The sequence below is a fragment of the Salvelinus alpinus genome, chromosome 24 (genome assembly GCF_045679555.1).
Source record: "Salvelinus alpinus chromosome 24, SLU_Salpinus.1, whole genome shotgun sequence".
Lineage (NCBI taxonomy): Eukaryota > Metazoa > Chordata > Actinopteri > Salmoniformes > Salmonidae > Salvelinus > Salvelinus alpinus.
The window spans coordinates 29467905-29608630 of NC_092109.1; the positions used below are offsets into that span (position 1 = coordinate 29467905).

At 45.1% G+C, this 140726-nt stretch overlaps 5 protein-coding genes and 1 pseudogene across 16 annotated transcripts; 4 read left to right on the forward strand and 2 right to left on the reverse strand.

Annotated features, from left to right (window-relative positions):
* The first annotated feature begins 1886 nt into the window (after positions 1-1886).
* LOC139551871 (probable GH family 25 lysozyme 3) lies at positions 1887-3245 on the forward strand. The gene is made up of 2 exons (XM_071363220.1): positions 1887-1912; positions 2846-3245. The coding sequence occupies exons 1-2, from the start codon at positions 1887-1889 to the stop codon at positions 3243-3245; spliced, it is 426 nt and encodes a 141-aa protein (XP_071219321.1).
* Positions 3246-8105: 4860 nt separating this feature from the next.
* On the forward strand, positions 8106-51158 carry LOC139552527 (signal-induced proliferation-associated protein 1-like). 9 transcript variants are annotated; one of them, XR_011670442.1, is made up of 17 exons: positions 8106-8418; positions 28889-30699; positions 30823-30947; positions 31131-31319; positions 32792-32966; positions 33684-33787; positions 35212-35369; positions 35702-36311; positions 36423-36697; positions 37563-37955; positions 39618-39744; positions 39852-39984; positions 41125-41223; positions 41458-41521; positions 44211-44289; positions 44456-44649; positions 48939-51158. XR_011670442.1 is itself a non-coding variant. In XM_071364339.1 (16 exons), exons 2-16 carry the CDS (start codon positions 29574-29576, stop codon positions 47501-47503), a joined length of 3801 nt encoding a protein of 1266 aa, XP_071220440.1. In that variant the 5' UTR covers positions 8107-8418; positions 28889-29573; the 3' UTR covers positions 47504-51158. The 9 variants fall into 9 exon arrangements, 6 of the variants coding, with proteins under 6 accessions (XP_071220440.1, XP_071220438.1, XP_071220444.1 ...); XR_011670443.1 differs by having other exon boundaries at positions 8107-8418; positions 44561-44649; XR_011670441.1 differs by lacking the exons at positions 44456-44649; positions 48939-51158 and adding exons at positions 47360-48252; positions 48366-48504 and having other exon boundaries at positions 8107-8418.
* Positions 51159-76090: 24932 nt separating this feature from the next.
* On the forward strand, positions 76091-99899 carry LOC139552529 (sodium/potassium/calcium exchanger 3-like). The gene is made up of 17 exons (XM_071364344.1): positions 76091-76619; positions 79669-79785; positions 89854-89930; positions 90178-90252; positions 90488-90572; positions 90902-91005; positions 91215-91289; positions 91475-91500; positions 91843-91896; positions 92003-92145; positions 92327-92493; positions 92603-92846; positions 93973-94139; positions 94276-94390; positions 94511-94623; positions 94705-94770; positions 96670-99899. The coding sequence occupies exons 1-17, from the start codon at positions 76511-76513 to the stop codon at positions 96778-96780; spliced, it is 1848 nt and encodes a 615-aa protein (XP_071220445.1). The 5' UTR covers positions 76091-76510; the 3' UTR covers positions 96781-99899.
* A 2855-nt stretch (positions 99900-102754) lies between these two features.
* Positions 102755-104202, forward strand: LOC139551872 (muscarinic acetylcholine receptor M3-like; annotated as a pseudogene).
* A 2526-nt stretch (positions 104203-106728) lies between these two features.
* Positions 106729-117752, reverse strand: LOC139552530 (zinc finger protein ubi-d4-like). Of its 3 annotated transcripts, none has more exons than XM_071364345.1 (12): positions 115123-117752; positions 113159-113319; positions 112376-112483; positions 112051-112232; positions 111843-111935; positions 111540-111624; positions 110852-110893; positions 109274-109411; positions 109071-109202; positions 108723-108835; positions 108519-108600; positions 106729-108092 (listed from the first exon to the last, which is right to left on the reverse strand). In XM_071364345.1, exons 1-12 carry the CDS (start codon positions 115152-115154, stop codon positions 108010-108012), a joined length of 1251 nt encoding a protein of 416 aa, XP_071220446.1. In that variant the 5' UTR covers positions 115155-117752; the 3' UTR covers positions 106729-108009. The 3 variants fall into 3 exon arrangements, with proteins under 3 accessions (XP_071220446.1, XP_071220448.1, XP_071220447.1); XM_071364347.1 differs by having other exon boundaries at positions 113159-113440; XM_071364346.1 differs by lacking the exon at positions 110852-110893.
* Positions 117753-117886: 134 nt separating this feature from the next.
* Positions 117887-137716, reverse strand: LOC139552531 (cdc42 effector protein 2-like). Of its 2 annotated transcripts, XM_071364349.1 has the most exons (3): positions 136237-137716; positions 135708-135877; positions 117887-124914 (listed from the first exon to the last, which is right to left on the reverse strand). In XM_071364349.1, the coding sequence occupies exon 3, from the start codon at positions 124579-124581 to the stop codon at positions 123820-123822; it is 762 nt and encodes a 253-aa protein (XP_071220450.1). In that variant the 5' UTR covers positions 124582-124914; positions 135708-135877; positions 136237-137716; the 3' UTR covers positions 117887-123819. The 2 variants fall into 2 exon arrangements, with proteins under 2 accessions (XP_071220450.1, XP_071220449.1); XM_071364348.1 differs by lacking the exons at positions 135708-135877; positions 136237-137716 and adding an exon at positions 130306-130779.
* Positions 137717-140726: the final 3010 nt, after the last annotated feature.

Below are 140726 nucleotides of genomic sequence, written 5' to 3' on the forward strand. Positions count from 1 at the left end.
GAAGAATCCTCAATGCCTGGCCCTAGAGCAGCCTATGGGCTATACAGAGGCACCGCCAACTTCGGCCTACACTGCCTTTGTTCAGCACACAGCCTGGGCAGGAGGAATTCGGAATGTGTAATCTTGTTGCTACGAGAAAGGATGTAGGAACGCCAGCGATTGGCCCGTGGCACTCGTGGGCCATGTGCAGTTCATGCTGTCTTATTTACATACAGCTGTACAGTTTGCTGAGGACATGAATACACAGCCCTCCAACAACAATAGAATCAACTCAAATGCAGCTACAGCACCATGACTCTCCAATTCCTTTTCAACCATTCAGTCAGATGAAATATGGTAAAGGCAGGGGGGTAATCTAAAGACAGAAATTGTGATACATTAGGAGGAGGTAGCAGTGATAACACAGATGTGTTCATAACCCCTCTTGTGGAATTTTTAATCTGAATTCCTTCAAAATAGAAACCCTTATTTTTAAAATATGTTTTTGTGTCAATTTATAAAAAATAAGGCAAGAGGTTGCAGTATCATGTCGTCCCCCACGAATGATGCAGCACCCCTTGGGCCAATTGAGATATTGCATATGACTAACACATTTCAGTTAATTACTACAGCTCCCGCCTAGGGCCAATCAGTGTCATTTTGTAAATGCCTGATCTCTATGGCAAGACGCATCATTCACTATCAAGTTACATCAAAATCATCCCAGTGCTGTCTGAGATATTGCGTATGACTAATGTACAAAGGAACGTACTGATGGACTGAGAAAAATGCACAGTCCCCTCCCCGATTTAATAGTGGGACAAATATAATGTAGGCTAGGTATAGGCCTATTCGACTTTTATGTCATTTTTGCAGGTTAGCATTTTTTTTCATGCATCTTGTTCTGGAGGCTGCTCTTCAGAGTGTTCTCTAGCTGGCACAGGCACAAAGTCAAACCTAACCTTAACCCTAACCACACTGCTAAACCTAATGCCTAACCTTACATTTTTCATTTTTTCATGAATTTTTACAATATAGCCAATTTTGACTTTGCAGCTGGCCCATCTAGCGGAAAAAGCTCAAATCTTTTTCATGTCCTAAAATCATATAGGCCTACACCTCACCTCAACCAACCATGTTCAACTTTCAGTTAGGCGGGCCTAGGCGGCGCTGTTGTATTTTTGGTAATTTATTAGGATCCCCATTAGCTGTTGCAAAAGCCGCTGCTACTCTTCCTGCCGCTACTACTCTTCCACACAGAACATGATAGACAAGAACAGCTCAAAGACAGAACTACATACATTTAAAAACTGCACACATAGCCTACATATCAATACATACACACAAAATATTTAGGTCAAATAGGGGAGAGGCATTGTGACGGGAGTTGTTTTTGTTCATCTGAAGTGCTGATTGGAATGATCGAAAATTACTCATTCGTTCGTTTAACCCATTCTAGCACACTTGAAATCGTTGTTTGTGAAGAGAAATGTAACCCCTCAAATTCATAGACATGGCTATGGAGGCAAGGATTGATCATGCACGCATTGTTTTTTAGTTATACAGTGTGTGTGTACAATTAGGCTACATTGTTTACACACATTGGAGTAAAACAAGCTTATATCATGGGATCTGATGGGGTATTGTCACGCCCTGACCTTAGAGATCCTTTGTATGTCTCTATTTGGTTTGGTCAGGGTGTGATTTAGAGTGTCTATGTGTAGTTGCCTGTCAGCACTCGTTTGTATAGCGTTTCGTTTTGTTATTTTGTTAGTTTGTTCAGTATTCATTCAGTTGATTAAAATAAGAATTCACGCATACCATGCTGCACCTTGGTCTCCTTCATATGACGAACTTGACAGAACCTCCCACCACAAAAGGACCAAGCAGCGTGGTAAGGGGGACTCATGAACTTCGGAGGAAATCCTGGATGGTAAAGGACCCTGGAGGCAGGATGGGGAATATCGTCATCCCAAGGAGGAGCTGGAGGCAGCAAAGGCGGAACGGCATCGTTACGAGGGAACGCGGCTAGCAAGGAAACCTGAGAGGCAGCCCCCAAATCTTTTTTTGGGGGGGGCACACGAGGAGATTGGCTGAGCCAAGGACAAGGCCTCCTGTATGTCTCTCCAGCCTGGTGAGTCCTGAGCTCCAACTCCTCGTGCTTACCGTGGCGAGCGTCGTACTGGTAAGGCACCGTGTTATGCGGTGGAGCGCACAGTGTCTCCAGTGCGCGTTCACAGCCCGGTGCGATACATCCCAGCTCCCCGCATCTGCCGGGCTAGGGTGAGCATACAGCCAGGACGGGTTGTGCCAGCCCTGCTCTCCAGACCTCCAGTGCGCCTCCTCGGCCCAGTATATCCTGCGCCGGCTCTGCGCACTGTGTCTCCGGTACGTCTGCACAGCCCAGTGCGTCCTGTGCCAGCGCCCCGCATTTGCAGGGTGAAGATAACCACCCAGCCAGGACGGGTTGTGCAGGCTCCAAGCTCGAGACCTCCAGTGCGCATCCACGGCCCAGTGTATCCGGTGCCTCTGCCAAGGACAATGCCTCCTGTATGTCTCTCCAGCCTGGTGAGTCCTGTGCCTGCGCCCAGAACTAAGCCTCCTGTATGTCTCCCCAGCCTGGTGAGCCCTGTGGCAGTTCCACGTACCAGACTGCCCATACGTCTCCTCACACCAGTGATGATCCATGGCACGAAGCCTCCAGTGATGATCCATGGCAAGAAGCCTCCAGTGATGATCCATGGCACGAAGCCTCCAGTGATGATCCATGGCATGAAGCCTCCAGTGATGATCCATGGCACGAAGCCTCCAGTGATGATCCATGGCAAGAAGCCTCCAGTGATGATCCATGGCACGAAGCCTCCAGTGATGATCCATGGCAAGAAGCCTCCAGTGATGATCCATGGCACGAAGCCTCCAGTGAGGAGTCAAGGCACGAAGCCTCCCACGACGGCCTACAGTCCGGAGCCTCCAGCGACGGCCTACAGTCCGGAGCCTCCAGCGACGTTCTCCAGTCCGGAGCCTCCAGCGACGGTCTCCAGTCCGGAGCCTCCAGCGACGGTCTCCAGTCTGGAGCCTCCAACGACAGTGCACAGTCCGGGGCCCACAACGAGGGTGCCCAGTCCGGGGCCCGCAACGAGGGTGCCCAGTCCGGGGCCCGCTACGAGGGTCCCCAGTCCGGGGTCGGCGACGAGGGTCCCCGCACCAGAGGTGCCACCAAAGTGAGTTCAGCCAGTGATGGAGCGGGGTCTGTGTCCCACACCTGAGCCGCCACCGCGGATAGATGCACACCCAGACCCTCCCCTATAGGTTCAGGTTTTGCGGCCGGAGTCCGCACCTTTGGGGGGGGGGGGGGAGGTACTGTCACGCCCTGACCTTAGAGATCCTTTTTATGTCCCTATTTGGTTTGGTCAGGGTGTGATTTGGGGTGGGTATTCTATGTTCGTTAGTTCTATTATTTGTATTTCTATGTTTTGGCCGGGTAGGGTTCTCAATCAGGGACAGCTATCTATCTTTATCTCTGATTGAGAACCATACTTAGGTAGCCCTTTTTCCCACCTGTCTTTGTGGGAGGTTAACTTTGTTTGTGGCACATAGCCCTTTAGCTTCACGGTTGTTTTGGATTGCTTATTGTTTTTGTCGGCGTCATATAAATAAAGGAATATACCACGCTGCACCTTGGTCTACTTCTGTTGACGGCCGTGACAGGTATGACAGTTGAACTAAGCTCATCAAGCATTTATAAGTTCTATTATTCTAGAATCAATGGCTATATATCAGAAGCCCTTTCCTGCAGTCAAATGACTAGTGGCCTCATCTGACATGGTACAGGTGTCCTCTTTTTGTTAGGCCCATAACCATGTGTGTGAGGTGTATACGTTTGTTTCAAAGTATATTTGTTTAAGACTACAAAGAAACACGGTTAGGGTTGTGGTTGAGGCTAGGGTTGAACCGGGATGTGGACATGAGGCTAGGGTTAGGGTTGAACTGGGATGTGGACATGAGGCTAGGGTTGAACTGGGATGTGGACATGAGGCTAGGGTTAGGGTTGAACCGGGATGTGGACATGAAGCTAGGGTTAGGGTTGAACTGGGATGTGGACATGAGGCTAGGGTTGAACTGGGATGTGGACATGAGGCTAGGGTTAGGGTTGAACTGGGATGTGGACATGAGGCTAGGGTTAGGGTTGAACCGGGATGTGGACATGAGGCTAGGGTTAGGGTTGAACCGGGATGTGGACATGAGGCTAGGGTTAGGGTTGAACCGGGATGTGGACATGAAGCTAGGGTTAGGGTTGTGGTTGAGGCTAGGGTTGAACCAGGATGTGGACATGAAGCTAGGGTTAGGGTTGAACCGGGATGTGGACATCAAGCTAGGGTTAGGGTTGTGGTTGAGGCTAGGGTTAGGGTTGAACCGGGATGTGGACAAGAAGCTAGGGTTAGGGTTGAACCGGGATGTGGACATGAGGCTAGGGTTAGGGTTGAACCGGGATGTGGACATGAAGCTAGGGTTAGGTTTGAACCGGGATGTGGACATGAGGCTAGGGTTAGGGTTGTGGTTGAGGCTAGGGTTGAACCGGGATGTGGACATGAGGCTAGGGTTAGGGTTGAACCGGGATGTGGACATGAAGCTAGGGTTAGGGTTGTGGTTGAGGCTAGGGTTGAACCAGGATGTGGACATGAAGCTAGGGTTAGGGTTGAACCGGGATGTGGACATGAAGCTAGGGTTAGGGTTGTGGTTGAGGCTAGGGTTAGGGTTGAACCGGGATGTGGACATGAGGCTAGGGTTGAACTGGGATGTGGACATGAGGCTAGGGTTAGGGTTGAACCGGGATGTGGACATGAAGCTAGGGTTAGGGTTGAACCGGGATGTGGACATGAAGCTAGGGTTAGGGTTGAACCGGGATGTGGACATGAAGCTAGGGTTAGGGTTGTGGTTGAGGCTAGAGTTAGGGTTGTGGTTGAGGGTTACGTTTGAACCGGGATGTGGACAAGAAGCTCGGGTTAGGGTTCAGGTTGTTGTTGAGGCTAGTGTTAATTAGGGTTGAACCAGGATGTGGACAAGGTGGAGTTGGCGTGGGTACATTAATCTAGGGTTAGGGTTATCATTTCTATAGCAGTTGTTACCGTTGTTACAATATTCTTATGTTATAAATAACAATTTAAACTTACAATACCATACCATTTCTTTAAGACAGCTGAAGCAAGCATACACATTTTCTTCAGGAAATGTACCTTTTCTAGTCGTGCACTCTTCTCCCACAAACCTTCAGTGACTCATCATAATACCAACTTAACCTCTGCATAAGAAATCTTATTTGTCCTTGACTAGAGAGTTAATGTACATGTTTAATCTTGATAAAAGAGCCCTGGTGTTGTTTCTTGAAACCACATTCTGTAGGCCTATGCATCTCTGGTCATGGTCTTAGCACTCTCAGAGTTTTATTTAGCAGCTGGTAAATATGATTTAGTAAGAAGTCATAGTGACCATCTATCTCCATACTCAAAATAAATAGCCTGATGTATTTATGTACTTGTTATTATGAGAAGGAAATTAACAATGTAAATTAAGGATCAGAGAAGGTGTAAGATGTAAGATATATCAAACACACCTTCTTTTCCCTTTTTGTCCCTTCTGAAAATAACTGGTGCAAAGTCTGGGCCCTGGTCACAATGGCACAAGGTTGTCGACACATCACTTTGCCAATAGATGTCGCTGTAGTACTGATTATTGCTGTGAGCTAGTACTGACAATTTAACGGTACACAGGATGTGCGAGATGACAAAGGATGTGGAAACCTTGTGTCACTGTCAACATGTATTCACATGAAATGGGTAACAACAACCATGGAATTTAGTTAATTTCCAGATCTCACTTTGTTTGGGCCTATAAGAGAATGTTTATTCAGGAACTTGATTTCTCTGTATAGGGTGGAATGTAATTATGTTAGGCCTATATCAATGCCAACACAACCACTCTACCTTTTCCTGTTAATAAAACACACTGGCCAGGCAGCTAGACTTGCTAAATATGGTAGATGCAGTAGGTTCTAGCATGATGGTCTTGGTTGGATAATGTAACAGCAGTAGAATTCCATTCAGTCATTGTTTTCTAATAGAGATATAAAGTGAATTAGTCAGCTTCTCGTTTCATTGAGCCACATTTCCTGATTTTCTAACAAAATAGGAAGGGGAAGTAGTGCCCAGAGTAAATGAGCTGTGGGTAGTCTTTGACAAAACTAACACCACTCAGGTAGCTTAGTGGTTAGAGCGTTTGACTAGTAACCAAAAGATTGCAAGATCGAATCCCTGAGCTGACAATGTAAAAATCTGTCATTCTGCCCCTTAACAAGGCAGTTAACCCACTGTTCCTAGTTTGCCATTGAAAATAAGAATTTGTTCTTAACTGACTTGCCTAGTTAAATAAAGGTATAAATAAAAAAGAATATTTATCTGATCCACAATCAATACTTACAAACTATTTTCTGTTTAAATGTTTGGACCCATATATGGTAACACTTATTTGAAAGATACATTTCATCTACATGATGTTAAATAAACAAGTTGTTGATGAAAAGTATATATTTTACTCATGGAGTTTGCATTGCCATGTGTGAATGGTATTTTGAACACATTTCAAATGCAATATAATAATAGTGAATGTACAATTTTTTTTACATCAGGTGTCATTCGATGATATACACCAATATCATTCTAGTGCCATCACTAAAATACTTGTCTTGTGTATGCTAAACTATGATTATTGTTCCTTTGTTGTAATCCGTTGAAGACTCACTACCCCCAACACCGTCCTCCTATCCCCACCCCACCCCCACACCCAGCTCTGTTGTGGGCTTGGCCAGAGCTGGTGACCTCCTAACAAGGCCACATGGTCAGGCGAGGGGGGGGATTTCATACAGTAATTAGGGGATGGAGTCGGGCCCCAGCTACAGTGCCACATAAGCTAAAGGGTTGTTTAAAGCTGGACTTTTAAGGCTATTAGTTAGTGAGGGTAAAGAAGCACCTAACTGAGTATAGAAACCATGTACTAATGCTTACAATATACACATATTTGTGACTATATTACGCACATATTGGATATGCCTGTAATGTTATGAGTCAAGCAGCATACATTACGTGTTGTTTTATGCCCTGTGTTTCCAACATGAGGATGCATTTGAGCGTGATGAGAGGAGGAGCATCTGGGATTAGGGGCCCAGTCTTGTATTCTAAAGTGAGGTACCCAGTACTGTAGGCTGTGATTTTCCTTACCCCATAGTGACAAAATCCATCTGAAAAAAGGGAGAAAAATGACCGTGCTGGCACAACACATCGAAGACAAATGGAAAGCACCCTAATCCTCAGTGGTAACACCTTCATTTGACACAGTAAAAGGCTCACAAAGCGCAGCATAATTCTCCCCTCTCATAAACATCTCCCGTGTTCAGTCTGTGACTGATGCCCGTGCTTTGGTAGGATAACATAATCAGAGCACACCATGGCTGGGCTTAGGAAGACAAGGTAATGTCTATGGAAACGCATGCAGGACAAGGTCAGGTGACAGAGCACCTGCTGGGAGGAAAGGCATGGGGAGGGGATAGGATGGGAGGGGGAGGTGAACAGTGATGGTAGTCCTCTTAATGGTCAGTCTAGTAAACAATGTACTGTTATTGTTGGGCAACCATTTCATTGTTTAGTGCGGACTCCATTCCTAAACACACTAGGTCTCCCCTAAACACACACAAACATAAACATGCAAACATATGCTCCTTAAGAATTTGTTCTTAACTGACTTGCCTAGTTAAATGAATGTTAAATTTAAAAAAATACAATTTGCCCCCCAACCCTTCCTCCACCCAAAACACACAAATTTGCTTAGAATAGCACATTGAGGCTGACAGACTAGATGCACTTAGTCATTGGTCGCTTAATCTAGTCGCCCTAATCATCCAACCATTAATCTAGAAAACAGATTAGACTCAGAGAGAGAGAAAGAGATAGAGAAGAGCACATCCTGCCTATTGCGGTCTATTGCTGCCTCAGCCTCTCTTTGACAGAGCGAAAGAGAGAGAGAGAGGGGGAGGAGAGAGATCGGTGATGTGGTGTGTGTGAGGGGAGGAGAAGGAGGGGGTTGGCTTTAGTGTGATTTGAATGGGCGTGAGAGAGAGCGTGAGGGACTGAGCAAATCAACCTGCCTCTTTTGACTGAACAACGGGATGGAAGAGCTGAGCTCCTAGCCACACTGATCAGAGAGGAGTTTTATTTTGGGAGAGGGGAAGAAGGGAGCAGACAAGGGGAACCGAAGAGGGAGAAGAAGGAGAAAAGGCATCAGAGTGGGGATAGATAGCAGAAAAATGCTGTCATGGGGAGAGGGGGGAGGGAGCCGACAGAAAGGAACAGAATGAGACCAGGCAGGGTGGAGCGGAGCTGAAATGTGGAGGTAAGTCCCGTCTTTCTCTACTCAGACCCTTTAGAATGCACACATTCCAAATTCCCTATGTCCTGTGGTCTGGTGATAATGAATGTGATTGGCTTGATCAGGACAACCTAGATGGCTCGATGTGAGCATACATATGCTCTTATTTCCAGTCGGTTCCACCAGAGATTCACAGCATTCTGCCGTACAAAAGTGAGAGAGCAGAGGATGTGTCAACACAATGAACAAACGTTTTGTCAGGGGTAGGAAAGGATGTCTAAGCAACATTCTGCTATCTTCACGCTCGTTCTCCCCCCTCTCTCGGGTGTTGTGGGCTCGTTTAAAAACGGTGTTCTGACATTGACATGAAGCCACTGCAGACATTGCTGTGTAGGGCGCTCTGGGCTGCAGGACCCAGAGATGTGGGCCAGGTGGAGGAAGGGAGGAAGGGAGCAGAGACAGAAAGAGCGCCAGAAACAGGGAAAATTAAAGAAAGGAAAGGAGCTATAGTGATACAGAAACAAAAAGACAAGATAAATAGGATTTAATTTTTTTATTTATTTATTTATTTACAAACAAAGGTCTGCAGCCCCTGCCTGTTTTGTGTGGGGGATATGGATGATGAAGAGGATTGAGAGGGTACTGCATGTAACGTGCACAGACAATGATAGAATGGAGAACCAGAGCTGGGATCAGGGTGTTGTTTTCAAGGTGGCAAAGAAAAGAAGGGATGCAGGAGATTTTTTTTCTTCTCAATTTGGCTGTGAGGGGGGTTGTGTTTTTTGGAGTCGGGGATGCAAGGGATGGTGAGGTCTGGTAGAGAAAGAGAATGGGCGAATTATTGAGGGAGATGAAGAAGAGAGGGTTGAGGGACAGCTTACATAAGCCAGGGCACTAAAAGGACGGACCATTTAATTTATTTTGCACCACATGAGTCCTCATCATATGTGGTTTTCACTGTGGTTGTCAGTAGCGGACAATCTCATTCCATATGATGATGAATGCATTGAGACTTGACATGGTGAAGTCCTCGCTCTCTTTCCTGAGGAGTGCGGCAGGCAGTGTGCTTGTCTAAATTTGATGACAGAGCCCTGTTTATACCTGGATCTAACATGCGGCCTTTGTCCTTATCTTGTCCACATTCTGATTTTGGCTACATTTTAGACAAGTGTAGACAATTAAAAGACTCATTGTGATCTGACTGTGAACAGATCTTATAAGTGTAAACAGACAAGATCAGGTCAAGATCAGGATAAGATAAGGATGAAGGACGCATGTTAACAGCAGGTATAAACAGGGCTATTGACTTGGTCGTGGTCTTTGTGCGTTCGTGGCCAGATTGGCAGAGGGTGTGACGTTATCCATCCGAGACTGCTAATCTGCATGGTTGGCCAATGTGCCCATGGATATATATGTGTGTGTGTGTGTGTGTGTGTGTGTGTGTGTGTGTGTGTGTGTGTGTGTGTGTGTGTGTGTGTGTGTGTGTGTGTGTGTGTGTGTGTGTGTGTGTGTGTGTGTGTGAAAGCCCCTCTGCTCTCCAATCATAGACTCACTTTGACAGCGACACATCTGACAAATGCATCTAAAATACAGAACATAGCTTGTTTTCAGAAGATTAACATTGCCTATCTGAGAATGAATATATATGTGACAGCGGGTAACTGAGCCCAGATGCAAACAGCAGATTTGTTGGGTGACTATGACACACAACCACTGTGGCATTGCACACAAGGCGTATGGGTACAAGAGTCTAGGGATGCCTTGAGGTCACAGTGCCAATGATGGGGACAGATGCCAGTGTAACTGAGGAAAATGGACCTTACCATGGTGCTTAAATTGTCATGAAATGCTACTCAAATTCTACAAAATCATTGATGATGTAATAATATCAGAATACTAATGTAGTAATTAGAAAATAGAGTTGCAAAGGGGCATTCAAATTAGGATCAAATGTATTGTTAACTTGAGTATACTTTGATTAGGTTAATTAAGCCAAATGAATGTGTCAACTCTAAACAGACATACAATTATTCAATGCAGCAATCTCAACCCAACAGTCATTTATTTGTCAGTAAAATGAAGGTTAATGGATGTACCCGCCTGTATTTTAGGATAAAGTAGACTACAACATTTCTCTATTATTTGACAACATAACAGAAAAAAGCTTTCCCCTCAGCCTTTAACAGTTTGTGGACAGTAGGTAGATGTTTCTATAGCTACAATAATATAATGATCAGATGTGTGTGTGTCAGTGACAGAAATATTCCTGTTCTAGCTGGTGTTGAAGCACTCAGGCGCTCTAAAGAAGAAAACCTTTTCATAGAACATGTTAAAAATGTTGCTCTTTAAATATGCTGTTTTGACCCAAATGATGGGAACTAGCAATTGGCGTCAGAGCGTGTAGGCGTCTATATTTGTTCATCTAGTGAGGACTCATAGTATCGTCACAGTATGGAGCTATAAAAACCTGTGGGTGTCTGGGACTCTTTTTAAATATGAGAGGCTCTCTGTCAGTCAGCAGGGACATGTGTGGCACACATTCTTCAGCTGAGTGGGAGGAGAGAAGGAGAGGGGATCAGAGGAGAAGGGAGAAGAGGTGAGGCAGAGCAGCTAATCTCTGTGATTGATCAGGCCCACTTGTATTTCCTGCATAATCAAACTGCTCCACATCACTGTCCATTCCTACACCAGCCCCTGGCCACAGAGAACAGATCTATCCAACTAAAATGAGTTACTATAGTATGAGGCATTTGATTAGACGAATCAAGGCTGTAAGTACAGAACCACTTGTTGTCTTTAATAGATATCTTAAATGTAAAGGAGCTGTTACATGTTTGTCCTTTGCCGGTTTAATAAGTGGAGATCCCAAAACATTGAAGACCTAAATGACTTACAGTTGAAGTCGGAAGTTTACATACACTTAGGTTGGAGTCATTAAAACTCATTTTTCAACCACTCCACAAATTTCTTGTTAACAAACTATAGTTTTGGCAAGTCGTTGCATGACACAAGTAATTTTTCCAACAATTGTTTACAGACAGATTATTTCACTGTATCACAATTCCAGTGGGTCAGAAGTTTACATACACTAAGTTGACTGTGCCTTTAAAGAGCTTGTAAAATTCCAGAAAATGATGTCTTGGCTTTAGAAGCTTCTGATAGGCTAATTGACATAATTTGAGTCAATTGGAGATGTACCTGTGGATGTATTTCAAGGCCACCTTCAAACTCAGTGCCTCTTTGCTTGACATCATGGGAAAATCAAAAGAAATGAGCCAAGACCTCAGAAGACAAAAATTGTAGACCTCCACAAGTCTGGTTCAATTTCCAAACGCCTGAAGGTACCACGTTCATCTGTAGAAACAATAGTACACAAGTATAAACACCATGGAACAACGCAGCCATCATACCGCTCAGGAAGGAGATATGAACGTACTTTGGTGCGAAAAGTGCAAATCAATCCCAGAACAACAGCAAAGGACCTTATGAAGATGCTGGAGGAAACAGGTACAAAAGTATCTATATCCACAGTAAAACGAGTCCTATATCGACATAACCTGAAAGGCCGCTCAGCAAGGAAGAAGCCACTGCTCCAAAAGCAGCACAAAAAAGCCAGACTACGGTTTGCAACTGCACATGGGGACGAAGATCGTACTTTTTGGAGAAATATCCTCTGGTCTGATGAAACAAAAATAGACGTGTTTGTCCATAATGACCATTGTTATGTTTGGAGGAAAAAGGGGGAGGCTTGCAAGCCGAAGAACACCATCCCAACCATGAAGCACGGGGGTGGCAGCATCATGTTGTGGTGGTGCTTTTCTGCAGGAGGGACTGGTGCACTTCACAAAATAGATGGCATCATGAGGTTGGAAAATTATGTGGATATATTGAAAATTTGTGGGCAGAACTGAAAAAGTGTGTGCGAGCAAGGAGGCCTACAAACCTGACTCAGTTACACCAGCTCTGTCAGTAGGAATTGGCCAAAATTCACCCAACTTATTGTGGGAAGCTTGTGGAAGGCTACCCTAAACATTTGACCCAAGTTAAACAATTTAAAGGCAATGCTACCAAATACAAATTTAGTGTATGTAAACTTCTGACCCACTGGGAATGTGATGAAATAAATAAAATCTGAAATAAATAATTATCTACTATTATTCTGACATTTCACATTCTTAAAATAAAGTGGTGATCCTAACTGACTTAAGACAGGGAATTTTTCTAGGATTAAATGTCAGGAATTGTGAAAAACTGAGTTTAAATGTATTTGGCTAAGGTGTATGTAAACTTCCGACTTCAACTGTAAATGATGGAAATAATAGTGAGAGCAGCAGTGTTACACATCTGTGGCGCAGGATGCTAACAGAGCCACAGGGCTAACAGATCCTGCCTGCCTCAGATGTACTAAAGCTGTGTGTCACCCAGGATTTCAACTCCAGCTTACACTGCTGCCCTCTTTGCATACCAAATTATATTTCCATGCCAAAAGCAACTCCTCTCCATAGGGCCGCTGCAGAAAATTGCCTCTCAACAGTCAACCAACTGTCTTTACATAACACAACGTGGACAGGAGCCTATCTGACAACAACCTGAGGCAGAAAGACGATCTGAAAAGGCTATTCAATCTATGTTTAGGCCTACTGTGCTCCACGAGAGAGGACATTTACCATGGTGCTCCCACACTGTGCCGTGCCAAACTGATATATTTTAACTGACCAATAAGGGCGAAAATTACAACCAGACATATATAATATGGCAAATACAATAGTTAATTGATTTCAGTGGCGTCTCAAGAGAAATCATCAATTTGTCCAGTCAATGATACCTCATCAACATGGATCAAATTTTTCGAAGGTTACGAGGCAGATTATCCTCTCCACTGAAACATGAGTCAGCAGAACTACACCGTCTCCCTCAGTTGGAGCCATTTTGCGTTACTAGGCCTAGCCAGACTGTGTCTCTCTATCTCTCCCAGTGAGCAGTGTGTCTGTGTGACTGAGGGAGCCTGGTGGACAGAGCAGAGGATGGTAGGATGGCAGATAGCAGTGGAAGCCACTGGGTGTATCCTCTAATCGGATTGTGCTCTCCTTTGTCACCTGTCCTCTGTGGCCATGCTCTTAATGGGAGCTCAGCCCTCTCTGGAGTGGAGTCACCCTCAGATTTCTGTCCCTGGGTTCTACCCGGCTCAGCTCTGCTCTGCCACACAGGGCCTGACTGCACAATGAGCAGGACTAGAGAGGAGAGACATAGGAGAGCGAGAGTGATGGTAGGGAAGGAAGGAAGGAAAGGGGAGAGTGGCAGAGGGGATAGAGAGATGAGAAATGTTCATGGGGAAATAGAAAGAGAGGCAAGGAGGAGTATTAAAAAGATAGTGAGAAGTAGAAAATGAGCCAAATAAAGGTACTACATACTACTATACTACTATACTACAATACTACTACACTATTATACCACCATACCACTATACTACATACTACTATACTACATACTACTATACTACTACATTTGTGTAACTGGAAAGAACACGTTTTGACCTGTATAGGTTTATGTGTTTGTCATTTCAGCTAAATTAAGTCTTAAAGTGCATTAGGATTATGATAATAAAACATCTGCTGAATATTTGAATAAATTCACAGTAGGGAGGTTCACTTGCTCATCACAGATTTGCACTCTGTAAATAACCCACTAGTCAGAAATACTGTAGGCAGTGGGTGTGTGGAGTTTGCTGTCGTCAATGTTGTTAATCAACCAGTTATATCATACATACACTGACTGAACAACACACACACACAAACACACACCTATTCTCGTTATTCCAATTCCCATTATAGGAGAAGTGCCCTCAGTGACATTCAGTGGTGCTGAAAGAAGATCTAACTCAATACACTCCCACGACATCACTACTTCCCCATCCTGAGCAAAGTCTGATCAAAAAGGCAGAAAAAAAGAAAAAAAAAGACCTCAACACACAATATCACATTAATCGGCAGATACATACAACACAGTGAAAATCATTACTGCTCTAGCCATGTGGGAAAAGCACTTCGTGTCCATTCTATTACAGTCAATAAGGGTGGAAAGAGTCACTGTGCAACTGGCTGCATTTTCAATTTAAAGGCGTTGGCGGTAAAAAGAGCATTACAAAAAAACAGAGTTACTAATTAGAAGCGCTTAGCTGTAGCACTGGTAGATCGTTCCTGCCTGTGTGTCCCTGAGAGGCTCCTCTCAGACAGCTGCCGCACATAGGAAACACGCAGACAGGATGTACCTCACAGACCAAGGTGGAGGGCCGCACAGCTGGGTCAGGATCAGAAACACTGAGCAGCACAGTGCACTAGCACCGATACTCTTCTTTCCTCATTATCATCACTTAGTTACTAAACTGGTGTTATACCCATGATCCACTCCCAGTATTATCCTAAATACAACACACACACACACACACACACACACACACACACACACACACACACACACACACACACACACACACACACACACACACACACACACACACACACACACACACACACACACAAGCATTACTAACAGAGCTCAGAGAACCAGATATAGCTTTGTATATAGCCAAGTTATCATTTATTTTAACTTTTTATTTTATTTAACCTTTATTTAACTAGGCAAGTCAGTTAAGAACAAATTCTTATTTACAATGATGGCCTACCCCAGCCAAACCCAGACGACGCTGGGCAAATTGTTCACCGCCCTATGGGACTCCCAATCACGGCCAGTTGTGATACAGCCTAGAATCAAACCAGGGTCTGGTGGGACGCCTCTAGCACTGAGATGCAGTGCCTTAGATCGCTGCACCACTCAGGAGCCCGTTACTCATTGTGTATGTATTATTACTTCTATTTCATGTTTTACTTTCTATTATTTCTCTATTTTCTTTCTCTCTGCATTGTTGGGAAGGGCCCGTAAGTAAGCATTTCACTGTTAGTCCATACCTGTTGTTTACGAAGCATGTGACCATTTTTTAAAATTTGATTTGAGATCCCAGGGTACTAGCATATGTGTCACTACATTATCATACCTTACAAAGCCACTTGCCATTGATTTCAACTAAATCAATGTGCTTGTGTTACAGTCTCCTTCTCACACTCCACTCCATTAAAGTGACACTCGTGGCGAGGTGATACTCTGATGGTTGAACTATACTGAACAAAAATATAAATGCAACATGTGAAGCATTGGCCCCATGTTTCATAACTTGAAATAAAAGATCCCAGAAATGTTCCATACGCACAAAAAGCTTATTTCTCTAAAATGTTGTGCACACATTTGTTTATATCCCAGTTAGTGAGTATTTCTCCTTTGCCAAGATAATCCATCCACCTGACAGGTGTGGCGTATCAAGAAGCTGATTAAACATCAAGATCATTACACAGGTGCACCATCTGCTGGGGACAATAAAAGGCCACTCTAAAATGTGCAGTTGTGGAGCGTGCAGTTGCCATTCTGACTGCAGGAATGTCCACCAGAGCTATTGCCAGATAATTTAATGTTAATTTCTCTAACATAAGCCGCCTCCAACATTGTTTTAGAAAACTTGGCAGTACGTCCAACCGGCCTCACAACCGCACAACACGTGTAAACACCCCAGCCCAGGACCTCCACTTCCGGCTTCTTCACCTGCGGGATCATCTGAGACCAGGATGCTTGTCGTCCCACAGATGGCAGACAGTGTGTATGGCGTCGTGTGGGCGGGCGGTTTGCTGTATCAACGTTGTGAACAGAGTGCCCCATTGTGGCGGTGGGGTTATGCTATGGGCTAGCAACAGACAACAAACACAATTGCATTTTATCAATGGCAATTTGAATGCAGAGATACCATGACAAGATCCTGAGGCCCATTGTTGTGCCATTCATCCACCACCATCACCAAATGTTTCAGCATGATAATGCACGGCCAGTGTTGCAAGGATCTGTACACAATTCCTTTAAAGCTGAAAATGTCCCAGTTCTTCCATGGCCTGCATACTCACCAGACATGTCACCCATTGAGCATGTGTGGGATGCACTGGATAGACATGTTCCAATTCCCACCAATATCCAGCAACTTCACATCAGCCATTAAAGAGGAGTGGGACAACATTCCACAGCCCACAATCAACAGCCTGATCAACTCTATGCGAAGGAGATGTGTCACGCTCCATGAGGCAAATGGTGGTCACACCAGATACTGACTGGTTTTCTGATCCACACCCCTACCTTTTTTTTAAGGTATCTGTGACCAACTTATCCATGTCTGTATTCACCGTCATGTGAAATCCATAGATTAGAGCCTAATGAATTCATTTCAATTGATTGATTTCCTTATATGAACTGTAACTCAGTAAAATCTTTGAAATTGTTGCATGTTGCGTTTATATTTTTGTTCAGTGTTTAAAGCATGATGCAAGACTCACGCAAACACACAGATGTAGCCTACACACGGAAAGGAGCAAAATCAGCGTGTATCACCAGGCACAGTTAGCATATTGGCTTGTATCACCAGGCACAGTTAGCATATTGGCTTGTATCACCAGGCACAGTTAGCATATTGGCATGTGGTTCCAGGGCAATGCACTATTATATTTAAGTCATGAGGTACAGAGCACATAGAGCAGATGTGACAGAGCAACAGGCGGTGTAGAGGCCCGTGCTGCTAGAGTCTAGAGACATCAGGTGGTGTAGAGGCCAGTGCTGCTAGAGACTAGAGACAGAGCCATCAGGTGGTGTAGAGGCCAGTGCTGCTAGAGACAAGAGACAGAGCCATCAGGTGGTGTAGAGGCCAGTGCTGCTAGAGACAAGAGACAGAGCCATCAGGCAGTGTAGAGGCCAGTGCTGCTAGAACCTAGAGACAGAGCAACAGGCGGTGTAAAGGCCAGTGCTGCTAGAGACTAGAGACAGAGCAACAGGCGGTGTAAAGGCCAGTGCTGCTAGAGACTAGAGACAGAGCAACAGGCGGTGTAAAGGCCAGTGCTGCTAGAGACTAGAGACAGAGCAACAGGAAGCCTGACTGGAGCAAGGTGTCTGACTGCCTAGAATGTGGAAGACAGCAACTGTAACCACTGCCCTCTCAGTCATCAATGTCATGCAGAAAATGGTATGCAAGAGGACAGATGCTGTTGCAGTTGATGTTGTTTCAGACTTTTACAGCAAAGCATAAGTTAAATTAAACCAATGTCTTTAATAGCCAGATCTGAGATTCATGATGAAAGAATGTGTGGTAATACATAGAGCCTATCTGGGTGAGTGTGTGTGTGTGAGAGAGTGTGTGTGGGCGGTGCAGCCGTTTCAGGGGCACCAGGATTCATTTCGAAGCACAATAGCGGGGATAGTGAGGAAGTGAGGGAGGCCAGTGTCTCTTCCTCTCTGAGCAGACAGGGTAGGGGTACCAGTTCAGACTGCTATAAATGCTAGTGTGGGCAGTGTTTCTGCCTCGGCCTCAGAGCCAGCTGCACGTATGGAAGAGGAACCACAGTGTGCAGTTCAGCTCCACATAATAGCAGCAGTGATGGAGTGAGGGTCAGTTCCTCTCTCGTTCCGGTCACACACACACACACACACACACACACACACACACACACACACACACACACACACACACACACACACACACACACACACACACACACACACACACACACACACACACACACACACACACACACACACACACACACACACACACACAGTCATGGGCTGAATCACACACAGTGCCGTTGCAGAGGGACAGCTGTTCTTCCTGCCACTGTGGGCAGTGTGCCAGATTCAGACAGACAGACACATTCACTCTGACTAACTCTTCCACGCATGCCATGTACTCCCATATAACCTCACAATATAGTTCTTTGAGCATGCACATTACCAATACCTTAGTCAAAATGTTCATAGGCTTTCTCACAGTGGTGATGGATGGACATAGTAATGTAAGATGGAGAGACAGAGATGTATCATCCCTCTTTTAGCTGGTAGTATTCAGTAAAATAGGAAGTCAGGGTTAAACGCAGAAAACACAGACGATGCCATAGAAAGAGCCTTTTCTAAGCCAGCTTCCTCTTTCTGGCCTGCATTTAATGAAATAGGAGGTAACACCAGATTTAAACATGCTCATTTCATAACATATTATACATTTACAGTACCAGTCAAAAGTTTGGACACACCTACTCATTCCAGGGTTTTTCTTTATTTTACATTGTACAATAATAGTGAAGACATCAAAACTATGAAATAACACATATGGAATCATGTAGTAACCAAAAAAGTATTAAACAAATATATTTTATATTTTAGATTATTCAAAGTAGCCACCCTTTGCCTTGATGACAGCTTTGCACAGTCTTGGCATTCTCTCAACCAGCTTCATGAGGAATGCTTTTCCAACAGTCTTGAAGGAGTTACCACATATGCTGAGCACTTGTTGGCTGCTTTTCCTTCACTCTGCGGTCCAACTCATCCCAAACCATCTCAATTGGGTTGAGGTTGGGTGATTGTGGAGGCCAGGTCATCTGATACAGCACACGATCACTATCCTTGGTCAAATAGCCCTTGGTCAAATAGCACAGCTTGGAGGTGTGTTTTGGGTCATTGTCCTGTTGAAAAACAAATGATAGTCCCATTAAGCGCAAACCAGATGGGATGGCGTATCGCTGCAGAATGCTGTGGTAGCCATACTAGTTAAGTGTGCCTTGAATTCGAAATAAATCACAGACAGTGCAACCAGCAAAGCACTCCCACATCATCACACCTCTTCCTCCATGCTTCACAGTGGGAACCACACATGCAGAGATCATCCGTTCACCTACTCTGCATTTCACAAAGAAACAGCGGTTGGAAAAAAAAACTCAAATGTGGACTCATCAGACCAAAGGACAGATTTCCACCGGTCTAATGTCCATTTCTCGTGTTTCTTGGCCCAAGCAAGTCTCTTCTTCTTATTGGTGTCCTTTAGCAGTGGCTTCTTTGCAGAAATTCGACCATGGAGTGCCTGATTCACGCAGTCTCCTCTGAACAATTGATGTTGAGATGTGTCTGTTACTTCAACTCTGTGAAGCATTTATTTGGGCTGCAATTTCTGAGGCTGGTAACTCTAATGAATGTATCCTCTGCAGCAGAGGTAACTCTGGGTCTTCCTTTCCTGTGGCGGTCCTCAGGAGAGCCAGTTTCATCATAGGGCTTGATGGTTTTTGTAACTGCACTTGAAGAAACTTTCAAAGTTCTTGAAATTTTCCAGATTGACTGACCATGTCTTAAGGTAATGATGGACTGTCATTTCTCTTTGCTTATTTGAGCTGTTCTTGCTATAATATGGACTTGGTCTTTTACCAAATAGGGCTATTTTCTGTATACCACCACTACCTTGTCACAACACAATTGATTGGCTCAAACGCATTAAGGAAATACATTCCACAAAATAACTTTTAACAAGGCACACCTGTTAATTTAAATGCATTCCAGGTGACTACCTCATGATGCTGGTTGAGAGAATGCCAAGAGTGTGCAAAGCTGTCATCAAGGCAAAGGGTGGCTACTTTGAATAATCTAAAATAATCTCACTTTTTTGGTTACTACATGATTGTGACGGGTGTCGTCGGAAGGAAGAGACCAAGGCGCAGCGTTCTTTGAGTTCCACATAATTTAATAACGAAGTGAAACTTTGAAAGGACAAAACAATAACGAATACAACGACCGAAAAGCTTCGATGTGCAAACTACCTGCACACAAAGAACAAGATCCCACACAGAAGGAGGGAAAAGGGGTGCCTAAGTATGATCCCCAATCAGAGACAACGATAGACAGCTGCCTCTGATTGGGAACCACACTGGCCAGAAACAAAGAAATAAAGAACATAGAATGCCCACCCAAATCACACCCTGACCAAACCAAAATAGAGACCGAAAAAGGCTCTCTAAGGTCAGGGCGTGACAATGATTCCATATGTGTTATTTTATAGTTTTGATGTCTTCACTATTATTCTACAATATAGAAAATAGTAAAAATAAAGAAAAACCCTGGAATGAGAAGGTGTGTCCACACTTTAGACTGGTACTGTATATGTTTCAATAAGCATGTTAAAACATAGACACAGTCTGTTTTATCAATGATCAGAATAACTGAAAAATACTTTGGTGTCTTTTTCATACACGAGTGAACACACAAACATGCACTTATGTACACAAACACGCACACACACCAGCCCATTCTCTTATTTATGAATTATTAACCCTTATTTTATCAAGTAAATTCACCGAGAACACGTTCTCATTTACAGCAACAACCTGGGGAATAGTTACAGGGGAGAGGAGGGGGATGAATGAGCCAATTGGAAGCTGGAGAGGATTAGGTGACCGCGATGGTATGAGGGCCTCTTATGGAACACGACAAAAGGTGCCGAATTCTGCAGGTACCATATTACGTTTGGACCTGGCGAAATGTGGAAGCATAACCATCCGCTAGAGACAATGTGAGTGCCTATTACCTTCTAGTAGGCTGGGGGCTTGCTAGAGTGTTGTGGATGAGGATGATGGATGCACAATTAAAGCTTCCTACAAGGTCTTTGCAGACGCTAGATCCGGAGTGTTGCAATGTTGTTTTTCATCACTGCTCTTTGTAATACATTCAACATTATTTTTTACTACCTGATAATTGAGTCACGCCGTATCATTCCTTCCGCAGCCTAGAGGGCAGTGTTGTTGCTTGGTTCCTAGATCTGATCTATAGGCTATAGAGTACCACAGTATAATACTCATAAAACCTAGCGGTCAAACAGGGACTTGGTTCCAATAATTTTCCCACCATTCATTTTTCCCATATGGGATGTTAGTAACACTTAAAATAATGGCTGTATTTTGTGTAGGCTTACCCTAGCGTGATGTTCTGATAATTGTGTAGCCTGTATTTACCCCCCCCCCCAAAATGGAATGCTAATTAGCAGCTAATGTGGCTATCATAAAGAATTACAAATGCCATGATGATCTGGACGAGACTGCCGAATCGAGGCAAAGGTGAGAGTGTCGAATTTGGCTAACAAAATATGGAATTGCTAGTTTGCTACGTGCGTCTTATTTGATCGAACAGACGTTTTGTAGAGTTTAGGTTGTTACAAGTGCACTGATAAGTAGGACACGTGACATCCTGGCAACTTTGAGAAAAAACACTTTATATCGGAGTTGTGCCTGTTGTTCACACGTGTATCTGCCCTCTCATTGGCTAGAATGGACCCCCCTGATCTTGCCTCCTCCCGACTGCCTTCTAGTCTGAGTAGAGGTCTCTTTAGCTAATATTCCACTTGCCACTCCTTGTCACTGCCAAAGAGTCTTTGGCACATGATATGGAGTACAGGGAGTGGATCAACTAAAGAGACTGGTACCCAGGCTAACTTTCATTGTTAAAGCGGCCACTTGAGTATCTGGTCAATATAATGGATCATTTGTGGTGCATTCTTGGTGGGGGACATGTTTACTGTTGCCTTGTTTCAGTCTAGCCTAAGCCTAAAGGTGGGCTTGACCTCCACACACCAACCAACAGTAGTGAGAGACACCCAGTTCACTATGTCACAAGGTCCCCCACTGGAGGACACACAGGCAGACAGTAGCCAACACACTCTGTAAGGTGACATTAAATAGACTTAGCAAAATTACATTGGAAATGTGAAAGGTGCCCCAAAAAATTATCCAACTTCCTTTGTGCGTCCAATGTGACGTATTTTTTTTAAATCACCAGAGTAGGAAGGTAGAAGGGTGGGAAGTGATAAAAAGCATGTGTGGATGGCAGGGAGGGTCATATCTGTACACTCCCACATGCTGCAGTGACTCAGCCTGGTGACCTGCCAGAAGCCAGGGGGACTAACTGCTCTCCCCATTGCTATCATGCTATCACATGTCAATCACCACTCCTTAAATCAACATCTGATCTCCGAGACTTGATGATGTGATCCTGTACTGAGTACAGGAGGTTGGTGGCACCTTAATTGGGAAGGACAGGCTCGTGGTAATGGCTGGAGCGTAATAGATCGAATGGTATCAAATACATGGTATGGTTTCCATGTGTTTGATGCCATTCCATTCGCTCCATTCCAGCCATTATTATGAGCCGTCCTCCCCTCAGCAGCCTCCATTGGTACTGAGTGAGCTGACCAAAGCTCTGGGAGGGGTGATGAGTTCATAAACGAACAAAAAGTCCTGAAGCTTTCCACTCTCCACCTTCCCCTCTGCCACTTTGACAGCAAACCTCTTTTCCGAGGCAATCTATTGAGTAAAGGAGCTATGTGACTTTGGAGACCAATAACTCAGACGGACGTCTGCTAACTATATGAAATCAAAAAAACTGAGATAAAATGCAGGACAAAATGAGAGAGTGCGCCAGAACCAATCACTTAGCATTCTCTGGACCTGGCACAGGCCCCACTCAGCGGGCAGCAGAAGAAAGGAGGGGTAAAGTGATGCGAGGGAGAAGTAGCATTAGGATTACTTTATTTCCTGAAACCAATTTTGTGCGCAATAATACACCCACTGGCTGTTTTCAGTCTTTTCAACCAGTTTTGTGTTTCTAATGACACGGTAGTCGTGCAGTGTCAGTCCAAATGTAACAGACAGAGCTGGGATCAATAACGGGCCCTGGGATTGGCTGCCGGACATAGTGAGAATACGAGGTTAATTAGCTAAACCTAAATCAATTATCCTTAATGGTCAATTTAGGCCCCATTGTACCGTAAGCACCAATCACTGTGATTTGGAGGACTGAGGTTGTGTAGCTGGTGGCAGTACTGTGATTCAGCATAAAAATACTAGTATGCAATGAGGAAAATTGTGGGAAACCCGATGTTGCTCTCAAGTCTAGTGATAGTATTTAAGAGGGAGAGAGAATCATTTCATTACACTTCTATACTTAATAAGAGATACTCCTATTAAACACGAGTACTTCGTTTTTCATCTAACATGTATGCTTGGAATCCTTGTTAACGTTTCACACTTCTCTGCAGTTCTAATGAGGGTTTTTGAAATCATGCCAGAAGTACAGAAATATATACTCTTAATGGCCTTTGGTTTGAGCTATCACAGTAATCTGGCCTGTTCCCCATTTCAACAGATCATTTTAATCCCACATGTGCGTAGGTAACCATGAGCCAAAAACAGAAACAGGTCAGGGGAGTCGGATATTTTCAACGGCAGGTTGCATCGTCATTGACGGCATAGCTGTTTTATAACACAGGAACCAGCTTGAATATTCAACAGACACCGTAACATACAGTAGAATAAATCATTGAGTCCATAAGGGATCTGTAAGCGTAGACATCCACTGAAACCTTACATAGAGAACCAGTTTATCACGTGATAGAGCGGATATGGCAGTGGGGTGGATACCTACCCTGGTCATTGATCACATTTAATGGCTGCCTGTGGTGAGCTTTTAAGCTGATTTTCACAGAGCTGGGCCTGAAGTAAATACATTTATACAGTACATTTAATGAATGTACTCTACTGTAGGCTACAGCAAATACAATTTATAATTTATCTACAAATACTTTTGTTGTTGCTGTTTTCCCCCTCAAAACGATGTGCTGATAAGAAGGGGCTTAAAAATGCATCAGATTTAAGCTTGATGAAGGCATGTGAGATGGAGGTCAGGAGTTAAACAGAGATTTGTGGTTGGCAGGCTGCCAGGTCTCTCTCTGGTAGTCCAGTTAGCCGTGATGGGAGGGGGAGAGCAGAGCAGCAGGCTGCCAGGTCTCTCTCTGGTAGTCCAGTTAGCCGTGATGGGAGGGGGAGAGCAGAGCAGCAGGCTGCCAGGTCTCTCTCTGGTAGTCCAGTTAGCCGTGATGGGAGGGGGAGAGCAGAGCAGCAGGCTGCCAGGTCTCTCTCTGGTAGTCCAGTTAGCCGTGATGGGAGCGGGAGAGCAGAGCAGGGATATGATGACGACACCCATCCTCTGACGGTTAAAAGGTCAGGATGCATGTGACATCACTTCCTGCTGCACAGGACGAAGCCTAGAAGGGAGTAGGGGTCAGAGATGGCGCAAAAAGAAAAGTGTCCAGGAAACATGGCTTCCCTAAAGTGGGTGTACAGTCACCATGGCCACATCCGGACAGCACACACCAGCAGCCCTGTAGTCTTGTCCTGGGCTTTACATGTACACCAAACAGGATGGAGCCCCCACTGCGCTGAGCACTCATGGCCTCCAAACCACTAAGGTCCCAGCAGAGCTGGTGAAAGATAGACAACACTAGAAAACATGAGCCCAACACAGACATAATGTAGTACCTGTAGAGGGGAAGTCTGCTGGAGTACCAAGGCAAAGTCCTGCTATAAAGACTGGAACAACACAGGTCACACAGAGAGCAAAGATACTCAGTATAGTGACTGAGATCTGAGATCATTATCATTAACTCACTGCTAGCAATGTTTTATCAGCGTAGTTAGACAGTGCATCAAACACCAATGTTGAGGCTTAATTATGTAGCGAGGCAGTGCGTTCCTGTTTGGGCTTCTGAGGCAGTGAGACTGCTCTGCTTTCTGGTTTCATGAGAGGATCTGTTGACTGTGGAGTGGGACTGCTGAACGGTCACGATGAACGCACCCAATCTTCAGAAAGTCCTGGAGAACACTCTAATCCCTTGGCTGCATGTCTTGGGTAATCCCTCTTTGCTTAATCCTTTGCTAGATGAGGAATTACGCTGCAATTTGTAGGTTATTGTGATTTACTGTAATATGAACTGCATACAATGAAGTGGAGAATGCATATTGATCTATCAAACTCTCCGTCATATAATGATTTCACATGAAAACATTAACCCATTTTCGACAAAGTTTCAAAACTAACATCCCGCCCTCTACCTTTTGTTTGAATGAAAGGCCAACATGCAGATCTAAATAGATATTGAATTTGGTTAAAGGAAGGGACAGATGGGGCAGAAATAGGTTCACATGACCTTTAGGGTGAGGAAACCTTTCACGCTATAACGTTGATACATTCAACAAAGTCACTTCCGTGTTTGACACAGAAACCACCAGACGTGCTGGTTAGTAGTCTGTGAGGGATGGAGAAATGAACATTGCAGCTCTGCACAGAAGTGAGATGAGCAGGAACCTGTAGGTCACCATGGTCCCCTGTTGCATAATTTAAACTAGCGAACTCAAGCCCCTCTCCTGGGGTGGGCAGTTAGAAACAGAACATCACATACAGATATAAGATCTTAAATCGGACCATCCTGTTGCAGGAGAACTTCCCTGCAATGCAGGAAATGTTAAATTCGTGATATATTTGAGCTTTAAAAAGTCTTCTGAAGTTCGTGATTTCCACTTTGAAAATTCAGATTTGATTTTCCCTTAATAAAAATGGATCAACCCCTACAAAAATGTCCATTAATTATAATCCACATAATAATTCAAATTTCCTGTTGCTGCAGGATTATTTTCTTGCTGTAGCGCACTGGCTCAAAGTAAGATCCTCCATCTGTACAGCACTAGACTGGTTAGAGTTTCCCTTCATCAATCTGACTCATAACTTAAATATGTACAGTATGTCTCTAAGTCAATCCACAGAACATGGGAGTATAATGATTTGCCTGCAGGGCAGCCTCCTCTGCAGCCCTTTATGTGTTTGTAATGAACAAGGCAACAAAACCACTGTATTTCCAGTTTTAAGCTGGCAATCAATTTATAATGCATGAGACTGAAAAAATTAGACTGGATTGATCAAATATTTAGCATGTGTTATCGTGTTGTTAAAAGAGATGACCTACATTTATGGGTAATTGGTGTGGGTGCGTGCAGATTTTGAGATTGTTGATTGCTTGCTTACAATCTGCCATTGGTTCACTAAAAACACCAGGGAACTATCTCTATGAGGGGTGCATGGGGGGTGCATGGGGGTGCAGGGGGGGTGCATGGCTATACAGTGGATGTACCAGCTTGAACTATAGACCACAAAAAAATACTCTTGAGTGTTCTCAATGAACACATACAGATCCCATAGTCCTGTTAGGAACTACAGTAATGCTCACATTTCAGAAAATTCTATCCTGTTCTCAGACTGTACCCAAACATTTGACTGACACAGCATGTCAGGAGACTATAGGCTGGGGGATTCATAATCCTTGGATGGAAACTAAGTGGCTGGGCTTGGTACCAGCAGGGAGATGGATGCTGCTGCTCTGTCCTTGAACAAGTCAAACCTAATTTGCTGCAGAAGAAATTGATATTATCCAGAAAATATATCAGCGTGAATTACTGTGGTTAAAGGCATCTAGTAGATAGTGCAATTCATAGATGGAGGCTTAATTTCAGAATGCATGTTCAAACATGTTATCATGTTCACATGTCATCATGGTCTAGGTCTAGGCCTACAATATTGTATTTATGCCACCAGGTACAGGTGTATTATTCCTTTTTGTGGACATACAGGGAATTGCCATCTCCAATATTCAGTCAATAAACGGAGTGGCTATTTACATTCACTTTTACAGAGGCACAGAGAGAGAAAGAGTCAAGATAAAAATAAAGAACGAGAGAGACTGAGACAGATATTACTTCCTCACCCACCAATCAGCTACACGTCTCTGCAGCATTCTGTGCTGTGTGGTGGCGCGCGCCGGGAAGCTGAGCTGCATCACTGCACCTGCTCTCAAGACTGCATATCATCTGGAGACAGGAGTTGCATGATAAATAGCGAGACAGGAAGCAACTTTGAGAACCCTAAATGTAACCCTTACCTTAACCATTTTAAATATTAACTTCAATGGGTAGGGATGTACCAAGGATTCCAGATAGCAAAGACCGTAGACGAATGCCCTATCTCATCTTCGTATTAACGCCAAACGTGTTTCCGATATCGTGTGATTGACGTCAATTTGGTCATAGACAAGGGAAAAGAGAAAGGGGATGTCAGGAACCGAAGCAATTCATTTGCAAACAACCTATTTTCGCCGGTGAGTAAATCTAAACATAAAATAAAATCAATGGTCTGTAATGAAAACGAATAAGGATGTTTAGAATAGGCCTAACTAGATGATGAAATTACGCCTATTTTAGCAATAGGCTGGCCTTGTCACCTAGGGAACTCTCACTTGTACTGTACAGTATCAATCAATGTGTTTGTCGCGGGGTCTGGAAAAGTCTGGCCCAACCCAAATGATGACAGAAATAATGAATGAGTTGCCAAGATCTGGTATCAATGTAGCCTAGGCAGCCGATAGTATTGGCTAGATTTGCACAATCGTCTAGGAACGATGTGCATTCCCGGTAATACACTGGTGTCCCCCATCCTCCATTCAGGCTGAAAAGGCATAATTTCCCGCCTTAACTAGCTATAATTACATTTCCATTACATTTTAGTCATTTAGCAGACGCTCTTATGTGCCTTGCTCAAGGGCACATCGACAGATGTTTCACCGATTCGAATTGTTTCTGGGAGCAAGCTTTCAGTTACTGGCCCAACGGCTAGGCTATCCTCCCCTGGCTGAACGCGGTGTGCAACATCCTAAATTGTCCGAAAATCCGAAAATGGTGGTGAAAAATTGTGTTTTATAAAGAGACATATTGAGAGACACATAGTGCACATATTTTCCCCGTTTCTTTTGCGGCGGCTCGCCATTTGAAGATAGTTAAGGAGGGAAATGATGCCTTTGCAGCCTGAATGGAGGATGCTTTATTTACGAGCCGGTACATTTGACAGACAGAGAGAGAAGGTGAGAGACAGACAGAGAGGCATAGAGAACAGACTGAGAGCGAGAAAGAGAAAGGGACAGACAGACAGACAGAGAGAGAGAGAGAGAGAGAGAGAGATCTTATTCTGTTGGCAGGCTGGCCAGCATTGTTAGGTTTATGACTATTGTATTCAGGGCGTCATGCACAGCAAGAATTTGAGGGGGCACAAAGTATGAGGATGGCTGGGGGGTGGTCCAGAGTAAATTCTGAAACAGCTTTTTCCTGCAACCTAGAGCCATAATCATTACGCTTAATTCTATGTAAAAAAAATAAAAAAAACATGTTTATTTTTCTGCATATTGAAGCATACCTCTTGAGACGTTTAATATCCTCCTGACTGATGTTTATTATTATTCTTTTTTTAACTAAACATGCTTCTCTACATGTTCTGATTGTATTCTTAAATTGTCTTAGGACAGGAAGGCCCCCTCCAGCCCACAGTGTTCTATTGATTGTCTGTAGGGTGGATATGGTGGGCCATATGACTTGCTTGGCAGCTATTTTTGGAAAGGAAAAAATGATAATGCAAGTATTCAGAGGTGAAACGCTACTGAACAATACAACACATGTCAGAGCTTCTGGTTTTCCTATTCACGTTTCTACACTTCATTGTTGAAAATAAATGCATTTGAATTTCATGGTAATATTTTGCACTGGTCTACGGTTTGCTTTGCAACCGTTGAATGAAATCTGAGGTGTCAGGAAGCATAATAGCAGTGTCAAGCCAAGATGGGTGTCTGCGGTCAAACCATACTTAAAAATGACAGTTGCTTTGTCGCTGTGTACAGGTGTCCAGTGGAAGAGACCAAAGAGAAGCAAGCAGGTGCTGAGGGGTGTGAGCTGATGGATGACAGATCAGAGAAGCCAACACACACGCGAATCCTCTCCAACCCAGAGGACAGAGAGCTGGACCAAACCACAACTGGACCAAACCACAACTGGACCACACCACGACTGGACCACACCACGACTGGACCACACCACGACTGGACCACACCACGACTGGACCACACTACGACTGGGGCACCCTACGACTGGGGCACACCACGACTGGACCACACCACGACTGGACCACACCACGACTGGACCACACCACGACTGGACCACACTACGACTGGGGCACACCACGACTGGACCACACCACGACTGGACCACACCACGACTGGACCACACCACGACTGGACCACACCACGACTGGACCACACTACGACTGGGGCACACCACGACTGGGGCACACCACGACTGAGGCACACCAGAATAGTAGTCATCTGCAAAGCCAAAGCTGGAGGACGTCCTAAAGGAACGTGGAATGGGTGTACGTTTTCCAGATCTAAAACATATCATTGTATCTTATACAACAGTCATCTAATAGTCCTTTGCATTTTGTTATTGAATGTGGATGAAGACCACGTGTAGTACCTTTACTCATCAGGCTTGACACAGTGAGGAGAGATAGTTGGAGTCTGAGGCACCATGCAGTCTGACGACCTTTTCCTACGCAAGTTTTGCCGGCAGAGGCCACGACCCCCTCTGACAACGGTCAACTTTGACTCTAAGCGAGAGGGTGGGGTAAGGGCGCGGGTGGTGACAGGGGAGTGGCCCCCGAGGAGGGATGGAACAGATGGGGAGAGTCTTACTACTCCGAGCTGTGTGGGTCTGAACCTGAGGTCAGTGGGCCGAGGACACATCATGCAGAGAAGCAACAGTGACGTGACGCTCGGAGACCTGGACTCCTCTGGTAAGACGGGAGGGAAGGCAACACGGGCGGTGGGGGAGAAGGCAGGTGCCGGGGCCCAGGAGGACTCAGGGGTGGTGCTGCACAGGGAGTATGGCAGCCTCTCCTCGCTGGAGAGACAGATAGGTCTGTCAGGAACCCAGGAGCCGAGTGCAGAGGACCAAGGCATTCTGAGCCCCAATGCCCTCCGCTTCAAAGACCCCTTTCTGCTGCTGGGCCTGCAGGGAACCCCCCCAGAGCCAGACGGCTTCTTCAGGGCTCTGTCCACCCCCGCAGGAGACACCCCAAAACCAGCCAAGCCCCCAAAGCCTGAGGGGCTGAGCAAGAAGGCCAAGCCCTCTCCTCCACAGATCCCCCAACCAGGTCCTTATGACAACCTGGGGGGAGGAGCCTGGGTCAGGAATTTTGCCCACTATGATGTCCAGAGCATTTTGTTTGACCTCACAGAGGCGGCCAGCAACCGAGACAGCATCGGCCGCAAAAAAAACATCACTTCAGGGGCATCGGCTGCCTCGACGATGCGTCCCCTCACCCAGGCCACGCCCTCCTCGCCCTCGCAGGGCGGGGGCGGTGTTGGGGGGGCTGTGGAGGACCCCTCCCTGGACGAGGGAGATGGCAACGACAACGAGCTGCTGCTCAGCTGCCCCCACTTCCGTAATGAGATGGGGGGTGAGGAGCGGGCGGGCCTGGGGCATACGCAGGGCAGAGGGGGTCTGTGGCTGAGCCTGAGGAACCCCAACGATGCTGTCTCAGTACTGGAGGAACCCAGAGAGAGCCACGTCCAACAGCAGGGCAAGAGCAACTACTTCATAGAACACGCAGACCTGGGAGCCCATTACTACCGCAAATACTTCTACATGAAAGGTGAGTGCTGCGTAGGTGTGTGAGAGAGGTCGTTTGCTTTTCTTGAATTAATAGTGTTAGTCAACAACAGTGTTATAAGGAAACCTGTTATAGATGTGTAAAAACACTCTTTTCACTCCTCAGATCATCAGAACTTCTTTGGTATGGATGACCGCCTTGGTCCAGTGGCCATCAGCTTCCGTAGAGAGGAGAAGGAGGGGTCTAGTGGAGCTCAGTATAACTACAGGATCATCTTCAGAACCACTGAGGTCAGTCTACACCGCAGACTCGTGGTCAAAAAGAGTAGACAGTATTGACAGACTTACAGGTCCTTTTATGAAAACATACTGGCATTCACTCATACACAAACCCAGACTGACACATTATGGCATTATGAAAACACTCATCCATTTCAGTCACTCACACCCCTCTTGCCTTTCTCTTCCTCCCAGCTGAAGACTCTGCGAGGCTCCATCCTGGAGGAGTCCGTGCCCTCAGCAGCCCGCCACACCACCCCCCGAGGCCTGTCTCCTAAAAGGCTCCTGGAGTTCATCATCCCGGAGCTCAACCTCCACTGCCTGCGTCTGGCCTCCACCTCACCCAAGGTCCGAGACACCCTGCTCAAGCTGGACGAACAAGGGGTGAGTAGGTCCCACCCACGGTGCTGCTGCTTACACTGCCACAGCCATACTGACTGGGGCATAGAAATTGAATATATAGATAGATTATTAGACTTAATAGAAATGGGCCTCCCGAGTGGCGCAGCAGTCTAAGGCACTGCATCGCTAGAGGCGTTACAACAGACCCGGGTTCATTTCCCGGGCTGTGCCACAACCGTCCGTGGCCGGGAGTCTCATAGGATGGCACACAATTGGCCCAGTATCGTCCAGGTTAGGAGAGGGTTTGGCCGGTGGGGCTTTACTTGGCTCATTGCGCTCTAGCGACTCCTTATGGTGGGCTGGGTGCCTGCGGGCTGACTCCGGTCGCCAATTGAACGGTGTTTCCTCCGACACGGCTGGTTTCCGGGTTAAGCTGGAGGGTGTTAAGGAGCGTGGTAATGCGGGCATGTTTCGGAGGACGCATGACTCCACCTTCGCCTCTCCCGAGCCTGATGGGGAGTTGCATCAATGAGATAAGATCGAAAAAATTGGGAAAGGTGGATACCTAGTGAGTTGTACAACTGAATGCATTCAACTGAAATTTGTCTTCTGCATTTAACCCAACCCCTCTGAATCAGAGAGGTGCAGGGGGTTGATTGCAGGTAGCCTAGTGGTTAGCGTGTTGGGCTAGTAACCGAAAGGTTGCTGGATCAAATCTCCGAGCTGACAAGGTCAAACATCTGTTGTTCTGCCCCTGAGCAAGGCAGTTAACCTGCTGTTCCCGGGGCGCCGTGGATGTGGATTAAGGCAGCCCCCTCACCTCTCTGATTCAGAGGGGTTGGGTTGAATGCATTCAGTTGTACTGACTAGGTATTCCCTTCTTTCCTTTCCATAATCGACATCCACGTCTTCGGGCGCCCGGGGAACACTGGGTTAACTGCCTTGCTCAGGGGCAGAACGACAGATCCTTACCTTGTCCGCTCGGGGATTCGATCCAGCAACCTTTCGGTTACTGACCCAGCGCTCCAACCACTAGGCTATTGGGGAGAAAAAGTGGGTAAAAATAATAATAAATTGTATATATATTGAATAGAAATGGATAAGGACATTGCAATTTCAATTCATGGTCTATTATTTGTCATTCAGAGATTCATCCTAAACATACTGGATGAAATGTTCATGGTTAGTAACGCTAACTGTGCTGGGTTCACCACTCAGTGTTCTGTCACTCTGCATGGCCTGGCCAATAAAAGGTCAGATCCATTAGGATCAGTGGAGGCCGCTGAGGGGAGGACAGCTCATAATAATGGCTGGAATGGAGTCAACCACATGGAAACCACGTGTTTGATACCATTCCATTTACTCCATTCCAGACATTATTATGAGCCGTCCTCCCCTCAGCAGCCTCCACTGCTCAGGATACTCTGTTAGATGTAAACCTCCTATGGTTTGATGAACAGGTAAGAATTAATGACAAATACTTTCTCCTTCTCTCTCGCTCTCTCTCTCTCCAGCTGAACTTCCAGAGGAAGGTGGGGGTGATGTACTGCCGTGCAGGCCAGAGCTCTGAGGAGGACATGTATAACAACGAGAGCTCGGGGCCGGCCTTCGAGGAGTTCCTGGATCTGCTGGGGGAGCGGGTGAATCTGAAAGGCTGGGAGAAGTACCGAGCTCAGTTGGACACCAAGAGTGAGCACTGCACATACAGATCTGCTATCTTAATTTGATCACTGGCGTTGCAGGGGATTTTCCTTCGCAGCAGGAATGCACACTTGTAGTGTATTCAAGGTTAAAAAAGGCTTCAAACATTTGTAACTTGACTTGATTTGCCCTAGCAAAAAATGTACCAACTCCCAAAATATTTTTCCATTAATTATAATCCACATAATAATTCACATTTCCTGTTTCTGCAGGATTAATTTTCCTGCTGTGAGAAACTGGTCAAATTAAGATAGTACACTTGTACAGTCATTATCACACTATCAATACATTATCTATAGGCTGGATATTGCTCACCCTGTCTGGAGACACACACTATCTAGGGGGCATTATTTGCCAGGGAACACATAAGATTAACACTATCTAACACTGTGTAATCGTAGCAGTATTGGGGGAGGTAGTATAGTCTGTGTTTGTCCTCCATCTTAATACTGTCCATCACTGTGTAATCTCAGCACCCTAGAGTCAGACCACAGTGTACTGACAGTTTAGTCTGTGTTTACACTATCTGAGAGCGACGTGTGTAAACCTTTGTGTGTGTGTGTGTGTGTGTGTGTGTGTGTGTGTGTGTGTGTGTGTGTGTGTGTGTGTGTGTGTGTGTGTGTGTGTGTGTGTGTGTGTGTGTGTGTGTGTGTGTGTGTGTGTGTGTGTGTGTGTGTGTGTGTGTGTGTGTGTGTGTGTGTACAGCGGACTCCACAGGGACCCAGTCCCTCTACACACACTACCAGGACTATGAGGTGATGTTCCATGTGTCCACCATGCTGCCCTACACGGCCAACAACACACAACAGGTAACAATACACACTGCTTTACAGAACACCAAGGAAACCCAGTCAACTAAGGGGCTCGCGATTGGCGCAGTGGTCTAAGGCACTGCAGCTCAGTGCTAGAGGTGTCACTACAGACCCTGGTTCGATTCCAGGCTGTATCACAACCGGCCGTGATTGGGAGTCCCATAGGGCGGCGCACAATCGGGTTTGGCTGGGGTAGACCGTCATTGTAAATAAACATTTGTTCTTAACTGACTTGCCTAGTTAAATAAATAAACAATCAGCTATAGCAATGATGGTGTGATAACATAGTATTTAGAAGGTACTTTTGAAATCTGAAGGCTCGCGCACATCACACCTACCGGATGTGGATCTAGCATTCGTTTGCTAATTGTTCAGCGCGGTGTGTTTTAGGGACCACCCGCTGTAGATGTCTGACTGCCGATGTTTTTCACGAGATTCTACATGTGGAGTCGCAAATGACTTTCAGAGATACTAAGTACTCTTAGCCAGCAAACGCAATTGGTGTGTTTGAGCCTTAATGCTATCAGAAGCAGAGGTCCTGATCTTTTATTCAAGCACGGTTTGGTATTTTTATGTTGAAGAGAATAATCAACTTTCACAAGCAGCATTCCTGTAGTAAATCACAATTTAAAAAATAATCTTCTTGATTCTGTGTTTATGTCATGGTTATTCTTTGGTGGTAAAAGCTACACATTTCCCCATAGTACTATGTTGAAATGAAGGCTTTCACGCTTGAGTAATGTCGCACAACAAGCATGACAGACAAATTCTTTGTTCTTCTGCGTTTCTATGTCCAACACCCACTCTAAAAGCATGCTGTGTCTGCCTATAGCTACTGATATACTGCCTCTCTGTCTGTTTGGCTGGCAGTCAGGCTGGGGAGCCGCTCACATGTCAGTTCTTCTGGTGGAGTGATTTGGAAACATGACACCATGCAAATAACTAACACCAAATAACTAACACCAAATAACTAACTGCACATGATCATTAGTGGATCAAATAACCAAAACAAAACAGCTTCCCCACTCTCTTGACTACCTCGCTAACCCTATCTCTCTCTCTCTCTCTCTCTCTCGCTCTCCCTCTCTTTCTCTCTCTCTGTCCCTCTATATCTCTCTCTCTGTCCCTCTCTATCTCTCTCCCTCTCTTTCTCTCTCTCTGTCCCTCTCTATCTCTCTCTCTCTCTCTGTCCCTCTCTCTTCCTCGCTCTCCCTCCCTTTCTCTCTCTGTCCCTCTCTATCGCTCTCTCTCTCTGTCCCTCTCTCTCTCTCTTCCTCTCTCTTGCTCTCTTCCTCTCTCTCTATCTCTGTCCCTCTCTATCTCTTTCCCTTTCCTGCTACACCCATCTCTCTATCTTTCCCTCTCCCTCTCCATTTCCCTCTCCCTGCTCCCCCCCCCCCCCCCCCGTCTCTGTTTGGTAGTTGCTGAGAAAGAGGCACATTGGGAATGACATAGTGACCATAGTGTTCCAGGAGCCAGGGGCTCTGCCCTTCACTCCTAAGGCCATCCGCTCCCATTTCCAACATGTCTTCATCATCGTCCAGGTGGAACAGTCCTGCTCTGACCATACCTACTACAGGTGAGAAAATAACCTTCTCTCCTGCTCTACCACTGTACCTGGCTGCTCCACAACTGCCTCAGTTGGTTTATTTTCTTTCAGCATTATCAATCAGAGATTACAGGTATAAGAACTGTGTAACAACATGTTCACTGTTATCATATTGTACTTACCAGGGAATCAAAACTATGACTGTTTAGCAAGACTGATTATGAGGCTGGATTAATTTTTCTATGATGTTTAAACCCTAACACACTCTCTCCTTTCCCCTCTGCTGTTGTTGTTGACTATACTTTTCCACCTCCTCTCTCTCCCTCTCTCTCTCTCTCTCTCTCTCTCTCCCTCTATCTCAGGGTGGCGGTGACACGCTCCAAAGACATCCCGTTATTTGGGCCTCTGTTCCCTACGGGTGCTCGATTCCCCCGTTCCCCTGCCTTCAGAGACTTCCTGCTGGCCAAGGCGGTGAATGCTGAGAACGCTGCAGAGAAGGCGGAGAAGTTCCGCTCTATGGCCACCCGGACACGACAGGAGTACCTGAAGGACCTGGCAGAAAACTACGTGACCACCACGCCAATCGACTCCTCCACCAAGTTCCCCCTGCTGTCCCTGGGGAGCAAACGCAAAGACAAACTGAAGGGGGCCAAGGGGGCAGAGCTGCACAGTGCTGGGGCGTTGGTCTGGGCTGTGATGGCCACCAGTGGGAATGAGGGGGAGACAGGAGGACACAAGCTACCCTGTCTACTGGGGGTTTCAGCTGAATCAGTGGTGCTGATCGAGAGATACACACGGAGGGTGGTGTTCAACTGCTGCTGCCGCGATGTGATTGGCTGGAAGGCGGTGATAGACAGCAGGGCCATAGGCGGGCCTTGCCTGGATATCTTCTATGAGAGGGGGGAGGCTGTGTCAATCAGTGTGATGGACAGCCAGGCGGAGGAGATACGGGAGATGGTGCAGAGACTGGAGGTGGGAAGTCTTTAAAACACCGCTGCTCATAAACTATTAAGTTAGTGAATCATTGTTTCTGTTCTGATGATACATTACTGGATACTCACTGTGTCCTGTTTCTGTGTCCAGTTGGTGACACGGGGGTGCGAGGCACGGGAGGTGACCCCCCTGCGTGACGGGGTGGGCCAGCCAGGCTTCCTGATGAGCGAGGAGGGCTTTGTGACGGATCTGCAGCGGTTCGGCTATGCGGAGAGCGGGGGTCTGCAGCTGGGGGCGCGGGTGGTGCGTCTGTGTGGCCACGCCCTGGTGCACCTAGGACCAGAGGAGAGAACCAGACTCCTCCGCACCGCCCACAAGATCCACATCACCGTCATCCCTCCAGATGAGAACGGCAAGCCCCGCAGGTCAGAGGGGGTGAAGGGGGGTCAGGGGTAGTGAGAGATGGATGGGGATACATGACAGTGGGGAGGGGAGGGTAACATGGCGAGAATTAAGGGGAGAGAAGGCTGGGGGAGAGGCAGATATGGAGAGAAGGATGGGGGTCAGGGTTCAAGGAAGTTTGGTAGGTGAAGACTAATGTTGATAAGGAGTTAAAGGACAAGGGAGGGAGGGAGGGAGGGAGGGAGGGGGGGGGACAGATGAATTCAGGAGGTCAGGGACACACCATTCCAGGGTCACAGCTCACTCTGTTGTTTATGGCGTGTTGTAGTCAGTGTCCCACCAGCTGGTTAACCACCAATCAATGTGTCTAATGGCCTCTAATGATAGTGACCCAGGTAGTGGCAGTTAGCAAAGACCTCTACATTCTTCTACTGTCAGCCAGATGGACAGTGTTACTGCAGCCTGGTAAAGGAGGAACTTCTCAGACAGAGGAAAGGCAAAACTAAACAGGATATTAACAGGGCTCATGTACATGTCAAACTGGCTGGTGGAGCTATCTACAGAGAGAACCCCTCATTAGTAGATATGGTTTTGACAGTCGTGTTTAAGAACAACCCCAAAAGTGTGGCCACTGTCAGAATGTTGTTACATCTTATAATAGGGAATGACAACTCTTGGATTTCAAAGAGATGCCATGTTTTTTCACTGGTAAATCTATGTTTTTGTTGTTGTGCAAAATCCTCAGAGGTACTGCTCTAGAATACTGTACCATTCATGAATAAACGGAGTGTATTAAAAGGGATGTATATATTTATGTAATATTTATTCAGTAATACCATCTTGTTAGTGAAACTTTTCTTGCTCTCCTGCTGTCTCTAATGGCTCCAGGAGTTTCTCAGAGTTATACCAGAAAGCCATCCAGGATGCAGAGCGTAAGCCTGGGGAGGGCCAGTCTGGAGAGGCCTGGGTGCTGGACGAGAGGGAGGAGGAGGAAGAGGAGATGGAGGAAGAGGAGCGGGAACAGGGAGAGGGGAAGGAGGCGGAGACGATGGAGGGACCAGCAGAGGGAGGAGAGGCTGAGGACAGGCTGTCAGAGACTGGACAGGGTGAGGAGGACCAGGGGGACCAGGGCTCCCTCCTCTCCCCACCCAGCCTGCCTCTGTTACGGGCCACCTCCCTGCAGGACCACCCACTCAACCAGATCGTGGAGATTACCCCCTCCCAGCTAACACGCAGCTACTCCCTAGAGAGGCACCCGTCCTGCCGAGACATATGTGACAGGTATGTGACCTCCACCCTCAGCCCCATCATAAACCTCAGGTTATTTATTCCTCAGAGGATTCTCTGACATCCTTGTCATCATGAGTTCAAACATCATGGTTTTTACTAGGTATTATTGTGTGTGTTTATGGTTTCATCGAATGAACTCAAATTTCAAATCAAATCAAATCAAATTTTATTAGTCACATACACATGGTTAGCAGATGTTAATGCGAGTGTAGCGAAATGCTTTTGCTTCTAGTTCCGACAATGCAGTAATAACCAACAAGTAATCTAACCTAACAATTCCACAACTACTACCTTATACACACACACAAGTGTAAAGGGATAAAGAATATGTACATAAAGATATATGAATGAGTGGTGGTACAGAACGGCATGGCAAGATGCAGTAGATGGTATAGAGTACGGTATATACATATGAGATGAGTACTGTAGGGTATGTAAACATAAAGTGGCATAGTTTAAAGTGGCTAGTGGTACATGTATTACATAAAGATGGCAAGATGCAGTAGATGATATAGAGTACAGTATATACATATGAGATGGGTAATGTAGGGTATGTAAACATTATATTAAGTGGCATTGTTTAAAGTGGCTAGTGGTACATTTTTACATAATTTCCATCAATTCCCATTTTTAAAGTGGCTGGAGTTGAGTCAGTATGTTGGCAGCGGCCGCTAAATGTTAGTGGTGGCTGTTTAACAGTCTGATGGCCTTGAGATAGAAGCTGTTTTTCAGTCTCTCGGTCCCTGCTTTGATGCACCTGTACTGACCTCGCCTTCTGGATGATAGCGGGGTGAACAGGCAGTGGCTTGGGTGGTTGTTGTCCTTGATGATCTTTATGGCCTTCCTGTGACATCGGGTGGTGTAGGTGTCCTGGAGGGCAGGTAGTTTGCCCCCGGTGGTGCGTTCTGCAGACCTCACTACCCTCTGGAGAGCCTTACGGTTGTGGGCGGAGCAGTTGCCGTACCAGGCGGTGATACAGCCCGACAGGATGCTCTCGATTGTGCATCTGTAGAAGTTTGTGAGTGCTTTTGGTGACAAGCCGAATTTCTTCAGCCTCCTGAGGTTGAAGAGGCGCTGCTGCGCCTTCTTCACAACGCTGTCTGTGTGGGTGGACCAATTCAGTTTGTCCGTGATGTGTACACCGAGGAACTTAAAACTTTCCACCTTCTCCACTACTGACCCGTCGATGTGGATAGGGGGGTGCTCCCTCTGCTGTTTCCTGAAGTCCACAATCATCTCCTTTGTTTTGTTGACGTTGAGTGTGAGGTTATTTTCCTGACACCACACTCCGAGGGCCCTCACCTCCTCCCTGTAGGCCGTCTCGTCGTTGTTGGTAATCAAGCCTACCACTGTAGTGTCATCCGCAAACTTGATGATTGAGTTGGAGGCGTGCATGGCCACGCAGTCGTGGGTGAACAGGGAGTACAGGAGAGGGCTCAGAACGCACCCTTGTGGGGCCCCAGTGTTGAGGATCAGCGGGGTGGAGATGTTGTTACCTACCCTCACCACCTGGAAATTTTAGCCCAAATCTCAGCTATCCTGAAGATGACTAGATTAACTAGTTTGCCCTCCAGATTGGATTGGAAAGTCATTAGTGTAAACAGCGGATTTATAATCTGTGTATGTCTCAATCTTTGTGTCTCTCTGTGACAGGCATTTGTATGACAACGTGGGTGTGAAGTTGAAACATCACATCTATGAGAACCCAGAGGAGCTGAGAGACACCACGCCTGACCTCATCCTGGCTGTCAAACCCAAGATGCCCCTGGACGAGGAACAGGTACAGACACACACAGGCATGGAGACAAATGACAATCTGGATAATAATCTGATGAAGGTCCACACCCCCTAGTCTGACTGTTTCTATCTCTCTCTCTTTCCCTCTAGTTTGTGGGGGCTGAGTTGGGTGAGGAGAGGCCATCAGCGAGTGACCCCTCCCTGTCCTCCACCCGGTTGTCATGTCTGAACAGAGCGGAGAGAAACTCCCGAGCCCTGAGCCTACACAACTCCATCACCAAGAGTGGGTGTTCCACCACACCACTCACTCTATCCTGCATAACATCCCAATTCCTCTCCAATGTCCTTACACACCTCATTACCATCACCACATCCTCAAATATCAACTACCCCTAGGTAGACGTCCTAGTTTTAGGTGAGGATGGTGATGATGTGTGTTATGAATCCTATTTCCCATGTATTTCTCCTGTTTATTAAACAGCACTTTAACACTGGCATGCATAAACAATAGCGTCTATTAGCGACTGCTCAGCGATGTTGATCACCTTCCTGATGATGGCAAACAGACAGTTGTTCCACTGCCACAACAGCTTGAGAGTGAGAGCAGTAAAACAAAAGAAAGCTAACTGTAAAGAGAGAGAGGAGTAGCTATGATAAGAGAAGGACTATGAAGGCAAGGCCGTCTGAAACAAAAGGCCTCTGTGCAGACCCTGTGCCAGCTGATGAGGCCAGGCCGAATGGTGCTATTACAACTGTTCAAAAATGCTCTCTGCTGTAATTGAGACTCAAATCCCTTTTTAGCCCCCAGACCCTTTCTCCCCTAAACCCTTCTCCTCATTATCCTCCTTTAGCCCTCCCTTCCATCCCCTTTGTCCCTCTTCTTTCATCTAGGCTGCCCCCTATCCCCATAACCCAATATGCCCCCGCCCCTCTACCATCCCCTACCAGCTACACACCAAAGGAGGGCCAGATGGGGGTGGGCTTTAGGCTGCCTCAAATCAAGGATCCCTTTTGGACCATCTGCTCTCTCTCTTTCTCATCCGTGAGGCTATGAGACTCATCACAGTGTTTCTGTAAGAGCTCACACACTCATCCTCTCAGCAGATACTTCAGCTTTCTTGGAGGAGATTGTCTCTGTTTCCCTCCCCACACTCCAGAAGGCCGTCACACACAGAGATTGAAAGAACCCACTTCTCGCTCTCACACTGCAGCTAGTCGGGCAGCACCACCGAGGCAGCAAAGCATTGTGGTAGCACCCCCTGGTGGTGGCTCTTTGTCCTTGTTGAACCACAGAAGGAATTTGCCTGCTCATAAATCCCACAATTCTGTTGTGTTGTCCTGCTGTATTGTCATGGTCTGCTGCTCACCTTGTTGATATGCCTTTGTTATGAAAGCCCATTGAAACTCTGTTTCTCTCTTCCAGTCCTGTCGGAGACCACAGATTCCTCAGAGGAGGAGTGGCAGTCTATAGCTGATCTAGCCACGGCATGCCGCAGCATCCTAGAAGCCTTGTCACGTGAAGGTAAGGAGACATCCATCTGCATGGGATGACAACAGATTATGTTATTTTACTAAATGCATCTACAGCTGTCATATTTGATACATTACCACTGGAAATTGTCAAATTAGCACTGTTGAAAACAAAATACTTTATTTTCTATCGAGTGTATATGGCTGGCTGTGTATGACTGGCTCTGTGTGGTTGGGCTCAGTGACTAACATGGGTAAGTGATGTGTCATATTTCACAACGTAAAGCAGGAGATGGGACCCAAGGAGCAGACTCCCTGACAGATGGCAAGCTAAAGGACATGAAGGACAGGTGGGTTTGGGTCTCTAGCTATACACGGCTGGTAGCCTAGTGGTTAAAGCGTTGGGCCAGTAACCGAAAGGTTGCTGGATTGAATCCCCGAGCTGACAAGGTAAAAATCTGTCTTTCTACCCCTGAACAAGGCAGTTAACCCACTGTTCCCCGGTGGGCTGTCAATGAAAATAAGAATTTGTTCTTAACTGAATTGCCTAGTTAAATATCAAATGAAAAATAAATACATGCACACACTGAGATTGGATCACTGTAGACCTCTATGCATGTCTCTCTGTGTATGTGAACTCCAAATGGTGTCTGACTCATTGTCCTTTGTGTGGATCTTCTTGTGGGAGGTTGTAAATCAGAGATGGACTTTTGAACAGTGTGCTTATTTCAGCCTCTCTGTTGCTCATCATGATACTGGCTCTTTGGCATATTGCCTGTCCTTAGATCTCCCCTCATCATCTCTCACACTCTCTTTCTTTAACTCTCCAACTCTCTCTCTCCTGCTGTTATGTATTCTCCTTCTTTCTCTCTGATTAATAATCATTTGGTGGTTGCTTATATTTGTCCTGTTTCATACGTGTTAATTGGACATGTATTTTTGTGCATATCCCAACTCCCCCTGAGACCCCCTCAGAGAGTGGGGTCACAGCCAGTACCTCAGCCTCCTCTCTGTTTGACTCAGTGTGAATGCATGTGCCTCTTTCACCCCATTCCCCCCTTTATTGTGTCTCACATTCTGACTCAAAGTCTCTCTCTGTCTTTTCACACAAACACAAAACAGAGAGGATACAGGCAGGGCCGGCCCCAGGCATAAGCGACATAAGCTGTCTCCTAGGGTGCCCGACCACCTATCAAAAAATCTATATATATACACTACCGTTCAAAAGTAACTTTCTCCTGAAACTTGTCAGTCTATTCTTGTTCTGAGAAATGAAGGCTATTCCATGCGAGAAATTGCCAAGAAACTGAAGATCTCGTACAACGCTGTGTACTACTCCCTTTACAGAACAGCGCAAACCAGCGTCTCTAACCAGAATAGAAAGAGGAGTGGGAGAAAGTTCTTTGTTTCTGGACATTTTGAGCCTGTAATCGAACTAACAAATGCTGATGCACCAGATACTCAACTAGTATAAAGAAGGACAGTTTTATTGCTTCTTTAATTAGCACAACAGTTTTCAGCTGTGCTAACATAATTGCAAAAGAGGGCCTCCCGGGTGGCGCAGTGGTCTAAGGCACTGCATCGCAGTGCTAGCTGTCCCAAGTGGCGCAGTGGTCTAGCTGTGCCACCAGAGATTCTGGGTTTGAGTCCAGGCTCTGTCGCAGCCGACCGGGAGGCCCATGGGGCGGCGCACAATTAGCCCAGCGTCGTCTGGGTTAGGGAGGGTTTGGCCGGCATTGCGCACTAGTGACTCCGGTGGCGGACCGGGCGCAGTGCACGCTGACCAGGTCGCCAGGTGTACGGTGTTTCCTCCGTCACATTGGTGTGGCTGGCTTCCGGGTTGGATGGGCATTGTGTCAAGAAGCAGTGCGGCTTGGTTGGGTTGTGTTTCGGAGGACGCGTGGCTCTCAACCTTCGCTTCTCCCGAGTCCGTACGGGAGTTGTAGCGATGAGACAAGACTAACTACTACCAATTATTATAAACTTGGATTAGCTAATACAACGTGCCATTGGAACACAGGAGTGATGGTTGCTGATAATGGGCCTCTGTATGCCTATGTAGATATTCCATTAAAAATCTGCCGTTTCCAGTTACAATAGTCATTTACAACATTAACAGTGTCTACACTGTATTTCTGATCAATTCGATGTTATTTTAATGGACAAAAAATGTGCTTTTCTTTCAAAAACAAGGACATTTCTAAGTGACCCCAAATTTTTGAACGGTAGTGTGTATTTTTTTGGAACTCAATCTGTTGAGAGTTAGAACAGTTGAATACATCAAGTGCATTTTCGAAATTTGGTTGACCATCAGAAGTTTTTCTCTTGTCATGTCAGTTACTAACAGTTACTCAATTAGCCCATGTCAGCTAACAATTTTTTTGATTGGTCAATTAGTCTAGCCGGGGCTTCCCGAGTGGCGCAGTGGTCTAAGGCATTGCATCGCAGTGCTAGAGGCATCACTACGGACCTGGGTTCGATCCCAGGCTGTGTCGCAGCTGTCCGTGACCGGGAGACCCGTGAGGCGGCGCACAATTGGACCAGCGTTGTCCGGGTTAGGGGAGGGTTTGGCCACCCGGGATGTCCGGGCCGGGCGCATACACGCTGACTTTGGTCGCCAGGTGTACGGTGTTTCCTCCGACACATTGTGGTGGCTGGCTTCCGGGTTAAGTGAGCAGTGTGTCAAGAAGCAGGGTCGTGTTTCGGAGGACGCGTGGCTCTTGGCCTTTGCCTCTCGAGTCCGTACGGGAATTGCAGCGATGGGACAAGACTGTAACTACCAATTGGATACCACGAAATTGGGGAGAAAAAGTGGTAAAATAAAAAATAGTCTAGCCAGCTATCTAAACTTGTAGGAATCATGGTTGAATTATCGACAGGGCCACTAAAATGTTTTGCCTGCGAGATGGTGTAGCCCCCCAACAAAATTTTGCTCAAGGCCCCCAAAAGGCTAGGGCCGACCCTGGATACAGGAAACATACAGACAGCACCAAACTATGTGCATTATACTGAGTGTGTGTCTCTGTCCCGTTTCGCCAGTGACTCACCGGGCCACCTGGAGGAGAAGGTGTCCCAGCTGGAGGACATGCTGAAGAGGCTGCAGGACGACTTGCAAAAGGTACTCCCCATTCAGATGGCCAAACACAGCCCCTCCCCAGACCCCCCCCACAGCATCCTGCCCACACAGTGACCCTACGACCCCCCCATCCCGTCCACTTACCCCCCACCCTACCTTGTACCCCACCCTCCCTTCTCCTCACCCAACCCCCTGATTCCTACTGCAGACAGACAGACAGACAGACGGACGGACGGACGGACGGACGGACGGACGGACGGAATGTAGAAGTAGGGTGGGCCAAGCAAAAGAAACCTGTCTTGTCATTGGGCAGGGTGAACAGAGGAGATGAGAAGATTGGCTGGAGGGACTTTGGGCAACCATGCTCACTCTCTCAACACTAAGTGACCAATGGCAGTAGAGGCAAGTACAGCATGAGATTTTTCCTCTGTTGTTGCGTTGAAAACAAAATAACAATTGGAAATGGAACTACTAAAAACAGACCTGAGTTCATTAACCCAATAACCTAAAACGACCTGTGGGGTCCTTCATGGATGTGAAAGATGTAAGCAAAGTTCCTCCTCGCAACCCTGAAGGTCTGACAGGCTGTCAGTCATCCCTGTGTGCAGCCTCAGGACCTCAGCACCATTTCTCCATTCACAGGCTCTTCTCTGGGAAACATGGGGACTTGGGGATGGATGACCTTTGAAGCCTTCAGAACTACTGAATGACTAGCTGCTCTTGTAGTGTTGGTTACACAATGTAGAGCATCTGGGGAGGAAAGGAAGACTGAAGCAAATTGGAGAAAGGGTGAGAAAGAGTGAAAGAAGGAGAGAGAAATGAAGAGGGTTTGGAAGCCTCCCAAGCATCCTTAAACACATTTGGGTGAGACATGATTCCTTTGTTACAGTAACGAGGGTGTTTAATCTCTGAGGTCAAATGAAACCCTATGGTATGCAGTGTGCTATATCCCCTCCAACGTAGTCCTTTTCACCACTCAAATATCAAAGAGACGCCACACTGCCAGTGTTTAAAACTGCCATCCAACTAAGTGAATGACATTCTAAGGATTTTAGTGCAAATGCTATTCGCTCAACTTCTTGAAACATGTGAGACATGAATCACACATAAGAATCAAACTCTGCAGATATTATGGTCACAATCCTGTGGCTATAACTCCAACATAACCAAAGTCTTACCCTCTGTTTTCGTAACTCCCTACTCTTCCTCTGAACACTCACCATTAACACAGTGTTATCATCAATCTAGACAACACACAGACATTAACAGTCAGGGACAATTAACAAAGAAGGAAGACGACCTAACAGGGACATGCCACATCAGATGATCCATTTTCTCTGTTGTTTACCTTCTGCCCTGGTAGAGTGAGTGAGCATGGTTGGTTATGGGCTTTCCCGGTCCCATAGTATGTCCAGCAGAAACAAGTAGGAATTAGCTAAGACCGTGGGAATTGTGTTACCTCAGAGTAGCTGGTTAGGTTCCATTCAGAAGTGTGATGTGAAACATGGACTACTTTTGGTTAGTCTTTGGTTTCTGTCTGACTGCCAAGACGGGAGGGTTGACGGTACTGAAGCTAGTGTAGTATGGCCCAGTGAACAATCACCTGATGTGGTGATGATCATTGGTTACTTTGCTTTCTGTTGGACTCTCAACTTTACATTTATTAATTTTCCAATTCTGAAGCTGAGTACTTGTTATTTCAGGTGTATTGACTTGCTCCAGGGCACAGTTGCACTATGGTCCACTAGGGAGTTGAACCAGCAAAGCCATACAGTACTGCTGCTATCAAAGAGAATTCCTATTGACCCAGATTGATGATAACTGGTCTCATCTATCATGAATTGTTATTGTCAACTATCCGTAACCCGTCCCCTCCTCATCCCACGACTCACTGACATCACACCAGACAGACAGACTTGACAGACAGACAGACAGACAGACGAGACAGACAGACCAGACGAGACAGATAGACAGACAGACAAACAGACAGATAGACAGACAGACACAGACAGAGAGACAGCCAGACGAGACAGACAGAGACCAGACAGACAGACGAGCCAGACAGATAGACACAGACAGATAGACAGACAGACAGACAGGAGTCAGTCTGGATAGAACCCTCTCTGTGTAGATAGTAAAACAAATCAACACCATTACATAAGGCAAAGGTGCAGGGAGGCAATATAATTAAGCAATAAGGCACGAGGGGGTGTGGTAAATGGCCAATATACCACGGCATAGGGCTGTTCTTATGCATGACGCAGTGCCTGGCCATAAACCACAAATCCCTGAGGTGCCTTATTGCTATTATAAACTGTTTACCAACGTAATTAGAGCAGTAAAAATACATGTTTTGTCATACCCGTGTCAGTTAAAGGTTTAGTGTTAAAGCAATAATGCTGTTGGTAACACTGGTTGTGCTGGTAGTGGCCCCTGTCTGTTTGTCTACCCTAAGCCTCCGATTTCCTGTCTCTGTCACAACTCTTGATACAGTTTGTGACATAGCAAACAGGAAGCATTTACTATGGCAAATCACCGCTCTAAAAATTGCAATAGCTGATTTCAAACTGAATTCCAAGTAGTGAGAGATTAGGGTGACCGCTGCTGTTTGGTTGATGAGGAATGCAAGACATTTTGGAGCTTGGGTCTTTATGGAAATCTCACTTGTATAACAATCAGCTACATTGGAAATAAAATGTTATGGCAATTCCTCTGCTCTCGTTTAATGAGAGATTGATTTATTAATTGGTTGTTTGGTCTGGAACAAGTGGTTGCCATAGTAAATCCCATCTAAACATTTCCTCCATACTCCACTTCTCCCTATGGAGTGCTTTTATAGAAGGAAATTGGTTTGTATTTGCGTGTGTGAGTGCGTGCGTGTATCTGGTGTGTGTTTGTGTACTTCTCTAGTACCCTGCCTTGCTTGCACTGCTACCACAAGGCATGTATGTGTATGTTTGTGAACCCGTCTGTCTGCGCGTGCCTGCTGTCCAGCCCAGTCCAAGCCAGCCCTCACCCACCTCCACCCACACCCAGATCCCTCTCACCCCTCCATCCATCCCAGCCATGGTGGTCTGACAGACGGGTGTTGTTGTGTGCCGCTCCCTGGCAGGAGAAGGAGGACAAGGCGGTGCTGCAGGCCGAGGTGCAGAGCCTCAGGCAGAATAACCAGCGGCTGCAGGAGGAATCCCAGAGCACCGTGGCCCGCCTCATCAAAGTCACCGAGCTGCTGTGCAATGTCAACAAGCCCTGCTAGCTCTCTCACAGTACACACTATGTGTACACAGACACAATATAACACACACACAAGATCACACACAAACAAACTCACATAAACAAAGGCAGACATTCAATATTGTATACAAACACCCATGCACAATACATCAACATACTCTATTACTGTTGCTCACTGTATATTAATACAGACACACACACACACACACACATGCATAATACTCTGCATTCTGTAGAATGACATTTGAACTCTGGACCAGCCCATGAGTGTCGAACCAACTGAAAAACAACCCTGAGTCATTTCTCACCATCTGATGGTCTTCTCAATAGCTTGACCAGTTGAGCAGGATATCCAGGGGTGCTCTTTGCCCAATAGTGTGTTTCTTTGTACCGTGAGTGTGCGCGTGCGTGCATCACCATGGTTATTTTATCTTGCTTCACATACTTGACAAGTTGGGCAGAATAGCAATTGCTTAAAGCTACCCAATTGATTTAGATGAAGAGACACATGTGCAGCATGTTTGATGGCTGTTTATTTCAATTGACCCAAAGTGTGTACAGTATGTAAACAGTAGTCTCTCTCCTCTCTGCTCAACCCTCTCCATGATATGCAACGTCTCGGACTGAGAACAAACAGCTCAGCTGTGCACCATTAGAGTGGAGGGCCTTGGAGCTACATAGGGAAAATGACATGCATGCAGGCAGGCTGCTTGAAAAGACAGACTGATGCATACTGACCCTGCCTCTCTCTGCCAACCTGCTCACAGAATGGTTAGTTCATTGTGTAGAGACACTATTCTCTCCCCTCCCTACCGCCTCAGCTTCATTTGAAGGGTTGTGGACTTGAGTCGGCCAGTAACAGAGTATTTCACATCTGCTTTCAGGGAATGAGATGCAATTTAGTTATAAGGGAATGGACTCACCGAATGGACTCAGAGAGCTGGTGGTGTTCCGTGCAAGTAGTTGAGACGGATATGGAAGTGGATAATACCTTGGATGAGGATGAAACAATGGAACTTTATCCCTTAAAGACTGGCTGTAGAAGCTACACTGTAGAAAGTACGCCTCCTGCTGGACTGAGCCATGCACTGCCACACAGCAGCTCTCCTTTCAAAGAAAAAAACATTGTAGAGATTTAATGTAAACTGAACAGGATTCCTTTAGTGAACACAGCCATCTGTGTTCAATTATATTTTGTGTTTGTTTGTTGGCTACAATGATAATTCAGTGTATTTGAAATTCATTTGGAAAGGTTCTAGAGTGGTTGACTGTGGGTGAGGGATTCCCTCATTTCATCTTTCTGTGTGTGTACCTACTGTATGTGTTTCTGCGTTGTTTTTGCACTTTTAGCATAACCTATATGGGCATGGGACAGGGCACTATTTAACCTCCTGCCCAGGTTTATGCCTTGCTTGAAAAATGAAAGTGGATTTGATCTCACCCCACCTCATCTTCAGGTCCACTGCTGATGATGCCAATAACAATATGAGATCAGAGGAGGACGGGATTATTCCTCCTCCAAGACTGTTCTGCCAAAAGACGCCAGGGCAGATCTCCTACACCCCACTCAGACCACTGGACCCAGCTGTGACACACCCAAAATAACTAGACTTAAAATTTGGAAGGGATGCCAAACAATCGTCAATCATACTGTCTCAATGCTACTTTTTAAAGACCTACCCTTTTACTTCCTCTTGTGATTTTATTTTAGAGTCACTGTGATTGCCCGGTACCAGCAGATTACCATATATTCTAATTAAATAAAACATCTAAACTTGATCTATATGTGAAGATGACATGTACCAGCTGAAGTGTTCAATGTTACTTAGCGCATTCGGTTGTGTATGCCGTCCATTGCAGGATGGTTTAATATGCAGACCAGTGTAAATGTGGCCGAACAGGCTGTTTGATCCATGCTGTTTGAAATGGTGATGCCTTGTTGGAAATGATTAGCAGAGTTGAGAAGTGGAAGAATATCTGATGTTTTACTGTGTTCTTCGGTATAGTTCTTTAGATTCTAGGAGGTTGTTGAAGCATGATACTGCACCAGGCAACTTCCTAGCTCCCCTCTGTGTGTGTGTGTGTGTGTGTGTGTGGTATGTATGTATGTATAAAAATGTAATAACTTATTAATCTTGCAAATGTGGAATTCCTTGTTGGATGTTTTAATACAAGGGGGGAGGGAGGAAGCAATTACATGTGCTAAAAAGTTAAACTGGTATGGTGGGGGTTGGTTTAAAGGAATAATCTTTTTTTGGTAGAAATTCAAACACAAGACAGCAGGAAATATATTTCTGCAATGTTCTAGTATTTCTTGGGGGAATAATATTGGTTATCATTATCATATTACTATTGAGCTATTCATTCAGAGCTCCTACGTTCACATTCAATAAGGTCTCTAATGCCACTAGGTACGTGTTAAAGAGTGACTCTCAGACTGTCCACAGAGGACCGGACAGGCAACATGGTCAGACTGGTTCATGTGAAGGCTTCTCTCTCAGACATTCTGCCTACCTGAAAGTGTAATGAATGGTAACTCAGCTTGGTGTCTTCATTTCAGTTCTTCATGGTAGCAGACAGTGACAGGTTGTCCTGTACCCTCCAGAATAGACAGGTGTGTCTGCCACATGACAGACGCAGATGTAAGGTTGGTTGGTATGGGGTCTCTCCAGGGTCCGCTCTGCAGCCCTAATTAAATCTAAAAGAAGACCTACAACAAGATGGGTTTAGGTACCCCAGGAAAGTGTCAAATGGGTTATATGAAGACGATATGAAGTTTGTGTTTGGTTTTGTTAGGTTAATGGGAATTATTCTGTATAACACTGGTTAAAGACCAGTATCCAACCATTCGATGCAGAAAAACACAACTTTCCACAATAATTTGGACAAGTATAAACCATCCTCCAAATCACACTCTTGAGTGCACTTTGAAGACCCATTTATGCATCACAGAACATATGTCTGACACCTAACACAGAACTTATGTCTGACACCTAACACAGAACGTATGTCTGACACCTAACACAGAACGTATGTCTGACACCTAACACAGAACGTATGTCTGACACCTAACAACACATTACAGATAGTAACAATTCAATAGGCCATTCACTCACCTACTGTAAGCTACTTCAGCTGGCAAATGATCTCCACCCAGCCAATAGTAAACCTGTGAGAAAGATCCCTGGTAGAGACATGTGGATGTTCCCTCCTCCCCTCCATGCTGTAAGAGCACAGATAAATGAACAGTGTTTTCCTGTTATCCTCTTATTGGTTTGCCTTTTATGTCATGGCACCATCCTTACAGGAAACCATGGCGTCAGTATATGCCCTACTTACCACACAGAGCTGGAATGTCAAGATAGAATACAGGACATGATTACCAGTAGAACCACACATGAAGTCATATTCTGGTGTAGGTTTACGGCAGGCCGGGGCCACACATCAGGTCAGAACGGTAGCACACATTATGCACTCAGCTCAGCCAGTTAAAGAGCTGACGTTACCATAACCAGGCAGTGGCACACTGAGGGAATGTATTGTAAAACACAAAAACATGTTTTCAGTATGATGCCACCTCTAAACCTGTTCTTTCCCTCACAGGAAGTCAACTGACTAAATGTTGTTCATGTACTGTGAACTGGAGGACATGGCAATAAAGAATCCTTTAGAAGTGATTGGTGTGTCCATGTTATGATTCTCAATGTTTCTTTCTTTCTGAGACCTGAAAAAGGGCAGTGTTGGGAAGCTGATATCACTTTGTTCAATATCCCATTGAGGATTGTTCTTTTGATGCTATTCAGTGTAATAAAAAGCTACATGTTGATAACAATGTAACAACAAGATTACATCAGATTACAAGTCCTGACTTGAGGGCATTATTAGTTTGAAGGACATCTGCATCATTAGTTTTACTCTGTCTGGTTAATGAAATATTACACAACTCCTACTGCAGTGATACAATAACTAGAACCTTCAGAACCTACATTACATTTGCTGTAATCAGCATCATTCATGTAACTGATACAATGACAAGTAAATATCCTACTCTGAGGCCCTTTCTATGGGTGACTGTACAGACTAGATATGAAGTTTCTTTCCAAAATGCTATATCAACCAATTTTTCACATTTGTGTTTTTTCATCAGAAATTATTGTTTATGGGGACCTTCATGTGTGTGTAAAATATTACTGTTCTCTGATTTTTTATTCATAGATTTGAGATGGGTATGAAAATGTGTTTTTTTGCAAAACGCTATATATCCAGTGTTTAGCTGGAATGGAATGTTCGTATCTTGTATTTGACTGTGATATGTGGTTGTCTCACCTAGCTATCTTAAGATGACTGTACAATAAGTCACTCTGGATAAGAGACTCTGCTAAATGACTCACTACTGTAGTGTCTCTGGATAAGAGCCTCTGCAAAATGACTCCCTACTGTAGTGTCTCTGGATAAGAGACTCTGCTAAATGACTCCCTACTGTAGTGTCTCTGGATAAGAGCCTCTACTAAATGACTCCCTACTGTAGTGTCTCTGGATAAGAGACTGCTAAATGACTCCCTACTGTAGTGTCTCTGGATAAGAGACTCTGCTAAATGACTCCCTACTGTAGTGTCTCTGGATAAGAGCCTCTGCAAAATGACTCCCTACTGTAGTGTCTCTGGATAAGAGACTCTGCTAAATGACTCCCTACTGTAGTGTCTCTGGATAAGAGCCTCTACTAAATGACTCCCTACTGTAGTGTCTCTGGATAAGAGACTGCTAAATGACTCCCTACTGTAGTGTCTCTGGATAAGAGACTCTGCTAAATGACTCCCTACTGTAGTGTCTCTGGATAAGAGCCTCTGCTAAATGACTCCCTACTGTAGTGTCTCTGGATAAGAGCCTCTACTAAATGACTCCCTGCTGTAGTGTCTCTGGATAAGAGACTGCTAAATGACTCCCTACTGTAGTGTCTCTAGATAAGAGCCTCTGCTAAATGACTCCCTACTGTAGTGTCTCTGGATAAGAGACTCTGCTAAATGACTCCCTACTGCAGTGTCTCTGGATAAGAGCCTCTGCTAAATGACTCCCTACTGTAGTGTCTCTGGATAAGAGCCTCTGCTAAATGACTCCCTACTGCAGTGTCTCTGGATAAGAGCCTCTGCTAAATGACTCCCTACTGTAGTGTCTCTGGATAAGAGCCTCTTCTAAATGACTCCCTACTGCAGTGTCTCTGGATAAGAGCCTCTGCTAAATGACTCCCTACTGTAGTGTCTCTGGATAAGAGCCTCTGCAAAATGACTCCCTACTGTAGTGTCTCTGGATAAGAGACTCTGCTAAATGACTCCCTACTGTAGTGTCTCTGGATAAGAGACTGCTAAATGACTTCCTTCTGTAGTGTCTCTGGATAAGAGACTCTGCTAAATGACTCCCTAATGTAGTGTCTCTGGATAAGAGCCTCTACTAAATGACTCCCTACTGTAGTGTCTCTGGATAAGAGACTGCTAAATGACTCCCTACTGTAGTGTCTCTGGATAAGAGACTCTGCTAAATGACTCCCTACTGTAGTGTCTCTGGATAAGAGCCTCTGCTAAATGACTCCCTACTGTAGTGTCTCTGGATAAGAGCCTCTGCTAAATGACTCCCTACTGTAGTGTCTCTGGATAAGAGACTGCTAAATGACTCCCTACTGTAGTGTCTCTGGATAAGAGACTCTGCTAAATGACTCCCTACTGTAGTGTCTCTGGATAAGAGCCTCTGCTAAATGACTCCCTACTGCAGTGTCTCTGGATAAGAGCCTCTGCTAAATGACTCCCTACTGTAGTGTCTCTGGATAAGAGACTCTTCTAAATGACTCCCTACTGTAGTGTCTCTGTATAAGAGCCTCTGCAAAATGACTCCCTACTGTAGTGTCTCTGTATAAGAGCCTCTGCAAAATGACTCCCTACTGTAGTGTCTCTGGATAAGAGACTCTGCTAAATGACTCCCTACTGTAGTGTCTCTGGATAAGAGCCTCTGCTAAATGACTCCCTACTGTAGTGTCTCTGGATAAGAGCCTCTACTAAATGACTCCCTACTGTAGTGTCTCTGGATAAGAGACTGCTAAATGACTCCCTACTGTAGTGTCTCTAGATAAGAGCCTCTGCTAAATGACTCCCTACTGTAGTGTCTCTGGATAAGAGACTCTGCTAAATGACTCCCTACTGCAGTGTCTCTGGATAAGAGCCTCTGCTAAATGACTCCCTACTGTAGTGTCTCTGGATAAGAGCCTCTGCTAAATGACTCCCTACTGCAGTGTCTCTGGATAAGAGCCTCTGCTAAATGACTCCCTACTGTAGTGTCTCTGGATAAGAGCCTCTTCTAAATGACTCCCTACTGCAGTGTCTCTGGATAAGAGCCTCTGCTAAATGACTCCCTACTGTAGTGTCTCTGGATAAGAGCCTCTGCAAAATGACTCCCTACTGTAGTGTCTCTGGATAAGAGACTCTGCTAAATGACTCCCTACTGTAGTGTCTCTGGATAAGAGCCTCTGCTAAATGACTCCCTACTGTAGTGTCTCTGGATAAGAGCCTCTACTAAATGACTCCCTACTGTAGTGTCTCTGGATAAGAGACTGCTAAATGACTCCCTACTGTAGTGTCTCTAGATAAGAGCCTCTGCTAAATGACTCCCTACTGTAGTGTCTCTGGATAAGAGACTCTGCTAAATGACTCCCTACTGCAGTGTCTCTGGATAAGAGCCTCTGCTAAATGACTCCCTACTGTAGTGTCTCTGGATAAGAGCCTCTGCTAAATGACTCCCTACTGCAGTGTCTCTGGATAAGAGCCTCTGCTAAATGACTCCCTACTGTAGTGTCTCTGGATAAGAGCCTCTTCTAAATGACTCCCTACTGCAGTGTCTCTGGATAAGAGCCTCTGCTAAATGACTCCCTACTGTAGTGTCTCTGGATAAGAGCCTCTGCAAAATGACTCCCTACTGTAGTGTCTCTGGATAAGAGACTCTGCTAAATGACTCCCTACTGTAGTGTCTCTGGATAAGAGACTGCTAAATGACTTCCTTCTGTAGTGTCTCTGGATAAGAGACTCTGCTAAATGACTCCCTAATGTAGTGTCTCTGGATAAGAGCCTCTACTAAATGACTCCCTACTGTAGTGTCTCTGGATAAGAGACTGCTAAATGACTCCCTACTGTAGTGTCTCTGGATAAGAGACTCTGCTAAATGACTCCCTACTGTAGTGTCTCTGGATAAGAGCCTCTGCTAAATGACTCCCTACTGTAGTGTCTCTGGATAAGAGCCTCTGCTAAATGACTCCCTACTGTAGTGTCTCTGGATAAGAGCCTCTGCTAAATTAATCCCTACTGTAGTGTCTCTGGATAAGAGACTCTGCTAAATGACTCCCTACTGTAGTGTCTCTGGATAAGAGCCTCTGCTAAATGACTCCCTACTGCAGTGTCTCTGGATAAGAGCCTCTGCTAAATGACTCCCTACTGTAGTGTCTCTGGATAAGAGACTCTTCTAAATGACTCCCTACTGTAGTGTCTCTGTATAAGAGCCTCTGCAAAATGACTCCCTACTGTAGTGTCTCTGTATAAGAGCCTCTGCAAAATGACTCCCTACTGTAGTGTCTCTGGATAAGAGCCTCTGCTAAATTAATCCCTACTGTAGTGTCTCTGGATAAGAGACTGCTAAATGACTCCCTACTGTAGTGTCTCTGGATAAGAGCCTCTGCTAAATGACTCCCTACTGTAGTGTCTCTGGATAAGAGACTCTTCTAAATGACTCCCTACTGTAGTGTCTCTGTATAAGAGCCTCTGCTAAATGACTTCCTTCTGTAGTGTCTCTGGATAAGAGACTGCTAAATGACTCCCTACTGTAGTGTCTCTGGATAAGAGACTCTGCTAAATGACTCCCTACTGCAGTGTCTCTGGATAAGAGCCTCTGCTAAATGACTCCCTACTGTAGTGTCTCTGGATAAGAGCCTCTGCTAAATGACTCCCTACTGCAGTGTCTCTGGATAAGAGCCTCTGCTAAATGACTCCCTACTGTAGTGTCTCTGGATAAGAGACTCTGCTAAATGACTCCCTACTGCAGTGTCTCTGGATAAGAGCCTCTGCTAAATGACTCCCTACTGCAGTGTCTCTGGATAAGAGCATCTGCTAAATGACTCCCTACTGTAGTGTCTCTGGATAAGAGACTCTTCTAAATGACTCCCTACTGTAGTGTCTCTGGATAAGAGCCTCTGCTAAATGACTTCCTTCTGTAGTGTCTCTGGATAAGAGACTGCTAAATGACTCCCTACTGTAGTGTCTCTGGATAAGAGACTCTGCTAAATGACTCCCTACTGCAGTGTCTCTGGATAAGAGCCTCTGCTAAATGACTCCCTACTGTAGTGTCTCTGGATAAGAGCATCTGCTAAATGACTCCCTACTTCAGTGTCTCTGGATAAGAGCCTCTGCTAAATGACTCCCTACTGTAGTGTCTCTGGATAAGAGCCTCTGCTAAATGACTCCCTACTGTAGTGTCTCTGGATAAGAGACTCTGCTAAATGACTCCCTACTGTAGTGTCTCTGGATAAGAGCCTCTGCTAAATGACTCCCTACTGTAGTGTCTCTGGATAAGAGACTCTGCTAAATGACTCCCTACTGCAGTGTCTCTGGATAAGAGCCTCTGCTAAATGACTCCCTACTTTAGTGTCTCTGGATAAGAGCCTCTGCTAAATGACTCCCTACTGTAGTGTCTCTGGATAAGAGACTCTGCTAAATGACTCCCTACTGTAGTGTCTCTGGATAAGAGCCTCTACTAAATGACTCCCTACTGTAGTGTCTCTGGATAAGAGACTGCTAAATGACTCCCTACTGTAGTGTCTCTGGATAAGAGACTCTGCTAAATGACTCCCTACTGTAGTGTCTCTGGATAAGAGACTCTGCTAAATGACTCCCTACTGCAGTGTCTCTGGATAAGAGCCTCTGCTAAATGACTCCCTACTGTAGTGTCTCTGGATAAGAGACTCTGCTAAATGACTCCCTACTGCAGTGTCTCTGGATAAGAGCCTCTGCTAAATGACTCCCTACTGTAGTGTCTCTGGATAAGAGCCTCTGCTAAATGACTCCCTACTGCAGTGTCTCTGGATAAGAGCCTCTGCTAAATGACTCTCTACTGTAGTGTCTCTGGATAAGAGACTGCTAAATGACTCCCTACTGTAGTGTCTCTGGATAAGAGACTCTGCTAAATGACTCCCTACTGTAGTGTCTCTGGATAAGAGCCTCTGCTAAATGACTCCCTATTGTAGTGTCTCTGGATAAGAGACTGCTAAATGACTCCCTACTATAGTGCCTCTGGATAAGAGACTGCTAAATGACTCCCTACTGTAGTGTCTCTGGATAAGAGACTGCTAAATGACTCCCTACTGTAGTGTCTCTGGATAAGAGACTGCTCAATGACTCCCTGCTGTAGTGTCTCTGGATAAGAGCCTCTGCAAAATGACTCCCTACTGTAGTGTCTCTGGATAAGAGACTCTGCTAAATGACTTCCTTCTGTAGGGTCTCTGGATAAGAGACTCTGCTAAATGACTTCATTCTGTAGTGTCCCTGGATAAGAGACTCTGCTAAATGACTCCCTACTGTAGTGTCTTTAGATAAGAGCCTCTGCTAAATGACTCCCTACTGCAGTGTCTCTGGATAAGAGCCTCTGCTAAATGACTCCCTACTGTAGTGTCTCTGGATAAGAGACTCTTCTAAATGACTCCCTACTGTAGTGTCTCTGTATAAGAGCCTCTGCAAAATGACTCCCTACTGTAGTGTCTCTGTATAAGAGCCTCTGCAAAATGACTCCCTACTGTAGTGTCTCTGGATAAGAGCCTCTGCTAAATTAATCCCTACTGTAGTGTCTCTGGATAAGAGACTGCTAAATGACTCCCTACTGTAGTGTCTCTGGATAAGAGCCTCTGCTAAATGACTCCCTACTGTAGTGTCTCTGGATAAGAGACTCTTCTAAATGACTCCCTACTGTAGTGTCTCTGTATAAGAGCCTCTGCTAAATGACTCCCTACTGTAGTGTCTCTGGATAAGAGCCTCTGCTAAATGACTCCCTACTGAGACTGTTAAATGACTCCCTACTGTAGTGTCTCTGGATAAGAGCCTCTGCTAAATGACTCCCTACTGTAGTGTCTCTGGATAAGAGACTCTGCTAAATGACTCCCTACTGTAGTGTCTCTGGATAAGAGCCTCTGCTAAATGACTCCCTACTGTAGTGTCTCTGGATAAGAGACTCTGCTAAATGACTCCCTACTGTAGTGTCTCTGGATAAGAGCCTCTGCTAAATGACTCCCTACTGTAGTGTCTCTGGATAAGAGACTGCTAAATGACTCCCTACTATAGTGCCTCTGGATAAGAGACTGCTAAATGACTCCCTACTGTAGTGTCTCTGGATAAGAGACTGCTAAATGACTCCCTACTGTAGTGTCTCTGGATAAGAGACTGCTAAATGACTCCCTGCTGTAGTGTCTCTGGATAAGAGACTCTGCTAAATGACTTCCTTCTGTAGGGTCTCTGGATAAGAGACTCTGCTAAATGACTTCCTTCTGTAGTGTCCCTGGATAAGAGACTCTGCTAAATGACTCCCTACTGTAGTGTCTTTAGATAAGAGCCTCTGCTAAATGACTCCCTACTGCAGTGTCTCTGGATAAGAGCCTCTGCTAAATGACTCCCTACTGTAGTGTCTCTGGATAAGAGACTGCTAAATGACTCCCTACTGTAGTGTCTCTGGATAAGAGCCTCTGCTAAATGACTCTCTACTGTAGTGTCTCTGGATAAGAGACTGCTAAATGACTCCCTACTGTAGTGTCTCTGGATAAGAGCCTCTGCTAAATGACTCCCTACTGTAGTGTCTCTGGATAAGAGACTCTGCTAAATGACTCCCTACTGTAGTGTCTCTGGATAAGAGCCTCTGCTAAATGACTCCCTACTGTAGTGTCTCTGGATAAGAGCCTCTGCTAAATGACTCCCTACTGTAGTGTCTCTGGATAAGAGCCTCTGCTAAATGACTCCCTACTGCAGTGTCTCTGGATAAGAGCCTCTGCTAAATGACTCCCTACTGTAGTGTCTCTGGATAAGAGACTGCTAAATGACTCCCTACTGTAGTGCCTCTGGATAAGAGACTCTGCTAAATGACTCTCTACTGTAGTGTCTCTGGATAAGAGACTGCTAAATGACTCCCTACTGTAGTGTCTCTGGATAAGAGCCTCTGCTAAATGACTCCCTACTGTAGTGTCTCTGGATAAGAGACTCTGCTAAATGACTCCCTACTGTAGTGTCTCTGGATAAGAGCCTCTGCTAAATGACTCCCTACTGTAGTGTCTCTGGATAAGAGCCTCTGCTAAATGACTCCCTACTGTAGTGTCTCTGGATAAGAGCCTCTGCTAAATGACTCCCTACTGTAGTGTCTCTGGATAAGAGACTGCTAAATGACTCCCTACTGTAGTGCCTCTGGATAAGAGACTCTGCTAAATGACTCTCTACTGTAGTGTCTCTGGATAAGAGACTGTTAAATGACTCCCTACTGTAGTGTCTCTGGATAAGAGCCTCTGCTAAATGACTCCCTACTGTAATGTCTCTGGATAAGAGACTCTGCTAAATGACTCCCTACTGTAGTGTCTCTGGATAAGAGCCTCTGCTAAATGACTCCCTACTGTAGTGTCTCTGGATAAGAGACTGCTAAATGACTCCCTACTATAGTGCCTCTGGATAAGAGACTGCTAAATGACTCCCTACTGTAGTGTCTCTGGATAAGAGACTGCTAAATGACTCCCTACTGTAGTGTCTCTGGATAAGAGACTGCTAAATGACTCCCTGCTGTAGTGTCTCTGGATAAGAGACTCTGCTAAATGACTTCCTTCTGTAGGGTCTCTGGATAAGAGACTCTGCTAAATGACTTCATTCTGTAGTGTCCCTGGATAAGAGACTCTGCTAAATGACTCCCTACTGTAGTGTCTTTAGATAAGAGCCTCTGCTAAATGACTCCCTACTGCAGTGTCTCTGGATAAGAGCCTCTGCTGAATGACTCCCTACTGTAGTGTCTCTGGATAAGAGACTGCTAAATGACTCCCTACTGTAGTGCCTCTGGATAAGAGACTCTGCTAAATGACTCTCTACTGTAGTGTCTCTGGATAAGAGACTGCTAAATGACTCCCTACTGTAGTGTCTCTGGATAAGAGCCTCTGCTAAATGACTCCCTACTGTAGTGTCTCTGGATAAGAGACTCTGCTAAATGACTCCCTACTGTAGTGTCTCTGGATAAGAGCCTCTGCTAAATGACTCCCTACTGTAGTGTCTCTGGATAAGAGCCTCTGCTAAATGACTCCCTACTGTAGTGTCTCTGGATAAGAGCCTCTGCTAAATGACTCCCTACTGCAGTGTCTCTGGATAAGAGCCTCTGCTAAATGACTCCCTACTGTAGTGTCTCTGGATAAGAGACTGCTAAATGACTCCCTACTGTAGTGCCTCTGGATAAGAGACTCTGCTAAATGACTCTCTACTGTAGTGTCTCTGGATAAGAGACTGCTAAATGACTCCCTACTGTAGTGTCTCTGGATAAGAGCCTCTGCTAAATGACTCCCTACTGTAGTGTCTCTGGATAAGAGACTCTGCTAAATGAGTCCCTACTGTAGTGTCTCTGGATAAGAGCCTCTGCTAAATGACTCCCTACTGTAGTGTCTCTGGATAAGAGCCTCTGCTAAATGACTCCCTACTGTAGTGTCTCTGGATAAGAGCCTCTGCTAAATGACTCCCTACTGTAGTGTCTCTGGATAAGAGACTGCTAAATGACTCCCTACTGTAGTGCCTCTGGATAAGAGACTCTGCTAAATGACTCTCTACTGTAGTGTCTCTGGATAAGAGACTGTTAAATGACTCCCTACTGTAGTGTCTCTGGATAAGAGCCTCTGCTAAATGACTCCCTACTGTAGTGTCTCTGGATAAGAGACTCTGCTAAATGACTCCCTACTGTAGTGTCTCTGGATAAGAGCCTCTGCTAAATGACTCCCTACTGTAGTGTCTCTGGATAAGAGCCTCTGCTAAATGACTCCCTACTGTAGTGTCTCTGGATAAGAGCCTCTGCTAAATGACTCCCTACTGTAGTGTCTCTGGATAAGAGACTGCTAAATGACTCCCTACTGTAGTGCCTCTGGATAAGAGACTCTGCTAAATGACTCTCTACTGTAGTGTCTCTGGATAAGAGACTGTTAAATGACTCCCTACTGTAGTGTCTCTGGATAAGAGCCTCTGCTAAATGACTCCCTACTGTAGTGTCTCTGGATAAGAGACTCTGCTAAATGACTCCCTACTGTAGTGTCTCTGGATAAGAGCCTCTGCTAAATGACTCCCTACTGTAGTGTCTCTGGATAAGAGACTGCTAAATGACTCCCTACTATAGTGTCTCTGGATAAGAGCCTCTGCTAAATGACTCCCTACTGTAGTGTCTCTGGATAAGAGACTCTGCTAAATGACTCCCTACTGTAGTGTCTCTGGATAAGAGCCTCTGCTAAATGACTCCCTACTGCAGTGTCTCTGGATAAGAGCCTCTGCTAAATGACTCCCTACTGTAGTGTCTCTGGATAAGAGACTGCTAAATGACTCCCTACTGTAGTGCCTCTGGATAAGAGACTCTGCTAAATGACTCTCTACTGTAGTGTCTCTGGATAAGAGACTGCTAAATGACTCCCTACTGTAGTGTCTCTGGATAAGAGCCTCTGCTAAATGACTCCCTACTGTAGTGTCTCTGGATAAGAGACTCTGCTAAATGACTCCCTACTGTAGTGTCTCTGGATAAGAGCCTCTGCTAAATGACTCCCTACTGTAGTGTCTCTGGATAAGAGCCTCTGCTAAATGACTCCCTACTGTAGTGTCTCTGGATAAGAGCCTCTGCTAAATGACTCCCTACTGTAGTGTCTCTGGATAAGAGACTGCTAAATGACTCCCTACTGTAGTGCCTCTGGATAAGAGACTCTGCTAAATGACTCTCTACTGTAGTGTCTCTGGATAAGAGACTGTTAAATGACTCCCTACTGTAGTGTCTCTGGATAAGAGCCTCTGCTAAATGACTCCCTACTGTAATGTCTCTGGATAAGAGACTCTGCTAAATGACTCCCTACTGTAGTGTCTCTGGATAAGAGCCTCTGCTAAATGACTCCCTACTGTAGTGTCTCTGGATAAGAGACTGCTAAATGACTCCCTACTATAGTGCCTCTGGATAAGAGACTGCTAAATGACTCCCTACTGTAGTGTCTCTGGATAAGAGACTGCTAAATGACTCCCTACTGTAGTGTCTCTGGATAAGAGACTGCTAAATGACTCCCTGCTGTAGTGTCTCTGGATAAGAGACTCTGCTAAATGACTTCCTTCTGTAGGGTCTCTGGATAAGAGACTCTGCTAAATGACTTCATTCTGTAGTGTCCCTGGATAAGAGACTCTGCTAAATGACTCCCTACTGTAGTGTCTTTAGATAAGAGCCTCTGCTAAATGACTCCCTACTGCAGTGTCTCTGGATAAGAGCCTCTGCTGAATGACTCCCTACTGTAGTGTCTCTGGATAAGAGACTGCTAAATGACTCCCTACTGTAGTGCCTCTGGATAAGAGACTCTGCTAAATGACTCTCTACTGTAGTGTCTCTGGATAAGAGACTGCTAAATGACTCCCTACTGTAGTGTCTCTGGATAAGAGCCTCTGCTAAATGACTCCCTACTGTAGTGTCTCTGGATAAGAGACTCTGCTAAATGACTCCCTACTGTAGTGTCTCTGGATAAGAGCCTCTGCTAAATGACTCCCTACTGTAGTGTCTCTGGATAAGAGCCTCTGCTAAATGACTCCCTACTGTAGTGTCTCTGGATAAGAGCCTCTGCTAAATGACTCCCTACTGCAGTGTCTCTGGATAAGAGCCTCTGCTAAATGACTCCCTACTGTAGTGTCTCTGGATAAGAGACTGCTAAATGACTCCCTACTGTAGTGCCTCTGGATAAGAGACTCTGCTAAATGACTCTCTACTGTAGTGTCTCTGGATAAGAGACTGCTAAATGACTCCCTACTGTAGTGTCTCTGGATAAGAGCCTCTGCTAAATGACTCCCTACTGTAGTGTCTCTGGATAAGAGACTCTGCTAAATGAGTCCCTACTGTAGTGTCTCTGGATAAGAGCCTCTGCTAAATGACTCCCTACTGTAGTGTCTCTGGATAAGAGCCTCTGCTAAATGACTCCCTACTGTAGTGTCTCTGGATAAGAGCCTCTGCTAAATGACTCCCTACTGTAGTGTCTCTGGATAAGAGACTGCTAAATGACTCCCTACTGTAGTGCCTCTGGATAAGAGACTCTGCTAAATGACTCTCTACTGTAGTGTCTCTGGATAAGAGACTGTTAAATGACTCCCTACTGTAGTGTCTCTGGATAAGAGCCTCTGCTAAATGACTCCCTACTGTAGTGTCTCTGGATAAGAGACTCTGCTAAATGACTCCCTACTGTAGTGTCTCTGGATAAGAGCCTCTGCTAAATGACTCCCTACTGTAGTGTCTCTGGATAAGAGCCTCTGCTAAATGACTCCCTACTGTAGTGTCTCTGGATAAGAGCCTCTGCTAAATGACTCCCTACTGTAGTGTCTCTGGATAAGAGACTGCTAAATGACTCCCTACTGTAGTGCCTCTGGATAAGAGACTCTGCTAAATGACTCTCTACTGTAGTGTCTCTGGATAAGAGACTGTTAAATGACTCCCTACTGTAGTGTCTCTGGATAAGAGCCTCTGCTAAATGACTCCCTACTGTAGTGTCTCTGGATAAGAGACTCTGCTAAATGACTCCCTACTGTAGTGTCTCTGGATAAGAGCCTCTGCTAAATGACTCCCTACTGTAGTGTCTCTGGATAAGAGACTGCTAAATGACTCCCTACTATAGTGTCTCTGGATAAGAGCCTCTGCTAAATGACTCCCTACTGTAGTGTCTCTGGATAAGAGACTCTGCTAAATGACTCCCTACTGTAGTGTCTCTGGATAAGAGCCTCTGCTAAATGACTCCCTACTGCAGTGTCTCTGGATAAGAGCCTCTGCTAAATGACTCCCTACTGTAGTGTCTCTGGATAAGAGACTGCTAAATGACTCCCTACTGTAGTGCCTCTGGATAAGAGACTCTGCTAAATGACTCTCTACTGTAGTGTCTCTGGATAAGAGACTGCTAAATGACTCCCTACTGTAGTGTCTCTGGATAAGAGCCTCTGCTAAATGACTCCCTACTGTAGTGTCTCTGGATAAGAGACTCTGCTAAATGACTCCCTACTGTAGTGTCTCTGGATAAGAGCCTCTGCTAAATGACTCCCTACTGTAGTGTCTCTGGATAAGAGCCTCTGCTAAATGACTCCCTACTGTAGTGTCTCTGGATAAGAGCCTCTGCTAAATGACTCCCTACTGCAGTGTCTCTGGATAAGAGCCTCTGCTAAATGACTCCCTACTGTAGTGCCTCTGGATAAGAGACTCTGCTAAATGACTCTCTACTGTAGTGTCTCTGGATAAGAGACTGTTAAATGACTCCCTCCTGTCGTGTCTCTGGATAAGAGCCTCTGCTAAATGACTCCCTACTGTAATGTCTCTGGATAAGAGACTCTGCTAAATGACTCCCTACTGTAGTGTCTCTGGATAAGAGCCTCTGCTAAATGACTCCCTACTGTAGTGTCTCTGGATAAGAGACTGCTAAATGACTCCCTACTATAGTGCCTCTGGATAAGAGACTGCTAAATGACTCCCTACTGTAGTGTCTCTGGATAAGAGACTGCTAAATGACTCCCTACTGTAGTGTCTCTGGATAAGAGACTGCTAAATGACTCCCTGCTGTAGTGTCTCTGGATAAGAGACTCTGCTAAATGACTTCCTTCTGTAGGGTCTCTGGATAAGAGACTCTGCTAAATGACTTCATTCTGTAGTGTCCCTGGATAAGAGACTCTGCTAAATGACTCCCTACTGTAGTGTCTTTAGATAAGAGCCTCTGCTAAATGACTCCCTACTGCAGTGTCTCTGGATAAGAGCCTCTGCTGAATGACTCCCTACTGTAGTGTCTCTGGATAAGAGACTGCTAAATGACTCCCTACTGTAGTGCCTCTGGATAAGAGACTCTGCTAAATGACTCTCTACTGTAGTGTCTCTGGATAAGAGACTGCTAAATGACTCCCTACTGTAGTGTCTCTGGATAAGAGCCTCTGCTAAATGACTCCCTACTGTAGTGTCTCTGGATAAGAGACTCTGCTAAATGACTCCCTACTGTAGTGTCTCTGGATAAGAGCCTCTGCTAAATGACTCCCTACTGTAGTGTCTCTGGATAAGAGCCTCTGCTAAATGACTCCCTACTGTAGTGTCTCTGGATAAGAGCCTCTGCTAAATGACTCCCTACTGCAGTGTCTCTGGATAAGAGCCTCTGCTAAATGACTCCCTACTGTAGTGTCTCTGGATAAGAGACTGCTAAATGACTCCCTACTGTAGTGCCTCTGGATAAGAGACTCTGCTAAATGACTCTCTACTGTAGTGTCTCTGGATAAGAGACTGCTAAATGACTCCCTACTGTAGTGTCTCTGGATAAGAGCCTCTGCTAAATGACTCCCTACTGTAGTGTCTCTGGATAAGAGACTCTGCTAAATGAGTCCCTACTGTAGTGTCTCTGGATAAGAGCCTCTGCTAAATGACTCCCTACTGTAGTGTCTCTGGATAAGAGCCTCTGCTAAATGACTCCCTACTGTAGTGTCTCTGGATAAGAGCCTCTGCTAAATGACTCCCTACTGTAGTGTCTCTGGATAAGAGACTGCTAAATGACTCCCTACTGTAGTGCCTCTGGATAAGAGACTCTGCTAAATGACTCTCTACTGTAGTGTCTCTGGATAAGAGACTGTTAAATGACTCCCTACTGTAGTGTCTCTGGATAAGAGCCTCTGCTAAATGACTCCCTACTGTAGTGTCTCTGGATAAGAGACTCTGCTAAATGACTCCCTACTGTAGTGTCTCTGGATAAGAGCCTCTGCTAAATGACTCCCTACTGTAGTGTCTCTGGATAAGAGCCTCTGCTAAATGACTCCCTACTGTAGTGTCTCTGGATAAGAGCCTCTGCTAAATGACTCCCTACTGTAGTGTCTCTGGATAAGAGACTGCTAAATGACTCCCTACTGTAGTGCCTCTGGATAAGAGACTCTGCTAAATGACTCTCTACTGTAGTGTCTCTGGATAAGAGACTGTTAAATGACTCCCTACTGTAGTGTCTCTGGATAAGAGCCTCTGCTAAATGACTCCCTACTGTAGTGTCTCTGGATAAGAGACTCTGCTAAATGACTCCCTACTGTAGTGTCTCTGGATAAGAGCCTCTGCTAAATGACTCCCTACTGTAGTGTCTCTGGATAAGAGACTGCTAAATGACTCCCTACTATAGTGTCTCTGGATAAGAGCCTCTGCTAAATGACTCCCTACTGTAGTGTCTCTGGATAAGAGACTCTGCTAAATGACTCCCTACTGTAGTGTCTCTGGATAAGAGCCTCTGCTAAATGACTCCCTACTGCAGTGTCTCTGGATAAGAGCCTCTGCTAAATGACTCCCTACTGTAGTGTCTCTGGATAAGAGACTGCTAAATGACTCCCTACTGTAGTGCCTCTGGATAAGAGACTCTGCTAAATGACTCTCTACTGTAGTGTCTCTGGATAAGAGACTGCTAAATGACTCCCTACTGTAGTGTCTCTGGATAAGAGCCTCTGCTAAATGACTCCCTACTGTAGTGTCTCTGGATAAGAGACTCTGCTAAATGACTCCCTACTGTAGTGTCTCTGGATAAGAGCCTCTGCTAAATGACTCCCTACTGTAGTGTCTCTGGATAAGAGCCTCTGCTAAATGACTCCCTACTGTAGTGTCTCTGGATAAGAGCCTCTGCTAAATGACTCCCTACTGCAGTGTCTCTGGATAAGAGCCTCTGCTAAATGACTCCCTACTGTAGTGTCTCTGGATAAGAGACTGCTAAATGACTCCCTACTGTAGTGCCTCTGGATAAGAGACTCTGCTAAATGACTCTCTACTGTAGTGTCTCTGGATAAGAGACTGCTAAATGACTCCCTACTGTAGTGTCTCTGGATAAGAGCCTCTGCTAAATGACTCCCTACTGTAGTGTCTCTGGATAAGAGACTCTGCTAAATGACTCCCTACTGTAGTGTCTCTGGATAAGAGCCTCTGCTAAATGACTCCCTACTGTAGTGTCTCTGGATAAGAGCCTCTGCTAAATGACTCCCTACTGTAGTGTCTCTGGATAAGAGCCTCTGCTAAATGACTCTCTACTGTAGTGTCTCTGGATAAGAGACTGCTAAATGACTCCCTACTGTAGTGCCTCTGGATAAGAGACTCTGCTAAATGACTCTCTACTGTAGTGTCTCTGGATAAGAGACTGTTAAATGACTCCCTACTGTAGTGTCTCTGGATAAGAGCCTCTGCTAAATGACTCCCTACTGTAGTGTCTCTGGATAAGAGACTCTGCTAAATGACTCCCTACTGTAGTGTCTCTGGATAAGAGCCTCTGCTAAATGACTCCCTACTGTAGTGTCTCTGGATAAGAGACTGCTAAATGACTCCCTACTATAGTGCCTCTGGATAAGAGACTGCTAAATGACTCCCTACTGTAGTGTCTCTGGATAAGAGACTGCTAAATGACTCCCTACTGTAGTGTCTCTGGATAAGAGACTGCTAAATGACTCCCTGCTGTAGTGTCTCTGGATAAGAGACTCTGCTAAATGACTTCCTTCTGTAGGGTCTCTGGATAAGAGACTCTGCTAAATGACTTCATTCTGTAGTGTCCCTGGATAAGAGACTCTGCTAAATGACTCCCTACTGTAGTGTCTTTAGATAAGAGCCTCTGCTAAATGACTCCCTACTGCAGTGTCTCTGGATAAGAGCCTCTGCTAAATGACTCCCTACTGTAGTGTCTCTGGATAAGAGACTGCTAAATGACTCCCTACTGTAGTGCCTCTGGATAAGAGACTCTGCTAAATGACTCTCTACTGTAGTGTCTCTGGATAAGAGACTGCTAAATGACTCCCTACTGTAGTGTCTCTGGATAAGAGCCTCTGCTAAATGACTCCCTACTGTAGTGTCTCTGGATAAGAGACTCTGCTAAATGACTCCCTACTGTAGTGTCTCTGGATAAGAGCCTCTGCTAAATGACTCCCTACTGTAGTGTCTCTGGATAAGAGCCTCTGCTAAATGACTCCCTACTGTAGTGTCTCTGGATAAGAGCCTCTGCTAAATGACTCCCTACTGCAGTGTCTCTGGATAAGAGCCTCTGCTAAATGACTCCCTACTGTAGTGTCTCTGGATAAGAGACTGCTAAATGACTCCCTACTGTAGTGCCTCTGGATAAGAGACTCTGCTAAATGACTCTCTACTGTAGTGTCTCTGGATAAGAGACTGCTAAATGACTCCCTACTGTAGTGTCTCTGGATAAGAGCCTCTGCTAAATGACTCCCTACTGTAGTGTCTCTGGATAAGAGACTCTGCTAAATGACTCCCTACTGTAGTGTCTCTGGATAAGAGCCTCTGCTAAATGACTCCCTACTGTAGTGTCTCTGGATAAGAGCCTCTGCTAAATGACTCCCTACTGTAGTGTCTCTGGATAAGAGCCTCTGCTAAATGACTCCCTACTGTAGTGTCTCTGGATAAGAGACTGCTAAATGACTCCCTACTGTAGTGCCTCTGGATAAGAGACTCTGCTAAATGACTCTCTACTGTAGTGTCTCTGGATAAGAGACTGTTAAATGACTCCCTACTGTAGTGTCTCTGGATAAGAGCCTCTGCTAAATGACTCCCTACTGTAGTGTCTCTGGATAAGAGACTCTGCTAAATGACTCCCTACTGTAGTGTCTCTGGATAAGAGCCTCTGCTAAATGACTCCCTACTATAGTGCCTCTGGATAAGAGACTGCTAAATGACTCCCTACTGTAGTGTCTCTGGATAAGAGACTGCTAAATGACTCCCTACTGTAGTGTCTCTGGATAAGAGACTGCTAAATGACTCCCTGCTGTAGTGTCTCTGGATAAGAGACTCTGCTAAATGACTTCCTTCTGTAGGGTCTCTGGATAAGAGACTCTGCTAAATGACTTCATTCTGTAGTGTCCCTGGATAAGAGACTCTGCTAAATGACTCCCTACTGTAGTGTCTTTAGATAAGAGCCTCTGCTAAATGACTCCCTACTGCAGTGTCTCTGGATAAGAGCCTCTGCTAAATGACTCCCTACTGTAGTGTCTCTGGATAAGAGACTGCTAAATGACTCCCTACTGTAGTGCCTCTGGATAAGAGACTCTGCTAAATGACTCTCTACTGTAGTGTCTCTGGATAAGAGACTGCTAAATGACTCCCTACTGTAGTGTCTCTGGATAAGAGCCTCTGCTAAATGACTCCCTACTGTAGTGTCTCTGGATAAGAGACTCTGCTAAATGACTCCCTACTGTAGTGTCTCTGGATAAGAGCCTCTGCTAAATGACTCCCTACTGTAGTGTCTCTGGATAAGAGCCTCTGCTAAATGACTTCCTTCTGTAGGGTCTCTGGATAAGAGACTCTGCTAAATGACTTCATTCTGTAGTGTCCCTGGATAAGAGACTCTGCTAAATGACTCCCTACTGTAGTGTCTTTAGATAAGAGCCTCTGCTAAATGACTCCCTACTGCAGTGTCTCTGGATAAGAGCCTCTGCTAAATGACTCCCTACTGTAGTGTCTCTGGATAAGAGACTGCTAAATGACTCCCTACTGTAGTGCCTCTGGATAAGAGACTCTGCTAAATGACTCTCTACTGTAGTGTCTCTGGATAAGAGACTGCTAAATGACTCCCTACTGTAGTGTCTCTGGATAAGAGCCTCTGCTAAATGACTCCCTACTGTAGTGTCTCTGGATAAGAGACTCTGCTAAATGACTCCCTACTGTAGTGTCTCTGGATAAGAGCCTCTGCTAAATGACTCCCTACTGTAGTGTCTCTGGATAAGAGCCTCTGCTAAATGACTCCCTACTGTAGTGTCTCTGGATAAGAGCCTCTGCTAAATGACTCCCTACTGTAGTGTCTCTGGATAAGAGCCTCTGCTAAATGACTCCCTACTGTAGTGTCTCTGGATAAGAGACTCTTCTAAATGACTCCCTACTGTAGTGTCTCTGTATAAGAGCCTCTGCAAAATGACTCCCTACTGTAGTGTCTCTGTATAAGAGCCTCTGCAAAATGACTCCCTACTGTAGTGTCTCTGGATAAGAGCCTCTGCTAAATTAATCCCTACTGTAGTGTCTCTGGATAAGAGACTGCTAAATGACTCCCTACTGTAGTGTCTCTGGATAAGAGCCTCTGCTAAATGACTCCCTACTGTAGTGTCTCTGGATAAGAGACTCTTCTAAATGACACCCTACTGTAGTGTCTCTGTATAAGAGCCTCTGCTAAATGACTTCCTTCTGTAGTGTCTCTGGATAAGAGACTGCTAAATGACTCCCTACTGTAGTGTCTCTGGATAAGAGACTCTGCTAAATGACTCCCTACTGTAGTGTCTCTGGATAAGAGACTCTGCTAAATGACTCCCTACTGCAGTGTCTCTGGATAAGAGCCTCTGCTAAATGACTCCCTACTGTAGTGTCTCTGGATAAGAGCCTCTGCTAAATGACTCCCTACTGCAGTGTCTCTGGATAAGAGCCTCTGCTAAATGACTCCCTACTGTAGTGTCTCTGGATAAGAGCCTCTGCTAAATGACTCCCTACTGTAGTGTCTCTGGATAAGAGACTCTGCTAAATGACTCCCTACTGCAGTGTCTCTGGATAAGAGCCTCTGCTAAATGACTCCCTACTGTAGTGTCTCTGGATAAGAGCCTCTGCTAAATGACTCCCTACTGTAGTGTCTCTGGATAAGAGCCTCTGCTAAATGACTCCCTACTGTAGTGTCTCTGGATAAGAGACTCTTCTAAATGACTCCCTACTGTAGTGTCTCTGTATAAGAGCCTCTGCAAAATGACTCCCTACTGTAGTGTCTCTGTATAAGAGCCTCTGCAAAATGACTCCCTACTGTAGTGTCTCTGGATAAGAGCCTCTGCTAAATTAATCCCTACTGTAGTGTCTCTGGATAAGAGACTGCTAAATGACTCCCTACTGTAGTGTCTCTGGATAAGAGCCTCTGCTAAATGACTCCCTACTGTAGTGTCTCTGGATAAGAGACTCTTCTAAATGACTCCCTACTGTAGTGTCTCTGTATAAGAGCCTCTGCTAAATGACTTCCTTCTGTAGTGTCTCTGGATAAGAGACTGCAAAATGACTCCCTACTGTAGTGTCTCTGGATAAGAGACTCTGCTAAATGACTCCCTACTGTAGTGTCTCTGGATAAGAGCCTCTGCTAAATGACTCCCTACTGTAGTGTCTCTGGATAAGAGCCTCTGCTAAATGACTCCCTACTGCAGTGTCTCTGGATAAGAGCCTCTGCTAAATGACTCCCTACTGTAGTGTCTCTGGATAAGAGCCTCTGCTAAATGACTCCCTACTGTAGTGTCTCTGGATAAGAGACTCTGCTAAATGACTCCCTACTGTAGTGTCTCTGGATAAGAGCCTCTACTAAATGACTCCCTACTGTAGTGTCTCTGGATAAGAGACTGCTAAATGACTCCCTACTGTAGTGTCTCTGGATAAGAGACTCTGCTAAATGACTCCCTACTGTAGTGTCTCTGGATAAGAGACTCTGCTAAATGACTCCCTACTGCAGTGTCTCTGGATAAGAGCCTATGCTAAATGACTCCCTACTGTAGTGTCTCTGGATAAGAGCCTCTGCTAAATGACTCCCTACTGCAGTGTCTCTGGATAAGAGCCTCTGCTAAATGACTCCCTACTGTAGTGTCTCTGGATAAGAGCATCTGCAAAATGACTCCCTACTGTAGTGTCTCTGGATAAGAGACTCTGCTAAATGACTCTCTACTGTAGTGTCTCTGGATAAGAGACTGCTAAATGACTCCCTACTGTAGTGTCTCTGGATAAGAGCCTCTGCTAAATGACTCCCTATTGTAGTGTCTCTGGATAAGAGACTGCTAAATGACTCCCTACTATAGTGCCTCTGGATAAGAGACTGCTAAATGACTCCCTACTGTAGTGTCTCTGGATAAGAGACTGCTAAATGACTACCTACTGTAGTGTCTCTGGATAAGAGACTGCTAAATGACTCCCTGCTGTAGTGTCTCTGGATAAGAGCCTCTGCAAAATGACTCCCTACTGTAGTGTCTCTGGATAAGAGACTCTGCTAAATGACTTCCTTCTGTAGGGTCTCTGGATAAGAGACTCTGCTAAATGACTTCATTCTGTAGTGTCCCTGGATAAGAGACTCTGCTAAATGACTCCCTACTGTAGTGTCTTTAGATAAGAGCCTCTGCTAAATGACTCCCTACTGCAGTGTCTCTGGATAAGAGCCTCTGCTAAATGACTCCCTACTGTAGTGTCTCTGGATAAGAGACTGCTAAATGACTCCCTACTGTAGTGTCTCTGGATAAGAGCCTCTGCTAAATGACTCTCTACTGTAGTGTCTCTGGATAAGAGACTGCTAAATGACTCCCTACTGTAGTGTCTCTGGATAAGAGCCTCTGCTAAATGACTCCCTACTGTAGTGTCTCTGGATAAGAGACTCTGCTAAATGACTCCCTACTGTAGTGTCTCTGGATAAGAGCCTCTGCTAAATGACTCCCTACTGTAGTGTCTCTGGATAAGAGCCTCTGCTAAATGACTCCCTACTGTAGTGTCTCTGGATAAGAGCCTCTGCTAAATGACTCCCTACTGCAGTGTCTCTGGATAAGAGCCTCTGCTAAATGACTCCCTACTGTAGTGTCTCTGGATAAGAGACTGCTAAATGACTCCCTACTGTAGTGCCTCTGGATAAGAGACTCTGCTAAATGACTCTCTACTGTAGTGTCTCTGGATAAGAGACTGCTAAATGACTCCCTACTGTAGTGTCTCTGGATAAGAGCCTCTGCTAAATGACTCCCTACTGTAGTGTCTCTGGATAAGAGACTCTGCTAAATGACTCCCTACTGTAGTGTCTCTGGATAAGAGCCTCTGCTAAATGACTCCCTACTGTAGTGTCTCTGGATAAGAGCCTCTGCTAAATGACTCCCTACTGTAGTGTCTCTGGATAAGAGCCTCTGCTAAATGACTCCCTACTGTAGTGTCTCTGGATAAGAGCCTCTACTAAATGACTCCCTACTGTAGTGTCTCTGGATAAGAGACTGCTAAATGACTCCCTACTGTAGTGTCTCTGGATAAGAGACTCTGCTAAATGACTCCCTACTGTAGTGTCTCTGGATAAGAGACTCTGCTAAATGACTCCCTACTGCAGTGTCTCTGGATAAGAGCCTCTGCTAAATGACTCCCTACTGTAGTGTCTCTGGATAAGAGCCTCTGCTAAATGACTCCCTACTGTAGTGTCTCTGGATAAGAGCCTCTGCTAAATGACTCCCTACTGCAGTGTCTCTGGATAAGAGCCTCTGCTAAATGACTCCCTACTGTAGTGTCTCTGGATAAGAGCATCTGCAAAATGACTCCCTACTGTAGTGTCTCTGGATAAGAGACTCTGCTAAATGACTCTCTACTGTAGTGTCTCTGGATAAGAGACTGCTAAATGACTCCCTACTGTAGTGTCTCTGGATAAGAGCCTCTGCTAAATGACTCCCTATTGTAGTGTCTCTGGATAAGAGACTGCTAAATGACTCCCTACTATAGTGCCTCTGGATAAGAGACTGCTAAATGACTCCCTACTGTAGTGTCTCTGGATAAGAGACTGCTAAATGACTACCTACTGTAGTGTCTCTGGATAAGAGACTGCTAAATGACTCCCTGCTGTAGTGTCTCTGGATAAGAGCCTCTGCAAAATGACTCCCTACTGTAGTGTCTCTGGATAAGAGACTCTGCTAAATGACTTCCTTCTGTAGGGTCTCTGGATAAGAGACTCTGCTAAATGACTTCATTCTGTAGTGTCCCTGGATAAGAGACTCTGCTAAATGACTCCCTACTGTAGTGTCTTTAGATAAGAGCCTCTGCTAAATGACTCCCTACTGCAGTGTCTCTGGATAAGAGCCTCTGCTAAATGACTCCCTACTGTAGTGTCTCTGGATAAGAGACTGCTAAATGACTCCCTACTGTAGTGTCTCTGGATAAGAGCCTCTGCTAAATGACTCTCTACTGTAGTGTCTCTGGATAAGAGACTGCTAAATGACTCCCTACTGTAGTGTCTCTGGATAAGAGCCTCTGCTAAATGACTCCCTACTGTAGTGTCTCTGGATAAGAGACTCTGCTAAATGACTCCCTACTGTAGTGTCTCTGGATAAGAGCCTCTGCTAAATGACTCCCTACTGTAGTGTCTCTGGATAAGAGCCTCTGCTAAATGACTCCCTACTGTAGTGTCTCTGGATAAGAGCCTCTGCTAAATGACTCCCTACTGCAGTGTCTCTGGATAAGAGCCTCTGCTAAATGACTCCCTACTGTAGTGTCTCTGGATAAGAGACTGCTAAATGACTCCCTACTGTAGTGCCTCTGGATAAGAGACTCTGCTAAATGACTCTCTACTGTAGTGTCTCTGGATAAGAGACTGCTAAATGACTCCCTACTGTAGTGTCTCTGGATAAGAGCCTCTGCTAAATGACTCCCTACTGTAGTGTCTCTGGATAAGAGACTCTGCTAAATGACTCCCTACTGTAGTGTCTCTGGATAAGAGCCTCTGCTAAATGACTCCCTACTGTAGTGTCTCTGGATAAGAGCCTCTGCTAAATGACTCCCTACTGTAGTGTCTCTGGATAAGAGCCTCTGCTAAATGACTCCCTACTGTAGTGTCTCTGGATAAGAGACTCTGCTAAATGACTCCCTACTGTAGTGTCTTTGGATAAGAGACTCTGCTAAATGACTCCCTACTGTAGTGTCTCTGGATAAGAGCCTCTGCTAAATGACTCCCTACTGTAGTGTCTCTGGATAAGAGACTCTGCTAAATGACTCCCTACTGTAGTGTCTCTGGATAAGAGCCTCTGCTAAATGACTCCCTACTGTAGTGTCTCTGGATAAGAGCCTCTGCTAAATGACTCCCTACTGTAGTGTCTCTGGATAAGAGCCTCTGCTAAATGACTCCCTACTGTAGTGTCTCTGGATAAGAGACTCTGCTAAATGACTCCCTACTGTAGTGTCTTTGGATAAGAGACTCTGCTAAATGACTCCCTACTGTAGTGTCTCTGGATAAGAGCCTCTGCTAAATGACTCCCTACTGTAGTGTCTCTGGATAAGAGACTCTGCTAAATGACTACACTGTAAATGTTCTACAGATCTCATATTACCATATTTGTTTATTTATTTTTATGTCTTAAATATTGATGTCACAAATGTATCATTTGTACATTTATTTATTAAAAATGTAGTTATTTGTTACATCTGACTGTGTAAAACCTAGCATTTAAAAAATATATATATATATATATATTTGTGTCTCTGAAATGAAATAAACAAATACTTGTCTGTCATTGAACATGCCATGATTAGGTAGTGAAAAAACACACCAATCTCTTTCAAAAGTTATTTAAATAATAAAAGCTAATTTACCAACATTTCAGAAAATGTATATATAGTGTTTTGGAATGAAAATGTTCATATGGAAAGCTTTACCATCAGTCTGAGCAGTTTTACTGCATGTGAAACTAAAGTGACAACGTGGTGTAATGACAGTAGGACTAAATAAAGGAAGGGAAGTGTTTACTTAATGGAATTGACTATATATTGCCTCCTCATGCATGTGCACACGCATGTACATACACACAGAGTCAACTCTACAGAAAACTAAGGCCTGTGTTTGACTATGTTACATGTCTTCCCGAGTGCATACAGTAAAGAAAGGCAAATTCATTTTCCAAATCTCATTCCACACAAGTGTGATTCGTAACACACCAAGACAACATAACAAAAACACTTCCCTGGACTTTGTCCTCTGGAAAGCTTTCCTAAACACCAGCTGCGGTGAAGCTCTTTATCTTCCCTGGCCTGACACCTGGAGAAGGGCTGATGACAACAATACCAGGTCTTATGTCTTTATTTGGGGTTGGTGCTGCAGGCAGAATCTTCACTAGGGGCCAGAGCAAAACGTGTCAGACATAGCTCAAGGGCTTAATTTTAATGCAGGTTTGACTCACCAATGTTCTGTAAACATAGACAGCATGCACTGGTGTGTGTGTGTCAGATTAGTAGAGAGAGAGAGTGTGTGAGTGTGTTTCAGGTGATGTGTAGCAATGTGTGTGTGGGGGGGCTCTCTCCTTTTCAGATATAATGTCTGTGAAATGTTAAAACCAGGCCAATTTTGCACGTTGCCAAACACATCACTCTTGTTGTTTGACTACAGTAGCACAGTAGTAGCCTTGGCCTAAAATTCATAGCTCATGAAGAATTTCTATCACTATGTTCAAATGACAAATTGCCACACTGGTTGCTTGAGGATATAGGCTATCTTAGAAAATTGGCTCAGCACAGTCTGTTAGGATTTTGTTTTGTTGCACTCTATGCATTGAATGACGCCGAGCATGTCGCCGCCTAGTGGCGCACACGAACACAGCGCACAACACGACGACCGACACGACTTCACAACCAGAGTGGTAATAGTGTCAAGGCAGAAAGACCGTACCGCTACCCAGCGCCTCAACTCTCGTGTTTGAACCGGATTCTGCTGTCGCCGACCTTTCAATCTGTCTACCGATCTGAAGGCTGTAAGTGCTGTCATCACTTCTGCATCCACCCAGTCCTCTTGTGTAATCTTGTGTGATCTCAAGGCATGGATGTCACGGTGCGCCTTGGCAGGATAAAATATTGTAATCCGAATTGAGTAGGCTACAGTTTGAGAGGATATAGCACTGGTTTACACAATCAACTAACTTGACATTCAAGTTGCAGAGGAAAGTGTAGCCTAGTGCAATTAAGCTGTGAAAAGTGGAAACCGACCTGACCGTAACTGCAACGGATATGTTTTGACTGGTGAGGGTCCGATTTCGGAATGAAGGCGGCGGCACAGACAGGGAGACGGCGGCCCTTCCAGCGGTTCTGCTGCTGTGGAGTTGGGCTTCTCGCGGTCATTTGGCTCGCACAGGTCGCGCACGTGACAGGTGAGTTTTTCCACAAGGAATAATGATGGGTACATTTTGCATAATGTAAATTAACGTATATTATTGCTTGTAAATGTGGGGTGTTTTTTAGCATCACATATTTTTTACTATTCCTTTTAAAGTTGAAAACATTTTAGGACATTTTCATATCTTCACAGATTGTATTATAATACCTGAGGGTGGAAATGATCGATCTGTCAGCTCATTCACATTCTTCATTCATTAAATTTACAATTAAATACTGCCATCGGCTAAATATGCAAGATTATTTAATTTCTCGCAAGATAATCATTATGTAACCATATTGATAATAGGCTGTATGGGATGAAAGAGAGAGATTTGGAACCAACAGATTGGATGATCCCCTCCCCTGTCCCATCCCCCAATATTCTGCACCTAGAGTGTGCGTCACATTGAACCTTCAGCATAATTTTTTTGTTAACCCTTATTTTACCAGGTAAATTGACTGAGAACACGTTCTCATTTACAGCAATGACCTGGTGAATAGTTACAGGGGAAAGGAGAGGGATGAATGAGCCAGTTGGAAGCTGGGGATGATTAGGTGGCCATGATGGTCAGATTGGGAATTTAGCCAGGACACAAGGGTTAACATCACTACTCTGATGATAAGTGCCATGGGATCTTTAGTGAGCACAGAAGTCAGGACACTAATTTAACATCACATCCAATAAACAACACCCTACACCAGGCAATGTCCCCAATCACTGCTCTGGGATCTATTTCTTGTCTGTTTGACCAAAGGAAAGAATGCCTCCTACTGGCCCTCCAACTCTACTTCCAGCAGCATTTGGTCTTCCATCCAGGGACCAACCAGGACTGACCCTGCTTAGCTTCAGAGGCAAGCAGTGGGATGCAGGGTGGTCCAAGCAGTGGGATGCAGGGTGGTCCAAGCAGTGGGATGCAGGGTGGTCCAAGCAGTGGGATTCAGGGTGGTCCAAGCAGTGGGATGCTTCGAGGTCCAGAGTTGAGTTTGAGGGATCTAGCCTATAGGGGCCCTATTCTCTACAGACCTGGTTCTACTGTTCTAGGTCTCCTGGTTTCCTCTTGGAGGATGGATTCAAATACTCAGCTATGAAACAACAGATGGTCAGGTGAAAGTATTTAATCAAGAGGTATGTGTGTGTGTGTGTGTGTGTGTGTGTGTGTGTGTGTGTGTGTGTGTGTGTGTGTGTGTGTGTGTGTGTGTGTGTGTGTGTGTGTGTGTGTGTGTGTGTGTGTGTGTGTGTGTGTGTGTGTGTGTGCGTGCGTGCGTGCGTGCGTGCGAGCGAGCGAGTGAGATTGTGTGGGCCAGTCCTGTGATTTCAGGTTGAGAGAGTATGAGTTCATGTAATGATTCATAGATTAAGCTATGACACAAACCTTCTGACAACCAGTGTTCTGATGTTTTTCATATTCTCCTTTAATAGCTGTCATATTCTTCAGTTTCCCTACTAAACTTTCACTATCTCATAACTACCATCACTGTTGGTTAAGGGCTTGTAAGTAAGCATTTCACGGTAAGGTCTACACATGTTGTATTTGGCGCATGTGACAAAGTTTGATTTGATGCATTTAACCCATATATTAATTAATAGGCCTAATCTTGGGAAAAAATATGAGAAATTATTTAATGTATCTTTCTAATGACAAATGGCAAGATCTGTATAAATGTATTTATTTGCCATGTTCACCATACAGCATCATTCTAGTGGCAGGCCTACTAGTCGCTATAGTAGAGCAATTGTTCTTGAAGGCTTTTTCATTGATTGCCAGTTCCAGCTTAGTTCGAGGCTTGACCATGCAGATGCAGGATCTTAATTTGAGCCAGTTTGATAAAGCAGGAAAATCATCCTGCAGAAACAGGAAATGTGAACTGTATGTGGATTATAATGAATTTTTGTAGGGGTTGATACATTTTTCCTTAGGGCAAATAAAGTCTGCAATTGTAAAGTGGAAATTATAAACTTTTGAAGCCTTTTTAAACCTTGAATACACTACAAGTTTAGATTTCCTAGTGTGCAGGAAAATTCTCAGCAACAATGCCTACAATGCACCAGACAGCTCATCTTGGAATGAACCCCACATCTTCTATAGAAAGAGACGAGACTCAGGCCAAAGTGTAGCCTTCGTCTGGGTCTGAGTTGGAGCCCTGTGTTCTGTGATGTGTGGTCGTGTTGTGAGTGTGATAATGGCGGCACCGTCTGTGACAGAGGCCCATTTGAATTTCATATTACCCAGGTTCCTATTGACAGCTCCACATGAAAGCCTCCACATCCCCACTCTCAGACCTAGTGCAACACGTTGATTGGACTGTAGAGTGAAACAAAGCGGAAAGTGATCATGAAACAGACTGGACACAGAGAGCGATCAAGCAACCTCTTAAACAGCCGGAGTAGAGGGTAATGGCCCCCACCTGGCTGGCTGGCTCTGGTCTGGTCTGCTCTACTCTGGTCTGCTCGGGCTCTGGTCTGCTCTGCTCTGCTCGGGCTCTGGTCTGCTCGGGCTCAGGCTCTGGTTTGCTCGGGCTTGGATTCTGGTCTGCTCTAATCTGCTCTGGTCTGGTCTACTCGGGCTCTGGTCTGATCTGCACTGGTCTGCTCTGGTCTACTCTGCTCTGGACATAGATCTCAGTGAGTGGCAGCAGTTATCTCTGTGTTTCAGGAGACAATGATACAGTACATCAGTGGAGGTCCTCACTGTTGATGCTATCCTTCCATATATAGTGGTTAATAGCTGAAGTCCAAATAAAGAGATAGGCTATCAACAGAGAGATACGGAACAGGGATTTACTCCGTGGGGAGATTGCAGTGCTGACATGATGAATGGCTTATGAGTGTCCTCATAAAAGATTACATGATCTCCTCTGCTGACTCTCTCCGGTTGCTTCCTCCAGCCTGTATTTTTATTATCTGTCACATCTGCACTAAAACACAAAGCCTTTCAATGCTGTGTCCAATACGATAGTGTTTTGTCTTTGGACCGGTCTTTTGATGAGTCTCAGTGCAATAAAATACTCAAATTACAAATCAGTTGACTTACATTTCAACAGAGCCGGAGTCGTCCGGGTCTCAGCCAGAAGAGGGGGGTGTTTCAGTTCGTTCCAGACGCAGGCTGATGCAGGAGGAGTGGACCGAAGACAACCAGACACTGGACCTTCCTAGACCAGGTGAGTCAGCCTCACAGCCCCACACCTCTCTCCCACCTCAACCTCCACTGAAGAACCCTGATCCCCATTCTAGACAAAAGTGTATGTTCCCTACCATGTCCTTTGGCACACAGCTTTATATGATTGTCTCCTCAGAGAATAACAGCTGACAGGGACCATTCAAACTGTATAGTATCTCTGTACTCAATAGTCTTCTCCTTAGCGTTAGCTGATTAAGTACAGATTCCATAGGAGCCCTACAAGTCCTGAAGACACATCGATGCACAAACTGTCTGTTGACTAAATATTTATTTCCCAAACTGTGTGGAACACTTGAGGGGGCTCCAGGAGTGTCTAAGCTGTGTAGATGTGACTTAGTGTGTTAATGTGTGTGTGTGTGTGTTTTGGGAAGGCGGTTAGTGAGGGTATGCTGTGTGTATACTGGTGAACCTTGGCTCTCCCCTGCGGGCTAACTGAAAAGGTAATGTGGGCCGAGGCAGCAGTGAAGTGGTTCTCAGGAATCTGTGCTCTGTAAACTGTGCGTCTCAAACTTGGCTGCCGGGCCAGAGGAAAGGTTCTGTCTGGAGGGGTTAGAGCGCCATGCCAGACTTGTGCAATGGAAGAATCAAGGAAATATAAAAACAGTAAGTAAACACAGTGGAGGACATGGGGTAGAAGACAGCTAGGGAGATCTCTGCAGCAGGACAACAGGACTGAGCAATGCACAGTGTAGTGATTTCAGTCTGCGATATGAAAATTTATGAACTGCATTAGATACCACTATCTCCCTGAGGACACCTGCCACAATCGTTCTAGATTTACACTTGGCAGAAGAGAACTATTAATGCAATATGTGCACCTGCAATAGAAATAAGCAAGCACTTGATATGTGGTCTTTCTGTTACAAACAGACCTCCCTCAGTATCTTTGACAAGGACACAACTCCCCTATGGGTCATAAGGTAAATGCAGGTCGTAGAACAAGAGGCTGATGGATCTGTGGGCAGGTAGATGACATTAGGTCTTTCAGAGCTGCACTACTCCTAGGCTACAGAGCACAGGGCAGGCTACTCATCTTTATCTTCACGTAAATCCCCTATTCTCTGTTTACTGTAACTGCTAATGATTACATAATCCAAACGACCAGCTCAGACAGACCTCTAGGAATATTATCTTGGGGATAGCGGAAGTGAGGTTTCAGTACCCCCTACCCCTTATCTCCCGCGGTTTTCCCGTCTATTGCTATATCTCACTTTATTTCCCCCTCTCTCAATCGCTCCCTCTCTTTCTCTCTCCAACCCCCCGCCGTGTAACAAGACGGAGATGGCAGCGTCTGCCTTCAGTCGAGAACCCTTTGAGGCCAGCGTTGCTAAGCAACTGAATGCTACATTTTGAAACCCAGATAATTCTGTCTTTCAAGCATTCAAAGTGCCGAGGCAGAATGAACAACCAGATCGAGCTAAAAATAGACTGGGGGGAGAAGATAAGCCCATGCATTTTAATAAGGGCTCTATTCAATCGGTATCGTGGAAGTTCAGCGTTACAGTGTGATTGACATATAAAGACAATGTTCCCGTATCAGCGGAGACTGCATTCATGGTAAATGCTGCAGATGTCGGCTCAGTCGGAAATGACCTTTACATTTTTATTGTGCTCTCTGCAGCATTTCAACGATCCAGATTGAATAAATAACGATGGCTCGTATTTTTTATGCATTCGTTTTTTTCAGCAAGCAACAGCCAGTCGGTTTGAGGATTCTTTTTCCACAGAGATATTTTAGTTGTTGCAGGAGAGAACTGAAAAAGAGAATCTGATAGATACTCGAATGATATTTCCTTTCAAAAAACCTTGAGTTTTGTCAGGGGAGTAATTTATTATGGGTGTCAAATAAAGCAAATGGCCACTAATGCAACCATTAAACATGGGAGTAGTTGTCACGTTCCTGACCTGTTTTCTGTTGTTTTGTATGTGTGTGATGGTCAGGGCGTGAGTTTTGGATGGGCAGTCTATGTTTGCTGTTTCTATGTTGGTTTTGGGTTGCCTGGTATGGCTCTTAATTAGAGGCAGGTGTTTTGCGTTTTCCTCTAATTGAGAGTCATATTAAGGTAGGTTGTTCTCACTGTTTGTTTGTGGGTGATTGTCGCTGTGTCTGTGTTTGTTGCACCACACGGTACTGTCTCGTCTCCTCTCGTTCATGTGTTCTTCGTTTCATGTAAGTTCGTAGTTTAGGTCTGTCTAGTTCGTTTTGTTATTTTGTGTATTTAGTCAAGTGTATTTCGTGTCTGTCTTCGTCTTACAATAAAGTCATTATTAATTCATCACCCGCTGCGCCTTGGTCTACTCACTCACCGAAAGAGAGCCGTTACAGAATCACCCACCAAACCCAGATCAAGCAGCGGGTTAACGGACAGCCACGACAGCAGCAGTGGGAAAAGGAGGTTTGGACATGGGAAGAGATCCTGGACGGTAAAGGACCCTGGGCAGAGCCAGTGGAGTGTCGCCGCCCCAAAGCGGAGCTGGAGGCAGCGAAAGCGGAGAGGCGACGTTATGAGGAGGCAGCACGGAAGCAAGGCTGGAAGCCCGCAAGTACTACCCTAAAATTTCTTGGGGGGGGGCTAAGAGGTAGTGGGCCGAGGGCAGGTAGAAGACCTGCGCCCACTTCCCAGGCTAACCGTGGAGAGCGGGAGTACGGGCAGACGCCGTGTTACGCAGTAGAGCGCACGGTGTCTCCTGTACGGGTGCATAGCCCAGTGCGGGTTATTCCACCTCCCCGCACTGGTAGGGCTAGATTGAGCATTGAGCCAAGTGCCATGAGGCCGGCTCTACATATCTGGCCACCAGTACGTCTCCTTGGGCCGGCTTACATGGCACCAGCCTTACGCATGGTGTCCCCGGTTCGCCTACATAGCCCGGTGCGGGTTATTCCACCTCCCCGCACTGGTCGGGCGACGGGGAGCATTCAGCCAGGTAAGGTTGGGCAGGCTCGGTGCTCAAGGGAGCCAGTACGCCTACACGGTCTGGTATTTCCGGCGCTACCTCCTCGCCCCAGCCCAGTACCACCAGTTCCGGCACCACGCACTAAGCCATCTGTGCGTCTCCAGAGCCCTGTACGCACTGTTCCTTCTCCCCGCACTCGCCCTGAGGTGCGTGCCCTCAGCCCGGTACCTCCAGTTCCGGTACCACGCACCAGGCCTATAGTGCGCTTCGAGAGGTCAGTGTGCCCTGTCCCTGCTCCCCGCACTAGCCTTGAAGTGCGTGCCGTCATCCCGGTACCTCCAGTTCCGGCACCACGTACCAGGCCTACTGTGCACCTCAGCAGGGCAGAGTCGGCCGTCTGCCCAACGCCTTCTGCACTGCCTGTCTGCCCAGCTCCGTCTGAGCCATCTGTCTGCCCAGCGCCGTCTGAGCCATCTGTCTGCCCAGCGCCGTCGGAGCCATCTGTCTGCCCAGCGCCGTCGGAGCCATCTGTCTGCCCAGCGCCGTCGGAGCCATCTGTCTGCCCAGCGCCGTCTGAGCCATCTGTCTGCCCAGCGCCGTCTGAGCCATCTGTCTGCCCAGCGCCGTCTGAGCCATCTGTCTGCCCAGCGCCGTCTGAGCCATCCGTCTGCCCAGCGCCGTCTGAGCCATCCGTCTGCCCAGCGCCGTCTGAGCCATCCGTCTGTCCAGCGCCTTCTGAGCCATCCGTCTGTCCAGCGCCTTCTGAGCCATCCGTCTGCCCAGCGCCTTCTGAGCCATCCGTCTGCCCAGCGCCTTCTGAGCCATCCGTCTGCCCAGCGCCTTCTGAGCCATCCGTCTGCCCAGCGCCTTCTGAGCCATCCGTCTGCCCAGCGCCTTCTGAGCCATCCGTCTGCCCAGCGCCTTCTGAGCCATCCGTCTGCCCAGCGCCTTCTGAGCCATCCGTCTGCCACGAGCCATTAGAGCCGCCCGTCTGTCCCGAGCCATTAGAGCCGTCCGTCAGTCAGGAGCCGCCAGAGCCGTCCGTCAGTCAGGAGCCGCCAGAGCCGCCAGCCAGTCAGGAGCCGCCAGAGCCGCCAGCCAGTCAGGAGCCGCCAGAGCCGCCAGCCAGTCAGGAGCCGCCAGAGCCGCCAGCCAGTCAGGAGCCGCCAGAGCCGCCAGCCAGTCAGGAGCCGCCAGAGCCGCCAGCCAGTCAGGAGCCGCCAGAGCCGCCAGCCAGTCAGGAGCCGCCAGAGCCGCCATCCAGTCAGGAGCCGCCAGAGCCGCCATCCAGTCAGGAGCCGCCAGAGCCGCCATCCAGTCAGGAGCCGCCAGAGCCGCCAGCCAGTCAGGAGCCGCCAGAGCCGCCAGCCAGTCAGGAGCCGCCAGAGCCGCCAGCCAGTCAGGAGCCGCCAGAGCCGCCAGCCAGTCAGGAGCCGCCAGAGCCGCCAGCCAGTCAGGAGCTGCCCTACAGTCGTGAGCTGCCCTACAGTCGTGAGCTGCCCTACAGTCGTGAGCTGCCCTACAGTCGTGAGCTGCCCTACAGTCGTGAGCTGCCCTACAGTCGTGAGCTGCCCTACAGTCGTGAGCTGCCCTACAGTCGTGAGCTGCCCTACAGTCGTGAGCTGCCCTACAGCCCGGACCTGCCAGAGTCCCTCAGCCCGGACCTGCCAGAGTCCCTCAGCCCGGACCTGCCAGAGTCCCTCAGCCCGGACCTGCCAGAGTCCCTCAGCCCGGACCTGCCAGAGTCCCTCAGCCCGGACCTGCCAGAGTCCCTCAGCCAGGACCTGCCAGAGTCCCTCAGCCAGGACCTGCCAGAGTCCCTCAGCCAGGACCTGCCAGAGTCCCTCAGCCAGGACCTGCCAGAGTTCCTCAGCCAGGACCTGCCGCCCCTTATCCCGGTGCTGCCCCTTATCCCGGTGCTCCCCCTTATCCCGGTGCTGCCCCTTCATTTAGGTGGTTTTAGTTGGAGGGTGGTCATTGGGAGGGGGATACAGAAGCGGGGAGTGACTATGGTGGTGTGGGGACAGCGTCCGGAGCCTGAGCCACCACCGTGGTCAGATGCCCACCCAGACCCTCCCCTGGACTTTGTGCTGGTGCGCCCGGCGTTCGCACCTTGAGGGGGGGGTTCTGTCACGTTCCTGACCTGTTTTCTGTTGTTTTGTATGTGTGTGATGGTCAGGGCGTGAGTTTTGGGTGGGCAGTCTATGTTTGCTGTTTCTATGTTGGTTTTGGGTTGCCTGGTATGGCTCTTAATTAGAGGCAGGTGTTTTGCGTTTTCCTCTAATTGAGAGTCATATTAAGGTAGGTTGTTCTCACTGTTTGTTTGTGGGTGATTGTCGCTGTGTCTGTTGCACCACACGGTACTGTCTCGTCTCGTTCATTCGGTCGTTCCTGTTCATGTGTTCTTCGTTTCATGTAAGTTCGTAGTTTAGGTCTGTCTAGTTCGTTTTGTTATTTTGTGTATTTAGTCAAGTGTATTTCGTGTCTGTCTTCGTCTTACAATAAAGTCATTATGTATTCATCACCCGCTGCGCCTTGGTCTACTCACTCACCGAAAGAGAGCCGTTACAGTAGTTGTGTTTTTGTCTGAAGTCTTTGTAAATTGGGGAGAATATCCTTAGCTCCCATCCCGTCTCTCTGGAATCCTTGTTCTCTCTGAGTTCACATTGGTTCCTGATGATGACTTAAAGGTCCTAGGTTAAGGGTGGAGATCACTTACCGACAGCTCTGTGTGTGGTTGAACATAACATGTGGCTCACAGCTACCCGTCTTCATATCAGATAGGGTATTAGTGGTGGCATTCTAATTGTTTTACTGCAGTAGTTTCCTTTGTTTCCCAGGCCACCAACATAACATTGAGACTTGACGCTTTAAGACGATGGATAGTTCCATGTGATGTGTCTGAACCGGTGGAGTAATCTCCTGTGAGGGACTAAAGCTTATTGATTGTTCTCCCACTGTAGGTCTCCTGAGGATTTCTCAAATTATTTCAGCCAGTGTTTTGTCAGATGAAGGATGGTTATTGAGGTTTGGTGAGATTTGTGTGGTTGGATTGGCTTGGACTATTTTTGCTCTTGTCGGCCTTTCGTAACTATGTCATAAAATCAAAGAAATGTTTTGATTCGGGATAAAAAAAATGCAAGGTTGTTGTAGTGAGGGCCTCTCAAGTGGTGCAGCCGTCTAAGGCACTGCATCGCAGTGCTTGAGGCATCACTACAGCCCCGGGTTCGATCCCAGGCTGTGTTAGAGCCGGCCGTGACCTGGAGACACATGAGGCGGCACACAATTGGCCCAGTGTCGTCCGGGATAGGGGAGGGTTTGGCCGGCCGGGATTTCCCATCGTGCTCTAGCGACTCCTTGTGGCGGGCCAGGCGCCTGCAAGCTGATAACAGTCACCAGTTGTACAGTGTTTCCTCCGACACATTGGTGCGGCTGGCTTCCGGGTTAATTGAGCAATGTGTCAACAAGCAGTGCAGATTGGCCCCATCGCCTCTCCTTAGTCTGTATGTGAGTTGCAGCGATGGCACAAGACTGTAACTATCAATTGGATACCATGAAAAAGGGGTTAAAAAAAGGTTGTTGTAGTGGTTTCAGTCTATGTAGTGGTGCTGTTTCTGTTGGTGCGTGAGACTACTTTACTCTGTGTTTCATTCAATACCTTAGCTTGACTCCAAGATACCCTGCAGCTTTTTCAATCAATAACATCTCTTTCTTTCCTTCCCTCTGCCTGCCATTAGGTCACACTCTTAAGTCCCTTGCGGCAGAGTGACTCAAGTGGAGATCATCTCACAGCTTTAGCGGTTTAATTTAGTTGGGGGTTCACTTTTAATCCAGACTGATATGGCATTAAACACACGCTCAAGCATACTTATGGGTTCGCACACGCAGGAACACACACAGATTACATCACATGTCCATTTTGAACCCTTCTCTAGTTACTTGATTGGATCAGCAATTAAATTAATTAAGATCAAGCCCATTCACTGTGTGAATAAAGATAAGATCTAGTGTCTCAGAGAGAGATCTATGCAGGTTTGCATTTATTGTCATGAATCTTGCCCTTGAGGCAGCTCTGCAGAGGGGTCACTAGCTGTCATAGCCACTAAGCCACAAAATCTGATTTAAACCTAACCCTAACCTTAACCACACTGCTAACCCTAATGCCTAATGCCTAACCCCAACTTTAAATTAAGACCAAAAAGCGAATTTTTTGTCTTCATGAATTTCTAAGATAATATAGCCAATTTTGCAGAAATCTCTCAGTTCTGCCTCATGGGTAAGATTAATGACAATAAACATCACCCTGTGAGATCTATAGGAGACCAGGCACACAGAGATGTAACACTAGTAGATGTAATGAGAGGGTGTGTGGTGCAGAGCGGAGCCTGTGATGCCAGAGAAGAAACACGTGAACGCTGCTGCAGCTCCACGCCCTGCCCTCGCCCCGCCCCCCAGGCTGTATATTTTATGAGAGCTGATTATGTCCTATGTCCAGTATTGGAAGCCAAGCTCAGATATAGTAAATCATCTTATGGCTGGTCTAGTCAATCAGCAGTCCTGTGACAAAAGCCTAGTAAGGGAACAGAGGATGAGCATCCTCACAAATACAATTCCTAGCCAACACTGTCTCGTATGCTTTCGCTCTCTCAGACCTCTCCTGAGGGTTGGCAAGGAAAAATACATATTTTTAGAAATTTCTCTCCAGAGCTGCCTGTCATTTCTCTTTTTTTCATATTTCATAAGCCAATAGCATGGTAAACACACATTCCCCTCCCTCCCCCTTTCTCACCATTCGCGCAGCCGTCATTGGCTTCCCACTGCCGCCCGTCAACAAACCACAGTCCCCAGGGAGAGGGTCTCCATGGCAACTGCTTTCACCGAAGCAACCCATCAAAACGTTCATCTGAGCCGCGTGTTTCAGCACGGCATTTACATAGACACGTTCAACTGGGGCCTTGTGTATTGGGGGCTAGATGTCCTGGGGACCTGGGGAAGGATCCAGATCTGGCCTGCTTTCCAAAACACAGCTATAGGATAAGGAAAACAGAAAATGATAATAATACCACAACTACAGCACAGATGTCCTCACACTGATAAGATACAGATGTGTACCCACGTTCTTTAGTGAGATGCTGCCTCACTCTTTCTTATGATAATCTGACAGAAAGTTGACATGCTAAGCTGGGATGGTTTAGTGAACAGGTCCTGCCCCAGTGCAACAGCTGGCCAGAAGAGAAAATAAGCTCCTTTCCCCACAGTTCTCTGGGAGGTGGAAGTACAAGCCGAGCAGAGGCAGAGAGAGGGACCTTCACCCTCTGAGGCTCAGATTCAGAATGTTGATTACATCACTAGCTGTACATTAGATAACCATATGCTGTACACATACACACACACACACAATATAGAAGGGCATTGTATAGAAGCACACTGTCATCCTACATACCTCTAGACCATATGGCACCCTCTCCTCTCTGCTTCACACTACAGATTCAAGGATCAAAATCGAATAGCCTTGATCACATGAGAGGTGTGCTCTCCTAATCTACAGGGAGAAGCTTCAGAATGGCATGCTGTCATAGACTTAAAGCACAGCTGATGGCATGTAGTGGGCATACTGTGTAGTATATGTCATGAAGCCTATGTTTGGTAGTGTGTGTCATACATCATGTGATGTGTAGCATGTATATTATAGGAAGTGTGTTTGGTGTAGAATGAGTCCTGCAGCATGCGTCAGACAGCGTGCATTGTGGGACTGGCTGTATAGGCTACCCAGGGCTGCCTGCCTCAGAGCAGCAGGTCTATTAATAGGTTTGGGCTCCCCAGTTGTTAAAGTTCATTTTCCCCTGCGTCTGAGTACTGATTTAGCAGCAGTGCCCTGTGCTCTCCAGGCTGCAGCCTCCTCTCCTCTGCTCGTCACGCTGGGGGGAACCGAGGGGAAGCTTTCACTAACACTCTCACATACACCTGAGGACTGGAGGAGCAGGAACCAGCTGTTCCACACACCTCCTCCTCAGAGCTCTGCTCCTCTGCTCCTCTCTCTCTACACGGCCCAGGGGGGCAGCATCTGCTAGCCTGTACAGGTGTCTGGCTGCTTGGAGGGAGCAATTCCAGGCGGATAAGTATGATTTCTTGGAGTCTGAGCCAGATCCTGACGCTTAGCTGCAGCAATTCCTTTCGGACCGTGGAGGAACAAACCCTCAAGGTGCCTCCTTCAGCTATATACTGTCAAAGACTCCAGTTACCCAAGTCATAGACTTTGTTTTTACACTGCTGCTACTCGCTGTTTATTATCTATGCATAGTCAATTTACCCCTACGACTAACCTGTACCCCCACACATTGACTCGGTACCGGTGCCCCCTGTATATAGCCTCATTATTGTTATTTTATTGTTTTACTTTTTAGATTTTTTACTTTAGTTTATTTAGTAAATATTTTCTTTACTATATTTTCTTAAAACTGCATTGTTGGTTAAGGGCTTGTAAGTAAGCATTTCACGGTAAAGTCTAAAACTGTTGTATTCGGCACATGTGACAAATACAATTTAATTTGATATAGCATTGTACTCCTTCAGAAAGGATTGGACCTGGAAAGCAATTTGGTGAAATTGTCATTCATTCTTCCAGAAGGCCTGCTGTGTTATTACGGTGCTTGTATCTGTCCTTTACGATAAGAAGGAGGATGATATAGGGACAGGAAAGCAATGTTATTACAAACCAATGTGGCAGCTTGATGACTGTGTTCTGCTTTTGGTCTTGAGCGGCATGACATCCATTTAGTCAGATTAGCGCAAGACTCTGATTTACTTCCCCGTCTGCTGTTGTTGTTGACTATCCTTTTCCACCTCCATTTTCTCTCTCTCTCTCTCTCTCTCTCTCTCTCTCTCTCTCTCTCTCTCTCTCTCTCTCTCTCTCTCTCTCTCTCTCTCTCTCTCTCTCTCTCTCTCTCTCTCTCTCTCTCTCTCTCTCTCTCTCTCTCTCTCTCTCTCTCTCTCTCTCTCTCTCTCTCTCTCTCTCTCTCTCTCTCTCTCTCTCTCTCTCTCTCTCTCTCTCTCTCTCTCTCTCTCTCTCTCTCTCTCTCTCTCTCTCTCTCTCTCGACAGAGAGAGGTAGGATCTGTGTCTAACTGTGTTGTACTGTTACCTCTCTCCCCGAGCCATCCATGAGTTTCCAGAAGATATCTTCACCAAGGAGGAGCTGAAAGGAGGAGCAGTGCTGTTACATGTGCTGTGTGTGAGTGTCCCATAACACACAACGCAGAAAACACACCTGTTTAACACACCTCACAAAACAACCATGATACTGCAGTTTTGCAGCCACACCCTTAGTGCAATACCATCTGTTCAGATGCTTCATAATATCATTTATCTGCCAATCAGAGTGAAGTACACCTGCCTAAATGAACTGAATAACTTAAACACTTCCTTATCACATCCTTACAGATTGTATCTCTATTTTCATCTCTCGCTGTACCTTTTAGGCTATATACATGTTCTACGCTCTTGCTATTGTCTGTGATGACTACTTTGTCCCTTCCCTGGAGAAAATATCAGAGGTGAGAAAACCAACAACACCAATTAGCGTACAGGATACAGGAAGAAGGAGGCACCATGTGCTGCTTTTTATCTCTACATTATTACTACTTTTAGTTGACACATTTAAAATATAAACTTTGTGCAAGACAGGCTGAAGAGGATTTCTGTTATCATGTATTTCTACAAAGACATAGTGCTTCTTGATCATGTATTATGATTGTGTGAGAATGTTCCCCTTGTCTCTGTCCCTGTCAGAACCTGCAGCTCAGTGAGGATGTGGCAGGGGCAACCTTCATGGCTGCAGGAAGCTCAGCACCAGAGCTCTTCACCTCTCTCATTGGTCAGTTCTTAATCACTCTGTATTTCACCTCATATTTCCTGATATCAGTGGCCAATATTGTGTCAATGAACACTATACATTATGCCCAACACTGACTGATATAAATGGCCCATAACTTTCACCATCTTGCCATGGATCTTCAATCCATCCAAACGAACATGTTTGTGTATCATGTAATGCCACAGATATCCATATGATGTCAGCAGAGTCAATATGAATGGTCTTTCATTCTACATCAACGTATAGAACACATTGGGATAACCGTTGGTTTCATCCACTAAAATGTAATTGTCACTACAGCCCCTCCCACACCTCTCTTTCCATCTCAGGTGTGTTCATCACTAAAGGAGACGTGGGGGTCGGCACCATCGTGGGTTCAGCTGTCTTCAACATCCTGGTCATCATTGGTGTTTGTGGCATCTTTGCGGGCCAGGTAGAGACCTGTCAAAGACTACACACCTTTATGGTCTTAACAGTGTAGCTAGCCATGGCTGAAGAGCTCATGAATACATGGAAACGTATTTTAGAAATGATTCTACACATGCACTGGCTGAGTGAACCTGAGGACTTCACCTTGATTTAGCTGTGTGTTGGTTGTCTGTTAGTGGAATCTCTCTCTGTGTGGCTCCTCCCCCTCTGCAGACGGTGGTTCTGACGTGGTGGTCTCTGTTCAGGGACTCCACCTACTACATCTTCTCTGTGCTGGCTCTCATCATGGTGAGGCAGACAAGGGAGGGAGGAGGGGAAATTAAGACCACACAATCAAATGCATTTAGAGACCAGTATACAGTAGCTTACTTGTGCTCTACAATTACAGTGCTGTATAAACTGCCTGTACATAGTGAAATGATAGCATGAAATGCAGCTGTGACTATTTTAATGTGTTAACTTTCTCTTTGTAGGTTATATACGATGCAAAAGTTGTCTGGTGAGTTTTATCATGATTAATGCTGCCAAAAGTCTCAATGTTACACGTCAGAATTGTAAAAGTACAGTAAAATAGCAGTTTGCCGGTTTTAGGTGGTAGTTGAACTGTTTACTGGTTTTAGGTGGTAGTTGAACTGTTTACTGGTTTTAGGTGGTAGTTGAACTGTGTATTTCTCTAATTGAACTGTTTACTGGTTTTAAGTGGTAGTTGAACTGTTTACTGGTTTTAGGTGGTAGTTGAACTGTGTATTTCTCTAATTGAACTGTTTACTGGTTTTAAGTGGTAGTTGAACTGTTTACTGGTTTTAGGTGGTAGTTGAACTGTGTATTTCTCTGATTGTAGGTGGGAGGCCGTGCTCCTAATGACCATGTATGGAGTTTACATTCTTATCATGAAGTGAGTATGCTGAAACACCTCTCACAAGAGTCCTAAATCCACAGAGCATGTAGCTAGTGTCTGCTTGTGCTATGTTTCTCATATGACAGCTGTTTTGTGGTTTCAGGTTCAACTCCCAGATCAGGGGATGTGTGCAACGTCGGTTTGGGGGCCCGGGTCAGTGCTGCCTTGTCAGTGAGGGACTCAGAGACGAGGAGATGGCAGAGGACGGACTCACCTGTAACACCAACATGGTGCTGCTCAGGAAAGGTCTGGATTGGAGCTCCTTACAGCTCTCACTGTCTGAGTGTTAGAAGCTGTGGCTGTTATTGATTTGTTGTGCTCATTACAAGTCTCACAGTGCATTATAACCGCATCATAATGCATTATACCTGCCTATTGGCTTTAGGTAAAGTGTTACCCCTCTTCCCATCCCTCCCTCACCCTGCAGGACAACCCCAGGGTCAGGAGTCTCCTCCGGTGGTGATGGTGGACGAGCTCCTGATCCTCAACCCCCACCAGCTGTCCTTCTCCGAGGCCGGCCTGCGCATAATGATCAGCCCCCACTTCTCCCCTCGCACCAGGCTCACCATGGCAGGCCGTGTGCTCATCAGTGAGGTATTGGACTCAGACTGGAGGAACATCAACAAGGGGCTACATTAGCCACTATGGAGAACTAATGTGCACTCTCACTCTCTCTCACACTCTCTCTCTCTTTCCCACACAGAGACAGAGATTGATCAGGAGTCCCAACAGCCAGCTGGACGGGGAGGCCAGCCCAGCGGCAGGGGGCACCCCTCTAAAAGGGTTGGGCTCTGGAGGTCTGGAGAATGGGGGCAGTGTGGAGAAGCAGACCCCTGACAGGGCCAGGGTAGGGGATGCAGGGGCAGAGAAGCCAGGAGCGGAGGGCTGTCACACTGAGGAAGAGGAGGATGATGATGATGGGCCATTCAGGCCTCTGCATTGGCCAGGTGATATAACAAAATCTGAAAATACTCAGGATACATTCAGTAACATTGTAAAATGTGGGGTAGGTGCAACATAAGACAAAACCAATTACAAGGGTTTGAAGTATCTCTAAGTGGCCACTCGCCTTTCTAAAGTGTGCACAGTTCCAACGCAATTTCAATGCACTTTTATGACTATAAAGTGTTTTTTTTTAGCTCTCCTAGCTGTGAGAAACTAGTACAAGCACACTTGTAGTAGTTGAATTTGGAACACAACCCTGCATCGCCGCCATCACACAATTACGGTTGTTGTTTACGCAATCCAAAAACGGTCCATTACAAATCGCAACCTGGGTCAGGTGGGCATGATTTGAAGGCATGTTCTATTGACAACATGACTTAGTTATGAAATATGATCTTGTTAGGCTTGTGTTAGGCTTTCACAAGGCCTAACAAAACAGATGGTAATTTTGGTTCTCATAGAAAGGAGTCATGATTGCAGTCAGGTGCGTGTGCAACGGTAAATTTGAATTTGCTTCACAATACTGTTCAGAAAAACCACGGGTATGACGCCGTGTAATCTTGTAACTCTACATCAAACATAGTGATCATAAACGTTGACACGGTATATGACATGAGTTTTAGGATTTGAACATGTGAAGTACACATTTGGACTCACAGGTGTTTGGATTGCTTTTCTGGCATCAAAGCGGTATTTATTGTAATCCTCAACGCCTCATCTTTCAAAATACATTGAGCCATCTTAATATACAGCATTTCCCTCACTCAGACAACAAAAAATGTGTAAAAGTTGCCCAATTAGCGGGAGGGATAGGAGCAACTTCTTGTTGTGCGCGGTGCTCAAGTTCAGAACAGCTGTCAGTCAAAACCCATACAGAGCTGTGAAGCGCAGAGCCTGACCTCTGACATCATGTATAACAGGTTACTGTACAGTCACTGCTTTCCAATTTTAGCGCTTATTAGTGCCCAAATCTGCCATTTTCAACCCGTATACGGGTACAAGTGTAAAGGGCTACAGACAATTTCCCTGACGTTCGCTGAAATTGCAGTAGAGGAAAACAAAGTGGGTGTCGGCTCTGGTATGTTCTGGTCTGTGACCGACAGTATATTGTTGTTCATGTGTGTGCAGGGGGTTGCTGTGCGCGGGTCAAGTGGCTGATCTCGTGGCCCCTGGGCCTGCTGCTGTACTGCACTGTGCCTAACTGTGTGTACCCACGCTGGCACCGCTGGTTCATGGTCACCTTCGTGGCCTCCACCCTGTGGATAGCCATCTTCTCCTACCTCATGGTGTGGATGGTAAGGACTCGCACAGCAGAGCCGTAAGGCCATATTTGAACTTCTCCTTGAAATGTTCCAGGAGTTGTAGGATAATATTGAGAGGGTGAGTGTGTGTGGTGTCTCTGTCTCTGATCTAGCTGTGTGTGCCCACTAGGTCACCATCATCAGCTACACACTAGACATCCCAGACTACATCATGGGCATCACCTTCCTGGCAGCGGGCACCAGTGTGCCAGACTGCATGGCCAGCCTCATTGTAGCTCGGCAAGGTACCCGTCATCCTCTCTTTTCAACTTCCTCTCATCTTCAGACTCCTGACCAGCCTCTTGACGTCCTGGTGGTGTAGTGTAGACTGCTTTAGTTTGACTTTACTCTCCCTCTCTCCTCAGGTATGGGGGACATGGCGGTGTCTAACTCCATTGGCAGTAATATCTTTGACATCCTGTTGGGGCTGGGTTTTCCCTGGGCTCTGCGCACTCTGGTGGTGGACAACGGATCATTGGTGGGTTCATTAAAACTCTCTCTCTATGGACATTTAACAATCATCGACATCTGACCCCTCTCATCCTCCTCTTCCTCACAGGTCTACATCAATAACAAGGGCCTGGTGTATTCTGTCGTCCTGCTGCTGGCCTCTGTCTTCCTCACAGTAAGTGTGTGTGCATGCGTTCGTGCCACCATCAGTTACTGTTTCACTGGACATCTGGTTCTGAGCATCATTTAACCACATAACACACGTATCACAATTCTATTGGTGTTTCACAATTTTATTGGTGTTTCACTTTTTACAAGTCTTTTCTTACACACCACAAACACAGTATGATCATAGTTTTACTGGTATTTAAGGTTTTTACAAGATATTTGTTATGGACCACAAGCAGGATGGCGGCAGACAAGACAGAGTCTTTCTGGAGCAGGGTGTGGTTCCGGTGTTATGATACTGATGGTTTGTACCATTGTGGCTACCACAGCACCAACTAGTTGTCGGGAATTAAAGTTGTTGACAACTGTAGCATTTTAGCTAAGCCTAACTATAACCCTTTTCCTTACCTATACCTCCATCTCCTAACCTGCCACATTAGTTCTCCTAACCTGCCACATTAGTTCTCCTAACCTGCCACGTTAGTTCTCCTAACCTGTCACATTAGTTCTCCTAACCTGCCACGTTAGTTATCCTAACCTGCCACGTTAGTTATCCTAACCTGCCACGTTAGTTATCCTAACCTGCCACGTTAGTTATCCTAACCTGCCACGTTAGTTATCCTAACCTGCCACGTTAGTTATCCTAACCTGCCACGTTAGTTCTAACCTGCCACGTTAGTTCTAACCTGCCACGTTAGTTCTAACCTGCCACGTTAGTTCTAACATGCCACGTTAGTTCTAACCTGCCACGTTAGTTCTAACCTGCTACGTTAGTTCTAACCTGCCACGTTAGTTCTAACCTGCTACGTTAGTTCTAACCTGCCACGTTAGTTCTAACCTGCCACGTTAGTTCTAACCTGCCACATTAGTTCTCCTAACCTGCCACATTAGTTCTCCTAACCTGCCACATTAGTTCTCCTAACCTGCCACATTAGTTCTCCTAACCTACCAAGTTAGTTTGCCTAACCTGTCACGTTAGTTCTCCTAACCTGCCACGTTAGTTCTAACCTGCTACGTTAGTTCTCCTAACCTGCCACATTAGTTCTCCTAACCTGCCACATTAGTTATCCTAACCTGCCACGTTAGTTCTAACCTGCCATGTTAGTTCTCCTAACCTGCCAGATTAGTTATCCTAACCTGCCACGTTAGTTCTCCTAACCTGCCACATTAGTTCTCCTAACCTGCCACATTAGTTCTCCTAACCTGCCACATTAGTTCTCCTAACCTGCCACATTAGTTCTCCTAACCTGCCACGTTAGTTATCCTAACCTGCCACGTTAGTTATCCTAACCTGCCACGTTAGTTCTCCTAACCTGCCACGTTAGTTCTCCTAACCTGCCACGTTAGTTCTCCTAACCTGCCACGTTAGTTCTCCTAACCTGCCACATTAGTTATCCTAACCTGCCACGTTAGTTCCGCTAACCTGCCACATTAGTTCTCCTAACCTGCCACATTAGTTCTAACCTGCCACATTAGTTATCCTAACCTGCCACGTTAGTTCTCCTAACCTGCCACGTTAGTTCTAACCTGCCACATTAGTTATCCTAACCTGCCACGTTAGTTCTAACCTGCCACATTAGTTATCCTAACCTGCCACGTTAGTTCCGCTAACCTGCCACATTAGTTCTCCTAACCTGCCACGTTAGTTCTAACCTGCCACATTAGTTCTCCTAACCTGCCACATTAGTTATCCTAACCTGCCATGTTAGTTCTCCTAACCTGCTATTTAAACAAACCATCAGTATCACCATACCGGCTCCATCGCTTATGCAATCACCCAGTCATAGCCAAGCTATTCCTTTCTTTACCTCATGCAACTTTTCTTTCCCATTTCCATTAAACCCCTCTCCATCTGCCCATCCCCTGTTCTCTCTTCACCTCCCCCTCTTCCCTTCTTACCTCCCAGGTCATGAGTGTCCATCTGAACCACTGGAAGCTGGACCGCCGTCTGGGCCTGGGGCTGATATTACTCTATGCCATCTTCCTGCTCTGCTCCATCTTCTTTGGGCAGATGTGAGGCTGACGCTGGGGTCGAAGGTCAACCCTGATTTGCCTTCCTGTCAGCTGCCACATCCAGGAGTCCTCTGTCTCCCTGAGATACTCTGTCCTAAAGCCAAAAAAAACAGCCTCAGCTACATCGTGCTACAGTTAACATGTGATGTTCCACAAACAGGATATCCTTGGGTGACATTGTACACAAATACACACACACGTTTTACTATCCTTGTGGGGACCTAAAATTTTCCCTAACCCTTGCCCTAATCCTAAATAGCCTTTGTCCACAAGGGAGAATTTTCCTTGTGGGGACTTCCGGATAGTCTCAGTCTCTCTCTCTCAGTCTCTCTCTCTCTCAGTCTCTCTCTCTCAGTCTCTCTCTCTCAGTCTCTCTCTCTCAGTCTCTCTCTCTCTCAGTCTCTCTCTCTCTGTCTCTCTCTCTCTCAGTCTCTCTCTCTCAGTCTCTCTCTCTCAGTCTCTCTCTCTCTCAGTCTCTCTCTCTCTCAGTCTCTCTCTCTCTCAGTCTCTCTCTCTCAGTCTCTCTCTCTCAGTCTCTCTCTCTCAGTCTCTCTCTCTCAGTCTCTCTCTCTCTGTCTCTCAGTGGTGACTCTTGGGGATTTTAAGGTCCCCTCAAGGATAGAAGAACCTACTCACATGCACACACACACACACACACACGCACACACACAGCAGCCTTTTCTATAGCACAAACCTTTTTCTTCCGAAGTTTGGTGTTTTAATACGTAGCAACACCTAATGTTCAGCAGTGACCAATGGAAAAATAATACAGTAGACTAATCCTCGTTTCTTGACCTTACGTTTGGAACGCCCGTGTTTGTTTTCAATGTATGACCTAGCTGACATTACCTTGTTGTGTGGTGATACAGTGTGTACATTTGTGCAAATGTTTATCAGTGCTGGGGTACAGTGGAGCATAGAACTGTCAGTAAGGTACTATGAATGAAGCAATAAGAAAAATGGACGTTGTTAACGTGTCATAGACTTATAATAGAAGAAGTATTCGTAAGAGATGCAGATTATGTGACTAGAATTTGTAAAGTGACTGACCGAGTTCCTCCAAAGAGGATTCATTAATCATGTTTTGCCTCACAACATGTACTGTTACAAACTAAGTAAATAATAGGCTAACGTGAAATCTACGATTTTAGCATTTTTAGAAGTGTTATTACTATTGACTACATGTTTCTATGAGTGTCACAACCTTTGATATCATGCGTACGGGTCTGTTGTAATAGTTCACTACGTTTAGGGACGATCAGTGTTTGTATTACTGTACAATGATTATTAGGTCTACAAGACCCTACTTTTTACTGTTTCTAAATGTTTACTAAATATTTTACATAGTTTTACAAAAAATTTATGTCAGACAGACTAGATTTGTGGTGTTTTTGATATAAGCACTAAATAACATATTCTTCCCATGATATTTGTGAGAATATCATATACTGTAACTGAAAAATGAAGTATATTTTTGTCACTTTGTAAAGTGATACTAAATAAGACTGACATTTCAGATCAGCACAGTCCACCTATATCTGATGAAAGGAGAATGAGGTTATATTGAATTGTATCACTTTCTAAGCCACTATTCTATTTAAGCCAGCTAAGATCCTTTTTAGCACTGAACCGCCTTGATTTAGTATCTTTATTTATTATTTCCAAGAGATTTTATATATTTCTTTTGTCAAGTGCTTGTGATTACAATACTTTATACTATTTTGCAGAGCAAACCATTTTCTCAAAAACGTATAGGTATTTATTTACAGCATGAATATGATTTCCTGAAATAATTTAGATTTCAGATCAGATCAAATGACTCAAACTTTTTGCCAAATGAAAGGACTGCAGAATACATTCTTTATGTGATCGAACTATTGCACTGAACGAAAACATAAATGCAACATGCAACAATTTCAAAGAATGTACTGAGTTACAGTTTATATAAGGAAATTGAAATAAATTCATTAGGCCCTAATCAATGGATTTCACATGACTGGGCAGGGGCACAGCCATGGGTGGGCCTGGGAGGGCATAGGCCCAACCACTTGGGAGTCTGGCCCACCTACTGAGGAGCCAGGCCCAGCCAATCAGTTTATGCTTTTCCCCACAAAAGGGCTTTATTACAGACAGGAGTACTCCTCAGTTTCATCAGTTGTCTGGGTGGCTGGTCTCAGACGATCCTACAGGTGAAGAAGCCGGATGTGGAGATCTTGGGCTGGCATGGTTACACGTGCTCTGCGGTTGTTTGGCCGGTTGGATGTACTCCCAAATTCTCTAAAGCGACGATGGAGGTGGCTTATGGTAGAGAAATGAACATTCAATTCTCTGGCAACAGCTCTGGTGGACATTCCTGCAGTCAGCATGCCAATTGCACGCTCCCTCAAAACTTGAGACATCTGTGGCATTGTGTTGTGTGACAAAACTGCACATTTTAGAGTGGCCTTTTATTGTCCCCAGCACAAGCTGTTTAATCAGCTTCTTGATATGCCACACCTGTTAGGTGGATGGATTATCTTCGCAAAGCAGAAATGCTCACTAATAGGGATGTAATCAAATTTGTTTTCAGAATTTGAGAGAAATACGCTTTTTGTGCGTATGGAACATTTCTGGGATCTTTAATTTCAGCTCATGAAACATGGGACCAACACTTAACATGTTGCGTTTATATTTTTGTTCAGTATAGTTCTGCTCTTTGATTTCAGGCACTCAACATTTTTTACATTTCAAATAAGGAGTAGAGGAGTAGAGACTGTTGAGTTGTACAGGCTGGTTGCTGGTGCTGCTAAGTATCCCAGGTTTAGTCACCTGTCGTATGTCCAGGGTAGTCCTTTATTAAGTACCTACTGAGATAGGAAGACCACCAAGGAGTCCCCACTACCAACCAACCAGTCATAAATCCTGCCTCTGTTAGCAGTTCAGGTCAGAGCACCAAATAAAACCCTGATTTAGTTCTCACATGGAAGATCTGTGTATGAAGTGTTGTTCCTCAATGTTTTATTCTGTTAGGTTGGAGCCGCCAGATATTCCAGCACTGAGATTCGTTACTTTAGACATGATCTCTGATCATTGAGAACTTTTGTATGTTGTTGAGTGCAATAAATAAAATCTGTGCAATAACAATCCATGTCTCTCTCCTTAAGTCCTTAAGTTACTGTACATACAACTGTTAAGCTCTGAGAAGTGATGGGTGGGGCCCACTGGGCACAGACGGCAATTCAATGTCTATTCCACGTTGGTTTGACATAATTTCATTGAAATTATGATTCAACCAGGGTGTGCCCAGTGGGAAGACAACAGGGGAAACAGTCCCAGTGTCGACCTCTACCTTTCACTGATTCCAGACCTGTCGTTTACTCATTAACCCCTGAGGAGCTGCATTAAGCTGTTACTAGCCTGATAGTCTCTCAAAGCAAATACATCGTTCTGATACGAGTCCAGAGGGAGCCATGCAGACAGAAACCCATCTCTGCTTACCATATGCTGCACACACTGCCATCCACTCATATACAGTACATGCACACATGCTGCAAGTACGTACGCACACACACGTTTCCCATCGCAGTCCTAATGATGAACATATTGGGGACTGAAACCCCCATTTCCTTATCTTCATTTGGATCCACAGATGAGAGGCTGGTAAATTGAAAATAACAAGGTAATTAAGTTTTCCCAGTTATAACAACAGATTATTTTTACAACTTATCCAGTGTGATATGGCATCATCCAATATGATACATTGTTCCTGGTGCTCTCAGGCACCAAACACAGCAGATGAAAGGGTTGTAAAAGTAATTTCATCCTTGTCATTGTACCAGGCCTAGTTGTGGATGTTAAACATAACAGCCAATCCATTCCCACTGCGCCAGCACTCTGAGCTCACAACAATATACAACTGTATGAATATTGTGTTGCAAATCACACGGCAGAAAACAAGTACAGCTAAAATATTAATTGAAAGATGATCTAGGGTTCAGATTTGAAATTCTGAAATACAGACATGCAGACTGGTGGAAAGACTGCGTGTGTGTGTGTATATGTGTGTTCGTGCATGCATGTGAATTAGTGAGAACAGAACTATGTAGATGTAACAGTATAGCTTCCGTTCCTCTCCTCGCCCCTCTTTTGACCTCCTTTTCCGCAGCAACCAGTGATCCGGGTCAACAGCATCAATGTTACAGTATAGCTTCCATCCCTCTCCTCGCCCCTACCTGGGCTCGAACCAGGGACCCTCTGCACACATCGACAACAGCCACCCTCGAAGCATCGTTACCCATCGCTCCACAAAAGCCGCGCCTTGCAGAGCAAGGGGAACAACTACTTCAAGGTCTCAGAGCGAGTGACGTCACCGATTGAAACGCTATTAGCGCGCACCACCGCTAACTAGCTAGCCATTTCACATCGGTTACATAGACCTACAGTTTAACCGAGTTATACTAAATATAATATATTCTAGATATCGTGCTCTTATTTATCATCATGTGTGTGAGCCCAATTAAGATTTCCAGGGTGATTACTTTGCCATGCACTTTAATAAACGCTTTATTGACATCTGTAAACATTGAGAAGTTATCTAAATGTGCTAATTTACTGGAGTACAGGAAATAAGTTGAAGGAAATTATTTGTGAGGTGGTAGCTGGATGTCAGCTGCTTGAGTTTGCATAGTAGCCTGCCTGACACATTATGTAGGCTACACATGTGGCAGGAACCTCTCGTTACATCTGTTTCTTCTGTACTCTTCATGTTTTATCTTCTAACACACCATGCTTCACCTTATCTAAGAACACACCATGCCTCACCTTATCTTCTAAGAACACACCATGCCTCACCTTAGGACCAAGCCATTTGAGGAGAAATAATTCATATGCATAATAAAATCTACACACAAACAGCAAGGTTGACCAAAATAGACACCGGCGGTAAAGTTTCTGTTATTGGATGGCCCATGACTAGTAACTCCTTTTCTATACTGTACCTTTACGACTTCAACCACAAGGGATTGACCATCGCATGAACCTGTTGTCTTATTATGGGTATATGGACACCATCCAATACAAGTGTAAGTGTTGATGCCACAGGAGGTTGGTGGCACCTTAATTGGGGAGGATGGGCTCATTGTAATGCCTGGAGCGGAATAAGTGGAAGGGTATCAAATACATTAAACAGACGGTTTCCATGTGTTTGATGTCATTTCATTTGCTCTGTTCCAGCGATTATTATGAGCCGTCCTCCCCTCAGCAGCCTCCACTGGTTGATGCATAACATAAACACTTGTTTAAAGCAGTCGTAAATTGAATTAATTATTGCGGCAGTAATCGTGACCATAAATAGTTTCTTTACAAGGTTTATTTTTGCATGAAGGGATACATTATTAGAGCGTGTAATTGAGCGGTAGATTTCTCACTATCGAGTTTACCGTTCAGTATCAGTAGTCCTACAAGAACTACAACTAAGTTCATATCCCAAAGTATTCACAATTATCACAATTGCCATTTGCCACCATATACCAATACTGCTTATTTAAGTTCTGTATGTAAACTAATTCTCCATCAGGAACATTATTGACTGACACATTTCTCTCCCTTTAAATCATATGATCTTGTTAGCATACAGCAGTAAACTCATCAAACACTAACAGTTATGAAAAATAAATGTATCTTAGTAACAACATGTTACCTAGTCTGAGTCAACAGAAAGGTAGGACTTCAAACATGGTGTGTAAACTGAAGGGTTTATATAGTAATGAGTTTCACAGAACTGTCCTTGCTGGAGAAATTATCATGGAATTTACTACAATGACATTTCTCTAATTATACCACCTGAACAGTTTTAAAACAAATTATCTAAATTCATGAGAAAACATGTATAAAAGTCATGGCTGTTGGAAACTGTTCCAGCTCATGACTGATCACCTGTTCTGCAGTTGGCCCTGAGATGATAGCTTCAGGTCAGATGTCCTCATCAGCGATTCCCTGTCATGAAGAAGAATGACTTATGCTCCACCACTTCACTCAGCATCGCTTTGTGAAGGATGAACCACTCCTGTGTCTCCCAGACTAGTGAGATCACCGATGTGACAGCAGATCCATGGGGAGGCCATGAGATATGAGAGGTGGTGGTGATCATACTCATCACAGGACCTCTCTCTTTGGTCACTATCATTGATCTCCTTCCAGGTCAACAGTGAACTACTGTAAGCAACTATTTCCTGCTGATACTGGGGATGGTTTCTATGAACCTCTATACTGTTTACATCATCATGGGACACTGGGGCCTGGGCCTGTTACGTCTGGCTGGCTGTGGACTATGTGGCTCTGTCATGAACCTGCTGGTCATCAACTTCGACCGCTTCTACTCCGTCATCAGACCTCTCAGCTACAGGGCCGGGCAGCGTCATTCATCCTGTGAGGGCCAGCCATCTTGTTCTGGCCCCAAGTGGTGGGCAGGTCCTCGCAGGACATGGGTGACTGCTCTATCCCGTTCCTGACCGAGCCTGCTCTCACATTCGGTATGGCCATCGCTGCCTTCTAGCTTCCTGTCACCATCATGGGCATCCTGTACTGGAAGACCTACTGGGAGATTGAGAAGCAAGCCCAGGTTCTGGAGTGGCTGCTGGGGTCTGGGAGCAGTGGAGGGGCCTCCCATGGATCTGAGGGAAGGGCTGTTTACTCCAGCAGCACCAAGAGCAGTGCGAGCAGGTCCAGAGAGGTGTCTGCTGGCAGGGAACAGAGCAGTGAGGGGTCTCAGGGCTGCTTCCCTGTGAGAGGAGCCTAAGCAGAGCAGGGAGAGGAGAATAGCAACACCAGGGGTAGCTAGAGGGAGGGCTGCAGAGACAGCACCTGTAATGTAGATGAGGAAGAACCTACTGTCAATGTCTCCTCCTCAGAGGAAGAACCAGTTCAGAAGCAGCAGGGGGTAAGCGCTAATACAAGCCCTAAAACCATGATCCCACTAAGAGACGTCCAGAGCAGGGACACTGGAGGGACCCACAAACCCATAACGTCTAGGGCAAGGGACAGTGCAGCTGGTCCACAGGGCAGGCAGTCCTCCCTGAGAGGCTCCATATCTTCAGACTCCAGACACTACAAGCAGACCAAAGCCAAGAGGAACATGACCATCTGGAAGAAGGCAGCTAGGACCCTGAGTGCTGTCCTTCTGGCCTTTATCCTGTCCTGGACACCATACAACACTATGGTGCTGGTGTCCATCTCCTACACTGTGTGCCTGAGAAGCTGTGGCAGCTGGGCGATTGGTTCTGCTACATCAACAGCACCATCAACCCAGTCTGCTACGCCCTCTGCAACGAGCACTTCTGTCACCTTCAAGACACTGCTTCTGTGCGGCCCCGGACAGAGGAACTGGGGAAGGGCTTATCACAGCAATCATGCCTCCTTCAGGACACACAAGATCAGCAGCACTGTCTGAACTTTTTCAAAGCTAGACTTCACCTGCTGGCTTAGGAAGAGTCAGATCTGCCCTAGTAAAAGACACCATGCATGCAAGCAAGGCGATGCTTTTGTAGAATCGCTTTTTTGACTGTTAAAAACCCCGAAATAAACCGACTTGGTAAATGTGATGTGCATTGACATCTAGAACAGGCAATGGCAGAAAACCTACATAGATAATACTTTTAGGCAGTACCCCATCTTAAGAACATTACATTGCCTACATATATGGTAATCATGTAGTCTGTTTTTGCCCTGGACTATCTTCAATACCTCCTACCCTCCCCCTCAGTTCCTCTCTATGGGTAATTTGGTCCATCCACAGCCTGAGGAAATGGCTTGTGTTTATGACATGGTGTTTATTGAAACAGCAGGGTTATGAATTGGTCCATGTGCCTTAATGTTACATCTGATCACCAAGACCAGGCCTTGTACTTTGCAATATAAGGTACAGAATTCATTTCCAATGTTTTGGTTTCACAGACACAAAGATCCATCACTGATACAACAGTGCTTCAGTGATCCTGAATGGCAACTGCTGTAATAGAGAAAATATGACATGGCACCAAATACTGTCAGCGCCAAATCTTTTATTTTCCTGAAAAAAAAGACAAAACCTTATACCCTAAAGGAAAAATAGAATTTTAATCCAAATAAAGTCCCAAAACTGTTTTACATCAACTGAGTAAATATCATTGTCGATTTTTTTATTATGAACCAAAACCGTAATATTCCAAATGGCAACTGCCTCTAAACAAACAGCTAAACAAATTAAATGAGAAATACTTGTTTAATGCTTTAGTATTTGTTAGTTGGCTATTAATATAACATGATAGTATAGCTAGATGATATTACACAACTTTCTTATACCTTGATCAATCCAAATCTGAGTAGACCATGAGCACCCGTGTTTAGGGCACACATTATCATGCACTTGGGTAACTGTCTGTAGAGAATGCAATGTCTACCGTTTCTCCTTTTGACCATGTCTGAGAATGAATCCAATGTTGTTGTTTTTAACTTTCACTAGTTTGAGGTAAAGTAATTGTAGCTAATTGTAACCATAGCCAAACTGGTGGAGAGCATTGCACCCGGCTTTGGGGGAAAAGCAGAGAAAATCCAAGGAGAAAAACAGGTGTTCCCTTTTCATGAGACGACGAGAATGAAGGGGAGGACAGGTTAAAGAAGGATTTTTAAGCCTTGAGACATGGATGGTGTGTGTTCCATTCAAAGGGTAAATGGGTAAGAGAAAAGATTGAAGTGCCTTTGAACAGGGTATGGTAGTAGGTACCAGGATCAACGGTTTGAGTGTGTCAACAACTGCAACGCTGCTGTGTTTTTCACACTCAACAGTTTCCCACGTGTATCAAGAATAGTCCTCCACCCCAAAAATATCCAGCCAACTTGACAACTGTGGGAAGCAATGGAGTCAACATGGGGCAGCATCCCTGTGGAATGCTTTCGACACCTTGTAGTGTCCACGCCCCGACGAATCGAGGCTGTTCTGAGGGCAAAAGGGGGGGGGGGGACTCAATATTAAGATGGTGTTCTTAATGTTTTGTACACTCAGTGTATTTACAGCGCATTCAGAAAGTATTCAGACCTTGACTTTTTCCACATTTTGTTACTTTACAGCCTTATTCTAAAACGGATTAAATTGTTTTTACCCCCCTCATCAATTCACACACAAACACCCCATAATGATAAATGGATCTGAATACTTTATGTATAGACCTATATATGAAAAAGTCAAATAATGTTGCCTCCAAGGACAACACTACAGTATAGCAAGTGCAGGTACACCAGTCTGCAGTTTGTGGTAACACAACACTTTCTGGCCTCCCGGGTGGCGCAGTGGTCTGCGACCGGGAGGTCCGTGGGGCGACGCACAATTGGCCTAGCGTCGTCCGGGTTTGGCCGGTAGGGATATCCTTGTCTCATCGCGCACCAGCAACTCCTGTGGGGGGCCGGGCGCAGTGCACGCTAACCAAGGTCGCCAGGTGCACAGTGTTTCCTCCGACACATTGGTGCGGCTGGCTTCCGGGTTGGATGCGCGCTGTGTTAAGAAGCAATGCGGCTTGGTTGGGTTGTTTCGGAGGACGCATGGCTTTCGACCTTCGTCTCTCCCGAGCCCGTACGGGAGTTGTAGCGATGAGACAAGATAGTAACTACTAACAATTGGATTCCACGAAATTGGGGAGAAAAAGGGGAAAGAAAAAAACCACACCACTTTCTGACTGGACCCTCTGATGGCTCCACATCATCCTAAAAACATTCTTCCATCTCCCCACAGTCCCAGTAGCTCTTGAATGGCTCCTCTGGCTATAAATGAAGGGAATCATAGAGCATGACAGTCTGCGATATGAGACAGTGGAGCAGGTTAGAGCAGGGTGGGATGAGACTTCAGAGCTGATATGGGCAGGTAAACACAAAGTCCTGTGCTTGGTAGTTGTCTGTTTTTAAATTATCTCCCAACACATAACAAGGAGTCAAAAAGGGGTCCAGATTAGGACTGCTGCAAATCAACGTTTATTGGTTGCATACACAGTTTGGTAGATGTTATAGCGGGTGCAGCGAAATACTTACGTTGCTAGCAGTAAAATGTCAAACTGCTCTCCAGGATCAGTGTTGTCTACCAATGGATTAGGTAACTATTTTTGGTAAAAGGCTGATTGTGGACATAGGATACACTAAAATCACTCAATCACCACACAAACCAGCATCCATTCGGACTTTTTCCTCAACAGCAGCAAACACCCAATCTTTAATTCCTTAAAAAAAATAATAATAATTGTTACGCCAAAGTCCTCTTTCTCTCACCGAGATAGAGATTGATGTAATAGTAAGGCCCTCTTAACGCCCAATGCTTCCTAACTCTCAATATTGTCTCCACATCAGGTAGTCTGACTACCAGTCTTTTTAGCTAGCATTCCACTCCTTGCCACTCCAGTCTTTTTGAATGTCAAGGAATGTAATGGCTGAACAGAGGGCAGCTTTTAAATAATTCCCACCTTTATATTCTATACAAATATATAAATATACAAAACCTTTGAACATGTTCTTATTATGAACAAGCATTGGCATGCTAATTGACTCAAACAATTTCTCTCCTCTACATGCAAAACTGATATTTTGCCGAATAAAAGTAGGATCTGAGCAGTCGTGTGCATGAACTGTATGTGAGACTGTGTTCAGGTATTTTGGCTGGCAAAAGCAGTTTGTGGTTTAAGCCACTCAAACAAACTTCATGTATTGTCAAGTTCAGGATATTGACACATTGAGTTTGATATATTGACAAATAGTTGAAAACAAAAGCCTATGGGTCACTTGAGCTTGGAACTGTGTAACAGCCATATAAGAACCAAACCAAGACCTGTTTCAGCACGGGCTTGGTAAGGTGTTCCCTTCCAAACCAAGACCTGTTTCAGCACGGGCTTGGTAAGGTGTTCCCTTCCAAACCGAGGCCTTTTTCAGCAAGGGGCTGGTAAGGTATGCTACCCCGAGACCTGTTTCAGAAGGGGGGCTGCTAAGGTATCCTTCCCCGAGGCCTGTTTCAGAAGGGGGGTTGGTGAGGTATGCTTCCCCGAGGCCTGTTTCAGAAGGGGGGTTGGTAAGGTATGCTTCCCCGAGGGCCTGTTTCAGAAGGGGGGTTGGTGAGGTATGCTTCCCCGAGGCCTGTTTCAGAAGGGAGGTTGGTGAGGTATGCTTCCCTTTTCACAAGTAATCTGTCCCACTAACTCCTCTCTGCTGACCAGTGATGGAGAACCTGTGAGAGGGTGGGGGTCCATCACGACGGAGGGGCATTAGGTGTCTGGTATATGGACGCCTTGTCTTTCAACAGGTCCAGACACAGATGGCAGCTCCAGCTCCCTGTTAAGAGGACACAAGGAAACAGAGTGGTGAGTGACTCAGACTTGCTAAAAATATCCTGTCTTCCATGGATCCACATCTGGTCATTAGCCCAGTTGAAGTCACTGGGTTTAAAGGTACAGGCTATTTTGTGCTGTAATACCTTGCATTGACTTAGCATTTCAAGATTTCAAGGCTAGTTAACTGCTGAAAGCAGTGATTCATCAGTAAAACACCCGGCCGTGCTATCGTTGTCTGGCTCCGCCGCCTGAGAGCCCGACTTGGACATTCTGCTTTGCCAAATGTACTCAGATAAATCTGTCTCCATATGGAGATAAAACCACAACAGTCATCATCAAAAACTTTGACTCAAATATCCCCTATTAGACAGGCAAATGGTCCCCAGTGGTGCATCCTGAACAGATGGATCCATTATCCTGCTCTCACCTTCTGGAGGTTCAGCCATAGCAGGGCTGAGACAGTACATGTGATAGCCTCTATCACAGTCATCACAGAAGAGAAGCTGGTCCTGGACAAAAGACAACAGGCTCATTATACAACACAATTTTTCAGCGCATCACTTCATTTTAAATATACAGTATACTTCATTTGTCCCACAGTAATAAGTATGAAGTCTGCAGGTCAACTCACGTCGTTCTCTGAGGTGCCACAGATGTTGCAGCACTTGCACTCGATGCACTGCCAGCGGTAGGTCTTCACTGCAGCCATCATCACAGGGGTGAACTGCAGGCAGGACGGGTGGCCTGGGTTGGACACAGAGAATGGGTGAACAAACTGTCTGCCGCCATCATACTACTACTGGTCTTTGTAACTACGCCATCATGCGTCTGACTCTGAACACACTCAATACCAACCTAAAGTAAAGTCTACCACTCACACATGCATTCATTTGCATGCTCATACAAATATACACAAATGGTCTCAAAGGCCTAGGTTAGCCCTGTCTCTCAGGGTAAAGGCCAGGGTTGGAAGGGTTACCTGAACGTCCACAGTCTGAGCAGGACTGCAGCTCCTCTGACTGGCCCGTCTTCTGGTTGAGGGCAGAGTCTCCCAGGCAGAAGTCACAGTAGTTATTGGGTATCGCCAAACCGTCTGGACCTTTCTTGGGTGCTGTGAGGGAGAAACACAGAATGAAATGATAAGTATGGGTCTGCATTCAAAGGTTTCAAATGGTCACTTACTCTTGGGCTCCTCAGGCTGGGGCGGGGTGGGGGTGTGGACCTCAGGCTCCTCCTTGTCCCCTCCCTCCTCCTCAGCCAGGTGGGAGTGGGCGTAGTGGTAGCTCAGGCCCGGACGGTTCTTGTAACGCTTCCCACAGACTGCCAGAGAAACCCCCAAACACAACACGTGTTAAAACGAAACATACGTAAACCATTAAGTAGCCTTCATACTAGAACGGAGTACATTTTTCTCCACTGAAATATATCGCCTCGATCTGATCTTTATTTACTGATGAGGAAAATCATATTGATGCATTAGTGTCCACGTGCCTGGTCTAGAGCAATGGTATGCTCACCCAGACATCCATCCACTCACTCAATCACCCTCTCTTATTTCATCACACAATCCCATCATATTTCTTCATCTGATACCTAGAGGGGCAAGAATACTGACTGGGTCAGCTCCCAGCCCCCATTACCCCCCCTCCAGTTCCAACCCTAGCCCCAGTTGCAACACAATCTCCAACCCCAGTTCTCTTTCTTTCTCTCTGCATTGTTGGGAAGGGCCCGTAAATAAGCATTTCACTGTTAGTCTACGGTTGTTTACAAAGCATGTGACAAATAACATTTGATTTGAACCTCAGGCCGCCTGTCTCTATGTGAGTCAGACCGCCAGTTCCAGGCCATTGTGCAGCATGGTCCATGGTGCAGAACCCAGGTTAGGCATTCCTCTACAATCTCTCTCCCCATGCGCACTCACATCAGGATCCACACAGCCAGACAGCAAGCTGGTTCAACACAAAAGCAGAGGCACTATTTCACTCTAAAGAAACAGGTGAGGACAAGACGAGTTAAGAAAAAAAGAAATGGAGCAAAGAAATGCAAATGAGACATTCAGTTAAGAGACAGATTATGACATGAAAGAAAACACAGACTACAGTTGATTGGCTGTAGTGTGTGCAATACGATAATGTGATATGCCATTTAGGAGACGCTTTAACCAAAGCAACAGTCATGCGTTCATACATTTTACGTATGGGTGGTCCCGGGAATCAAACCCACTACCCTGGCGTTACAAGCTCTACCACCTGAGCTACAAAGGACCACGATGTGATGCAATAATATCATGTGTGAAATACATATTTAACATTTTACATAAGACATTTAGCAGACACTCTTATCATACATTTTCATATTTGTTCGTACTGGTCCCCTGTGAAAATCGAACCCACAACCCTGGCGTTGCAAGTGACATGCTCTACCAACTAAGCCAAGATGTTCCTAAATACAACTACCTTGGAGTAGCCTAAATGTCATTTAGGATAAAATACAAAAAGTACACTGCTTCTTAAACCGTGAGGTGGAACTCATGCACAGAGAAGTAATCTCCACACTACACATTCACAATCCACCCTCAAGCATATCAAGTTACTTATACTCTGAGCCAATTGAATTATACCTTGAAAATGAGACCTTATTCAGTGGATGAGGGTGAGGCAGCAACACTAACCTCAAAGCATTCTACATGTTAGCTAACACACACCGAGAGAAAGACAAACAGACTGGACTGGAGGCAGAGGAAAAAGGAGAGAAATATACCTCGTCCAGAAGGTTGTGAAATATGCTTTTGTTTGAAAGTGTCTGAAAGAGGAGAGAAAAGAGAAAAAGGAGAGAGTCTCAGAGAAGTACGCTCAAAGACTGACAATCAGAAAGACATCAACATTACCCCGAGTTTCATCTGCAATGGAAGACAATTTCAGGAGTGAAAAACAACTGACTGTCTGCTTCCCAACAAGAGAGTTCCTAGGGAGTAAAGAGAGTAGGCCCTCCTCCAAAGCCATCTGCACTCCCACTGTTCTCCTCCAAAGCCATCTGCACTCCCACTGTTCTCCTCCAAAGCCATCTGCACTCCCACTGTTCTCCTCCAAAGCCATCTGCACTCCCACTGTTCTCCTCCAAAGCCATCTGCACTCCCACTGTTCTCCTCCAAAGCCATCTGCACTCCCACTGCTCTCCTCCAAAGCCATCTGCACTCCCACTGCTCTCCTCCAAAGCCATCTGCACTCCCACTGCTCTCCTCCAAAGCCATCTGCACTCCCACTGCTCTCCCCCAAAGCCATCTGCACTCCCACTGCTCTCCTCCAAAGCCATCTGCACTCCCACTGTTCTCCTCCAAAGCCATCTGCACTCCCACTGTTCTCCTCCAAAGCCATCTGCACTCCCACTGTTCTCCTCCAAAGCCATCTGCACTCCCACTGTTCTCCTCCAAGGCCCTGCTGGGACTCACTGTCACAGGAGTAAGGCTTGTCCTTGTCCTCCAGTGCAGCCGCCGCAGCATCCAGCTTCTTCTTGGCACTGCTCACTCCACGACCCTAAGGACAAACACACCATCATACTCAATATCATAGGTACAGACATGGTGCCACAGTGGACACATCCACCATTTCAGATCACATGCCCGTAACATTGAGTAAAGTGAGTCTCTAACTGTAAGTGGCTCTGGATAAGAGCGTCTGCTAAATGACTATGCTAAATGTAATGCAAAATGTAACATTAACTACAATTATTGGTTTAGAAAAGCTTCACTCACCTTTCCCTTTCCTTTGCCTCTTCTTTTGGGGGTGTCCTCCTCATAGTCCTCATCCTCCAAGTCATCCAGGAAGTCATCTGCCTCCAGGACTCTCTGTATAGAGAGAAGAATGCATGTTGCTGTAGTATCTAATGTCATTGGAGGAGTAATAAACTGTAAACCATGCTAGGTATCACACGATCCCTCCAACCACAGCAGGCTAAGGTACCTTTCTGACACGTGCTGCAGGGGTGACTCCCCCACAAGTGTAGTCTGCCAGACTGGACTCCTCTTCTGTCCCATGAAGCTCCGGAAGACCCCGTTTGTCCAGGGGTTCCCCCTTCAGCAGGGCTTCCAGACTGCTGCCATCAGATGATGACAGGGCATCCTTCTTAAAACCCAAGTCCAGTTCTACAGACAGGGAGAACCACAAACAACCTTTACAAAGGAGTGAAGAACCAACAGAAAACTCCGGCACAGAGGGGCACACAAACATGTCGTCAACACAGTAATAGTGTTATTAAGCTGACTAGTATCCCATGATTAGGACGTACCTGACTTTAGAGGGGGTAAGACCAGCCGAGGATCCTCTGGGGGGAGGGCTCGTCGTTTCTTCCTCCACCTGCGGGATGGGTAGGTGTACAGCTGTCCTGGGGCCACTCCTGAGAGAGGACAGATAAGATGTCCACTAACGTACCTAGACATTTATATAGACCTATAAAACAGACATTAACTTTCACTTTATGGCCTCCCGAGTGGCGCAGCGGCCTAAGGCACTGCATCGCAGTGCTTGAGGCGTCACTACAGATCCGGGTTCGATCCCGGGCTGTGTCGCGGCCGGCCGCGACCGGGAGACCTATGAGCCGGCGCACAATTGGCCCAGCGTCGTCTGGGTTAGGGGAGGGTTTGGCTGGCTGGGATGTTCTTGTCCCATCGTGCTCTAGCGACTCCTTGTGGCTAGAGCTGTATGGTGTTTCCTCCGACACATTGGTGCAGTTGGTAACATAGGTGGACACAATTTCTACCGAGTGCTTGAACTACAGTGATCTCTTTTGATCTCCAGATCATGAGAAGATAATGAATGATACTGCCAAGTGTTTAACAACTCCGGTCCTCCAGTACCCCCAACAGCCCTGGACACACCTCATTCAACCTGTCAGGGGCTTGATGATTACTAGAATCAGGTGTGCTTGTCTGGGCCACAACGAAAATGTGTACTGTTGGGGGTACTGGAGGACCGGAGTTGGGCAAAACTCATATAGCCTACTACTCCAGGCTGTGAACTCAGTAGTTGAAATACTGTGACTTCAATTTGTGTAGATGTGTAATATATTTACCTGGTCCCCTGTGTCTCTTCTCCATCCAAATGTAACAGTTGCTCTGCGCCACTCCAGTCTGAGAGTCCAGGAAGGGCATTCGAACACTCCTCTCAGCACATAGCCGGGCGTTGTAGTTATGGCATTGCTCCATGGCATCTCTATAGCACTGCTCTCCCAGCCTTCACCCACGCACCGAGAGGAACAGCCAGGGACAAGTTAGCACCAGGAAACACACTGCCTGTGTATACTGTTATAAGAATGATACTCTTCCTGGGGTCCACAGTAATGTAACTGCTGCTTCTGCAAAAGGGTCGAAATAAATAAACCTTCATGCATCAGTTCAACAACTGACAGTACCTGGAATGTATCTCTACCATAAGAGGTTGGTATGTGTCCTACCACCTCTAAAAAGAAATCATGTCTGAATTCTACTGCTCTAGCGTGCTGTAAAAGAGGCTTAAAATTGTTCAAACTTCAAAGCCTTTATCTATCACAGCCACAGCTAAAAACATGTTGGTCCTGTTAAAGCTGGCACCTCGGAGAGGTAGGCAAGCAGACTACATCATTGTATCCCTGAACTCAGTCACCGTTGAGAATGTCAGCAGTTGCTCTTTTGTTGGCTTGGCAACAGCGGTCTGCCTGGTTGGGAGCAGCAGCCTCTGCTGGCTCAGCTTTTCAACACGAATCAGCTTGAGTGAAACCTATTTTTTACTTACATAAATCTGTCTTCAAAGCACTAAGACAATCTTAAATCCATTTTAGGCAAAGGGATACAAAAGCTTTCGGGAAAGTGGGTATGGAAAGAGGTCTATGATAGAGACAACAGGGGTGTATTACTTGTATTATTTGGGGAAGTAGGTAGCCTAGTGGTTAGAGCATTGAGCCAGTAACCAAAAGGTTGTTAGATCAAATCCCAGAGCTGACAAGATACAAATATGTTGTTCTGCCCCTGAACAAGGCAGTTAACAAATTCTTATTTACAATGACGGCCTAGTGGGTTAACTGACTTGCCTACTTATATAAAGGTTAAATAAAAAATTACACAGGTTCTGTTGCGAAACGGTTTACTTCTTACTAAAACATTTTACAACTTAAACGATTTCTATTGGACAAATTATGGTAGGTCCCTCCCTGCTCTGTTTGCTTCATTTTGGTTCTTAAACGGTAAATGGTTTCCGTGATGAACACACCGCAGTTCACGAGTTTGAAACATTTGTTGCATTGCATGCCATGGTCATTTTTTTTTTATTGGTAGAATTTGTCTTGAAGAACATCTGATTCATATTACTCTAATCTTTTGGCAAAAGCTAGTTTTAACAATGCCTCAAGGACGTTCTTCATAGTGACTAATGCATTGTGGTGACATGGATTTTCTGTTGGAAAGCAACAACAAAAAAACATGCATTCCATTTCCACATGAAAGCATCCCAGGAGCACGAATGCATACAGTGTCAGCAGATATATTCATAATACTGATTGAACACCAGGACTTGAACTAATTTCTAGCTTGAAGGACTACATTGTAAAACAACAGTAGCTATACGCACTGCAGCTAACTAAACTTAATAACCAAGTTGCCAGCTAACATGCTAATGATTGTAAACTAACATGTCACCATCCCATCTCAGCGTGGGTGTTTTCAAACTCGCGTGGAATTAGGATTATGGATGGAGTTGCGGATATGCAGTTATTCGTGTACATTTGCTAACTAGTGCCCAACATTTGGTTATATAGTGATGCCACTTGGTTATTTTCAAAGTGTTCATGAACTAGTCTTCATACAAAAACACATGACATAGCAGGTCAGTTTAGCTATGAGTACTGACACAGTTTGAAAACTGAGTTATTCGGTTTCTTTACCGAACATCTTAGACAATTTACTATACCATTTACATGTTTCTGTTACCACCGACCTTTACATTTAAACGTAAAACACATGTGCATACTTTAACTAGCAAGGGGGAAAGAACATAGCTACTTACAGTTTTACAACATTTTCAACAACAGCCGCCATCTTGGTTCGCTTTGCCGTGAAAGGTTGCGCCTGCGCAAGAAAGGAGGAAACCACTGAGGCTTTTTTTGCAGTTTGTAAAGAAGACCAAGGTTATAGTGTTGCAATTATGTATCAAATTGAGTTTACAAAAAAAGCTAACAATCACTCATAGTTTAGGGCAGAGTACATTAGCCAGCTATGCAATTTCAGTAAATATGATTAAATCATGTCTTCATTATTTTATTGGAAAATAGGACACATGTATGACATACATGTCATTTAGACTTCAGTGTTGCTATTAAAACTGATTAAATGTACTACTTTTAGTGATATACAAAAATGTCCAGCAGATGGAGATGTAAACACATGGAAGGAATCATTCTGGGCATGGATTTCAAGGAGCTTTTCTGATATGTAAACTGTCAAACTCACTGAATTGCTATCCACTTTCAGCCTGTCAGTGGCCCAATATTACACCCAAGCAGAGGTCCAAACTCAGACCAGGGAGAAAGAGGCTGGCATTGGTCACTCTGCTCTAGGCAGGCCTTTCCATTCCGACTATGCTCTCGTACATCTGTGTATGCCATGCTTTTAGACCTAGACACACAGCTGGTGTTCCCAGCCAATGAGGGAGACAGTGAAGCACAACACACTTGTTTGATTGTGAAACTCACAAGGGGTCTCCTTTGAATGTCATTAGTGTTTTAGATTAGGAGTTACATAATTTATCCAGGCCAGCGGTTGAGAGTATGATTAAATAAGAGAGGAATAGACTGGGTGGTCCCATAATCAACACAAATCAATTTTGGCGGTCACCTAGGAAATCTTCAACCAATGTGTGCTCAGTGAGATCTTCTTATCTCTGAAGTTCCTTGAAGACTCTAAAGCTCAAAGAGGCAGAACAAAATCTCAACAGCAAATCAAATTGAAAACACAGTTGAAACAGAAAGTGATGTTTTTAACTTGTTTGCTTCAACTATTTGCTCTGATCAGAGATACACCAATTAAGAGAAAAAAGGCAAAAAATATATATTTGGTCTCTCCCTCTCCTCATCCGCCCGGCTTTTTCACCCGCCTGTCTACCTCCCCTCTGAGATCCTCCCCCTGCAGGGCCCCTCTCAGTGGTGTTTCCAGACCACCCCTGCTCTCAGGGTCACTGGCTGTGTGTGTCGAGGGCCCTGTGTTAACAAAGCAAGTTGGAGCCATTCCCAGGGCTATTCAAAAACTGGAGGGACCATGGCAAACAAGAGAACGCGAGCGCGCGCGCGCACACACAGAGGGAAAAACTAAACAAGGATTTTTCTTCTTCTATCCATAACATTGCATTTATTCATAATCATTTACAGCTTGTAATTGTGTGATGCAAGTAAACAATTTGTCCAAACTTGTAAAATATGCCAATTGATAGCAGCACGATAAGAGTCATTATCATACATTAAGATCAGCAAAGGTTATGATGTAATAGAGATATCTACAAAACCTTGAAGTTTGGTAAATATTAAACTGCCTATTTATTTGGACTGTGAAGCTCAAATCTTTAAATTTGGCTCTATACTCAAGCATTTTGAATTTGAGAGCAAATGTTTCAAATGAGGCGACAGTACAGAATTGCACCTTTTTATTTGAAGGTATTTTCATACATATCGGTTTTACCGTTTAGAAATGAAAGCACTTTATGCATCTAGTCCCCTCATTTGAAGGTGTCATAAGTACACTGAACAAAAATATTAAAACGCAACATGTAAAGTGTTGGTCCCCTGTTTCATGAGCTGAAATAAAAGATCCCAGAAATGTTACATATGCACAAAAAGCTTATTTCATTCAGATTGTGCACAAATTTGTTTACATCCCTGTTAGTGAACATTTCTCCTTTGCCAAGATAATCCATCCACCTGACAGGTGTGGCATTTCAAGATGCTGATTAAACAGCATGATCATTACACAAGTGCACCTTGTGCTGGGAAGATAATAATGGAGCCGGAGGAGATGGCTGCCGTTTTATGGGCTCCTAACCAATTGTGCTATTGTGTGTTTTTTTGCATTATTTGTAACTTATTTTGTACATAATGTTTCTGGCACTGTCTAGTACGACAGAAAAAAAGCATCTTGATATCAGAACAGTGATTACTCACCTCGTACTGGATGAAGACTTTTTTCTTTAACAAGTCGGACGTGAAGGATTTACTTCAGACACCGGACAAGGCTCAAATTCCTGTCATTCGCATGAAGAAGAGACGGAGATATAGCGGTCGTAGGTCTGGAGAATCCGACGGTGAGTGGGTAACACGCCTCTACCATCAGTCCTATTAGCCAACATGCAATCACTGGATAATAAACTGAATGAGCTACGATAAAGACTATCCTACCAACGGGACATTAAAAACTCTAATATCTTATGTTTCACCGAGTCGTGGCTGAACGACAACATGGATAACATACAGCTGGCTAGGTTTTCCGTGCATCGACAAGATAGAACAGCTTCCTCCTGTAAGATAAGTTTTCACAGACCACCCCGGCGGTCTGTGTCTATTTGTCAATAACACCTGGTGCATGAAATCTAATATTAAGGAAGTCTTGAGGTTTTGCTCGCCTGAGGTAGAGTATCTCATGATAAGCTGTAGACCACACTATTTACAAAGAGAGTTCATTTCTATTTTTCGTAGCAGTCTATTTATCACCACAAACCAATGCTGGCACTAAGACCGCACTCAACGAGCTGTATAAGGCATTAAGCAAACAAGAAAATGCTCATCCAGAGGCGGCGCTCCTTTTGGCCGGGGACTTTAATGCAGGGAAACTTAAATCTGTTTTACCTAATTTCTACCAGCATGTTACATGTGCAACCAGAGGGAGGAAAAAAACAAAAAAACTCTAGACCACCTTTAATTCACACATAGCGACACATACAAAGCTCTCCCTCGCCCTCCATTTGGCAAATCTGACCATAACGCTATCCTCCTGATTCCTAATTACAAGTAAAAACTAAAGCAGGAAGTACCAATGACTTGCTCAATACAGAAGTGGTCAGATGATGCAGATGCTAAGCTACAGGACTGTTTTGCTACTGTATCACAGACTGAAATATGTTCCGGGATTCTTCCGATGGCATTGAGGAGTACATCAGTCACTGGCTTCATCAATAAGTACATTGATGACGTCGTCCCCACAGTGACCGTACATACATACCCCAACCAGAAGCCATGGATTACAGGTAACATTTGGACTAAGCTAAAGGGTAGAGCTGCCACTTTCAAGGAGCGGGACTCTAACCCTTATAAGAAATCCCGCTATGCCATCCGAAGAACCATCAAACAGGCAAAGTGTAAATACAGGACAGATTGAATCCTACTGGCAAGATATGCAAATTTAGGGATGACATTCCAGCAACAAACGCTGACACTACACATCCAAGTATATCGGACCAAATTATGATAGACAAGAATTTTACTTTTGAATTCCGTAAAGTCAGTGTGGAAGAGGTGAAAAAATTATTGTTGTCTATCAACAATGACAAGCCACTAGGATCTAACAATCTAGATGGAAAATTACTGTGGGATAATAGCAGACGATATTGCCACTCCTATTTGCCACGTCTTTAATTTAAGCCAACTAGAGTGTGCCCTCAGGCTTGGAGGGAAGCTAAAGTCATTCCGCTACCCAAGAATAGTAAAGCCCCCTTTACTGGTTCAAATAGCAAACCAATCAGCCAGTTACCAACCCTTAGTAAACTTCTGGAAAAAATTGTGATTGACCAGATACAATGCTATTTTACAGTAAACAAATTGACAAGGAAGGACACTCAACAAGCACAGCACTGACAACAAATGACTGATGATTGGCAGAGAGAAATTGATGATAAAATGATTGTGGGGGCTGTTTTGTTAGACTTCAGTGCAGCTTTTGACATTATTGAGCATAGTATGCTGCTGGAAAAACATATGTGTTATGGCTTTACACCCCCTGCTATATTGTGGATAAAGAGTTACTTGTCTAACAGAACACAGAGGGTGTTCTTTAATGGAAGCCTATCAAATATAATCCAGTTAGAATCAGAAATTCCGCAGGGTAGCTGTTTAGGCCCCTTGCTTTGTTCAATTTTTACTAACGACATGCCACTGACTTCGAGTAAAGCGTTTCTATGTATGCGGATGACTCAACACTATACACGTCAGCTACTACAACGACTGAAATGACTGCAACACTCAACAAAGAGCTGCAGTTAGTTTGAGTGGGTGGCAAGGAATAAGTTAGCCCTAAATATTTCTTAAAACTTAAAGCATTGTTTTTGGAACAAAACACTCACTAAACTCTAAACCTCAACTAAATCTTGTAATAAATAATGTGGAAATTGAGCAAGTTGAGATGACTAAATTGCTTGTAGTAACATGAGATTGTAAACTGTCATGGTCAAAACATATTGATGCAGTAGTAGATAAGATGTGGAGAAGTCTGTCTATAATAAAGCAATGCTCTGCCTTCTTAACAACACTATCAACAAAGCAGGTCCTACAGGCCCTAGTTGTCACACCTTGACTACTGTTCAGTCGTGTGGGCAGGTGCCACAAAAAAAATACGGTACACAGAGAGCTAATATTAGTAATATGCATGTCAATCTCTCCTGGCTGAAAGTGGAAGAGCGATTGACTTCTTCACTACTTTATTTATGAGAGGGATTGGCATGTTGAATGCACCGAGCTGTCTAAACTACTGGCACACAGCTCAGACACCCATGCATACCCCACAAGACATGCCACAAGAGGTCTCTTCACAGTCCCCAAGTCCAGAACAGACTATGGGAGGCACACAGTACTACATAGAGGCATGACTACATGGAACTCTATTCCACATCAAGTAACTGACAAGCAGTAAATTAAAAAACGCCTTATGGAACAGCGGGGACTGTGAAGCAACACAAACATTGGCACAGACACACACAAGATAACATATGCACTATACATACACATGGATTTAGTACTGTAGATATGTGGTAGTGGTGGAGTAGGGGCCTGAGGGCACACAGTGTGTTGTGAAATCTGTGAATGTATTGTAATGTTTTAAAATTGTATAAACCGCCTTAATTTTGCTGGACCCCAGGAAGAGTAGCTGCTGCTTTGACAGCAGCTAATGGGGATCCATAATAAATACAAACACTACACCTTCTCCGACGCTCGTCGGATTTGGCAGGGGTTCCAATCTATTACGGACTACAAAGGGAAGCACAGCCGTTAGTTGCCCAGTGACACGAGCCTACAAGACGAGCTAAATTACTTCTATGTGCGCTTTGAGGCAAGCAACACTGAATCATGCATGAGAGCACCAGGTGTTCCGGACAGCTGTGTAGAAATGAATTGTAAATGTATTTTTGGAGTCACTTTTATTGTAAATAATATAGAATGTTTGAGCACTTGTACATTCATTTGGAAGCTACCATGATTACGGAAAATCATGAATGAACCGTGAATAATGAGTGAGAAAGTTAGAGTAGAGTTGTACTTTTGACTACTTTAATACACTAAGTGAATTTGTCCAAATACTTATACCTTCAAAATGGGGGGGACTACATACATAAAGTTATTTCATTTCTAAATGGTAAAACAAACAGTATGTATATGAAAAATACCCTAAAATAAAAAAGGTGACATTTTGTTCCATCGCCTCATAAAACATTTGATCTCAAATCCAAAATGGTGGAGTATAGAACCAAATTAAAAATTTTAGCTTCACTGTCCAAATAAATATGTAGGGAAGTGGAGCCTCATATCTGGTGATTCAGGTATTAGCAGAAGCCAGTGCCATAGCAACTATGATAAACGGAGTGATGAAGGGTTTTGGCTCCGTATGCTGCAATCACTTTCTAAAACAACCAACACTTACTTGGAGGTCTAGACTAGTAGCTAGATACAATAGGAAACATGCCAAAATAACTTGAGTTCAGTTGTTGTGGGAGGCATACCATGCATATCACAACTTAAAAAGTAACACCAAAGTATGTTACCATAGTCATTAGGTGCAGCATACGACTGACTAGATTGTAAAAATCGGGATTTATAGCAGTTGGAGGAGCCAGTGAAGGTTAGTAGTGTTGATGTCAGTCTGTCAACAGGTGCTGTCCCAAACTCTGCAGGAGAGCCTGACGTACTGTACTGCACCGTACAGCTCCCCTGTCACGGAGTGGCTGGCTGCAGATCTGACTGTCAGCAGAGCTCCAGAGTAAACAGACACAGGCTTACGTAACGCCATTCTGGCCTGGCCACGGTCAGCAGGACAGACTGCACTGCAGGCTCTGGCTCCAGACAGACTGCACTGCAGCACATCCTCTCTCTCTCTCTGGCTCCAGACAGACTGCACTGCAGCACATCCTCTCTCTCTCTGAGTCCGGACAGACTGCACTGCAGCACATCTTACCATAACCTTTCTCTCTCTCTCTCTCTCTCTCTCAGAGTCCAAACACTGCACAGCAGCACATCTAATCACATCCTCTCTCTCTCTGCAACATATGTCTATTAATACAGTCCTCTTCTCAACATGTCAGCTATGGAGCCCAAGTTATTTTCCATCTAATTTAGTAATCACTTGAGCATGCACAGGGTGCACAGGAGGCTGCTGAGGGGAGGATGGCTCATAATAATGGCTGGAACGGAGTGAATAGAATTGTATCAAACACGTGAAAACCATTTATTTGATGCGTTCGACATCATTCCATTTATTCCGTTCCAGCCATTACTATGATTTACTCCTGAGTGGCGCAGCAGTCTAAGGCACTGCATCTCAGTGTTAGAGGCGTCACTACAGACCCTGGTTTGATCCCGGGCTGTATCACAACAGGCCGTGATCGGGAGTCCCATAGGACAGCGCACAATTAGCCCAGCGTCGTCCGGGTTAGGGGAGGGTTTGGCCGGGGTAGGCAGTCATTGTAAAATAAGAATTTTTGCCTAACTGACTTGCCTAGTTAAATCACTTTTATTTTTTTTTATTTTTTTAATGAGCCCATCCTCCTCAATTAAGGTGCCACTGGCTGCCTGTGACAGGGTGGATATGTATGGAGTGAGAACATTAGATTTTGATAGATTTGATCTGATGAGTTGATATCCAAAAGTAAACAGAAATTATAGAGCAGTTTAAAAGCTGTAATTAATGTAGTTATATGCAGTTACAATGCCAATAGGTTTATAGTGCTTTAGTAAGTGTGTAAAAGTAACAAAACATTTGATCTAATATGAGATTAATCAAATATAATACTATAATGATATTGTTTAGCGTTATGCATAAATGTAGTGTATGTTAGCCTACAGTAGGACATGTAATGTATAGAACCCCTGTTGGGTACATTATAACGGTATCCAGCGTTTTCTGCCATTCTTAAGGTAGACCTGCACATCATTTGTCCACCGTTATCAAAGAACCAACGTATGTTCTAAATTATATTATCATTTCACTTTTGAAATAATTTGTACAATGTTGAAGTGAATCAGTGCACCTCTGGGTGCAAATAATAAAGCATTTCTTATTGGGTTTGTGAAGAATCATTAACCTGTTATCATTATCCAGTTGATTGCTACATTGTTATTGATGTAATACTGAAATAGAAAAATATATACCCCATGCAGCAATTGGTGTTCCAGCAACTCTACGCTGTATTGTACTGCAAACACTGAAGTATCTTGAAACTAGAATTCCAAATAACATTGGTAATAGTCTGATTGTGAACTTTTCTGTGTTGGTACAGAGAAAGTTGGAGCAACACAAGGACTTGGATGGCTACAGCGGTGAGATAATCTCTTTATGAGCAGTCTCAGGTTGTGAATCAAAACGTAACAGTACTCCAAGCGTGTCCAACATCTCAATGACCAGAGCCTGAGAGCCAGTAAAAACAGAGAGCTTTGCTCTGTAGATCTGCTGAAAGGACGACAGATATGGAACTGCACTCTCCAACACTCAGTGTCTCTCCTGATACAAAGTTACAACTTTCACAATCTTGCAGTAAAAATGAACAAAAGCTGAAAACTGAGACAGACTCAGGGAGGTGACCTCCTCTCCCACTCTGGCTCTCTGTCCTTGCAGAGATGACATCATCCCTGTCGTACAGTTCATCTTTCCATAAGTGTGTGTCTTTGAGAACAATAACCCCAACCAAGTAGAGTCTGAATAGAATAGCTTCATAAGCTGGATAAATCTGTATGACACGCGCAGCAAACTGTGATCTTCGGAGTACGTACAGTAGTCTACAGCTCAGGTGCAGTAAAAATAAAAGATCTAACACCGACATTCAGGTTTTACCATATCCTTCCCACTGACATATTAGCCCAAACATATATATATATATATATATATATGCTGACCTCAGTTCCTGACCAGCAGTGTATTCTTTCCCCAGTCTCTTCATGCACTCTTTGGAGGAAGGGCAGAGGAGATTTAACAGTCAGCTTTTGGCTCATGTCACCTCATTAGACAACACTTCCTACATTAAGTAATTCAAATATGGAAAAGTGTAGAAAGATATTCAATATCAATTAAAACACTAACAGAAACTGATGTTAAGTTCCAGAAAAAAAAGCACTTAATATGAGCAAACTACTGTACAAACCCAGCCTTGTGATCAAGCAAGGCCTGGTTGAGGTCAGAACCTCCTGTGTTACACTACGAAAGACAGTAAATGGACAGAGGACCGAGGGAGGACTTCTCATGGTCAGGTGTAGAGCTCTTGCCGTCCTCCCTGCAGACAGGTTCCGTTGAGGCCGTTGAGGCGCTGGCGGTCCATGATCTGCAGCACGTCATCCAGGATGGAGGGGCCCAGGTCCAGGTGCAGGGAGAGCAGGGAGCCTGCGTTGGACAAGTAGGGACGCTCCTGAACCCGGTCATCCAGATAGGGGTCCTGGATACACACATCGTCGTCTGATGGAAATCTGGGAGAGGGTGGGCAGAACTGGGAAGTCCTGCTGGGAGTCTGGGCCAAGGGGGAGTCCAGGCCTGGGTGATGGGACATCAGGATCTTGTCATCCAGGTGCAGTCGAGGAGGTTTGGGTGGGGGGGCTGCGTTCTGAGGCGGGTGGGGGACAGTGGGGGGTGCAGAGGTGACGGGCAGGGTGATGGCCTGCAACCCTCCAATGATGGGCAAAGAGAGGGCGTTCTTCAGAAGGGGGGAGCTCTCTGAGGAGGCTGTGTGTCCACTGATGCTGGCAGTACGGCTGAACTGGAAGGGCTCTGCGTACATGGAAGAGCGCTGGGATATGCTGTCGCCCTGCTGCCCAGGGAGCAGGTGGAATTTCCCCTCCAGGAAGGACAGGTCCCCAAATAGGTCGTCCTCCCCCCCGCCGCTGCCAATGTGGATGGTGTGGCGGAAGTCCCCAAGCGGAGGACTGATCATGTCCGAGGAGAGGATGTCCCGCAGCTTTTCTTTCTTACCCTTCCTGCTCCGCCGCTTCAGGTATATGGGCGCCTTGGTGGACATGTCTGGAGCCCTCCCTGGGCAGCAGAGACTCAACTCCTGCAACAACGTGAGGGGTGGTGGGGGGGGAGAGGAGGCTGGGCAGAGCTTCTCTCTGAATCAGACACAGGAAGGAGGAGAGGGAACCAGGCTGGCTGGCTGAGCTATTAACAGTCAGGCCTGGTGCTCAGGGAGGACTGCTACTTCTGCAGCCAGCTTTACTGATGAATAGTCCCAAATAAAGTCCACATCACTCTCTTGTAACAGCGCTTCACAGTGAGTAAGAAGTGAGGAAGGCACGACGACTGTTGGAGAGGTTTTTTAGTGAGGTCCGCGCACTGTGTCAATCACCTCCCACTGCGGAAACAAGCAGAAGAAAGCCATTAGAATATAAAACTATCATAGAAACGTTGCTCTAAAATGCATGCTATATAAACATGGAGGAACAATACTCTCACAATATTACATGACGTCTGATGTTCAGAAACTTAATATGTAAGGAAAATAAACACTCAAGTGTAAAAAAAACAACCGTGACACATAACAGAGACCCCTTAGGTCTAGTTTGATAGAGTTGAGCTGAAAGAAAGTAATTCAATAAATATTTCCATCGTATCATATCAACAGGACATAAAATAATCACTCAGTCTATTGTTGTTGGCAATGCAGCATGGGAAAAGTTTCTTATATGGTGAATGCCAGAATTAATGAATCAGGATGCACTGCTGAGGAGTGATAGGGCGATATGTGAGTGTGAATAAGAGAGGACACTTTCAGTAGCATGCCTTGTGGACGAGAGAGAGTTAGCCTGGTTTAAACCTATTTAGGGAGCTTTAGTGAGGCAGGTGTGTGTCAGGCTGGCAGACAGTAGTTCTGAAGGAGGCAGATTAAAGTGCTGCTGCTGCTCAGTGAGGGCCTTGGTCAAGCAGAGCAGGAAAACCTGGGTATGAGAGAGAGGGCATGACTTGACATTAACTATTGCTTCTTAGGTTACAGCTATGAGATAGGGACAGCTTTACAGTAGCACCACTGAGTGCACAGGAGGAGCTTGAGCCTCAGGCACTCACAGAATATTTACTTTAATGTTCGCTGTCAGCTACTGTGCACATAGATCACTCTGCAACAAAAACAAAACAACGTCTCCCCTCTACCAGCATACGAAACACAATACCTGACCTCAAAGTGTATGTCAAGTAAACAATGGTACTACTGAATAAAAGCCCCAAAAAGGTACCAGAAGAGACAATATGTCACATGATGTCAGGGCTGTAGAGCGAGAGGAACTGGTCGAACCAACTTGATCGAAGCTCTGCTGAACCAGAACAGAGTGCATTCTGGTTGGTGACAGATAGCACAGAAATACATTGTTAACTAACAGAGAGAAAGAGAGTGAGTTAATTTTCCCTTTGTACTTCAACTATTTTCACATTGTTAAAACACAGTACATACAGTTGAAGTTGGAAGTTTACATACACTTATGTTGGAGTCATTAAAACTCGTTTTTCAACCACTCCACAAATTCCTTGTTAACAAACTATAGTTTTGGCAAGTCGGTTAGGACATCTACTTTGTGCATGACAAGTAATTTGTCCAACAATTGTTTACAGACAGATTATTTCACTGTATCACAATTCCAGTGGTTCAGAAGTTTACATACACTAAGTTGACTGTGCCTTTAAACAGCTTGGAAAATTCCAGAAAATTATGTCATGGCTTTAGAAGCTTCTGATAGGGTAATTGACATCATTTGAGTCAATTGGAGGTGTACCTGTGGATGTATTTCAAGGCCTACCTTCAAACTCAGTGCCTCTTTGCATGACATCATGGGACAATCTAAAGAAATCAGCCAAGACCTCAGATTTTTTTTTTTATAGACCTCCACAAGTCTGGTTCATCCTTTGGAGCAATTTCCAAATGCCTGAAGGTACCACGTTCATCTGTACAAACAATAGTACGCAAGTATAAACACCATGGGACCACGCAGCCGTCATACCGCTCAGGAAGGAGATATGAACGTACTTTGGTGCAAAAAGTGCAAATCAATCCCAGAACAACAGCAAAGGACCTTGTGAAGATGCTGGAGGAAACAGGTACAAAAGTATCTATATCCACAGTAAAACGAGTCCTATATCGACATAATCTGAAAGGCAGCTCAGCAAGGAAGAAGCCACTGCTCCAAAACTGCCAGACTACGGTTTGTAACTGCACATGGGGTCAAAGATTGTACCTTTTGGAGAAATGTCCTCTGATCTGATGAAACAAAAATAGAACTGTTTGGCCATAATGACCATTGTTATGTTTGGAGGAAAACAGGGGAGGCTTGCAAGCTGAAGAACACCATCCCAACTGTGAAGCAGGGGGGTGGCAGCATCATGTTGTGGGGGTGCTTATCTGCAGAAGGGACTGGTGTACTTCACAAAATAGATGGCATCATGAGGAAGGACAATTATGTGGATATATTGAAGCAACATCTCAAGACATCAGTCAGGAAGTTAAAGCTTGGTCACAAATGGGTCTTCCAAATGGACAATGACCCCAAGCATACTTCCAAAGTTGTGGCAAAATGGCTTAAGGACAACAAAGTCAAGGTATTGGAGTGGCCATCACAAAGCCCTGACCTCAATTCTATAGAAAATATGTGGGCAGAACTGAAAAAGCGTGTGCGAGCAAGGAGGCCTACAAACCTGACTCAGTTACACCAGGAAGAATGGGCCAAAATTGACCCAACTTATTGTGGGAAGCTTGTGGAAGGCTACCTGAAATGTTTGACCCAAGTTAAAGAATTTAAAGGCAATGCTACCAAATACTAATTGAGTGTATGTAAACTTCTGACCCACTGGGAATGTGATGAAATAAATGAAAGCTGAAATAAATCACTCTCCACTATTAGTCTGACATTTCACATTCTTAAAATAAAGTAGTGATCCTAACTGACCTAAGACAGGGAATTTTTATTAAGATTAAATGTCAGGAATTGTGAAAAACTGAGTTTAAATGTATTTGGCTAAGGTGTATGTAAACTTCCGACTTCAACTGTAGCTAATAAAATAACATTTAAAAATGCCTTTATTACTTTGCGATAGACAGAGGGTAGCAGTGCCAACTGAATCACTGGTCTGTGGAAATAATGACAGAGAGAGAGACGTGCCTCATCTCTAGCTGCATTCTGTTTGGCCACAGTGAAGAAGTCTCTCTCAGACATGCCATTGTGGACCCAGACTGTGTACGTGAATACTTTGCAATTGTCTAAAGCACACAATCAATCTGTTTCATTCAAACGAGTGTAACCGATGTGAAATGGCTATCTAGTTAGCGGTGGTGCGCGCTAATAGCCTTTAAATCGGTGACGTCACTTGCTCTGAGACCTTGAAGTAGTGGTTCCTCTTGCTCTGCAAGAGCCGCGGCTTTTGTGGAGCGATGGGTAACGATGACTGTTGTTGTGTGCAGAGGGTCCCTGGTTCATGCCCGGGTCGGGGCGAGGGGACGGAGTAAAGTTATACTGTTACACGAGCAGGGTAGAAGACGCATCAGGATGATTAGAATTGAATAATGCAGTAGGATAATTCACTGAAAAGGTTTGGAAAAAACAACATTGTAATGAGATTCTAGCCTTGTCGCAGATCCCTTGTCTTGTTCGTATGGAAAAGCTATACATCTGCTGACCAGACTAACGAAATTCCTTTGCCTCCATAAAATTTATTTGTCAGAGTTAATCACTCTAATCAAAGGTCAATAGTATTCAATGCTGGTAACAATGGGTTCGAATAGACTTATACACATACTGTGTTTAAATATCATGTATGTTTAACACAAAACTATTTTTCGCCTACTCACTCAAACATAGTATGCACGCACACTCACCGAGTGAGCGCTTCTCTTGCACATACTGTAGTAAGCAGTTTCCAAGGCCTGTCAGGCACATTTGAAAGAGTGCTTCAGTGCTTTGTCAACAAAAAGCAGCTAAGATCTTGGCAGACCAGTGGGATTAAAGACTGGTCGTGGTCTCATGATAGGCTTTTTTTTTGCACCGGTTCAGAAACAAAGACAGACGACTACTCAAGTGCAACCGTCTCGGAGGCCAGGGTGACCACCAGGGTTGACATAAACCCCAACCGCAGATACAGCCACTGGCACAGCCCAGCCAAGAGCCAAAGCTGAGGGACATCTTACCTGAGCTATTACTTCAGACACATTGGCCATGTGAGTTGTGTGTGACATCACTGCTCCCATTATCCAAGGTGATGAAGGAGTCAATGTTGTGGAGACAGTCTTTCTCCAAAAAGCAACCAGAGCTTGACCATAGAGGAGCCACAGCAAAGATCCACAGCCACAGTGGAATAAATATAATGCAGACAAACACGTGGTTTCCATTCCAGACATTACAATGAGTGCGTCCTCCTATAACTCCTCCGCACCAGCCGCCACATAGCTCTTTGTTTCCAGACATTTTATCATGCATGGTATTTTCCTATTTTTCGTAATTCAGTTCCAGTTTTCACAAAAAGTGGGGAAAACACAGGCAGAATAAGATTGAACTGAGAACCTCACTGAAGCACTTTCAACGCAATTTCAAGGAGGTAAAAAAAATATCCTGGAAAAATAAACATAGGATTCTGAAGGGTCTGTTTTGACATGCCCTTTCTATATTTTCCAAAAATGTACAGCTTCTTGTGTGTCAACGTTTCCAACAAGCAAGACGAGAGCTGAATCCATGAAATTACCAGGCTTTGTAAGCCAGTTCTTAACTGCCACAGCTGAGATAGAACAATGCTTGGTGAAGCCCTTGAAAAGCTTGTTCATTTGTTAGATATTGTATGGGACATACTGTCACAACATGTTTGTCCCAGGCTGCCATTGACAGAACTAACAAAGAGAACTCAGAGGTCTAAGGAGGACATTGTTCACCCAGAACATACTGTTGACTGCAACCGAGTGCTTTTTTGAACAATGCTCGCAGTGTCACCATTCAAATGACTGTGTCACAGGAGGCCAGTGAGAGACAACATGCCTCAACGACTGAAGGGATGATCATGTCATTCAGAGTTTGAAAGAGTTTAACTGCTACAGGGCTGGAGAATTATGGTCTGCTTGAAAGAAGTCAGGTGGTAGAAAAAAAACATCTCACAAGCCAATCCTGAAAGTGATTAGTAGATCTTGAGCTGAATGTCTTTTGGATGGTATTTTAGATTCCTTTCTCATGATACAAACAGAACCAGACAGACAATTCTTTCAAAAATCCTTACCTATTAAGGATCATTTGGGAATGCTCAACTAGGGTAGGAAAGGGTTGTGTGATGTTTGGTCAACAATAATAGAACAGTATAATTTGCATAAACACACTACCCCAAATCCACCTCTGTCCCAAGAAGAGGACAAGTTTCTATCAACACATACTTCGTCAACAAATACAGGACAAATGAAGAGTAAATTCAGATGAGCAGAAGGGAACAGGTCATTCTCAATGATGATGAATGATTTTATATATTGTTAGAAATGTTCCCTAGTATCTAGACTATCATTTAATAGAGGTGTGCTGCAGTATAACACAACACGCACACACTCCATAAAGGGTTGACTAATGGGCTAACAGAAATATAGAATCCTCAAAATAAGGACGGTTTTCCGCAGTACCTCTCCTATTTCTAGGATACCTAGGTTAGATTTTATATCATGTCTACTCGTTCGTTACACGCATCTTAGTTGCTATACGCAGCATTCAAGGAGGTAGAATAGATTAGATCTGCTTACCTCACCGATGCCAGATATGACATAGAGCAGGGGTCGGATATTTGAGTGTGCGTAAATAATGTCATAAGTCCCTGTGCTTGGCGAGCGTCGGTGCCTGCACCGCTTCTTCATTTGATACCATGGTCCATAGGCTGCTAAAGCGACGATGTGCTGATATCGTAGAATCAGAGATGCGCTATACCTCTTATCGCTTTCTCACTTTGCTTAGAGCGCGCGCTTAAATAATGGTGAATAGCTGGAAACTCTGTCACTGGATTTCGCGCAGAACACTGATGGCCTATTCCTCAGGGTCCCACAGTGCGCATATCACCTTAACAAACTCCCGATGGTAAACAATAAATAAAACGACAGTTCTCCTCAGTGAACATTCCATGAAAGAGCTGTAATCCAGGGCGGGCTTCTCCTTCTCGGGTGGACTATATGTCTTCCTCGTTCCTACAAATTCCGACACATCGTGCGCTTCCGTCGCTGTTCAGATGTGCGCGCACACTGACTCACAGTTACACCCGGTGTTTGTCAGTGGAATCACACAACTATTTTTGACACAGGGGAGTTGGCTTTGGAGAGCTATTCATTAACACATATTTGTTTATTTGGAATCCCCAATCAATCATTTGGAACAATTGAAATAGTGCAATCATAATCTCACATTAAAAAGTTAAAAAATAATGTGCCTATTATAGAAGATAAGATCGAGAGGAGTGAGTCAAACCATACGAATAGACCTGTAAGGAAGGAGAGCAAAAAGGGCTAACTAATGGTACTGTGTGCCTGGTGCCCAAATCTGTGCCAAACGTGCATGACACATTTGGCGGGAAGGAAACCGTTATAGCTGTTCCATTCTGATACCAACGAAAGACTACAACGGGCATCAGTCTATGCTGTGTCATTTTGAAATATTCTGTGGTCAGTTGCCATTTCCCCACGGCAGTACCGGGTGGATGTGCGGGGTACGAGGTAATTGAGGTAGAAATATACAGTGCATTCGGAAACTATTCAGACACTGACTTTTTTTCACATTTTGTGAAGTTACAGCCGTATTCCAACATGGATTTTTTATTTTTTTCCCTTAATCAATCTATACAAAATACCCCATAACTACAAAGCAAGAACAGGTTTTTAAAAATAATAAATAAAAAAACTGAAACATCACATTTACATAAGTATTCAGACCCTTCACTCAGTAATTTGTTGAAGCACCTTTGGCAGTGATTACAGCCTCAAGTCTTCTTGGTTATGACACATGCTTGGCACCCCTGTATTTGAGGAATTTATCCACTCTTCTCTGCAGATCCTCTCAAGCTCTGTCAGGTTGGATGGAGAGCGTCGCTGCACAGCTATTTTCAGATCTCTCCAGAGATGTTCGATCGGGTTCAATGTTCGATCGGGCTCTGGCTGGGCCACTCAAGGACATTGAAAGACTTGTCCCAAAGCCACTCAGCCTATGTCTTGGCTGTGTGCTTAGGGTCGTTGTCCTGTTGGAAGAACCTTCACCCCCAGTCGGAGGTTCTGAACGCTCTAGAGCAGGTTTTCATCAAGGATCTCTGTGTACTTTGCTCCGTTCATCTTTCCCTCAATCCTGACTAGTCTCCAAATCCCTGCCGCTGAAAAACATCCCCACAGCATGATGCTGCCACCACCATGCTTCACCGTAGGGATGGTGCCAGGTTTCCTCCAGACGTGACGCTTGGCATTCAGGCCAAAGAGTTCGATCTTGGTTTCATCAGACCAGAGAATCTTGTTATTCATGGTCAGAGTCTTTTGGTGCCTTTTGGCAAACGCCAAGTGGACTGTCATGTGCCTTTTACTGATGAGTGGCTTCCGTATGACCACTCTACCATAAAGGCCTGATTGGTGGAGTGCTACAGAGATGGTCTCCACAGAGGAACTCTGTCAGAGTGACCATTGGGTTCTTGGACACCTCCCTGACCAAGGCCCTTCTTCCCTGATTGCTCAGTTTGGCCAGCTCTAGGAAGAGTCTTGGTGGTTCCAAACTTCTTCCATTTAAGAATGATGGAGGCCACTGTTCTTGGGCACCTTCAATGCTGCAGAAATGTTTTGGTACCCTTCCCCAGATCTGTGCCTCGAGTCTCATAGCAAAGGGTCTGAATACTTCTGTAAATAAGGTATTAGTTAATTTTTTATTTTGCAACAATTTCTAAAAACCTGCTTTCGCTTTGTCATTATGGGGTATTGTATGTAGATAGATTAAATTATACATTTTCCTCATCAATTTTAGAATAAGGCTGTAATATAAAAAATAAAAAAATAAAAATCAAGGGGTCTTAAAATACTTTCCGAATGCTCTGTACATACAGTATAGGTAAGGGTAAAGTAACTAGGCAACAGGATAGATAATAAACAGCGTATGTGATGAGTCAAAAGAGTTAGTGCAAAAAGGGTCAATGCAAATAGCCCAGGTAGCTATTTGGTTAACTATTGCCAGTCTTATGGCTTGGGGGTAGACGCCGTTCAGGGTCCTGTTGGTTCCAGCCTGTGGGTGGATCGGTACTGCTTGGCATGTGGTAGCAGAGAGAACAGTCTATAACTTGAGTGGCTGGAGTCTGACAATTTTTAGAGCCTTCCTCTGTGCCTTGTTTAGAGGTCCTGGATGGCAGGGAGCTCTGCCCCGGTGATATACTGGGCCATATGGACTACCCTCTGTAGCGCCTTGTGGTCAGATGCCTAGCAGTTGTCATACCAAGCGATAATGCAGCCAGTCAAGCTGCTCACAGTGGTGCAGCTGTAGACTTTTTGATGATCCAAGGGCCCGTGCCAAATCTTGTCAGCCTCCTGAGAGGGAAGAGGCATTGTCGTACCTTCTTCACGACTGTGTTGGTGTGTTTGGGCCATGTTATTTCCTCAGTGATATGGACACAGAGGAACTTGAATCTCTCGACCACTACAGCCGCATCGATGTGGATGGGGGCGTTCTCGGCCCTCCATTTCCTGTAGTTCACGATCAGCTCCTTTGTCTTGGTGACGTTGAGAGAGAGATTGTTGTCTTGGCACCACACTACCAGGTCACTGACCTCCTCCCTATAGGCTGTCTCATCGTCATCATTGACCAGGCCTACCACCATTGTGTCGTCAGCAAACTTAATGATTGTGTTGAAGTCATGCGTGGCCAAGCAGTCATGGGTGAACAGGGAGTACAGGAGGGGACTAAGCACACAACAGAGGGGCCCCCGTGTTAAGGGTCAGCGTGGAGGATTTGTTGTTCCCTGCCCTCATCACCAGGGGGCAGCCCGTCAGGAAGTCCTGGATCCAGTTGCAGAGGGAGGTGTTCAGTGCCAGGGTCCTGAGCTTAGTGATGAGCTTGGAGGGCGCTATGGTGTTGAACGCTGAGCTGTAGTCAATGAACAGCATTCTCACATAGCTGTTCCTCTTGTCCAGGTGGGAAAGGGAAGTGCAATAGAGGTTGCAACAGCTGTGGATCTTTCTTGTGCATGTTAACCTGTTTAAAGGTCTTACTCACATCAGCTACGGAGAGGCAGCTCTAGCCTTTAGCTCAGTGAGGATGTTGCCTGTAATCCATGGCTTCTGGTTGGAATATGTACATGGTCACTGTAGGGACAATGTCTCCGATGCACTTATTAATGTAGTTGGTGACTGATGTGGTAAACTCCTCAATGTTATCTGATGAATCCCAGAACATATTCCTGTCTGTGATAGTGAAACAGTCCTGTAGTTCAGCATTCGCTTCATCAGACCACTTCCGTATTGAGTGCGTCACAGGTACTTCCTGTTTGAGTTTTTGCTTGTAAGAAGGAATCAGGAGGATAGAGTTATGATCAGATTTGCCAAAGGGAGGGCAAGGGAGTATGCATTTCTGTGTGTGGAGTAAAGGTGATCTAGAATGTTGTTCCCTTTAGTTGCACAGGTGACATGCTGGTAAAATGGATTCCAGTTTCCCTGCATTAAAATCACCGGCCACAACAAGTGCCGCCTCGGGGTGTGCATTTTCTTGTTTGCTACTAGCCCTATACAGCTCATTGAGTGCCGTCTTAGTGCCAGCATAGACAGCTATGAAAAATATAGATGAAAACTCTTTGTAAATAGTATGGTCTGCAGCTTATCATGAGGTATTCTAACTCAGGAAAGCAAAAACTCTCGTGCACCAGTTGTTGTTAAAAAACTTCGGGATCTGTGTCCCTTTCACAGGACGGTTGATCTAACGTAGGCTAATGCGATTAGCATGAGGTTGTAAGTAACAAGAAAACTTCCCAGGACATAGACATATCTGATATTGGCAGAACGCTTAAATTCTTGTTAAATCTAACTGCACTGTCCAATTTACAGTAGCTATTACAGTGAAAGAATACCATGCTATTGTTTGAGGAGCGTGCACAATTTTGAACATGAAAAGTTATTAATAAACAAAATCAGGCACATTTGGGCAGTCCTGATACTAAATTTAGAACATAAATACAATGGTTCATTGGAGCAGTCTAAAACTTTCCACATACACTGATACCATCTAGTGGCCAAAATCTAAATTGCACCTGGGCTGGAATAATACATTATGGCCTTTCTCTTGCATTTCAAAGATGGTACTACAAAAAAAAATACAAAAGAATGGTTTGTTTTTTCTTTGTATTATCTTTTACCAGATCTATTGTGTTATATTCTACTACATTCCTTTCACATTTCCATAAACTTCAGTGTTTGCTTTCAAATTGTACCAAGAATATGCATATCCTTGCTACAGGCAGTTAGAGTTGGGTGTCATTTTAGGCAATACATTTTTTTATTTAAAAAGGGGGCTAATCCTTAACCAGCTTTAACAAAGAGACACACCCCTCCCTCATCTTACTCAAGGCTGCTGACCGGTCTTGACAATACATTGAAAAACCCAGTGAGATGTATATGATCAATGTCCTTGTTCAGCCACGACTCTGTGAAACAGAATATTACAGTTCTTCAGGTCCCGTTGATAGGATAGTTTCGAACGAGCTCAAAACATTAGCCATGATTTAAGATAAGAATAGTGATTACCACCATGTGGTCTTTTAGCAACGACAGCAAACACGTGGTGAACATAAGAGGTATAGTACAATGACGGCAGCATTTAAAAAATGCAACAACCCTCCTCTGAAAGCTATTTGGGCATTGATTCAACAAACATGTCATAACGTCTGTTTTTAATAACATCTGAACTTCAAACAAAGCATGTGCAGGCCATTTTTTTAAAGGATTTCATAAACTGTAAAAACAAAGCTGTTCATACAATCTGAGTGTAGCCTACACATGGTTGGGTTGAAGCAGATTTTGAGTAGAGGCCTACTAACAAGGCTGTAGGAGGAACAGTTCTGGTCCGGATAAGGGCAGACTAACTATTGTATTTTCCCCTTCCTCCTTTCCATACAGCCCAAATGTTGGGGAATGTTTGTTTCACCAACCTGTGTTCATGTGGTAGGCTGAGCTTTAGTCCTTTCAGGATCTGTTCTTTAAGTTCCTTTCCCACCAGGTCCTTGGTGGGAAAGACGTGTACTTTCAGCTCTCCTGTGTTCAGACTGTGTTCATCTCCCCTCCCAGTGCTTGCCTTGCTGTCATGCATAATGCATAAGAGCTTAAGCAAGAAAAAAAAGTATTTTCAATTGTTGGGAAAGGGCTCGTATGTAAGCATTTCACGATAAAGACTACATCTGTTGTATTGGGGCGCATGTGACAAATACAATTTGATTTGAAATGCAAACACAAGCCCACAGATTTTTGCTTACTAGAGAAAGTATGAGTGATTATGAAACCATTTCAATCAAAACAGTTAACTAGGTTTCTGGAAAATCAAAACACATTTTATAAATCCATTTACACTCAAGAAAAATGTTTTTCAGTGTGAGATGATAAAAAAAGCAAATTACATAACACACAAGCTTTCTCAAAGCACACAAATAACATTATGTATGATCATACTCTAAACTCGCTTACCAGTTTGATTGAATAGGATCCTGAGTGTTCAAAACCCAGTCAAAGACACATTCATTTCATCATCAACCTTTCATGAAGGCATGAAAAACTAGACAACTTCTCCTTTTTTAAATCCATTATACAACATGTATCCCGTTCTTTTCTAATCATGTCAAAGTTTTTAATTGTTGATATTCGGTTGATCAGTACCATGCCAAAGGCAATTTGTTTGGGAGAGCTGAATCCTTCCACAGCAGTGTGACCTCCTTGTCTTTTCTCTAGGAGCTTTAACGGTCGCTGGGTAACAGGCCATTGTTAGGTTAATAAAGTGGGGACCTAAAAGAAGGGGGGCTCAGGCGCTTTTTTAAATTGCCTCAATATATTGTAGCTAGTTGCCAAGGTATCCAAGACACTTGATTAATTGAGGTTGTTATGGCCATTGACACATCTTTATTAACAGAAAGAATGAAGATTGAAAAGTGACAGTTTAGATTAGAGTTTATATCATGCCTACAAGCTCTTTTGAACACCATGTAAATGCCATTGACCCTCCTCTTAGAAATCAGAATTATGAAGCAGAGAATGAAGAGTCTTCATTTGCTTACTCAAAATAGAAATCATCCAATGTATGACCACCACACTTAAATCAGTCATTCACTTACTGGTACAGTTAAAATAAAATCAACTGAGAACGCACAAATATTATATAGACCCCTAATACTAACTATGATCAAACAAACTCAGTTCCTGCTCTTCTCAGTCTTCTCCACAAATACCTGCACATCAGAGGAGGCTGGTGGGAGGAGCTATAGGAGGACAGGCTCATTGTCAGAGGAAGGCCCCAAAAAATTGTCAAAGTCCCAGTCACCGAAGTCATCTAACTAGTGTATTTAGACAACGTTTACCTATGGGTAGTGTATGCCCATGGGCAACTTGTCTTGGTACCCCCTTTACCCACAATCAAACAAACACCATAACCAAAACAATACTCACAGGTGGGACAAAGTGACCTGTAGGTGTAAAAACAAACAAGAGCTCAAAGAGAGATATTGCGAGAGATTGAGACACAAAGAGATCGAACTCTAGTGAAAACAACTAGAGTTGGTTGGTTTTCCCTTGGTTTCCCTTGGTTTTTAAACCAAGGGAAAGAGGATGTGATTGGATAATGGAAACAGGAGGTGTGTCTTCTGATTGATGACTGATTGGGGAATGATGATTGCCACCTGTGAGGGGAGAAGGAGAGAAAAGAAACACAGGGTACACACACACAGGATACCTGTATCCGTAACACTCCCACCCTTAAAGGAGCAACCCTAGGGGGGATTGCGAACAAAGAATTTACAATGAATACCCACAAGACCAACAAACAAAGTTAACCTAACGAAACATACACACGAGACAAAGCATCTGCTACTACGTTATCAGAACCCTTTTTGTGGCGGATCTCCAAATTATAATTTTGCACAATAAGAGCCCAACGCATAAGGCGCTGGTTCTGGTTGTACATACAGTGGAGAAAAACTAGGGGGTTATGGTCAGTATATACCATCACTGGTAGGGCACTGGAACCAATATAAACTTCAAAGTGTTGCAGAGCTAACAACAAAGCAAGAGCTTCTTGTTCAATAGTTGCATAGTTTGCCTGACATTGGTTAAACTTACGAGAAAAATAACAAACAGGATGATCCACTCCACTCTTGTCCTGCTGCAGTAGAACAGCACCTCTGGCACTAGCATCTACCTCCAGTTTAAATGGTCGCTCAAAATCCGGAGCAGCAAGTACAGGGGTATTACATAAGAGTGCTTTAGCAGATTCAAAAGCTACCTGAATCATGGGACCACTCAAACGCCCTAGCTGGACTGAGCAAATTGGTTAATGGAGCAACTACCGCATATTTTTTTTACAGAAACTACGGTAGTAGCCAACCATCCCTAAAAAGCAGTGTAGCTCTCGTCTGGTGGTAGGTGCAGGGAATGCAGTTATAGCCAAGACCTTGGCATCAACAGGGTGCACCTGTCCATGGCCGACCGCTTTGCCGAGATAGGTAACAGTAGCCTTCCCAAACTCGCACTTTGCCAAGTTCAGGGTTAGAGACGCAGCTGCCAAACGTTCACATACTACCCTTAGAGAGTTAACATGATCTGACCACTCAGACGAATAAATCACCAGATCATCAAGGTATGCACTACAATTGGGAACTCCAGCTAATACGGAGTTAACCAGTCGTTGGAAAGTGGCTGGTGCATTCCGCATCCCAAAAGCCATGACTGAGTATTGTAGGAAGTTGTCTGGGGTCACAAAGGCAGAAATCTCAGAAGCACGTGAGGTTAACGGAACCTGCAAGTAACCTTTTAAAGAGGTTCAACTTAGTTACATAAGTAGCAGCACCGACAGTGTCGATACAGTCATCCAGTCTGGGTAACGGAAACGAATCTGGCATTGACAGAATTTACCTTTCGATAATCCGTACATAACCTGGACGTAACCCATCAGATTTAGGAACCAGAATGCAAGGAGAACTCCAAGGGCTTGAATTTGGCGTAGCCAGGTCATTCTCCAACAAATATCTCACCTCATCCCTCATCTTCCTCTTGGAAGCGTTGATACGATATGGGTGTTGCTTGATAGGGGCAGCATTTCCAACATTAATGTCATGTTCCAACACGTTTGTGCGAGTAGGAACGTCATTAAAGAGACATGGAAAACTGTAGTAGCCTCACAATATCGTCGGCCTGTCCGTCCGTTAAATGAACCAGACCTGACTGGAGAGACAGCAGCATTTCTGAGTTGGGCAATCTAACGCACTGCTGCTGAGTATTGCGCAACTCTAATCCATCTCCATCATCATTAATATGACAGTCCAACCCAGCCCAGTCCGCTATCATAGCAGTAGAAGCAGAGGAGAAGGCAGTACCTTCCTCTGTTTTTGAACTATCTAACTGGGTGATGGGTCGGGTGTGGTATGCTTTCAACATGTTAATGTGGCACACACGAGATTGGCGTTTTCTATCAGGAGTTTGAAGCACATAATCAGTTTCACTTCTTTTTTTTTCTCAATTAAATAAAGACCAGAGAAACAAGCTGACAGTGAAGATCCTGGAACAGGCAATAACACCAATACTTGGTCACCTGGCTGTAGTGGACGAGAAACAGCCTGTTTATCATAGTGTCTTTTCATACCCCTCTGTGAGGAAGACAGAGCTTCATTTGCAAGAGCACAGGCTTGGTGTAGGTGCTCACGAAAGCGACTAACGTAGTCCAACACATTCTCATCTCCCGCACACAACTCTTGGGACAAAAACTGTTCTTTAAGAACTTTCATTGGTCCTTTCACTGTGTGACCAAACACTAGTTCAGCTGGGCTGAACCCTAGGGACTCCTGTACAGTTTCACGAACAGCAAACAAAACTAGAGGAACTCCCTCATCCCAATCTTTCTCAGATTCCAAACAATATTTACGTAGCATAGACTTCAATGTCTGATGCCAACGTTCAAGCGCAACCTGAGACTCTGGGTGATATGCGCTTGACACACGGTGCGTAATTGACAAGGATTTTAACACCTGCTTGAAGAGCTTTGATAGGAAATTGGTACCTTGATCACTTTGTACCACCTTAGGTATCCCGAATGTCGTGAAGAATTTAATTAAGGCTTTACTCACTACCGGAGCAGTAATCCTTCGCAGAGGAATGGCCTCGGGGTATCTTGTTGCCATACACATAACCGTTAACAGAAACTGGTTACCCGATTTTGTTTTCGGTAATGGTCCAACACAATCAACCACCACATGTTTGAATGGTTCACCTATGACAGGTATTGGACAAAGAGGAGCGGGAGGAATAACCTGATTTGGTTTTCCTGTTATCTGACATGTGTGGCATGTCCGACAGAACTGAGCCACATCTTGTTTTAAACCTGGCCATAAGAAAAGTCGAAGGATCCGATCATAAGTTTTGGTGATTCCTAAATGACCAGACCACTGGTGATCATGAGCAAGGGATAACACATTTTGTCGAAAGGCTGTAGGAATCAGTATTTGGTAAACAGCATTCCAATCTCCGCCCGCGTCAACATGGGATGTCCATTTACTCATGAGGAGATTACCATCAATGAAGTAAGCCACGTTCTTCTTCTTTACCTCTTCCAATGAGACACCACTAGAAAAACATTTAGGAAGCTTGATGTCAACCTTTTGGTTAGCAATCAGCTGCTCACGACTGACTGGTAACTGTATTGCATCAGCAATAAGTTCAACATACTTCGATTCTTCTGGGCTGTTTGTCAGAGGTGATCAGCTTCCCAGAGGTAGCACACAACCCATCCTCTTGATCAAACTCTTTGAACAGAATAGTGTTCGACAAATTTATCACGTCACCCTCTTGTCGTGCCTGAGCACGAGTGACAGCACAAGCGGGGAACACATGTGGATAATTTTGTGCCAGCTCATTGGAGAGAGAGTGGTCACTTATCCAATACGGGTACTACCTTTCCTCCGGCAATATCGTTACCC

Bases quoted from the DNA above. Each gene is read 5' to 3' on its own strand.
- LOC139551871 (XM_071363220.1), top strand. From the start codon at position 1,887: ATGAACTTCGGAGGAAATCCTGGATG. The intron at 1,913-2,845 runs GTAAAGGACCCT...CGAAGCCTCCAG, and splicing joins TTCGGAGGAAATCCTGGATG to TGATGATCCATGGCAAGAAG.
- LOC139552527 (XM_071364337.1), top strand. From the start codon at position 29,574: ATGCAGTCTGACGACCTTTTCCTACGCAAGTTTTGCCGGCAGAGGCCA. The intron at 31,320-32,791 runs GTGAGTAGGTCC...CTCTCTCTCCAG, and splicing joins TCAAGCTGGACGAACAAGGG to CTGAACTTCCAGAGGAAGGT. The intron at 35,370-35,701 runs GTGAGAAAATAA...CCTCTATCTCAG, and splicing joins TCTGACCATACCTACTACAG to GGTGGCGGTGACACGCTCCA.
- LOC139552529 (XM_071364344.1), top strand. From the start codon at position 76,511: ATGAAGGCGGCGGCACAGACAGGGAGACGGCGGCCCTTCCAGCGGTTC. The intron at 91,290-91,474 runs GTGAGGCAGACA...TTCTCTTTGTAG, and splicing joins CTGTGCTGGCTCTCATCATG to GTTATATACGATGCAAAAGT. The intron at 94,391-94,510 runs GTACCCGTCATC...CTCTCTCCTCAG, and splicing joins CCTCATTGTAGCTCGGCAAG to GTATGGGGGACATGGCGGTG.
- LOC139552530 (XM_071364345.1), bottom strand. From the start codon at position 115,154: ATGGCGGCTGTTGTTGAAAATGTTGTAAAACT. The intron at 109,412-110,851 runs GTATATTTCTCT...TTTCTCTGGCAG, and splicing joins TTCACAACCTTCTGGACGAG to TCTGTGGGAAGCGTTACAAG. The intron at 109,203-109,273 runs GTAAGTGACCAT...TCTCCCTCACAG, and splicing joins CCAGCCTGAGGAGCCCAAGA to CACCCAAGAAAGGTCCAGAC.
- LOC139552531 (XM_071364349.1), bottom strand. From the start codon at position 124,581: ATGTCCACCAAGGCGCCCATATACCTGAAGCGGCGGAGCAGGAAGGGT.